This window comes from Cynocephalus volans, chromosome 8 (assembly GCF_027409185.1).
Source record: "Cynocephalus volans isolate mCynVol1 chromosome 8, mCynVol1.pri, whole genome shotgun sequence".
NCBI lineage: Eukaryota > Metazoa > Chordata > Mammalia > Dermoptera > Cynocephalidae > Cynocephalus > Cynocephalus volans.
Window position 1 is genome coordinate 18,867,460 of NC_084467.1, and position 141,487 is coordinate 19,008,946.

Consider the following 141,487-nt stretch of genomic DNA (forward strand, 5'->3'; position numbering starts at 1 on the left):
GCAAGATAAGGATTGTGGCACAGCAGGTTGCTGGCTCAAAGACAGACTAGTTACTGATTTTTGTGTAAAGATACTGAGAAAGTGCTGTTCAGAAGGAATGTTTGCTAAGATCAAGCTTTTGTTAATTGCCTTACTGGAATGTCATGTGGCTTGTTTCACTGAAAGTTACCAGCCTATACTGTTAAACTATAACCCCACCTATGTCTCTTCCTGTAACTTCCTGGTCTGGAAAATAAATGCAGGAAGAGAACCCCAATTTGGCGTTAATTTCCCAAGGAAGGGATGGTTCTAGCTTGAGCATCCCAAAGGGAGATTAACCACTTCGGGGCCTCTCATTGCTCAGAAGAGATAGGCTTTGAGTAATCCTTTCATCTCTGTCACCCAGGGGAAGTGGGGTGACAAATCTGTGGGGGGCGAAGTAACACAAAACAACACACATCCCTGGTGTTTCTTCCTCTTTTTATAAGGACACCAGTCATATTGGATTAGGGCCCACCCATATGACCTCATTAAACCTTAATTATATCTTTAAAGGCCCTATCTCCAAACACAGTCTTATAAGGAAAGCAAAACTTTACCTTTACCTCTTAGTATTCCCTACTGGGCCTGAGAATTAAATCGACACATAACAGTTAATAGGAAAAAAGCATACAGATTTTTATATGGACATGGGAGCCCCCATAGGAAAATGAAGACGCTGGGTTGAACAAAGAGAGGCAACCATGGAAAACTAACTAAAATATATGGGCGGACTGAAGGAAGGTGAGTTGTTATTATTTTTTTATTTTAATTTTTATCTTTATTGAATCAAAATTGATTATACATATTTTTTGGGTTCAACATTGAGATATGTTGATCAAATCAATATTACTATACTAACATATATATTGTTACAAATTGTAATTATTCTTTATGTCCCTTGTCCAATCTTACCCCATCCCCATCTCCCTCCCCCCCAATTACCTTAGATTTCTTCTCTCCTTCTGAAAGAATAACGGTTACTCTGTTTATTTGTTGCCTAGATGATCTGTCCAGTGCTGAGAGGTGTGATCATGTACCCCAATATTATTGTAGAGCAGATGCTTGTTCTGTCACTCTGAAATGGGCTTTGTGGAGAGAGACAACCTTTTCTTTTCTTTATCTCTGCTGGTGATGTTCTTTGTGTCATTGCACTCCAGTGGCTGGCAGACCATCTGCATGGTGGTTGTGGCATCTAGCTGCTTTCACAGCAGCCATGGTTATTGCAGTGGCTGTGGTGGGCTATCCATATGGAGGTGATTTTTGTTTGTTTGTTTGTTTGTTTTTGTCTTTTTGTGACCGGCCGCACTGCGCTCAGCTAGTGAGCGCACCGGCCATCCTTATATAGGATCCGAACCCGCAGCAGGAGCACTGCCACGCTCCCAGCGCCGTACTCTCCCAAGTGTGCCACGGGGTCGGCCCTTGGAGGTGATGTTTTTGGCATGTTCCTTGGTGCTGGCGGTGTGCCTGGTTGTGGGGAGTGCCTGGTCACTGCTCCATGCTTTGGGACCCCGGGCAGACCCAGAGGTGCTGGCACAGTATGCCTGGTTGTGGGATGGGGGACCGGTCCCTGAATCCATGCCCCGGGTCCTTGGGCAGGCCCTGCGGCACTGGTGTGCTGTGCCTGGTTGTGGGAGGGGGGGTCCAGTACTCTTCTCCATGCCTTGGGTCCCCAGGCAAACCCTGAGGCACTGGTGCAGTGTGCCTGGTTGTGGGAGGTGGGTCCGGTCCCTGGCTCCATACCTCAGGTCCCAGGGCAGGCCCCAAGGTGCTGGCATGGTGTGCCTGGTTGTGGGAGAGGGGTCTGGTCCCGAGGCGCTGGCGCAGTGTACCTGGTTTCGTGAGGGGGTTCCTATTCCCAGCTCCATACTTCAGGTCCCTGAGTGGACAGTGTGCCTGATTGTGGCAGGGGGGTCCGGTCCCTTCTCCATGCCTCACGTCCCCTGGTGGGCCCCAAGGCACTGGTTGTGTGCCTGGGCCAGAACTAATTTTTTGTTCTTCGCTTACTTCTAACATGGGGGAACTTCCTGTGGGAACCAGTACTTGAGCTGTGTTGTTGAGCTAAACTGCTGCTTTGCTGCTATTTCCCTAGGGAAGGCTTTTTTTTTGCAGCTCAGGGTTTAATGGTTGACCTTACAGGTACTTGTGGCTCTCCAGAGACTGGGTCCACCTGGGTTGTGTAGAAACTCCGATCTGGGCCTGAGTTTTTTCATCAAACTGCACCTCATGCAATTCTGCATTCCTGGCCAGTCTCCTCTGAGTGGTCCTGCACTGATTGGGGGGTAAATCAGCTGTCCTTGCTGTGTCCTGGTGTTCTCCTGGTGGGCCCATCTCCCCCACTGCCCATGCTCCAAACACTTCCCATGGGATGGCCCTGCGCTGGTCCCTTGCAATGACTCACCGGCCTCTGAGTGGCTCCCCTTTTTTCAGTTGCTCTAGCTCCTCGCTCCTGCATGGGTCCATGGGAACCCTATTAGTGGTCTTGCTCTCCTGGGGGCCACCAAGGTCCTCTTCTCCCCTGCCACCTCCAAGTAACTCCATCTGAAGGGCACAGCTACAGCTTCTGCTGGCTCCTGCTCCATGCACTCAACAGTTCAAGCCTTAAAGTAGCCACAGCCCAAAACACTACAAGCAGTTTTTCCTTTCTCTCATCGTTGTTTCTCCTGTCTTCATGAACTCCACAGGTCTCTCCTCCTCTTCCCCTGAGCTCCAGCAGCCCCAGCTTGGCTGATGTTACATTTTTATGGTTGTAAATTGGTTAATTTGTGGGAGAGAGTGACACTGGGGACCATCTATCCCACCATCTTGACCAGAACTCTACAGAAGGTGAGTTATTTTAACAAGGTCTGTTCGTACAGATTTCTCTCTGCCTCGACTCCTATCTCTAGTGACAAGAATTTTTCTTTCCTCCTGGTCTAAGGAGGGCATCTTCCACATGGGAGTTTCATTTCCTGCTTTCAGGAAGAAAAGGGAAGGTCAGAGTGCCCTTCTTGTACCTGTTGTTTTTCAAGTGCCTTTAGCTCAAAATAATCCTTATACCGAAGTGGCATATTTTGGGGTGGTATTTTCTGCCACCCTTCAGTCACATTCTAAGGTACTGAGAGTTAGGATTTCAGTATGTGAATTTAGCCCATAACAGTGACAACTGGAAGGACAGAAAGAGCAGGGTTTCCTGATGGCCTTGGGGTACACATGTACCAGTGGCAGACTGCCTACCTCTGGATTTTTTGTTACGTGGGAAAAATAACCTTGCATCTGTTTAAGGTAGCCTTAGCTTTTTGGTTTTTGCAGCTGAACACATTCCTAAAATGACCAGAATGCTGATAGAAATATGGACAATGAAGGCCATTCTAAGGATGTCTCAGATATAAATGAGGAAGAGCTTATCGGAAACTGGAGCAAGAGTCACCCTTGTTATAGTGTTTCAAGGAACTTGGCTTTATTCTGTTTATGCTCCAAAGTTTTATGGTATGTGGAACTTAAAGGTGATGACCCAGGGTTTTAGTGGAAGAAATTTCTAAGCAACAAAACATTCAGGTAGCTGTGTGGCTACTTGCAACAGCCTATGCTGAATTATGGCAGAAAAGGCATGAAGTAAAGGAAGTAAAGGCAGAATTTATCATTAAAAGGGAAGTAGAGGGTAAAATAAATTGGGAAACTTTTAGCCTGGCCACATAAAGAGTGAGAAGATCTCTTTGGGAGAGGAAAGCAAGGGGGTAGCCCAGTGACCATGTGCTAAGGAGATTGGTACAGAGGAAGGGGATTATCAAGAGAATGGAAGAAAGACCTTGAAGGAATTTCAGAGGTCTTTGAGGCTGCACCTTCCATCACAGGCCCGGTGGCCTAAAGAGACAGAATGGTTTCAGAGAACAGGCCCAAGGCACCCTCCATGGCTTGCTGCCCAGGGCCACCTTGGAATGCTGGCCTCTACACCCTGGCTGCTTTGGCTGCTTCAGCTATGGCTAAATTGGCCTCAGGTGTGGCTGGACCTGCTGCTTTGAAAGATACAAGCTGGAAACCTTGGTGGTGTCCATGTGGTGTTAAGTCTACAGGCTTGCAGAATGCCAGAGCTGTGCCAGAGAGTCCACCCTGATTCCAAATAATGTATGGAAAAGCTTGGGGGCCCAGGAAGAGATTTGTCACAGAAGCAGAGTCACTGCATAAAGCCTTCACTAGAGCAATGCCAAGCAGAAATGTGGGGTCAGAGTTGCACCACAGAAACCCTACCAGGCCATTCCTAGTGGAGCTATGAAAGCAGGACCTTCATGGAGACCCCAGAATTGTAGAGCTACCAGCATGCACTACCAGCCTGGGAGAGCTAAAGCATGGGTTGAGCCCAGGAAAGCCATAGGAGTGGAGAAATGAATGTATTTATATGTGAAAAGGACATGAGTTTTGGGGGGCCAGGCAAAATGATATAGTTTGGATACGTTTGTCCCCCTGTCAAAGCTCATGTTGAAACTTAGTCCCCACTGTGACAGTGTTAAGAGGGTGGGAAATCCTATTATGATAATTGAAAGGTGGGACCTGTGGGAGGTGATTAGATTGTGAGTGATAGAACATACATTTTTAGCACAAGAGCAGCCCTGTTAGAACTTAATGCTTATGGGCCGGCCCGTGGCTCACTCGGGAGAGTGTGGTGCTGATAACACCAAGGCCCCGGGTTCGGATCCCATATAGGGATGGCCGGTTAGCTCACTGGCTGAGCGTGGTGCTGACAACACCAAGCCAAGGGTTAAGATCCCCTTACCACCTTTAAAAAAAAAAAGAACTTAATGCTTAGGAAAGAATCCTGCTTGAACAATGGACAATCACTGCAGCAGCAGGAGTAATAAAACAAGGTCATATATCAGTAACTTACAGAACAGTTTCTCTTTGAGGTTACAGATTGATATGGATTGAATGTGTCTCCCAAATTTTATGTATTAGAAGCTTGATCCCCACTGTGACTGTTAAGAGGGTGGGAAACCCTATTATGAGCATCAAAAGGTGGGGCTTTGAAGAGATGATTGGATTGCGAAGACTGTACCCTCATGAATGGATTGATCTGTTCTTGCAATAATGGGAGTGGTTCTGGTGGCTTTAAAAGGAGAGTGACTGGGCCGGCCCCGTGGCACACTCGGGAGAGTGCAGCGCTTGGGAATGCAGCGATGCTCCCGCCGCGGGTTCAGATCCTATATAGGAATGGCCGGTGTGCTCCCTGGCTGAGCGCAGCGCGGACGACACCACGCCAAGGGTTGCGATCCCCTTACCGGTCACAAAAAGACAAAAAAAGAAAAAGGAGAGTGACTGAAGAGGTTAGTCTCTCTCTGCTCTGCTCCACCATTCTGCCATGTGAGAACCCTGGGTCACCGTCACCACCAACAAGGCCTTTACCATATGTGTTCCCTGGACTTTGGACTTCTCAGCTTCCTAAACTATAAGCAGTAGTTTGTTTTCTTTGTTAATTACTCAGTTCCAGGTATTTTGTTATGAGCAACAGAAATAGATTAATACACAAATGTCCTGGGAAGAAGAAGTCAAAGCCAAGAAGTCTGACTCCAGGCCTCACAGGACTGAACACAAAGAAAGAGGTTAAAACATGCTGACCTGCACACTGTCACCAACCCCCATCCCTGCATCACTTTTAATACAGTTCTCTCTTTGTCCCTTGTCTTATATAAATCCCTCTGAAAACCTGAGGATGTGAGACAGTTTTAGCCTGGCTGTCTCCTCAGGCCTGAATAAAGCTTCCTACCTTGGACCAACATGTGGGACTTACGAGTCTTTTGTTTCTGAGCAGCGAGCAGGTGAACTTGCGCACTGGTAACACGTGGACATCAGAACTTGAGACTCCTCAGCTTTTGGGTTCCAGGACTTACACCAATGGCACCACTGGCTTCGCTGGTTCTGAGGCCTTTGGACTTGAACTGAGTCATGCTACTGGCATCCAGTTTGCAGACATCCTATCATGGGACTCCTCAGCCTTCACAATCACATGAGCCAATTCCCTTAATAAATCCTCTCTCATATATTTATATACATATCCTATTGCTTCTGTCTCACTGGAGAACCCTGACTAATACAATACCTAAGGCTTCAAGAGATCTGGTATAGCCAGTTGTGCACTGGTGAATATTTACCAGCTGGCTCTCTAGGGGGCAAAAAGCCTTGATTTGTAGAATTTGTCAGTTTCTGTGGTATAAATAATTCCACTTTGGCTAATTGCAAGCTACCTAGGTGAACCCACTGGACATAAGAGTTTTCTAAGCTGACTCCAATACGCTGGAGTATGGCCACGAGGTATGGCCTCTGAATTTAGACTTTGCAGGTTCATGTTCTGAGGGAAGTTCCATGCTATCTTTCTTAAAAGTTTGTAGTGCTGAAGGCTCCTGCCCCTCAGAGAGTGGCTGTTGCCAGAACATGCTAACCTCTGGCAATGAGATGAGGCAAAAGGCTATTAATAGAAATGAAGGCTCCCAAAGCAATGACCTGCTGAAAATATGACCAGATGGAAAACTCATATGAATAGAAAGTGCTGCTCATTGTCATGTGTTAGAACCAAAAGTCAGTGACAACCTCTGCAAAAAGGAGTTAATGAAACAGAAATGCAAGCCTCCAAAGCATTTAGCAGGCCCAGCTGAGGTGTCAGCTCCTCTCTGCAGCTTTTCTGATTTATCTCAAGTAGAAATAATTCCTCCTTCGTCAGATTCCATATACTTATACTCAGTTACCTTTTTATTTTTAGAATTGCAGTGCATTTAGAATGTATTTTACAGAAGACATTCAAACGCCCTAACTTGGCAGAGAGGCCTCTTACCAAATGAGTTTTCAAATAAGGTGGGGTAGAACATCGGGAAGAGCACAGGTTTTGGGGCTTGATCGATTCTGGGTTCAACTCCTGCCCTGCCACTTGAGAGATGGTGAGACCTCAGGTTGGTTTCCTAACCTCCCAGCCTCTTCATTCTTAAATACCTTTCTTATAAAGTTGACATAGAATGAAATGACATGAGACATGTCAAGTGCCCAGCACGCTACCTGGCACACGTTAAGGATGAAAGAAATACCTTTTCTCTCCTTTTACAGATTAAACATTTCCTGCTTGTTCTTTACATCTTCTTTACATTTTTGAAGAACTTGCTTTCCTCTTAATAAATTAGTTCATTTACTCAATCTTCTTCTTTTTTTTTTTTGTCTTTTTCGTGACCGGCACTCAGCCAGTGAGTGCACCGGCCATTCCTATATAGGATCCGAACCCGCGGCGGGAGCATCGCCGTGCTCCCAGCGCCGCACCGGCCCTACTCAATCTTCTAACAAATGTTTAGAGACAGGAATATTCTCTGTGGACCTTTAACATCTTTAACATCTCGTGGCTTTGCAGAACTTTAATATCTTTAGTATTGCATGGCTTTGCATAACTAGGACACAGGTAAGCTCTTGGGCTCAGGGGTTAGGTAGAGGATAAGATCCCATGAAAGTCATTCTTAAACATGGACCAAGGTACAAGGGTGGTAATGAGGGGCCTGTTCATGATTAAGCCTCACTCAATGAGCGCTATAACTGGACACTCGTGCCCCTCCTAAGGGCTGGGCACTTAACCCACAGAATCTCCTTTAACCCTCTTGCTGTGGATTGAATGTCACCCAAACTCATTGACGCTTAAATTGTGCCTTCCAAAGTTCCAGGTATTGGAAACTTGGCCCCCACTGTAACTGTTGGCAGTGGGAAATCCTATTATGGAAATTGAAAGGTAGGGCCTTGAAGAGGTGATTAGATTGTAGAATCATGCTGAAGTAAATGGATATAATGGTGGTCAGGGGCGTGGTTCTGACGGCTGTAAAAGGAGAGCACGGGAGAGTCTTTCTCTGCTCCACCATTTTCTGCCATGTGAGACCCCTGCATTGCTGTAAAGCCACCACCAAAGAAGACCCGCACCAGATGTATTCCCTGGACTTTGGACTTCCCAGCCTGTGAAACTGTAAGCGATAAATTTCATTTTCTTACAAAGTGCCCAGTTCCAGATATTTTGTTATAAGCAGCAGAAATGGACTAATATACCTCTCATTAATGCTATGATTCCCATTTTGCTGATGAGAGAACTGGTGTTCAGTGAAGTCCATGCATTCACTCAGCAAAGTTTCTTGTGTACCTAACAGATGTGCCAGCCACTGTTCTACGTGCTGGAGATAGCACAAGGACAAAACAGACAAAACCCCCTGCCCTTATGGAGCTGACATTAACAAAGCAATAAACAAGACAAAGAAGTAAAATATAGAGTGTGTCAGGCAGTGCTAAGTGCATGGAAGAAAATAAAGCAGAACAGCAGCTTGATGGGTGAGGAGGCTGCAATTAGATTTAAGGTGATGAGGGAAGGTTTCACAGAGGTGACCTTGGAGCAAAGATGTGGAGGAGGCAGGGTGTGGGCCATGTGGATAACTGGCTCAGAAACTTGCCTGGGGCTACTAGGAACTGGCAGGGCAGACACTGGAATCGCTGTTTGGCTGTAAAGCCAGTGCTCTCCTTTCAACAGGCCTCTTTTTCAGGAAGCAGTGATGCTGTCCTCCAAGCAGGGGGTGTGCGTGTGTCCCTGCGTGTGTGCGTGTGCATGTGTGTTGTCTATGAATGTGTTATATTTCCCTGGGCTGATCCTATGAGGACCCTCCAGTGTCTGAGGCCTCATATTGTTGGTTTTCATGGAAACTTGGCCCCTTTCTAGTCACCCTGCCCTGTGCCCTGTACCACATTCCAGTGGCTTTATTTGTGTGCCTTGGAGCCTTGCCAGCACTGGGCCTGGGACATGTTGCCATGGTGATCTCCCCACTCTTTCCAGATAAGAACTTCTCAAGGATGTTGCTGTTGGGCCTGAAATAGTTCTAGCCTGCTCCCAGCCTGCAGGAGGATGAACTTTGGCATGGTAAACTGAGTTAGGAAACGTACTCTTTTTTTTTTTTTTTGGCCGGCAGGGAACTGAACCCTTGGACTTTGTTACAAAGCCGTGCTCTCACCAACTGAGCTAACTAACTGGCCAGCCCCTCCTCAGCCTTTGAATTTGCACACACACAATCCTGGGTGAGAAAGACTCCTGGGTCGCCCAGCTTTAGGATTGGGGGTGGCCATGCTTAGATACTGGAAGAGCTGCTTTCAGCTGTCACATTCCAGTTGTTATATTCAGAGCTTGCCTTTGAGAGTCTGCTAAACCAGAACGCTTTTCAAAAGCTCAACTTCATTACAGTGTGTACAGAATAAAATGCATCCATTTTAAGTGTACAGTTTGAGATTGGTAGTGCGTAATGACCCCCTACCATCAAGATATGTAACTTTCCCGTATCTCCCAAATTCTTCCTGTTACTTTGCAGTTATTCTCCTGGCCCCAATCAACCCCTGATCTGCTATCTGTCCCCGTTGATTAGTTTTTCCTTTTCTAGAAGTTCGTATGAATGAAATTATACAATATTTTTGCTTTTATGGTGGGCTTCTTTTGCTCAGCATAGTGTTTTTGAGGTTCATCTGTGTGGTTGCTGGTGTCCGCAGATCATTCCTTTTTATTTTTTTGGTGGCTGGCTGGTATGGGGGATCTGAACCCTTGACCTTGATGTTATAACTGTTAGGTCCCTGTAACTGAGAACCTGACTTTTAGGAAGTCCCCACCCTTCAGCTTTGTTTCTCTAAATTTCCTTCCTCTAAGTTTCTGTCTCCCTAAATCTCTGTTCCCACCAGCAGGCTGAGCAGGCTGTACCCAGAGTGTAACATTGTAACTGTTTCTCTCCATTAGGCCAGGGTTTCGGTCTGGTTAAGTCTCTGTTCCCATGAGCAAGCTGTACCCAGAATGGAACATTGTAACCGTCTTCCTAGGCTAGGCCAGATGCTAATCTTAACCGTATAAAAGAAGACACCCCACTGCCTCTTGGCACTGATGCGGTTTTTCAGCTCAGCCGGGCAGGTCTGCTTGCCGCTTGCTAATAATAAAATCTTTTTTTCCACCCTTTGCCCGGCTAGTGCCTCCTTCCTCAGCAACCTTACAATAACACCGTGCTCCAACCAACGGAGCTAACCGGCCACCCTATAGTTCATTCCTTTTTATTGCTGGTTCCATTGTATGGAGTGACCACAGTTTTTCTATTCTCTTGTTGATGGATGTTTGGCTTGTTTCCAGTTTGGGGTTAATGAAATAAAGTTGCTATGCACATTTGTGCATAAGTTTTTGTGTGAACATATGCTTTCATTTCTCTTGGGTAATACCAGGACTAGAATGGCTGGGTCATATGGTTAGTGTGTGTTTGACTTTATAAGAAACTGCCAGAGAGCATGTTTTCAGACAGCACAGGGTGCAACCAGTTTTTGCTCACAGGGACAGGAGCTACCAAAACCACATGGAGACGGTGCAGAGGGGATGTCAAGGCCACGAAAAGGGAGAGTAGGGTCTTTTATCAGTGAGTCACTTGCCTGCCTCTTGTGGGAACTTTGGAAAGATGTGTCTGTGTGTGCGTGGGGGGGGGGCACTCAGGGTCACAGACCCAAAAATTTCGATACAAAGTCTGGTTTTAAGTGATCAGCAGGTCTCTTCAGGGCGGAGTGCTTTTCTGTCCCATTCTTCACTTCTGCATATCCATTATAGTCCACACATGTGGGGGAACTGATGGAAGATAAGGGTTATTTAGTAAGGTCTGTTATGTAAATTCTTCCTCTGGTGACATCTATGGACTGATAAAGGTCTACAGTTGTCTCCAGTGATTAACTTTTGTCCTTCCTGGTAGAGAGGGAAGGAGGGACATCTTTGTGAATTTACGTTCTGCTTTTAGACAACTAGGGAGAGGGCAGAGGGCTTTTCTTGTATCTGCATCTTCTCAATGGCCTTCAGCTCAAAATAACCCTGTCAAAATGGCATATTTTGGAGTGGTGTATTTTGCTACCCTCAGTTTGACATACTGATCTCATTGAATGCTCACAAAGACTTGGGGAGGTTAGGCCTTCACTTTTTGAAACCAAAAATATTTTAACAATGAAAGAAAGTGAGCCGAGATGCCGGGTACCGTTCAAGCTTTATTAAAGAAATCTGCTGGGCTGTGCTCAGAGTGGCCCATGGCTGCCTTGAAAATGGGGGACAGCACCAGGTGTGGGGGTGGCAGAGCTTACATAGTACGCCAAGGCCTGGCTGATACCATCAAGGAGGGTCATTATGCTAATGTGGATGGGGTGGAGAACTGTGTCCTTGCAGAAGCAAAAGGGGTTTCTGTTTAAGTCAGGAGGCTTCTCGTAAAGGGAAGGGGGGAGGGGAGGGGAGGAGGTGGGTGGTGCCATTTTGTACTTGGGCTTGTCTAAAATGGCGCGGTTATGTTGCAGATCTATTAAATGATTACTTACAGATAGTCATCTCAGGAGGGTGCCAGGTGGAGTCACTGTTGTTCATAAGAAAAGGATAGCTGGACCTGGAGAGTAAGGTGGTATCAGCAACAGAGAGAGAGAGAAAGAGAGAGAATAATTCATTTGCCCAAGATCATGCAGCCGGCTCCAGATTTGAACTCAGTTTCCTGACTCCAGTGTCCTCTCCTGTTCACTGCTGGGGTTCTGGGAGCTTGCCTTGAGTGCCAGGATAAGATACTGTCCCTCTGTTTCCCAGTTTTTTCAGTGATTCCATCTGAGGCTGTCTGGTCCAGGTAACCTGACATCTGAAATCCACATGTGCAGCATGTAAATTGCAGAAGCACAAAACAATATTTGTCTGGAGAAGTCTGCTTTAGAAACACACATCCCTGAGTCCTGATTGACAGCTCTGTCCAAATGTTGAGCTCCCCCTGGATATGGTGTTAGTTCTGTAATTTTCACTGGGTAACAAATATGCCGCCGGAACAGGGAGAGAGAAGTGAATAAAGGCCTAGGGCTTCAGAATTGGAAGTGGCCCTGAGATGATTCAGCCAATTCCTTCATTTTAGAGATGAAGAAACTGAAGCCCAAGGAGGGGGATGTGCCACTGCCTCTGCCCCTACTCTCAGGTCTTGCCCCATTTTGTTCAGCTGGTGTTTACTTACTTTCAAGTTGCCTCAGTATGTCCTCATCCTGCCCTGGAACTGTGTTTGCTTCTTGGTGCCTTCCCACTCCCTGCTCAGATTGCTGCCATAGCATGCACGTAGCTTGGGTGGCCTGTTTGCATGCCTGTCACTCTGTTAGATGGCGAGCTTTCTGAGGGCGGGGACAATGTCTAGCTCAGTTTTTGATCCTACTGCCCAACACAGTGCCTGGGACATACATAGTCAAGTGCTCAGTGACTTTTATATGTATGTATTTTTTTAACTTTTTTTTTTTTTTTTAATTTGGTGGCTGGTCAGTATCGGAATCCAGACCCTTAACCTTGGTGTTACAAGGCTGCCCTCTAACCAATCAGTGAATTGTGTTATAACGTAATGCTCATTTGTGAACATTCACACATGTGAAAACTATTCACCTTCCGTCTCCACAGTTCCCTCTCCAACTGCTAGTCAGTCTCTTGTGTGACCTTCCAGACATTTTTCTCTGCATATGCAAAGCTTGCATAACTATATCCATCTTTAAACACGTGAGACACATGCTATAGAAATGATTCTGTTACTTGCTTCTGTAAGGGAGACAAGACTCTACCTCTACCCTCTTAGGGTCTCCAACTGGGCCTAAAAATTAAATTGATGGAAGACATGAACAGGAGAAAAGCAGATAGATTTTCACATGGATGTGGGTGCCCCCATAGCAGAATGAAGACCCAAAGAAGCAGTGAGAGCTGAATATACTAAGTTGGACAAAGTGTAGTAAACTGTGAAAATGTGACAAGAGAAAAGCGCGTGGCTAGGGCAGTTCATCGTGGAGAAGTGACCAGGAAGATAGGGGTTAGTTTAACAAGGTTTGAACAGAGTTCTCCTGCCCCGCACTCCCTGTCTCTGCTGATGGGAATGTCTCTTTCCTCTTAGTACAGAGAGGACGGCTTTCCCCTGGGAGTTTCATTTGCTTTCAGGAAGAAAAAGGGTCAGAGCGCCCTTCGTGCCTTTGCTGTTTTTCATGTGCCTTTAACTCAAAATAATTTTTATGCCAAAATGGCATATTTTGGGGCGGAATATTCTGCCATACTTCACTTCTTTTGTTCCCAGTAAATATGTGTGTGTGTGTGTGTGTGTGTGTGTGTGTGTGTGTGTGTGTGTGTGTGTATGCTTATATATAAATAAATAAATATTTTGGTGGCTGGCCAGTATGGGGATTCCAGTAAATATTATTTTGATTGAATAAAGTGACTTGTCCAGATTCTCTGTGTCAGTTATTTCTTTCTTTCTGGGTAATGAAGCATTCTCAAACTTAGTGGCTTATGACAACAGCCATTGTATTTGCTCTGGATTCTGTGGATCCAACTGTTCGAGGTTGTGGTTGGTTCTTCTGCTGGGCTTGCTTGGGATCACTCACACAACTGCAGCCAGCTGGGGGTGGCTGGGAGCTGGTTGGTTTGGGGCCTCAGCTAGGGTGAGTTTTTGCTCCTTGTGGTCTTACATCCAACAGGCTAGCTTGGGCTTCTTTGCCTGGCAGGCTAGTGTCCTGGGTTTCTTTCTGAGGGAGTGTGGCTCAGGGCTTCTTCAGGGACAGACCCTGAAGCTTATGCAGTTCTGGGGACCTTCTCTAAAGAAAATAAAAAACTACTAGTATAAAATTAGGTACAGGGCCTGGGAAGAGGCCTGTGCAAGTGAGCAGCCCGAAGTTTGAGCTTCAGGAGCCTCCTGATACAGCTGCCTCTGGTCTTCTCTGCTTTTGGAACCTCGGTGAGCCTTTAAGGAGTTCTCTTGTCATTCTTATTCTTGGGAGTGGACCAGGGAACTAGCATAGCAGGAGCAAGTCTTCTTCTCAGTGACACTCCAACTAAGTTCCTCTGCTTGCCTCTCCTCTCAGTCCTGGGGCAGCAAACGCTGCTCTTACTTTATCACACATTCTGCTGAATTTATTGAGACATAATACCCTGAATTATTCAGTCTTTAGATTTTAAAATTCAACCCCCACCCCCCTTTTTTTCAAAATGGCCTGTGCCGTACGTTTCAAGGTCTACTTGAAACTCAGATGCTCAGAATGGACTCTGTTCTGCTGTATCCTCCACACTTCCTGAGGGAGTGAGTATCGAATGCCCTACTGCTTCTCCAATGGGGGAAGGGTACAGGATCAAAACCCACACTAAATAACACTGTGAAACAGTATCTTGCTGCATGGTCAGAGCTGTTTATTTATACAGGTCTAGGAGCACCAGGGAAAGAATGCGAACTTTGCCCTCATTCGGGTTTCATTTACGTGAGCAGGTTTGGTGGGGGATGGATGCGCATAAGCTTAGCTGTCAGTGCAATTGTATTCCAGGGAGAGGGGCAACAGGGGGGAAGAAGGAATTTACCATGCTATGTTTAAATAAGGGGCCTTGGGTGGGGTGTGAGTGGTGTCTCTTCGCACAGGGTATGGCTGTAACTGGGACACTGTGGTGGTGGAAGGAGAATGTGTTGGGTGTAACAGCTGAGGGAGTTGTAGCTCTAAGAGCCCAAGCATGGAGATAGTTGAGTCCTTCCCCTGCCAGCAGCAGACAGACAGGCCAGCAGCAGGGTCAGATATACAAGTGGCAATTGCTGGTGATGCTGTTGGTGGCCGCTCGTGGGCAAGCATAGAGGTTGGCAGCAGACAGGCAAGTAACAAGGGCAAGGGTCAGTAGCCCAAGGGTGGGGATCTGGGGTGATGATAGTGAGAACTGCAAGAACTCTTGGCACCTGCTTGAAGAGACTTGACCAACACTAGCATGGATTATAGCAGCCTAAGGGGGCGACCCTGGGATGATCCAGCCCCCTTTTGTGTTCCTGTCTGGAAAAGCTCAGGGCTGTCAAAAGAATTTACTGTTTGTTCCAGCCAGCACCTAATGGTAGGCCCCTGACCTCCCTTTCTTAGAACATTTAAGAAAAAAGGGCTTACAGTGGAGAATACTTCCTCTGTGCCTTTGATGTGAATGTGTATCTCCTATAACTTACCTTTCTCAAGGGCCTAAAAGAAATTCCTTTGAAATGTGATCATCAGAAAGGACAGGGCCTCTGTCTCCCAGTCTTTGTGGGAGGATAAAATCCTAACTTTGATAACTGCCAGCTAGCAGACACGGCTGGCCTACTTGCATTCAAACTTCCTAATTTTTCACTTTAGTCTCTGCAACCCCACCCCCACCTCCCATTCTCCCTTTAAAGGACTGTCAGCTCTGTGCAAACCAGAATGGAGTCAGCTCTTTGCCCTGCTGTCAGTAGTTATCTGTTTTCACTGCTTTAACTAGTATCTGGCTTTGTTTATCTTTGACAGTTGCTCAGGACTTGGCAATGGCCCTGGGGAACTCAAAGCTGCATCCTGGATGAGGGAATCAGAGGGGAACTGGGTGTCCAATCGGGTGATGATGACGGTAGTGAGGGGTAACCAGTGGGACTGGTGCCTCCAGGCAGAAGCAGTCTGGGCAGTGTTTGAGGGTACATCAGGGACTGCAACTGGGGCACATGGGTGCTTTTGTCCAAGAGGGGCAGTGAGGCATGCAGCCTGGAGTGGATTGATGTGGGCAGAGAACATGGGAGACACCCCCTGGCTGCCCCTGGAGAGATGCAGCAGGGGACCAGGAACCCCAGAAGGGAGGCAGCTGGCCTCCTGCCCTTTCACATGTCAGCTGTTGAGTCTACAATCTTTCTGTTGATTGGACCTTATTTGTACATATACATCACAGGAGCAACCCCTGTGTAGTATGTGGCAATTCTTGGGAATTCCTGTTCACCTGGGAGTCTCTTTATTTGGGTTCATTTATCTTGGTCATGTTCACTGAACTCTTGAATGAAAGGATTATTTTTTTCCTTTTTCTAGCAGGAAGGAAAAGTTCCTTTTGAAGAGAAAAAAACTGGTGAAAAGAAAATTCTAGTAAATGGAAAATGATTTGTAAGACTCCCCCTGCACTTCATAAATTAGGGAGCTCTCTGGATGACCTCGGACTTTTGGGAAATTGGGAAAGCACAGCCCACAGCAGCAGTCCCATTCAGGGGAAGACAGCTGGAAACAGGGCACAAAGCTGAGAATCCAGGACAGGAAGCCTCCCTACCTGCCCCTTTGGTGACCAAGAGTGATAGTGATGATTTCAAACCTGGATTTTGAGTGATAGTTGATTTTTTTTTTTCTTAAAAGATGACCACTAAGGGGATCTTAACCCTTGACTTGGTGCTGTCAGCACCATGCTCACCAAGTGAGCTAACTGGCCATCCCTATATGGGATCTGAACCCATGGCCTTGGTGTTATCATCACCACACTCTCCCAAGTGAGCCATGGGCTGGCCCTCCGATAGTTGATTTTTAATATGTGGATGTATTAATCTGTTTCTGTGGCTTATAAAAGAAATACCTGCAACTGGGTAATTTGTAAAGAAACAATATTTATTGTTTATAGTTCAGAGGCTGGGAAGTCCAAAGTCCAGGGAACACATCTGATGAAGGCCTTTTCTTGGTGGTAACTCTACTGCAATGCAAGGAGTCACATGATGAAATGGCAGAAGCAGAGAGAGATTAACTTCCTCAAGCACTTTCCTTTTAAAGCCCTCAGAACCACACCCATGACCACCATTAAACCATCAATGGATTAATCCATTGGGCATGGTCCTCACAACCTAATCATCTCTTCAAGGCCCCTCCTTTCAATGATCATAACAAGATTTCCCACCCTCAACAGTTACAGTGGGGATTAAGCTTTGATGAGTTTGGGAAGACATTCAATACACTGCAGTGGACTTAATGTTTGCAAAATTACTTTCAGTCAATTATGTTTCCTTCTATAACTTTGTGTTAAGGTGAAGCATTGTTATTTCAGATTTTTTTCCCAGATAAGTGAAGTGGGGTATCCCAAAAGCAAATGATACTTAAGCCAACATAAGAGCTTCAGCTAAGTATGTTTAGCCATCTCCCAACCTTTCTTTAAAAGTAAACTTTTTTTTTTTAGATTTTTAAAATTCATTTAGGATTGAGTAAAAGAAGTCCAGGAACAGGTAGAAAATAATACATGGTGGTAAAAATTAGCACAGTGGTCACCTCTGAAGGGGACTGATTGGCAAGTGGCATGAAGAAAACTAGCCTGATTAAAATGTCCTAAATCTTGTTCGGGGTGTTGGCTCTACGGTTGTATACATTTGTCAAAACTCATCAAACTGTACACTTAAGACCTGTGTGCATTTTTCTGCATACAAATTGTATTTCAACGATAATTTTAAAAGAAGCAGCGAGCCTCCAAATTTTAGATGATAAACTAGCTTGGATTGCTAGCTCTTTTCCTTAAAATCAACCCTAGAGAAACTATAGAAGCCAGAGGGAAACATAGATTCCAGAACCAACTGAAATAAGAACAAGGCCACCCTTCTCTTTGCCCCGACCCCAGCCTGGATGGAAGCTGTTTTGAACCTGTGTCTGGGAGGTAGGTAGATGCAGCCTGGGGCCCAGAGCTGTGGTGGGAATGGTGGGGTGGGTCTGGACACAAACAATTTTCCCTTTTTCAAACAATTTTCCCTTTTTTAAAAATTTGATTTATGTATATATTTGGATATCTGCCTGTCTGATCAGGACCTGTTTGGTTTGGTTTGGTTCTGCTTTGCCTTTCACCTGAGTAGTTTTAGGGCAAATCTTCGCCTTCCTCGGGGGCAGGTGTCTGTGGGGTGCTGCTGGCAATGTGAAAGCCCTTTAGGGCTGAGCAAGCAGAAGCATTAACTGCTCTTCCTCCTCCTCCAACCCTGGCCGTGGAACCCATTCAGGGAGACCTCCTCCTCCTGGTGGCTCTTGTCTAAGGGGTGAGGTGCAAACTGGAGCTGTGGAGCTGCCTGGAGGGTGGCAGACAAAGGAGGGCATCTGCAGTTCCCTGGGGTGTCCCGAGGTGGGGGCCTCTCGGTCTTGGGGCTCATCTGCTTCCCTCTCTAAGTTCATGAGGGCCGACCTAAAATCGGGACTATACTTTGACGCTTCCCCACTACTTACTGCCAGACAAATTAGCTGATAGCTGCCTGATTTGATTCTGATTATTAAGCCATGGACTGAAAAATTTTTTCATTTTATCAGTCTCTTCTCTCCTCCCCCTCCCCTTCTCCCTTTTTGTTGCGTATTTGTCATTGGATAGGCACAGTTCTTTTCCTGCACTGCATGCTTTATTTTTGTCCTTTAAAACTGTTCTGAGGGCTGGCCGGTTAGCTCAGCTGGTTAGAGCACGGTGTTGTAACACCAAGGTCAAGGGTTAGGATCAGTGGACCAGCCAGTCGACTAAAAATAATTAATTAACTGTCCTGACTGTGACAATCCATCCATTCTACGTGCACATGCAGCATGACGTTTATTTTCTCACCACTTTTGAAATAAATATTATTTCTATGTTTGTTTCTTTTATAATTGTTTACCTCTTATTAGTACGCTGAGGATTCTCCCTGGCGTTATGCTTCTTGCCTATTACGAGGTCGACAATGTGTGAAAAATTATGTAGGCACAAGGACCACAACACACAACAGAGTAATGAATTCTCTGTAGTTCCCGATGACCATGCACTACAGCTAATGCCATCTGCGGGTGGAAGAAGAGTTGACATTCTTTTTTTCTAGAGTTTTTATTTCTGTGAATTTATAGACATTGAGCTTTAAGGGGGAAGCCTTCTCTGTATGTATTATTCTGTGGCTTTAAATATAATTTATTATATATAGTAGACACCTTTCCTTGTCAATACACATAGATGTACTTCATTCTTTTTCTTTTTCTATATTTAAAATATTTTCATTTATTTATTTATTTATTTTTGACGGCTGGCCAGTACAGAGACACACACTCTTAACCTTGGTGTTATCAGCACCACATCGTTCTTTTCATATCTTTGTAGTATTCCATATGTGGTCACACTGTCATTTATCTAACCATCCCCCAATTGATGGACATTCAGGTTGATCCCCGATTTTTTTTTTAAACAGATAATCTCATAAGTTACATATCTTTAGGTTTAACTGTACATTTCTTTGATTTTTAGTGAAACTGAACATCTTTTTATACGTGTATTGTCCATGTCAATGAATAGATTTCTGCTTCATGATTTTTTTAGTGCTACACCATATTACCAAATATGGCATATCCCAGGTTACCTGACCCAAGTAACCCCTAATGTTGGATATTTGTATTGTTTCTGTAGTGGGAAAATCAAATGCTTTTTATATCTCCTGAACCACCTATAGGTGTGAGTTTTATTGCAGCAAGTTTGCCAAAGAGAGTCGATCATCAGAATTAACTTGAGATAATGACCACTGTCTTCAGTCTGGCAGTGTACAGTTTTATATAATCACCAACCACTTCCAGTTTTATAACACCACTGATCACAATTGTTTCAAGATTCTTGACACTTCCAGTTTTATAACACCACTGATCACAGTTGTTTCAAGATTCCTGACATAAGGCCTATTTCTCTGGCTAAATTAAGGTGGGGAAACTTGTCTAGCTGACTAGCTGTTTGAAAAATGTCTTGCAGTTAATGAGCTGGCTTTTGTCATTAACTTGGTTGGATGGTTTCAGATTTTTTTATTTTATTGTGGTGATAGAGAAACATTATTTTTGAAACGTTTGCCCCAATGCTGAGTGCCAGCCGAATTCCACACTCCCCTCAATTATTCTAAAGAATAATGATCAAATTATAGTTGGATAAGCATATATCAGATCTATTTTGTTTCCTTTTTTGATGTATGTATATATTTGGGTCACTGCCTGTTCTATTTGTCCATAAGAAGAGTTAGGGCATTTGTCAGAAAGAGGAAATACAGGCACAAAACCAATAGGACAAACTTTTTAGTGCTTTGAGGATTTTTCTTCTTTGTATCCATCAGGGGCTTATGATCAGAATGAGATGTGCTGTCTTTGGAGCGGAGTATAAATAATCTATAAACTTTAAAGATTTTGCAGTAGCTTGAGTTTTGTTTATAATTGGTTCTGATGTGTTTATCTTGATTTACGAATATGCATCATATCTGATAGATTTCAACACATATTTCTCTTTGAGCAGTCAACAGAGAATTATAACTACTTGATTTCTCACGACATCCTAAGGAAGGATGCTTGCCTCCCTCCTCTCTTCTTTCCTCTCTCCCTTCCTTCTCTCTTTTTCCTGTTGAGGGATCGCATGCATATTACAGAGTTCATAGCCTGTATTAATCCTAAGTGCTCGATGGATTAATCCATGCATGCATTTTTATCTATGCATGCATCCACATGATCACCACCCAAATGATGAAAGAACATTTTCCGCAAGCCAGCAAGCTTCCTTGTGTCCCTTCTCAGTCTACACCATCCCCCTGCTGGAGGAAACTACAATTCTGACTTCTGTTATCATCAGTTTTGCCTGTTCTTGTACATACAGGATGTGCTCTTGTGTGTGGCTCGTTTCGCTGAACATTCTGTTTTCGAGGTTCATCCACGTTGTGGAGTGTACAAACAGCTGTTTTGCTGCTGTTGTGCAGTATTCCATTGCATGACTATACCGCCATCGATTTATCCATTCACCTGCTCATGAATTTGAATTGTTTCCCGGCATTGGCTATTACAAAGAAAACTGCTAGAAACATTTTTGTACATGTCTTTTCTGTTCAGTCATTTCTCGTGGGTATATATCTAGGGTTGAAATTGCTGGGTGAGAAGGTAGGCATATATATGTAGCTTCAGAAAAATCTGCTAAACAGATTTCCAAAGAGGTTGTACCATTTTAGACTCCTACCAGCAAGATATGAATGTCCACTTCCTCCAGGGCCTTGTGAACACTTGGTATTGTCAGACTTTTTAATTTAGCCATTCTGATATATGTATTGTAGTATTTCCTTATTTTAAGTAGTATTTCAAGGCTATTTGATTTTGTGGGTCACTCTACCCAGGCTTTTCATTTTTTTCTGAAAAGCCCTTATATTTTGTGTAGTGGAATATGCCAATTGTTTAACAATTGTTTCTGAGATGACTGGATAGCTTTTACCAATTTACTTATTCCTAGATTTAGCATCTCATGGCCTCATTTTAGTATCCTCATGGCCTTACGAATGCCTGTTTTTTGTTTGTGTTTATACCTGGCAAGTCTTTGTTTTAGAGAAGATTTTTCTAGAATGTTCTTGGCATATGGAGTCATGACAGGTAATTCCGTTTACAATAAATTTCTCGGAACAGGTATCTTTTCAGTTTCAGGAAAGAACTTTGTAAGCCCCTGCTTCAGAGAGAAAGTTAGTACAGAACCTGTTTACATAGTGTTGGGAAGGGAAATAAAAATGTGAGCAGTTCTGTTTCTTAAATATAAATCTGGGTGGCACACTCAGGAGAGTGCGGCGCTGGGAGTGCAGCAACGCTCCCGCGCCACGGGTTCGGATCCGGTGCACTCACTGGCTGAGTGCCGGTCACGAAAAAGATAAATCTGGGTAAGAAAAGCTGGAAGGAGTGAATTTTGCTGGATTGGACAGTTAATGTCAGTGCAGTAGCTGCCTCAGGGGCAGCTTGGATGGTCATTGTTAGATTAGTGTAAATTTCATTACTCTAAAAAGTCAAGTTCAGGAGCTGGAATGTAGAAGAGCAGTTTGAATTGTTGTTTTTTCTAACAGAAAAAGCCTGTCACTTGCCCTGGAGTAGGTTAAGTACAATAATCCTTAAACCTGTCCTTAGGGACGCACAAAATAGGAGCTCTGTCCTCAAGATGAATTTGCCCCCAGTCAGTGGACACATTGTATTGAGGGGGGGAGCTTATTTTAGAACAGTATTTTAGGTTATCCAGGTGAATCTGGGCTCCAGGAGACAGTGGCTTGTAGGCTGATAAGAGGCGTGGCTGATAAGAGGCGTAGCTTGATCCATGTCCACTGGGCCACAGACTCGACCAAGGAGTCAGGAGAGAGTCCCGCCCCAGGAGATTGCTCCTCCCACTTGCGAGTTATTGGCAGGAGTGAGGAAGGGGTGGGATCCTGGCTAGCTCCACCCATCCCACTACCCAGCCCTCACAGACTCACCACCTATATCCAGCTGGCGACCATCAGATCAAACCGGTCATGTCCTTTATCCCTGATGACTTTGGTCTCTTCGAGAGGCCAAGGCTCAAGAGGTCCCAGCCGCCAGTGTCTGATAGCTCTCTGCAGTGACACACCCACAGCTGTTCACTGTTCATTGCCTGTCTCTCTGTGTTAGAATTTAAGCTTTACAAGGGCAGGGGTTTTACTCCTGGCTCACTCTATCCCTTCCATAGAACTTACCACTTTATGACAAACTGTATATTTTACGTAGTTGCTCATTAACTGTTTCTTTCCACTAAATTTTAAGCTCCCTGAGTGTAGGGATTTTGATCTCTTTGTCAACTACTATTTTCTCAGCACCTAGACCAAGGGTTGGCACATAGTAGGTGCTCAATAAATACTTGTAGAATAACGTGGACTGATTTCCAAAGAGGCAAAAGGCCACATCAAGGTAAAACAGATTATCTTTGTCCCCATTGAGCTGTGAGGGGCATTACGGAGAGTACGCATATTTCTGGACAGCTATATGGCTAACTTTCTCACCTCCTTTAAGTTATAGCTCAAACTTCACCTTCTCGACGTGGCCCACCTTGATCACCTGGTTTAGAATTGTGACAAGCTGCCACACCCTGATCCCCTTTACCCTGCTCTATTTTTTCCCCTATAGTCTTTATCATCTTCTAACATAATTTATGTATTTATTATTGTGCCAGTTACAAGTTATTGTCTTTCAGCTCCAACCCACCCTCCTATGTGCTTCTCTGGTGGGGCCGAGACTCTGTAAACCATATTTCTGCTTTGCCAGCTGGCTCCCTGTTCAACTCTGCCAGTGGGCAATGCTAGAGGAAAGTTCAAGGACGGAGGAGTATATTAGTCAGTGTTGTCCAGAGAAACAGAACAATAGAATGTGTACACATTTAGAGTGATGTATTTTGAGGAATTGGTTCACGCGATGGTGGGGGCTGGCAAGTTCAAATCTGCAGAGCAGGCTGGCAGGCTGGAGACCCAGGGAAGAGTTGATGTCCCAAGGTAGCTCATGTCCCAAGGTAGTCTGCAGGCAGAGTTCCCTCTTCCTCGCAGGAGGTCAGTCTTTTTCTCTTAAGTCCTTCTGCTGATTGGAGGAGGCCCACCCACGTTATGGAGAGTAATCTGCTTTACTAAAAGCCTACTGATTTAAATGTTAATCTTATTTGAAAAACTACCTTCACAGCAACATCTAGGCTGGTGTTTGACCAAATATCAGGATACCTTAGCCTAGCCAAGGGTCCACATAAGATTGACGATCACAGGAGGAAGAAAGGACTTGCTCTTTCCCATTTCCATGAGCATAACTTCAGCAACAGCTCTTTAGCCCAGGGGTGGCAGTGCCTTCCTGGAGCAGTAGTTGAATCCACTTTGCAGTTAACACTTGTGCAAGCCCCTGCAGTGCACCCCCCTCAGAGAAACCAGCACCAGCCAAGCAGCAACTCCTCCTTAGGCGCTGAGTTTTGGCTCTGCAGGGCCCCCCCTTTAAGCTACTAAATTTTAATAATTCCAACCTCTCTTCTGTTCCCCTGGCCCTAGTGGGGGTAGCTGTTTCCTGCAGTCGCTACCTCCATGATATGTAAGCTTTCTCTTTTTACCCTTTTAGTTACCTAATGAACAACTTTTTTTCTTTTCTTTTTTTTTTTTTGACACCTACAACACTCAGTATTCCCAGGTGGGCTCCCATCTAAGCACTAACCAGGCCCGACCCTGCTTAGCTTCCCAGTAATGAATAACTTTATACCTGGTTAACAGCTCTTTATATTAAACTGTCTCTGTTCCAATCTCTGGTATGGTTTCTGCCTCCTGATGCCATTCTGTATATTTATTGTCTCTTTTCCCCTGTGTCCCCCACCCCCTCCCCCAATAATGTCAGTTCCAGAAGGGCAAGGATTTTGTCTGTTTTGTTCACTGAGCTATTCCAAACCACTAGTCCAGTGCCTGACACTTTGTAAGTGCTCAATAAATATTTGTGGGATGAGTGAACGGTTTGATGGATGAGTGGATGGTTGCTGATTTATGATTTTGTTTGGATTATTTGAGTTTTCTGTTTCTGTTTTTGTTAGTTCTAGGCCAACATTAACTGTAAAATGAGATTTAAAATAAATTAGAATAGTATGCTCTTTGTAAAGATAGAGATGGAAAACAGAACTTGGGTGATTTGACTTAAGATTCATCAGGTGAAGTTTTGGGGAGTTTCCTAACATGGTAGAAAGAAAATCAGGATAAGGTTGCTAATAACAGGGACAGCACGATAATATTCTGGCCAGGGGGGCAGCTCAGGCAACCAATGTATTTAACATACTCAGTGTGGGCCAACCAGTAACCTCATCCCCTTTTTTGAAAACTGGTGCTTTACAGGCAGGGCAAAATCACTGGGTTGGAGCCTCTGAATTATGGAGACAAGAACAGAGAATAATCTCTCCAGTAAAAAGCAACAAGACCTCATGTGATCATAGGGACTGGTCCAAACAACAGAATTAAGGCTGTAGTTTTCCATTTGATCACAGAATGAGTGAATTAGAGTCCAAAGATATCTTAGAGAGATACCCAGAAAGTTTATTAAAATCATTTACTCACTTGTCTTTTAGTTCATTCCACATCATTTAGGAGAGACTGAAAACAGAACTAAACATCTGTGGACCTTTGTCATATGACAATATCAACAATTTTCAATCCTTATACCTTTTATTTCCCTGTTTTGCCTTATTGGCTTATTGCATGAGCTAGGAGCTTCAGTACGCTGTTGAGAAGGAACGGTGATACTGGCATCTTCGTCTCATTGCTAGTCTCAAACATTTCAGTTTTGCATATGATGTATGCTGTAGGTTTTAATTATTAAAAAATAAATATTCATGATCAGATTAAATAAATTTCCTTCTATCATACTCTACTAAAACTTTTCCTGCCTTTATTTATTTATTTATTAATTAATTAAGATGACCGGTAAGGGGATCTTAACCCCTTGGTGTTGTCAGCACCACGCTCACCCAAGTGAGCAAACCAGCCATCCCTATATGGGATCCGAACTCATGGCCTTGGTGTTATCAGCACCGCACTCTACCGAGTGAGCCACGGGCTGGCCCCTTTTTTTCCCTTTAAACTCATTATGGGCTGAACTGCTAAGAATTTTTATCATGGAATAGTGTTGACTTTTATCAAATGCATTTTCTGCATATATTGAGACAATCATATGATCCTCCCCGCCGTAATTCTCACTTTTTGTATTTTTAGTGACTGGGTATAGAGCCTGGCACAGAGCGGATGTTCAGATAAATGACTTTTGAATGAAGTAATGAAATAATGGGTGACTTGCTCATGGTCGTGTGACAAGTAAGTGATGGAGCCAGAAATAAGATCTAGGACTCCTGACTTTTCGTCCCAATATGGTCACCACTACTTCTGGCTGATTTGTCCTGAAGACCCTCATATCAGCCTCCTAGCAGGCCAAAAATTTCCAGTGAACCATAAAGAACAGGTGACTTTTCTAACTTGGTCCTAATACTCTGCTCCTAAACCAGTCAAGCCTCAGGAACTCTGATGTTCATCTTACCATGAACTCGTAGACCATTGTCCCAGTATTCTTGTTCATACTTGCCGTGTTCCACTCAAAGCTGTTCTGGAGCTAGAAGGTTGAGAGCAGCTGATAAAGTTGTGAAGAAATGTGTGTTCATGGATAAGCCGAGGTTATATATAGAGAGCATGGGGTCTCATGGGGCACATGGAATATTATTAACTGAGGGACAATAGGTAAATGAATTTTAGAAAATGGCTAGTTACTAGTAGTTCATTGTGTTCTGTGAAAAGATAATAATCCTAGTTACCTTTCTGTTTGTGTCTTAACCACTACAGTTTATGACTGAGTTAGAAGGCACAGACTTCGGACGTAAAGTTGCTGATTTGGTTAAATTACAACGCATTCTCAGCGTATTTTCTTTTGCACTAGACATATTACTCAACACCGTGTTGCGCTCATGGTGCTAAGTTTCTCAGGCTGATCAGTTGTCCTATAACTCTATAGTAGACGCTGTCAGTGCCCGGCTCATACTCCCTAGGCCCACCCTGGAGGTCACCTGCGGATAGTCCCTGTTCATTGCAGGACAAATGACTTCCTGTCTCTCCCTGTCTGGCCACAGGCACTTGCTTGCCTCGTGCACAGGAACTTTAGAAATGTTAAAGAGTTAATACTCCAGAAGTGATCCCAACCAGTGAAGGATGGAGTTGGGGGATAAACACCCCAGCCTCCTCACCCTCTGGGTGGGACAGCTCTGTGTTCTGTTCAGTCTCTCAGGGAGTCCCCAGTGAGATAGGGCCCCAGCTGTGTGTAAACACATCCTATCTTGGTGATGGAGTTTGGATGTGTTGTCCCCTCCAAAACTCATGTGGAAATTTGATCCCCAATGTGGCAGTGTTGGAAACTCATTGAGTCATGGGGGCAGATCCCTCATGAATGGATTAAAGCTCTCCATAGGTGGGGGGAGTAATGAGTGAGATCTCACTTTATTAGTTCCCAGGAGAGCTGATTGTTTAATAGACCCTGGCACCTCCTCTTTCTCTCTCTTGCTTCTCTCTCTTGCTTCCTCTCGCCATGGATCTGCTTGTACCACCATGCGTAGAAGTAGCCTGAGGCCCATGCCAGATGCAACCGTCCCAGAATTGTAAGCCAAATAAACCTCTTTTCTTTATAAATTATCCAGTCTCAGGTATTCTGTTATAGCAACACAAAATGGACTAAAACACTTGGCTTCCTTCCCTTCCCTGTCCCCCTGGCCCACTCCCCTCCTGCTGTTTCCTGGGATCACTTCCCAAATAAAACACCCAAATCCTTGCCTTGGGGTCTGCCTTTGGGTGAACTCAAACTAAACTAAAACAAACATTGTTTTGGTCTTGTCACTCTGCTGCTGAAGATGCCACATTGGCTCCTCACCATCCACTGAGTCCAAACTCTGCTCCCTGGTATTGCAAGCCATTTGTAACTGGCCACCTGACTTTCCCCCTAACAGTCCCCCTTCCATTCTCAAGTTCAACTGTCACTGTTTCCTCCCTGACCCCTGAGCGTGCTTTGGCATGGTGCATCTCTGTGCCTTGGACCTTTCTCTTATCCCCTTGGGATGCCTTTAATCACCGCCATTTTCCCACTTCTCTGTCCAGCACTCACAGCTCCCCCGAGACTAGCACTAGGAGGTGCTGAAAAATATTTCTAGAACAAATTAATTAATGATTGAGATGTCATTTTTACCTCATTAAACTGTTATAAGATTTGATAATATTAAGGGTTGGCATCTGAGTCCATTAGTGCTGCTGTAACAAAATACCATAAACTGAGTAGTTTATAAACAGTAGAAATTTATATCTCAGAATGATGAAGGCTGGAAAGTTTAAGATCAAAGCAGATCTGGTGTCTGGTGAGGCCTTGCTTTCTGGCTCATAGGTGGTGCCTTCTTGCTGTTTTCCTATATGGTGGAAGGGATGAGAAGTCTCTCTTTGGCTTCTTTTGTAAGGATACTAATCCCATTAATGAGGGCTTTGCTCCATGATTTAATCACCTTCTAAAGACCCCACCTCCTAATACCATCGCCTTGGAAGTTAGGATTTCAGTATATGAATTTTAGGGGGACATGAACATTCAGACCATAGCAGTTGGTTATCAGTGTAAGGATATAGGTCCTTTATGCACTGCAGTAGGGGATAAATTAGTACAGTCTTTCTTCAGGGGCATTTGGTGATATCTACTAAAATTTTAAATGTGCCTACCGTTCAGCACAGTAGTTCCACTTCTAGTTATTTATCCCACAGAAATACTTTATCCTGCTCTATTCCTTGTAAATATTCCACATGAGCCCAAAGGTATATAAACAGGGGTCATATACAATGTCTGTCATTGTTTGTAATAAAGAAAAATGGGAAACTGCCTAGATGTCTATGGATAGAGGAATGGTTAAACACTATTTAGCACATGGTATAAAATACTATACATCAGTTAAAAAGAATGAGAAATGGTCATTAAAAATCTTTAACACTTATTATGTTCAAAAAGCATGTAGAAGAATAATACACATAGAGTGATTCTATTTATATAAAAACATACATGTGGATTTATTTTTATATATTCATAAACACGTATATAAATATACAAAGGGCTGGCCTGTGGCTCACTTGGGAGAGTGCGGTGCTGATAACACCAAGGCCACGGGTTCGGATCCTATATAGGGATGGCCGGTTCGCTCACTGGCTGAGTATGGTGCTGACAATACCAAGCCAAGGGTTAAGATCCCCTTACCGGTCATCTTACAAAAAAAATATAATAAAAATAAATAAATATACAAAAAAGGACTGGAAGGATGCACTCCAAACTGTTGACAGTGGTTACCTCCGGAAAGGGTGTCAGTGAGTGTGTGTGACACTGGGGAGGGGGAAGGAAGGGAAGACCTTTGCTTTGTTAGATATTTATCTACTGTCTGAATTTTTACATTGAGAACCACAGTCACCGGGAAGGAAAGTTTTAGCAGTAGCCTTGAAAGCTATTCCTTCTCTTTTCCAAGGATCTTGGGTGAAAAAAAGGTATCCCCACTCAGATCCCCTTGCAAACATTCTAGTGACCAGAGTTTCTGATAAGCAAACTAGTGATATTCACTAGTAGAAAGATAATGGCAAAGCTTAATCTGTGAAATACATTTATTTAGTGGTATATACTTGGTCTGCCTAGATTATTATTATTATTATTTTTGTTTGTTTTTCTTTCTTTCTTTTTTTTTTGGCAGCTAGCCAGCCCATAGATTATTGTAAATAAACTTGAAATTTATGGATCCATAGGGCATAGTTTGCTGTTCCATAAGCTGTGTAATGAATGGAATATAAAGTGAACATGAGGGCTGGCCAGTTAGCTCAGTTGGTCAGAGCACAGTGTTACAACACCCAAGGTCAAAAGTTCAGATCCCTGCACTGGCCAGCTTCCCCGCCGACCCCCAAAATGAAGATGTTTCACAACCAATATGGCTCCCTCATGTAAGTGTTGGCATGTATAATTGCTTAAACCTCGCTTATTAAATCCAAATGAGAATGTGTCCTATGCAGTAGAGGAGTGGTTGGTGGGGAGCTGTGTTGATGGCCTTGAACTTCTAGGGAGGAATGTTTTGTCTGTGTCTTGCAATTGCCTGTATTCTTTAAATTAGTAGAGCATGGTCCTGGGTAAGATCTATGATTCTTGTGAATCTGATTTTACAAACTGGGGGACATAAGTTGGATAGCATCACATAAATGTACCTTAAGGCCATGGAACTTGAGAGACATCATCTGGGAAGAGGGCATAGATAGAAAGAGAAATGCTTGGACTATTGTGTTAGCCTCCTAACTTGTCTCCTGGCTTCAGTTCTTGACCTCTCCATAACCCAGTCTCCATACAGCATGATGTCACTGTTTGGAACTTTCCAGTGGCTTGTCATCACACTTAGAGTAAAATATGAAGTCCTTATGATGGCTTACAAGGCCCTACACGCATGGGCTCCTGACAACCTTTTGAGCTCAACTCCTAGTACTGTCCCCCTTGTTTACCAATGCCCCTGCCACACCAGGCTCCTTGAACTGCCTGACGACCTCTCCCGGGCTATTTTCTCTGCCTGCAGTGTCCTTCCACTGGGACATTGTCTGCATGGCTGACCCCCTCTCACATTTCAAGTCTCAGTTCAAATGTCACCTTTTCAAAGACACTTGCCTTGATAAATCAACCTGAAGTAGCTCCATCCTCACTCTTAGTCTCTATCACCTCACCCCGTTCATGTTGCATTAATTACTCTACAGCACATGCTACTGTCTAAAATTGTAGTGTTTTTATTGATTTTTTTTTTTACTGTGGTAAAATATACATAAGATAAAATTTACCATTTTAACTATTTTTAAGTGTACAGGTCAGTGGTATTAAGTATGTTCATGATGTATGTAATCATCATCCCTAACAGAAACTCTGTACCTTTTAAACAATAACTCCCCATTTCTTCCTCCCCCCAGCCTCTTGTACCCTCAATGCTCCTTTTTGTCTGTGAATTTGCCCATTCTAGGTATCTCCTATAAGTGGAATCATACAATATTTGTCCTTTTGTGTCTGGCTTTCAAGGTTTATCCGTGTTGTAACATTAATCAGAATTTCATTCCTTTTAAAGGCTGATTATTATTCCATTGTATGAATATACCACATTTTGTTTATCCATTCATCTGTTGATGGACACTTGGGTTACTTCCACCTTTTGGCTATTGCGAATAATGCTGCTATGAATATTAGTATACCAGTATTTGTCTGAAGTCTCTGTTTTCAAGTCTTTTTTGTGTATACCTAGGAGTGAAATTGCTGATATCATTGTGTTTGTTTATTATCTCCCTCCCATAAGAATACAGGCTCCAATGTCTAGAACAGTGCCTGACTCACAGTAGAAGCCCAGTACATATTTTTAGAATGAATGAATTTCTCAGATACACTGAGAAATTAGGGCCTTATGATATTAACCTACTTCATAGAGCTGCTAAAAGGATTAAATGCAAAGCAGTTTAAGAATTCAGTTTACGTGATCTCTCAATGAACACTTCATCTAGCCCACGTTCCTGAGGTTGATAACTGCTTTTGTGGCTTCTATTTAACTTTGCTGTCAGGAATTTTTTTTTGACATTCTGCAATTTGCCCAATGCCAAGAGGGCACCAGATATCAAAATGATCAGGACCCTATACCTGCCCTTAGGCAATTCATAATCCAATTAAATTCAGAACATGGTCTTAGAGATAGAAGTTAGAGGAACTGCTCATGGAGTGAATTCACTTGTGTCTTACTTTTAATCAAACTGATTTCATATTTGGCAATGCAATGTGGGATGCCTGTCCAAAATGGGTGAAAACAGACCCAGAACAAAAAGTTGCTGACTTGTTTATATTCTTCTGCCACTTCTGATGATCATATAGGGTCAGAGGTCCTGGCTGGAAGATGACACCCACCCTCCAGCTTTTCACTTCACCTGTTGATCATTGGGTGGCAGGAAGTTGTTTAACTTTTGCCAAACTACACTCTTCATTTCACACTCCTTAAAAACTGTAATATGCGAGTCTCTGGGGAAGTGCTGGCAGGGAAATGGAGAGATGAAGGGAAAGGAAGCAGGATCTGTTTTTTTTCCTCTTGTTTTTTTTTTTTTTCCTACAATTTTATTTTGTCGATATACAATGTGGTTGATTATTGTGGCCCATTACTGAAACCCCCCTCCCTCCTCCCTCCCTCCCTCCCACCCAACAATGTCCTTTCTGTTTGCTTGTTGTATCAACTTCAAGGAATTGTAGTTGTTATGTCTTCTTCCCCCCACCCCATTGGAAGCAGGATCTGTTAATAACAGACTGTAAACAAGTATCAAAACACCAGTAAGTTATTATTAGGTGCTGACTATGTGCTTGGAACAGTGCAGTGAGAGTGGGTTGGGGGTCAGAAGGCCAGTAGTTTACTGTTGTTCTATCCTCAAGGAGTTTATGATCAGGAAAGGGCAGAGGAAAGGGCAGATAGGACTCACAGCTGAGAACCCCCCACAAGACCAAGATGTTAAGTGCTGAGAGCTCAGGAAATTGCTAGCATGAACTTATCATGGAAATGATCTGATCGAGCCCCTCGTTTTAGAGGAGGGAAACTGAGGCTCAGAGAGGCAGCTGACAGCCTATGTGGGTTAGTACTGCTCCGAGACCCGAGCTCTCTGACCAGCAAGCTGCATACTCTTGTGATCTGCTGTGTTAACATGTTTACTTCAATTTTCTGATTCAGAAATAACAGGGAAAGCCTTTGCTGGAAGCCAAACCGCCTCAAAGCCCAGCTCCAGCCAGCCTTTGACTAGTGGTGGAGAGTGTCTATGGGCTCATTCTCACAGCCACTACGTGCTTGGTAGCACCCCTGAGCACCTGATAATACTGAGTTCTGGAGAGGTTATGTGACTAGGCCCAGATAAATGAGTTGAGATTTGAACCCATACAGCCTAATGGAAAGGCCCCGGGTACCATCACTGGCTGCTGGCTTCCACTTTTGCCATGTAGTCTGTTGAATAGCCTAGATGAGGTTTTGACCTAGTAATTCCCCTTCTAGAATCTGTCCTAAAGAATTTTTCAGAGATGCAGGCAAAGATTTATATATAAGGGTATTCATCATAGTTTTACTTATAATAGCAAAAATTGGAAACTATTTCTAGCAATATTTTTAGCAATATGGAAATTATACATAATTACATGATAGACAACCACTAATATAGATTTTTGGAATGCTTTTTGGTGATGTGAGAACATCATGATGGTGTAATGGCATATGAAAAACCCAGCATGTAAAATTCTATGTAGATTTCTTAACTCTGTTAAGACAAGCAGAAAGTACACCCAAAATGTTAACAAGTGGTGTGTGAATTGGGAATGCTTTCCGCTCCAAGGAACAGAAAACCCAACTCACGGCGTGGCTTAAACACAGAGGGGCTTATTTTCTTCTCATATGTGATCTGGAGGTGGGTGGCTGAGGGCCTGGCAGCAGCAGCGAGGTGATGTCAGAGGTGGCATCTCTGTGATTCTCTTTTCTTTATGGTCCTGCGATGGCTGCCTCAGCCCCGGGAAGCAGGTCCACGTTGGAGGCAGGAAGGAGGAACGGGAGTCTCACGGTGCCTGCATGTCTGTCCCTTTGGTCAGGAACACCAGAGGCCTGTCAAGATGCCCCATGAGGGGCCGAGGGCAGCCCCCCATGTCCGCATCCAGCCCGGCGACCACCTGCAGGCGGCTGGAAGCCCCACGGGCCCAAGAGCCGGGGTGGGGAGGGCTCCCGACAGCGCCTCAGCCACGCCCCCGACATTGACTTCCGGCTGGGAGACAACCCATCCGCCGTCGGAAATCCCCCCAGGCTCCCCAGCCGGAGTGGGGGGAGCCCGCGGGCCTCAGCCACGCCCCCTCCCTCCGCAACTTGGCCAGCCCCGCCCCCACCCCAGCCTGTCCCACTTCTCTGCACCCACATCTCTGAATGTACAAAGACGTGCCCCACCAGATGTCTGCTCATTTCTCTTTGACCAGAATTGTGTCCCGTGGCTACCCCTAGCTACAAGGGAGCCTGGGACAGTATTTAACTTCCTAGTGTCTAGAGTGGGGGCAGCAAGAGGAAACAGCTTAAGAATCTGTCTTAGGTTTATTAATAAACAATAACTTCCACGGTGCTGCTTTCTGGGTGGTGGGCTTATGGGTTTTCTTTTTTATTCTTTTCTGTCTTGATCAATTTTTCTACAAGCATATGTAATTTCTATAGAAAAAATACAACAGATACTACTTTAAAAATCCCTCAGGAAATTGTGAGCTTCCATTTCTGGAAGTGTTCATACTGTCATCAGTCAAGAATGTGCAGAAGGAGGGAACTGCTGAATTCTGTGGGAGTTGGATTGACACCTTTATGTTCCCAGTAGACTGGGACACCCCTCCCCCGCCCCCCCCGCCCCCAGGGAGTGGGTGGATGGGGAAATCTATCATTTATTTAGCTCCTATACTTGGCAGGCATCATCTCATCCAATTCCCATAGCAGCCTTCCTTTTACACATGAGAGGCAGACAGGTTAAATAACTTCATCAAGTCAGACATCGGGTAAAGCAAAGCTGGATCTCAAATTACAGCACCAGGCTTTAATTTTGTATGTTTCTGTCACTTAGTAAGCTCAATAAAGGTTGTACTGAGTTAATGCGGAGTCAATGAATCATTCGGATGCATAAGTTTTTTTTAAACCACAGCCATTACTTGATAATTATTTCTTGTAGAGCATCCATTAATTTTAATTAATGCAATTGAAAAATAACAGGCTATATAAATTGCCTGCAAGAGAGAAACTCTGTGCTCACTTGCCTGTATCTAACGTCCTTGACTAATTGCTGGATATAAATAACTAATATGACTCCAGATGAAAAGACAGCTGAGGATTTTCTTCCCAGGGGGTCTTTAAAATTTTTTCTCATGGAAAAATTTCAAAAGTAGAGAGAATGATAGTATGAGCCCTCCAGGGACTCATCACCCAGCATCAAGAATCATCACTATTCTGCTAACTTTTCCATTTACCTTCCCTGCTCCTACTTCTTTTTTTAGACTGGAGTATTTTAAAGCTAACCCAAAGATTCATTTCACCATGAACACTTCTATAACTGGAATGAAAAGGCTTTTGTGTGGCCCTGTGTTTCTGTTTCTTTAGATCTGCTGGTACAGGAAGCGATGATACAAAAATTAGCGAGGGTGCGTGACGGTCTGGGAGGCCCAGGCGAGAAGGGCGCATTCCTCACAGGCTGTGAGATTTGTTTTGCCCTTAACACAGGCCACTCCTTCATGGAAATTCCTCAGGCCTCGGCAGTTACACTTTTCTCAAATGCTGAAAGTCATATATTCTGGCTTCCCTTAGCTAGAGACATCTGGGGGGTGTTTCTTCTGAAACTATTTTTGGCATGAAAATGTCACTCAAGTTGCTTGCAGCTAGTTGGAGTGTGTGTGTGTGTGTGTGTGTACACAACAGCTAGTTGGGATTTTTAAAGCATTGCAAGCATCTGGCTAGAGCGTGGCTGAGGCTGAGCAGGTAGAGTTAATGATTATACAGGACAGTCATCCCCCAGCAGGGTTCTTGCTCCCTATGTCCTTCCTGTTTAATGCATTTAATGCCTTAGGCCAGAGATCACACCCTGGTTGGGATGCGAAAGGTGGCATACCAGGTGTGGGGGAGGAGTCGCCATGGCATGGTAAAGGGGGAGCCCTACTGGCTGGCTAGCCCTCCTTCAATCTGCACATCCTGCCTGGGCTCCCTGGAAGTCCAGCACACTGGCAGATCCATGGAGGATCCTGGAGAGAATGCTGGGATTGTGCATTTGTGGATGGGTTCCTCTAGATAAGAGAGACAAAGTTCCTGACTCTGTGTCCTACACAGGGTACCAGGGATCAGGCTGGACCAACTGAGATGTTTCCCAGGAGGAGCCAGAAAAAAAACAATGGAAGGAACAAATGAGAATTGTAGCTAACGAGGTAACAGAGGGGCCCCAGGAAGCAGGATGATGGAAAGAGTACCAGGCAGGGGCCAGGAGTGGTGGCCACTGGGAAGCAGCTGGGAAGGGAGGAGTAAGGTGAGGACAGAGTAAGGACCAGCTCCTGCTCCCAAACTGTCTTGTCACTGGATCACAAAGCTCACAGAGTCTCCAGCCGCAGGATGCAAATTGCTGGCAGCTTCTTCTTAGAGTGTAAATGCAACCCTCACCAACAGGGGGCGATCATACCACGTTCCATCAGGGCCAACAGGCTTTCCCCATTTCATTGAAAGTTGTGACATTTTCATCGACACACGAAAGAAGTCAAGACTCTCTTCTGAGATGGCAGTATAGGAGTGGGAACATGGGCTAGGACAGAGTCTTTTTCTTTACCACATATTTATGGGAAGAGAAAAGCAAAGGAGAATCGAGTTCTGGTAAGCAATAAAAAATCTTAGCGTGAGCTGGAAGGGCCCTAAAAATGATCGTTTGGCCTTCTCATTTTACAGATGGGAAACTGAGGCTCAGAGAAAGGAAAAATATTGTGCAAGATCCTACAGCGAGTGGGAGGCAGAGGGATGCTTCAGGCCCAGGGGTGTTTGCCTCCAAGTCCTGCACGGTTCCCCAGACTCCAGACAGGTCCCCCTGATCCCCACCTCTCCCCAGCAGAGGTCTCATTGAACACCCGGCCTGACTGCTGCGTGTAGATGGTGGATGGCTGAGTGATTCATTTCATCCTCAGTTCAGAAGTCATTTCAGAAATCAGAGGCAGGTGTTACCTCCTGGTGTTGGGAGTATAGGTGATATTTATTCCTTTATAATTTCCAGGGCTTTCCAAAAGTTTACAACAAACATCTACAATTATATGACTTCCCCAGGAGGGGGGACCCCAAATCTTAGTTTAAAAAAGAAGGCAATTGGAGGGCAGTGACATGCTCAGCTCTGTCTTGAGATCCATCAAGCAAAGACAACCAATATCTGTCACACCGGGCAGAGTCCCCATGCTGGGAGAAGCACTGAAGGTATCCAGCTCCAAGCCTGGCATCCAAGGCCACATAGGCAGCCTCACCCCGTGTCCTCACCGTTGCTCCTACCATGCCCTGCTCCTAAAATGTCCTTCTCCCATTACCACCACCAAATCAGACTCATTTGTCAGAGCCCAACACCAATTCTGCCAAATGTGTGAAGGCATTTTAAAGCCCTACCTCCCCCAGTTGGGACGACCATCTGTCTTCTTCCTCTGACCACTGGTGGCACTTTGCTTGGACCTGTTGTATAAACTTTATCATCTCCTGTCTTGTCCTGGAGTCATTTGCACCTGGGTCGTCTCCTTGGGGCTGACACCTCCTTGTGGGCGGGGCCTGCATATCACCTATCTTTGTATTCCTAGTGGCATCCTCAGCCTGACACATGCTAGACTTCAAATGAATGAATGTTGAATGTATGTGAATTGAAACTATAGTATTCTAAAAAGGGGGTATTATGACATATCGGTTTATGACAGGGCTCATCAACCTGGCCCTATTGGTAATATCTGGGGTTGGCTAATTCTATGCGGTAGGGAGGTGTGGTGTTTAGCAGCATCCCTGGTCTCTGCCTACTAGACGTCAGTAGACAGCCTCAGCAGTGACAACCAAAAATATAGACATTGCCAAATATCCCCTGGAAAGCAACATTGCCTCCTGTTGAGAACCACTGGGCCAGGGTTCATAAGGAGTTTGCACGAACAATCCCTAGGAGTGGGAATGCACATTGATAGATGAGCAAGGCAAGGCCCATGGAGAGTTTAGAGCTGAAACTGAGTCTTGCATTTAGGCCTCCTTTTCCAAGTCCAGCGTTCATCCCGCCATCCTGGAGGTCTCAGGACCCCAGCAAGATCTTTGCTTCACCACTTTGGTATGTCCACTCCATGCTTACCCTCATGTCTTGGGTTCCACCCTGTCCCCTTCCCCTCTGTCCCACCCTCATGGCCTGTGCCAGGCTGTGACCCACTGTTTAACCCTACTGGTTCATGTAGACTGGACCTCAGGCTGCACTTGAGCATGCTTGTCACATTGTCTTCAGCTCCTTGGGCTCGTCCCCATGCTTGAACACACTGATGGTGACCTGGCCCGTCTCGGAGCCATACTTGTTCTTGACAAAGACACCGTAGCGCCCGGTGTCCTCACTGTTGACCTTCTCGATGGTGATGGTGACCTCTGTCCCCCTCACCTCCATGTGGTAGCGGTCAATGAAGGTGACAGGTTGGTCGTTCTTCAGCCAAAAGATTTCAGGGGTGGGGTCTCCTGAGATGACGCAGGTCAGGCACAAGGTCTGTTTCAACAGACAGGGAGAGAACAGTCTTAACTCCTTGAAACTTGACTTGGCATTCACCCTTACATCCCCAGAGAGCTCCCAGTACGGGTTGCTCCTTGTGATAAATTCATTACCTGTGTTTTATTGTAACACTTAAAGGGGAATGACATTTTATTTTAATCCTGCGTCCTCTGTCTCAACCTTTCTACAGGAATACTGACTAGTTAGAATTTTTGACCATTATTACTCTAGCAATTATCTGCCCCAGAATGGCCTGCACTTTGTTTCATTGCTTTTGGTATATATGTCTTTATGATTTTACCAGGCAAGTAAGATTATATTGCTTTAGTACAAAGATTTATGAATTGAGTTTGAAAATTCCTGAACAAGCTCTAACACCGAGTGTAACAGCCAAAACACATAGGCTCTGGAGTTGGGCTGCCTGGATGCAAATCTCAGCTCTGTCCCTTCCAGCTGTGTGACCTTACCTAAGTCCCTTAACCTCTCTGGGTCTCAATTTCTTCAGTTTTAATGTGCAACTAGTAATAATACCTTATTTCATATGGTTGCCTTGATGGTTAAATAAGCTAAAATGGGTAACACATATGGAATAGGGCCTGGCACACAGTAAGCACCATAAAAATATTAGCTATCATTTTCTAGAACAATAGACTTGCATAATTTCAGCCCTAGAAGAACCTAGGGATCTGATTTTAGGAATCATCCAGTTGAACTCCTGTGGAAACTGAACTTCACAGGTGGAAGTCTGTGACATGCAGGGCTGTCTACAGAAACGAGAGTAGGGTTGGGTCGAGTACCACAGATCTGACACCAGGCTCAGTGGCTTTCATTTGTACCACATGCAATCAGCAAGGTGTGGTCACTTGGTCAGACTCATGCAGATCCAGTCCCTATGGCCAAACAGCCACTCTTTGGCTCCTGAACCCACAGTGCTACGTTGCTTGATGATCCGTGACGGATACGTGAGGGACCACAAGTGTGGGACTGCTGACATGGGTCGGGAATGGTCTGTACCTTATCCTCCATGATTGTGGCCACGTCTGGCAGACCTCTCACCACTTTGGCACGATCTGGAAGGGAAGTAAGAGACCTCGGTGAGTAATGCTTTCTTTACAGCTGCTTCTCAGAGGTGAGGTTTATTTTTAAGCAATGCTTCTTTTTCGTATTTTCATCATTTTGGATGGAAATCTTTAAAATTGTAATACGTGCTTCCTCATCTTCACATGGAGAAGATATGGGACATAGCATGTCTGCCACTGGTTTGAGGTCATCATTATGATTGGTGGTACATGGAGGGGACAATGAGTTGTCCCTGCCTTCAAGAACTGGGAAAGAAGGTAAATGAGATTGCTCTGTGATTTTCACTGGCAAAATCTACACAATAGGCATGACCAACCAGCTGAGGGAGTCAGGAAAGTGGGACCTAAGCTTTTGGGATACCCTGACTCTGGTCAAGCGAGGGACCTGGTGGCCATTGTGGGTGGGCAGGAAGAGATGTGGTTGTAAATCACTAAGCAGAAAGTCGTTTTATTCCTTATGCTGCAGTGGGGGCTGTGAGACTAGAAGGGTGGTCAGCACGGCTGAGACCAGGGATCTGGGACGTGCAAGGAACCTGACGTGGATGGCATCTGCCCAGTGAATGAAAGGGGAGCAGGACCCTGAATCGGGTGGAGAAGGCCTGAGATGGATGCTGTTGTGGGTAGGACTTTTCACCAGGTCCTCCATGGCTGGGTGAAATGATGCACTTTCCTTGATTCTGATTCCACAAGCCCCAGCACCACATATCAGTGAATTCAGCGTCCCTCTGTTAGGGTCCTGCCTGGCGCACGCTGTCCAGGGGCATGGCATTCCAGGGTGGGAGGGGATATCCTTGCTGGGTAAGTGATTAGGTTGGCAGTATGAGAACCTCCTCCTGGCCCCAGCAGGCTGGGGCTGCTCTTGGGACTGGGCTCTCTCCTCCATGGCGTCTGTCCTGCACCGGCTTCCCACTGAGCCCTCCTGATTGGCCCATTCCAGTTATGAAGTCCAAGGCCTGCACTTCCTCTCAAGTGAGGATGCTCTGGGACGGTGATGCCATGCAGGGAGGTGCACACAGATGGCCCCGGGCTGGTGGCATTTTAGTGCTCTTGTCTGTTTCATGTAGCCGTCCAGTCTCCTTCCTTGTGGTCAGGCTGGCAGGGGCCGCTGTCTGGGTCTTTCCCTCATTGAAATCCCTATTTCTCATCTGCTGGGCCAGGGAGACCAGAAAGCTGGACTCCTAGCACTGGACCATTGAGAACAGGCAGGGGGGATCCGATGAACAAGACAAGCTCGAGCTTGTGGCGTCAGTGGTGGCCCCCCTGGCAGCTCAGAGCTGTGACACATCCCTCTGGGCTTGGGGCTGCATCCTGGACTAGATGAGACCTCAATGCCCTGACAGGCTCAGTTTCAGCTTTAAAACCGGTTCTTCCCACAGTTCACTCGGGAAGGCCTGCCCAGCCTCCTTCCTCTCTGTCCCCTGCCTTTCAGTCCACGAGCATTGCCCATGCGCCCACTTGGCTCCAGGCCGGCGTGGGGTGCTCCCACACCCGCGATCTCACATGTCCTCAGACTCCTCATCTGTCTGACTGTCTGCTGCCACTGCCCAGGTCCCCCCAGCAGCTCTGTGAGAGCCCAGAGCCCACAGACCCCACCAGGGAATTGGGATTTTAGCAGCCTGCTGGGAGGCCTGAGCTCTGGGGAAACCACCCAAACTCAGAGACAAAGACAACAGAAATATTGGCAGACTTACTCTTCTCGATGATAGCCAAGGCTCTGGAAGACAGAAATGAGAACAAGGTGTGGGGTTTCATTTGTTAGAGGGCAGTCCTGCCTGTGTGGGGGGGGAGGGGGTGGGAGGGAAAGGAGGAGCTGGCCGAGGCTCCCAGGAAGGGGTCCTGAGGACAGTTCATGCCACACCCCAGAGGGGCCCATGCTTCACACCAAAAAATGTCAAAGAAACTTACTTCAGTCTCTGGTGTTCAGCCAGGGCGTCGTCAAAAGCTGCAAGAAGGGCAAAGAGGGAGGGGAGCGTCAGGGCCTCTGCCACATGACCCCCAGGGACAGGGCTGAGGGCTGACTGTCATCCACTCTCCTCCTCAGTCCAGTACTCTTTTGGGACAGTGCCAGGATTGGGTGGGGAGACGGGAGTCTCCCAGAAAGACCATGGGATTTTTAAACAGGTTTCCCTGCAGACAGACAGGTGGACAGCTCACCCTGCCCGGACAGATCCGTTGAGAGCTGCCGGACTTCCTTCCCAGCAGCTATTTCCAGGGTGTATTTGCCCTTGTCTGAGTCTTTGGGGTCCAGGATGTGGAGCCAGATCTCATCCAGGGTGGTGCCCGCCCTCACCCGATCACCACTCTCCAGGCGTTTGTCTCTGAGTGTGAGGGCAGAGAAATGGTTAAGACTGCTGTCTGCAGGTCTACACCCCACCCCAAACTCCTCTCCCGGGGTTTTGTTTCCTGATCGGTGGGCTGAGAGTGGTGGCCATCCATGAGACACTTGATAAATATCCACTCACTCATCCATTCCTTATCCATCCATCCATTTACTTATTTATTCATTCACCAAATCTCATGGTACATCAACCATGTGTCAGAGCTGAGTCTGCATTTGTGACTGGTCCTGCAGGCTGGGACCCCAAGGTGCTCTAGGGTCAGTGACTGTCACTTCCCCCAGCCTCAGGAGCCACTTCTTTAACTCTTAAACTCTCCCAGGGTTTCTTCCCCTACTTATTCTCTCCTAACCTTTCGAATCATTTAAAGTTAAGCTCCTTTCCTTCTTTACTTAAATTTCATTCCTGGAGACAACTGGGCCACGTCCCCAGGGTTGTGTTGTACAGGTGACACCTCTTGGCTTAGTCACAGGGCTCAGAAACTCTGACTAGGAAAGGAGCCCCATTGTCCTGAAATTCCATCTGGCCTTGACTGTCACTCATTTGAAAAACTTGACCAAATCAGTCCAGCCATCTCCATAGAATGGGTGCAGTAATGTCTGCTCCACAAGGCTGAGACATGCGGGTGATAAAATGCACTGGAAAAATTATGCTCTCAAACTCTCTAGGGTCACTGAGCTACTGGTTGAGTCTTTGTGGACACCTTGTCTCTCCTGCCTTTGAACCCTGGCCCTCAGGTGGTTGTCAGCCCCTCAGGCTTTCTGCCTGCGCCTTTCCCCTAAGCCTGGCTGCCTGAGTTTGCTAAGGCTGCAGAAGCCCACACGGGCCCCACGACCCACCTGACTGTCTGGTTCTTCTTGTTCCTGCATCCCTCCCTCTCCTAGTTCCCAGCTGCTTCTCTGAGACCAAGATCCTGCCATGGCCATGGATATTCCAGAAAAATGGTCCTACCACCATAGTCCCACCTTCCTTGGGGAGTCTCAGGAAAGCCCTTTTACTCATCATCCCTATCCCCAGTTCTTTCTGTGGACAGTGGGACCAGTGGGGAGACCTTCGTCTCTGTCAAACTCTGGGATGGGGCTCTGCTGGGAGGACTGAGCAGGGAGGAAAGCCCCTGTGGGGCAGGCGCTGGGCCCCGTCCAGCCTAGCTAGGGCTCCGAGGGCAAGGCAGACCTACTTGTGGAACCAGGTGGTTTTCATATATTCCACATTGTAGTACTTGACTTTGCTGAAGATCCGGATCCCCTCCTCGGTCCCCTGGATTTTCAGTGGGGTTGCAGAGAGGGCTGGAGAGACAGAAGAGAAAGGTGAGTCTTCCCTGGGGACCTTTGGGCAGCATGTTTTTGGAGGCCAGTCCCTGCTCGGGGTTGGGGAGGGGCATGTGGTGGTGGGAACACAGTGCCGTGAGGAAGCAGGAGCTTCTCTCCCAGTCTTTGAGGTTGGAAACTAAGCCCTTCCACCCACCCATGGTAGCCAAAGCTGGTGGGAGGCTGGCCCCTTGAAGGCCATTAGGCATCAAGGCAGGGCTGGGCAAAGAGGCAGGCTTGCTTACCACCAATCCTGCCCAGCTCAGCGAAGACCGCGTCCAGGGCTGGAGGGAGACAGAGAATGGTCAGCTTGTGTGGGCTTCCCCAGGGAAGTGCCAGGAGTGGGCATGCCCTTGGAAAAGGCTGGTGGAGCTCATGAGCTTCTCTCAGGGCACAGGGAACTCTGCAGGATGACTCCCACGGCTTGAGGGTGGGAGAGGGTCCAAGGCACTCAGAGATGGGAGGGGCAGAGGGGACACCATGGATGGAAAACAAATAGGCCAACACTTTTCTTGCTGGCTGAGCCAACCAGCCTGATGGGGAACCTGGGCCCTTGGTGGGGCAGAGTGAACTCAGGCTTTGGGTCTCCAAGCCTGGGCTCACTGTGATAGACTGCAGTGAACACGGGTGGCAGAGTCACACAGACCACGCCCCTGCCACTGACTAGCTGTGCAACCTTGGGCAAGTCATTCCACCTCTCTATGCCTCAATTTTCTCAGGTGACACGGGGATCCCATACACTTTGCCCCACAAGTCGTATCACAGTGTCTTGTTCCAGGGTGATCCCTCTGTAGCACTCCTGCCCAGTCTCAACCACTGCCAGTTCCTACCTTCCCCTGTGAGGTCCAGTATGGTGTCATCCTCCCCGCGATCGTCAGAAACCGTCGCTCTGTAAATTCCCTTGTCCTCTTTGGAAAACTGGAAAGAAGGTTAAGAGATGGCAGTGTCAGTGTGGGTTCCTGAAGGAGTGATGGACAGCTTATCAGGAGGCCTGGGCTCCTGGCCTGCCCCTAATTCTTTGTGTGACCTCAGGCAAGACCCCTTCCTCCCTGGGCCTCAGTTTACCCATCTGGTCTAGGTGATCTCTAAGGCTCCTTCCACTTGCAGAGCCCTTTGATTCCAAGCTCAGGGCTTGTCTGGGCCTGGGGATGGGGTGGGATGAGGGAGTTGAGGGCAGAAACAGATACCCCCAATTTGGATTCCCAGGCAGCTGCATTGAGCACAGCAGAGTGGACCCTCCTTGCAGAGCTGCTGAGCCTGGCACAACCTACACTGAGCTGCCGCCTGGATGGAGGCAGCCCCCTTGCACTTCCCCAGAAGGGTTTTATTTTGCCCAGGAAAAGGGGTCCTTCCGGCACATGTTTATCAGCCCCAGATTGAATCTGAACCAGTACTCAGCAGAGTGAGAACTGGGGTCGTGCTTTTAAAGCAAGGTCTGGAGGTCAGAAATGACCTCTCATTACAATGCATCTCCTTCAGGGCCCTGTCCCCTCAAAAGTCCCTCCCACTTGGACCATCTCCACACAGTAGGTTTTGGGACAGGATCTGAGGCAGCTCTTAACCTGTGGATTGAGGGGCTGAACCCCAACAGTTCTCTCCTACATCCCCCTTCTTCCCTTTTACACACTGATGACTCCAAAGTCCCAGCCAAAGCCTGGGCAGGTGATCAGAATAACTTCTGACTCCACTCTCTAGCCTTGTGTCTCTGTATTTAAACCCTCTGTGCTCAGTTTACTCATCTGTAAGATAGTGGCAGAACCCTTGCTCTGCTTACGTGCTACAGGTGCTGTGAGGATCAAGGGAGGTAACTCTTCTGAATGCAGAAAGTTTTGTACCAATGGGCAGATGATTATAACAAAACTTCATAGTCGCTAAGCACCTACTCGATGCCACGCCCCATTCAAGGTGCTTGCACAGTGGTGACAAAGGCCAACTCGGCATTGTCTTGGCCAGGATTTGGAAGAAGACCCTGAAATCATTACTTCCTTCCTAGTCAGCAAACCTATTTTTGTTCCAATCCTCCCTGGCACCCAGTGAGGCCACAGAAACCAGCAGCAGGGTAGAAAAATATGGACTGTTTAAGAACAAGCCTGTGTTTCTCTCCTAACCAGGCCACACTCCTCTGATGGCAATGGGGGTGGGGTGGGGGGACTTGGTGGGAGAATTGAGCCCCAGGCCTGCTTTCTTCTGTCCAGACCTCCCTCACACGGAGACATCCTTCCTGTCCTCAATCCTAGACTGTCGGGGCAGGAAGGAATTATCAACAGAGCATCCCTCATGACCTGCTCACATTACAGATGGAAGCTAAGGTCAGAGAGGGACAGTAACTAGTCCACGGCTGCATAGTCATTGGCAGGGCCAGGACTGAAGCCCAAGCAAAAGGAAAAAACAGTAATACCGATCCTGTGTTTATTAAAATTTGCGGGGGGGGGGGGGGTTGGCATTAATTCTTATTTTTAAAAATATTGCGTAAAACGTTATTTATCTTGCTTACTGAGTTTTTTGGTGCCCCTTAAATTTTGTGCCTGAGGCAAGTGCCTCACTTGCCCCAACCTAGTCTTGGCCCCGCTCCTGACTCCTAGCCCGGTGCTCGAGGCACTGCCCGGCCTGCCGAGTTGCTGGAAGGGGTGAGCTCTGAAGCCAGAGGCACACTCACCTCTTCAATGAGGAGGAGTCCTGCTCCAGTCTGCGGGTCATACTGACCAGCTGGCGTCTCTTTTTTCTGGAAGAACCACTGGAAGCGAGTCTCTTTCTTGGTGTTAGTCACCTGAGGAAGGTGGGGAATGAGACTTCAGGCTTTCTCTCTTTTTAAGTAAAAACTCAGCTCCTCAGAACTTTTTATTTGCAAACATGACTTCTTCTCCCATCCTCACCCCCATATACACATACTCTCAGGCCAAATCTCAGCCGACACCTCCCTCATACCCTATGTCTCCTCTGCTGGCTTCTGGACTCTGAACTTTTGCTAATGGTGTTCCCTCTGCCTTTTGATCCCTTCCCTACTCTATTTTTAAAAATAAATGCCTTTGCTTCTTAAAGACTCAGATATCACCTCCTCCAGGAAGACTTCCTTGAAGCACCTCAGAGTGTCCTTCCCATCATGATTAATAGATTTCCTGCACATATCGGGATCAAGCATGAGACATGCTGTTTTCTAATGATCCTGCCTTGGACCGTGGGCTCCTGGAGGCCTAAGGAGACCACTTCTTCATCCTTGCATGCCCAGTACCTTGCAGAGTGTCTGGCACATAGTAGGTGCTTTAAGTTCACTGAATGCATGTTTCTGGGGGAGTACCCACCCCACCCAGCTCTTCTCCAGTCACCTAATGAGGCTGCAGGGTGCTGAGAAGGACCTTGGGCTTTGGAGTCAGACAGACTTGGTTAAAACCTGGGCTCTACCTCTTACCCTGTGGTCTTGAGCTATTTCGCTACCTGTTTTTTCATTCACAAAGTGGGGATAATAATGCCTATCTCACAGATGATTGTAAGGCAGATGAAGTAAAATAATACTGCGAGGCACTGAGCAGTGTCTGGCAAGGCTAATTACAAACACAGAGAAACCTCTTCCAGTACAGACCCTTTGCTGGCTCCCAGGCAGCCCGGTCCCATGGAACCCCTTCCTGGAACCACTGGGAGATCCAGCTCAAGACTGACGCACCTCACACTCATGCTTCCGCCTGGGCTCTGTGAAGGTGGCTTTGTTTTTCGGGTTAAATTTGATCCCCCTGGGGCCACTTCCCGGGTGAGAGTTCAGCCAAACACAGAGGACGGAATGTGGGGTGTGGGGGTTGGGGGGTAGGGTGAGGGGACAAGCTGCAGGTCCGGCTCCACGGGCCTGGGAAGGCAGGGCTGGAAGCAGGGTGGGGACTTGCCTTGCAGGTCAGCAGCACTTGGCAGTCCTCCGTGATCTTCCACTGCAAAGGCTCCTCGAAATAGGGACCTGCGAGTGCAAACCAAACATGCCCACACGTCAGCGCGCCAGGCTCGGCCAGGGCGCCACCTGGTGGCGAACGGGGAGAAGCCGGCTGACCATCCCTGGCTGCTCACGTGCTGCCCCCACCAGGGCGGGACTGGGGTGAGGCAAGGGGTTGCTTAGGGCTCAACATTTAAGGAAACGCTCAGTCTCAGGGTCAGGCAAGTGCTGTTTTGTTCTGGCACCGGGAGAGAACTGGACCGAATTGCAGTGGACCTCCAGGGCTGGAGGGTGGGGCGGGGTGGCCATTAACCCACCTGTCCAGCAGTTCTCCAGCACTGACCAGTGGCCAAGGCTTTTGAATTTCACCCCAGCAGCTCTTACCCTGTTTTCTCTTCCAGTCTCGTCTCTTAGCATCTGCCTTCCTCAGAAGTTTGTCAAAATCTGTGAACATGTAGGAAGGGGCTGACATGAGCTGAGGGAGGGACAGAAGATGGACAGAAGACTGGGGGTGCTCAGCAGGCCCCGGAGCAGAGAGCTGAGAGCCCACGGGGAGGCCAGGGTGCAGGGCGGGGCGGGATGTGCAGGGCATGGCTGACCGTCATCCACCAGGGCCAGGGTGATCTGGTTTTTGGCTTTTCCGTCTTGGAGCTGAGCAGTATACGTCCCTTTGTCATCCTCCGACAAGTTCTGGATGATTACTTCCACCAGGCCCTTCTCTCGGTCAAAATTGATTTTGCGGTTCTGGGGAGAACAAACCCCCAGGGTCTTTTTTGCACTTTCTCTATTCTGGGAACTTGTCTGTGGAGCACACATTAGGGTGTGGTTGAACTTGGGGGGAGGGTGATATGTGTAGAGTTATCAGCCTTCAGAAACTGGGAAAGGGGCCCTGAGGAACCCCTTTCTGCATGTATAGACTGAGACTCCCCCCCCACACCTGGACCCTGAAAACTCCCTGGTTGCTTAAATTAATTACAATTTAATAATAAGCCCCCAATCCCTACTGTGCCACATTTTTGGTTATTTTCTACTTCATTCACAATTTAATAGAAAAATAAGCCCATTAAAGTATAAAGGATAATATAAAAATCGCCTGTGCAACACCAAGGTCAAGGGCCTGGGTCTCTGTACTGCCCAGCCACCAAAACAAAAGCAAAGACAAAACAAAACATTCCTGTGTACTTGCTACCTGGAATTAATACTCACGTATAATATAACACTTTGTTATATTCTAACAATTTTTAAAGTTTTATTTTCCACGTTTAGGTTTAAAGTTTTATTTTCTGCCTGTTTTGCCTTTAGGTGCCTTATTCCCTCTGGTTTTATTTTTATGTATGATTAGAGGGAGTGATTTAATTTTATTTTATTATAGGGATGACTGATCGTCCCAAAGCTGTGTACTTAAGAGTTCAGACTTTATAACATTTCCTATACCATGTGGCAAAGTCATTGTGTAATCTTTTTTTTTTTGGAAGCTGGTGGGTACAGGGATCCAAACACTTGACCTTGGTGTTAACAAAGTCATATTATAACATGGTCATCATAACACCATGCTCTAACCAACTGAGCTAACTGGCCAGCCCCAAATATTTGTGTAATCTTTATTCAGAGCTTTCAAGTTTATTTTCTCGTTTGTTCCTCCTGATCCTGGGACAACCAGCCCTGCTGTACAGATGCAGAAACGGAGGCATGGAGAGGTGAAGAGACCTGCCCAACGTCAGACAGCCCACTGGGGCAAAGACGAGTCTTCTGACATCTACCCAGAGCTCCCTCTCCTGTCAGAACCAGCGCCCCTCTCTGTAACACATATTTTCTGATGGCCACTTTGCCATCTGGAGATGAAATTCACAAACAATATGAGACCGAATCACAAGTTTGAATCTCTCATGAGATTGAAATTGCCATGTTTGCAGGTAAAAACAGTTGAATACTGACAACTCATAATGGTTTAATCTAATACAACATATCTACACGTATGATTTAAAATAAAAACAATGTAATACTCTAACTGTAATATGAATACAATATGTATTTGAAGGCAAGGGGTCTTCAAAAAGTTCGTGGGAAGATTCGTATCATTTTTTAATTCTATTTTGCCATGATCTTTTTTTTTTTTTTTTTAAGATGCCTGGTAAGGGGATCTTAATCCTTGACTTGGTGTTGTCAGCACCCCGCTCAGCCAGTGAGCCAACCGGCCATCCCTATATAGGATCTGAACCCGTGGCCTTGGTGTTATCATCACCACACTCTCCAAAGTGAGCCACGGGCTGGCCCTGCCATGATCTTTTCGAAGTACCCTCATACGTAGATGCTTAGGCACAACCTTGCCCATGCTGCACTGATTTATAATGAATTGGTTTGCATTTAAGAGAAGAAAAGCAAAAAGATCAGAAGCTTTTCTGTACAAGAACAGGAAAATGAACGAAAGAGCGTAGGTAAAGTGGCTGATAGAATAAAACCTCTCTATTTGGTGTATAGTAAAATCGTACAAAATACTTTGTGTTTTTACCTAAAACAGAGTGAGGGTCTAGGCTTAGATCATTGTAAGCATGAACATAGGTTTTTCATCATAAGAATGTTTAGCAGGACATTTGAAAGTTGTACGGGGTGTGGGAAATTCTTTGTAGGAATGCCCCTCATATTGGCTGGCATCTACCCTCCACTCCCATACACTAAAAGCTGGGAGTCCCTGTCCCCACCCTCAGCCCTGGGACAGATAAAGCACACAGCTATTTCTGAAATGCCCACTAGGGGGAAGTACCCCCGCCTTTGGAGAACCACTGCCCGGTGAGGCCACCTCCTGGGTAGGGGAGTTTCACTTAGGGGTTGTGAGCACCCAATTACCGGTGAGCTGAAGATCTCCTTCTCGTTGAAGATTAGATGCAGCTCAGCGGCTGGAGATAACTTTTCTACTTCCAGCCAAAGCCGCACCTGCCCTTGCTCGAGGATGTCAATGTTCCAGCCGGAGATGAGTTTGATCACTGGGAGACACAGGAGGATCTAGGTGGCTGGGGCACCCTCCTTCCTCCCCACTCCCAGCCAGCGCCACCATGAGCGCATGCGTTTGACATGCAAAACCCTTGGAGAGCCTGAAGGAGACATGTCTGTTGAGGGGGTCTGTGGAAGGTTTTCTGCATGCTCACTCTAGATTTAATTAAACTCAGTGAAGCATTTCCTCTGACAAGGGCTCTGGGGCCATGGTGCTCAACCTGGCCTCAGACCCTGGAGGACTTTCAAAAGCACTAGTGTCTTGGCTCTGCCCTCAGAGACTCATGTTTGTCTGGGGCATGGCCTGGGCTTTTTTGGAAAGCTCCCAGGGTGAGTCTAACATGCAGCCAAGTTTGTGACCCCTGCTCCAGGGACTGCACACACCTTCCCAGCCAATGGAGGGAAGCGGAGGTTTAGATGGCCCGAAATCCAAATGACTAAAGAGCCAGTGTTAATAATTATAGGAAGAAGAAACCACCCACATTTCCTTCCTTGTACCCTCTGAACCCCCTGCTGGCTCTCCTCTTCTCTCTCATGGACTTCCATGTCTCTGACCCTCCAGCCCTGTGACTCCGCATCCTCTGCCCCCCGCCCCCAGGTTATTTTCTGGCTCTTGGCTTGACTCACTTCTGCCCAGGACATTTGAATGGACCCAACGGGAGCTGTACAAGGCTGGCAGCAGCTTGTACTGCTTACCTGGGTTTCTGATCTCGTGGCTCAATTTCTTCAGCTTGTCCAGCTCTGGGACAGGGAGGAGCAGGGAAGAAGCCAGAGAATATGAAATATCCAGGCCAGTGGGGTCCCTGGGTGCCATCCTAGGGTCCCATGCTGGGTGAAAATCTTGAGGGACACCCTGCTGCCCCCCAACTTGGGGTCCCTTGGCTCCACAGGGATTGAGAGTGAGCACTGTGAGCCTTGGGCCTGGGGCACCGAGGGAGATGATGGAGCTGCGGCTGGCCACCCTGAGATTATGTATTATCCCTGTTCTGTAAAGCCTAGATCCAGTCCCATCTCCCCAGAGGAGCACCTACTATGTGCTAAGCTCTGCATGAGCTCACTAGTCCTCACACAATGCTGTGCTGTCCACCTTCAGGCCTTTCCAGGCCCACCAATGCCAGAGCCTGTTGTTAACCCACCGCAACATGCTGCCCTGGTATCTGAGGGTCTGGACCACATACCGAGCACTCCAGTTCAGAAGTCTCTAGGGCTGCTCTACAGAGTGTTGTCTCATGTGCTGACTGCTTCCTTATGTTAGGTTTGTCTATCCTGCAAGGGTGAGCTCTGGACCTACATGAATGCCTGGCACATAGCTGTTGATCAATAAATATGTGTTGCAGGGATGAATTGGCAGAGCTCATGCCTCATTTTCCCTTGTAAGCCCTAGAGTCCTTAGCATGATAAGTCTGGACTCAAGGCAAACCTCCAGTCAAGAAAACCCCCTAAATCCCACACTTTTGTGTATGGCTTTAGTTTGCATAGAGGCATCTAATTGTATCTGCATAAAACATTGTTTCAGTTGTGTCATAATTCAGGGATTATAATTCCTCTTTGTAGATGAGGAAACAGGCCCAGGGAGGTGATATGACTTGGCCATGGTCAAAGAGCCAGCGAATTATGAAACTGAAATTGGAACCCAGGTCTCTCTGGCTTTTACTTCTTAACAAAATCAAAGGAGGTAATAAAACCAAGGTCCAGGGTTCGATCCCTGTACCGGGCAGCCACAAAAAAAAAAAAAAAAAAAAAAAGGAAAGAAAAGAAAAAAATCAGAGGGGGCCCTGCTGTGCAATGAACAGGGAAGACAATGGGCAGGGGCTGTCCCAGTTGCTACAGGGACAGCAGAGTTTGAGTCTCATCAGTCATTGGCCTCGGTTTCGGTCTGGTTCAATTCACTGAAGGTGATGACCCTGTAGACATGGCACCCATTCTGGTTTGCCAGTCTCCACCACTCCCTGTCCTCATCCTCACTTCTCAGACCAAAGGCCATTTACAATTTATCATCACACGTGCACTGCTGCTTTTCTTAGGCTATAGAAGGAAGCAAAGCAATTCTGGTACCTTTGCCTCTATCAAAAGTGGGAAAATGAAAGAGAGACAAAGAGAAAGTGAATTCCACCAGGCAGGGATTTTTGTCTGCTGAGTTCACCGATGAAATCCCCAGGGCCTGGGACAGTACCTGCATATGGCAGGTGCTCAGTAGCTATTTATTGATTGATTGACTGAATAGGTGGGTGGTGAGGACCTGCTTCTCTGTGGACAATGCCACTTTACTCATTTTTCTTGCTGCTTCTGGCCTCTGTGGGTGTTTGTGTTTGGGACTCTTGACTGGGTTTGTCTCTCCAGGGAGGTAGCAGTGGAGCAGGAGCATTACCTTCCTCGGTCAGCGTGTGGCTTGCTGAGATGTCCTCATCAGCATCGGTGACTACCACTGAGTAGGTGCCCAGATCCTCAAGGCCGGGATCTTTCAGGATGACCTTGGACCTGGCAGAGAGGAGAGTGGAGGCTCTGAGAGGAGCTCCTTGGCCTTTTGCAATGGAGGCCTGGGAGCTGGAGAATCTTTTGGCTCTGGAGGCCCTGCAACCCACCCCAGACCCTGGCCAAGCCAGGAAGCAGGGGCAGCAGCCTCCTTGCACCCCCCCCGGTGGGTCCCCTCTGGCCTGACATCTTCAGTGCCCCCATTAGCCAGCTGTCTGGCACAGGGTCTGCTCACTGCCTGTACTGCCCTGTCTTCCTCCAGGGCTGGAGGCGTCAACTCTATCTCCTGCTGGGCAGAGCCGAGGCCACGAGCTGCTGGGGGAGGAGGAGTAAGACATGGGGACATCTGACTGTGGAGACTGTGGACCTTGTGGTCATCTGGTCCAACCCTTCATTTTACAGATGAGGAAGCTGAGCCCAGAGAACTTGCAAGAGCAAGCCCCTGGCACCCAGGCTACAAACTGAGTCCTGAGCATCTCTATGGAGGCACCGAGGCAGAGGCACACACAGTTCCTTCCAGAAAAAGAATCTCCAGAAGACTGTGGCCGTGTCAGCCCCTTCAATGCACTCCCCCTCACCTCTCCCTAAGGTGGTGGTCTTCATGCTCAGGGAGCGACCAGGCAGCCCCTTCCAACCCACCGTGGGGTCTCACCCATGAGCTTTTGCCAACCCGTCTTTGGGGTCCTGTTGAGTGGTCGGGCCTCCTCCTCTCCCCTCACTTACTTGTTAAGTCCATCCTCGATCTGGACCCTCTGGGGGTCTGGCGGACCCTTGTAGTCTTTGGACCACTGAAACTCTGAGGAGTCGGGGGCCTCAGGGGCCTCAAAAGCCAAGTAGATAAAGCCCTCTTCATCCACACCAACCTCGATTTCCCGGGCATCTGAGGGAAAGATCCAAAGGAGGGCACCGGACATTTATAAATAATAAGCCAGGTCAGCCCCTCCCCTGCTTAAACCCTCCAGGGATTGCCCCCTGCACTTGAATAAAATAATAAACCCAGACGCCTCGCGGTGGCCTCCAAGGCCTTGCATGATCTGGCTCTTTCTCACTCAAATGTCACCTCCTCAGAGAGGCCCTCCCTGACTGCCCTGGCTAAGGTAACCACACCCCACTATCAGCTTGTTTTATTTCCCTTATAGCACTTATCAATATCTTAAATCGCCTTCTTCACCTAGATGTTTACTTGTTTACTGTCCATCTGCTCCCCCCACCTCCCATACGCTGGAGCAGGGACCCTACTTTCTCATTAACTCCTGTATCTCCAGCGCAATGTGAGCATCACCAAATATTTGACGAATGAATGAATAGTTAAAAGAACAGAAAGAGAATGTGCTTTATAGTTAGGAGAGCTGAGTGATTCTGTCATACATTAGCTGGGTGACCTCATCATTTAATGTCTCTGAGCTATAATAAAATCATCTAATGTGGGGACAATGACCCCTCCCTCGGGGGCTTGTTGGAGGGCTGGGAAGTGGGAGAACCTAGCAGAGCATCTGGCATGTAGCAGGAGGGACCTCAGGAGCTGTGACTGCAAGACAGGCAGGGCCAGGTGTGGTATCTAAGATGGAGCTGGGGTCATTTTGAATATCTATAGAGTTGTATGCATTTATGAATGTGGGATATGAAAGGAAGATCCCACCAAATCATGTGGAAAAGATATGCATCTATCTTGGGGTCCCACAGAAATGAATGGGGGTGGGGAAGGCAAGAGAAACAGGCAAGAAGGGAAGGGTAGAGCTGGAGGAAGTGAGGAGACGCGAGAAGGGCTGGCAGATCCTGTCCTTCTGCTGTGGGCCCTCCTGCTTCCCCCAATCCCCTCTGAGTTCCGAGCAGTGGTGCCCCAGCTCCCACCGGCTCCCTCTGGCTCCCACTGGCCACCCCTACCTGGCTTGTCCTCCAGGAGCACTGGGTCAGTAGGCATGGACGGCTGTCCCAGACCAGCTGAATTCATGGCCTGTACCTGGAACACATAACTCTTTCCGGGCTGCAAGTTGGACACCTGGGGGTGGGGACAGGAGCGAGCACTGAGGACAGCAGATTCATCCTTCCTGAAATCCTGGCTGCAGGAACCCTGGGGTCTGGGGAACCTCCAGGAGGGCACAGGCTGCCCTGCTGGGTGGGGACAGCCAAGGAGCACATCCCTGTCCTGAGTTCCAGACCACGAGTTCAAACTTTTTAATGGGCCTGTCACCTGGATTACCTCCCAGGTATGTAGCACCTGGATCTCTACCTGCTGGAAGCTTAACTCATCATCCACCTCCCAGCAAGAAGACCCCTCCTTTCCTGTGTCCCTCATCTCTCTACATGATACCACTGTCCACCCACCGCCCCCAAAAAAGGCCAGGGGATGGTCGCCTCTGACACCCTTTTCTTGAGCTCTCCCCCTCCAACCACCAAGTTCTGCCCACTTTTTTTCCCTAATGTTTCTGGAATGTGGCCGCTCCCCTCTGTGTCCCAGCCGTGGCCTTGATAGAAGCCTGATTTCTCCTCCTTGAATAGTCCACGTCTCCTTTTTATTTTTTTTTAAGATGACCGGTAAGGGGATCTTAACCCCTGACTTGGTGTTGTCAGCACCACGCTCAGCCAGTGAGCTAACCGGCCATCCCTATATGGGATCCAAACCCGGGGCCTTGGTGTCATCAGCACCGCACTCTTCCGAGTAAGCCATGAGCCAGCCCTAGTCCACGTCTCCTAAATGGTGTTTCTGCCTCTGGACCCTTCTTCCCCAATCTCTCCCTCCCTCTGCCAGTCTGATTATGCTTAAATCTTTTGGTGGCCTTCAGGGTCAAGCTCTGGTTTTGAGATTTATTCCCTCAAGTCTTCCATTCTGGCCTTAGCTCCTGCCTTCATACTCCACTATGTCCCTGTCACTCCATGGCTCCCTCGGGGTCCCCACAAGCATCACGTCGTTTTGCGCCTCCCTGCCTTTGCCCTGGCCCAGCCCTTGGCCTGTAATGCCCTCCCGTCCTTGGCCTTGCTGACTCCAGCTCACACTTCACCACTCAGCTCTGGCCCATGCCGGGATTCCAGGAAGTGTCTCTGACCTTTGTCCTTTGAGATCTCAGAATTCCTCGGATCCCCTCCCTTGCAGCATTTATCACACAGTATTGTGATTGCCTATTACCCAGCGACTGTGACTTATTTAGCTTTTGATGTCTAGGACCTGGTCCAGACCTGGCACTAAGTAGGTGTCAAGAGGTGTTGAGTAAATGACTGAGTGAATGGCAGGCAGCCAGCCATCCACACGCAGAAACTGGTGCCAGGTCACTGAGGCTGTCCCACTCTGGCCTGGGCCAACCTATATGCAGAGGTGGAGAGGCCATCCATCGCTTGGGGCCCTCTTGGGCTGCCCAGCACTGGCCAACTCTCTACTGCAGGGAGACTGGCCTGCAGAAGTGGAGACTCTGCAGAATCTCAGGATTCCACTGGCCAAGGCTTGTCCTCCCCGATTCTGTCTTAGGTGGCTTTAATTTTATTTTTACAAAATTAAAGTTTTAATTTTTTTTTATTCTAAAAGAAATACATGCTTGTTGGGAAAAATTTAAAACAACAGAGAGGAATATGAAATGAAGGATTGAAGCTCCCCTGGCAGTCCTGCCCCAAGAGAGGACCAGAATGAACAATTTGGTAGAAGCCACTTGTTAGTCTACGTGTTAGTATCTCATTCGTCCCACATTGCTTTGGGCTTCTTGAGCCTGCCTGCTTTTTTCTCTGGGTGTTCCCTAATGGAATGCTACTGAATAGTCTTGAAATCCACACACCCTCCTGCCCACTAGGAGAAGACAGCAAAATGGGTTGGAGGAAATTTTCCCTCTTTCCCTAGAGCTGCAGAAATTGAATCCTAGTCCACATGGCAGAACTGTCCTTACAAACGTTCCTTAAACAAAGGAGGCCGTGAGACCCCTGGCTTCAGGGATGGACGCCATGGCCTGTGAAGGAGGCCTTCAGTGGCCTGGAAGTCCGTAATTCTGATCGACTAAGTTAGTAACTTGTGTCTGCTGAGAATGCCTCAAGTGACACCTGTGTCTTCTGACACGTGTGAATATTTGTGAGCTCTCTTTGTTAAGCCAAGGAGAGGACCATCGGAGCTGCTCCTTCCTCTGTGTGTGTGGACGTTAAAACCACCACAGGGGAATCTGACCAAGGATTCTGCGAGATGTCTTATCCGTCCAAGGACTTCAGAGTTTTCTCCTCATTTAAGTTAAGAAACACATATTGCATGTATGATGGTTTATATATATTGTATGCTATCTAACATAAATATCCTGTTCCATGCCGCTTCGTTTTTCTTAGCCACATATGATGGATCTATTTTCATGTCAATACATATATGTAGGCCTGCCTCTCTCTTTATATTATTGCTGCTCTTTACACTATCTCACTCCTTAAACTGCCTTATTATTTATACTACCCGGCACAGGATTCCACTTTAAGGATACACCATGATTAATTTAGATAACCCCCTACCGATGGACATTTAAGTTGTTTTCATCTTTTGCGATTACAGAAAATGCTACGATGAGGGTCATTGTGCTTAGGTCTTTGCACAGTTGTCTAATTATTTCTCTACCATTCAACCCTAGAAGCAGGATTCCTGGGTCAAGGAATATGCATATCCAAATGCTGATATACTTGTCTGACTATCACGTGAGTTTTAGGGAGGAGTCTGCCTCACATGGAGCAGGGTAAGGCCACCAACCAGCCAGACCTACTTCCAACTTGCTGTGTGACGCTAGGTAAGTCTTTCTCTCCCTCTGGTCCTCTGCTGCCATTAGTGAAGGTAGAGATCTCTGAGGGTTGTTCCAGCTTTGATGTTCTGTGCTTCTGCCATGTCCAGTGACAGAGAAGGCTAAGGGCTGGTTAGAAGATGAAGGGGCAGGGTACTCACCCTCAGGTGGGTGCCAGAGATGGGGTCTGCAGTGACTGGCTTCCACTGGTCAGAGCCTTCCTCCTGGAAACTGATGCGGTAGCCCGTGACCGGCCCGGCCCCGGTGTACAGCGGGGGCTCCCACTGCAGCATCAGGGAGGTGGCCCGCACCTCAGACACCCGCACGTCGTACGGGGGGCCTGTGGGAGATGAGAGATCGGGCAGAGATGTTGGAGTCAGGCAGCCAGGCAACAAGCCAGACAGCCAGCTGGCCAGCTGTACAGACAGGCAGCAAGCTGAGTGGGCAGTCAGCAAGCTTGTGAGTCTGTCAATCACAGGCACTCCTGGAGTGCCCACCCTGGGTAGAGTGGAGAGCTGGCTGGCCTTGGCTTCATGACAAAGCTTGGCTCTGGGCCTGAAATAGGGTCAACTCTTCAAAAAGTGCTCAGCATCCCCTCCTTCTGGAAGCTTCTCTGACCTTCTAACCCCATCCCAGACAACATTAATCCTTCTGAAGTCTTTGCCGTCTCAGTGTTTAGTGAAAGGGGTAAGGGTTTGGCCTCCAGAATTGGACCACTGGGATTCATGTCCTGGCTCCACCCTTGGTAGCCATCGGGCCTCTGGGCAAGTTACTTAACCTCTATGTTCCTGTCTCCTCATCTGTAAAATGGGGATAGTAATAGTTCTAGTGCTGTTGTGAGCAATAGTGAGATAACTTATGGAAAACTGTCTGGGACAATGTAAATACCCAATAAATAGTAGCTGTTTATAATTGTTGTTGTCCAAAGTGGCACGCACTGTCATTATCTGCCACTTGCGTAAAGATTTGTGTAGAAAACAGAACTGAGCTGAACAGAGTAATGGGAGGTTGTGATTGCTCCTTCCCCGGGGAAGGTGAGGGGTTCGTTTGTGAGAAAGCTTATGTGGTCGGGGGAGCAGTGCTTAGGGTGACCAACTGTCCCTGTTTGCCCAGGACCGAGGGGGTTCCTGGGATGTGGGACTTTCAGTGGTAAACTGGGAAAGTCTGGGGCAAACTGGGATGAGTTGGTCACCTAGTGGTGTGCCTTTGGGGTTTGAGATTAGTCTGTGGCCAGGATCAGAGCTGAGATGGTGTGTCCAGCTGGGGGATGGCTTGTATGGGGCTAGTTGATGGCCCGGGCCAGGAGTCCTCTAAGGCAGGGTTAACACTCAGTCTGTGTTAGGGATTACAGGGCCAGCTGTGGAAGAGTCAGGGGTCTTGGGTCTGGGACCAACAGAGCAAGCCTGCATGCATAGACAGAATGGTGGTGTTCATCTCACCGGTTAAATTTGGGGAGGGAAGGTGGGCAGGTGCTGGACGTCAGGCCTCTGGGTCTCTCACCTGGCTGGGGCATCGTCCACTCTTTGCACTCAAACAGGCTGCTGGGCTCCGACAGCTCGCCAACACCTGCCCAGTTGGCTGCCCGGGCACGGAACTCATAGAAGTGGCCTTCATGAAGGTCGCTGACCTTGAAGAGCAAGAACACAGACTGTGAAGGCCGAGGCTGGGGAAGGGTGGGGGAGGAGGTGCAGCCGCAGGGGAGAGAAGGGGTACCTTGTAGACCCGGGCTGGGATGGGCTGCTGGTTGACCGGGTGCCAGTCCAGCTCCTCTGAGTCATGCTGATCCAGGAAGTAGCCCAGGATCTTGCCACCTCCACGACGCTTGGGGGGTTTCCATCCAATGACCATTTCATTTTTCCCGCAGTTGAGGAGGACAAAACCATACGGGGCAGATGGGGTAGCTACAGGGAGGCAAGGAGATGAGGGCAGCTAGGTTGGGCAGGGGGCCCTGGGTGAGCCAACCAGCCTCCCCTATGGGTGCCCACCGTGCTCCAGGGGGTACTCCTGAGCCCACAGCATCTGCCCCCCAGAAGGCACCTGGGCTTCAGGTTTTGGAGCCTACCCCCTAGAGCTGACTGGGCCCCATCCCATGGCTGCAGGCCATCGTGACTTCCTCCCCAAAGGAAAGGGTGGTCAGAGTCAGCTCCAGTTCTCTGCCGGGGCTTATGCCCCACTGGCTGCTGGGATCGGACCCCTCAAGATGTGGTCTGTAAGTCTTCAGCCCTCTGCCCAGCCCAGGGCTGCCTCCACCCAGGGGCTCACAGGCTGCACCTGCCCTTGGACTTACCCAGAGCCTGCTTGACCCTGATGGGTTCTGTGGCGGCTGAGCTCTCACCTACCCCGGCCTCGCTGACTGACCTGAAGCAAAACTCGTAATCCTTCCCTGTCCTCAGCCCGGGAACCGTAAACCTGGGCGAGAAATATGCAGCCTGCAGGATTGGCCCAATAGCTGGAGACACTCCTGAACTTTCTAGAACAACCTTGTGGGACAAGTGGCCCCCAGCATGATAGGATTTGGAGGTCCTAGGCCAGTTCTTACCTAAAAATATTGGCCCTGACCCCATAGTGGTGCCTGAGATGGTATCATGGAGGATGCAGTTCTTAAGGTTTGAAAGGATGTTTGCGTTGCTGGAGCCACCACTAAAGGGCAAATATGCTGGAAAAGGTGCCAATTTAAGGCAAAGGCAGCTAACCCTGAGCCAGCGCTACATGGCACATCTTCAGGACTTTGTCCTTGAAAATGAACAAGTGGCTGTTTTATCTGCATGAAAGCTGTGATTCAAAACCTCGGAGTCCTTTTAAAGACCCTGAAGAGAATTGTCATCCAGAGATGTATGAGGACACTCTGGCTGAGAGGAAAGTGTCCTTCTCGTCCTTTCCTTTTTTGACAACATCCAAATTGTGGACCTCTTTCTCCCTTTTCATTTATCAACATTTTCCTGTGGCAAATCTTGATCTGCAGGAGGAGTCCCGAGGACTTAAATGACACCAGGTGTTGGTGGATGACCGTGTCGAGCTCCCTGCTCAGGGACATGCAAATCTAAAGGGGAACATGCCTTTATGGGGGTGGGGGAGCTTTCAGGGGGATGATGGTCAGGCAGCACCTGAACAGGTGAGGTTGGGGGAGACTCCCCAGACCAGCCTCTGTTGGCAACAGACGACAGTGGTGAGAGTGACGGTAGCCACATGCGCTTGTCGCTTGTCTAGTGCTCACTTTACCTACATTAGCCAGGTGCTTGTCACAATACCTGTGAGGAAGGCACTGTTACTTATCCCTATTTTGGAGATGAGAATAAAGTGTTGAATGTTGGAATGCTGGCGGGGCCCTTGTGGACCAGACTGTCCAGGTTCCTCATGATACAGGTAGGGAAGTGTCCCCACAGGAGGAGGGAGATGTGCCAAGAACACACAGCCAGTTAGGGACTGAGCCCAACCAGAGATAGGTCTCCTGAGTGTCAGTGCAGGGTCCGCCCACTCACCATCCATCCATCCATTCATTCATTCACTCCTGTGAGCCAGGCTCTGTGGGGTCTGGTGGTTCGGCAGTGAACTGGACCAACTGAGTTCCCTTTATGCCGTCACCCCACACGCCAGCTTCTGGGCTGCAGGGTTTAGCCTCCTTCCAGGCATGACCCATGTAATAGACGGCATGCACATGTGTAACAAGTTCCCTGGACATGCCAGAGGAACACGCCCTGTGCCTTGTGTGACACATTCCCTGGCCATGCTGCTTCCTTCATGCCGACCCTCCCTCAGAGAAGCACATCCAAATGCGAGTGGGGGGAGAGGTCTTTTTCTAGGGATAACCTTGACTGAGCTAATTGGTCAAAAACGTGGTTATTCTGTGACTTGGGAACTTTATCTCTTATCAGTAACAGGTTATGAGTTACTCCTGGCAGCTGACTGTGAGGCACCAAAGACCAACAGGGCACAGAGGCTTCCTTTTTCTGGGTGAGATGACCTTGGGGCTCATGGCTGAGGGTGAGGGGAGTCTAGCCAGGTGTGCTTGGGGCCTGGGCAGTCTTTCGATGGAAAGGAGGGAGAGTATCATCCCCTAAACCCCCTACCCTGCAGAGCCTCAATATCGAGATGTCATGAGCCCAGAAGCCACAAGACTCACTGCCTGCAAGGACGAGGGTCTTTGAGGGCCACAGGGTAGGAGGGAGCCTCAGAACAGAGTCGAAGTTGGAAAACGAAGAGGACAGGAGTGTGGTCCCACTCTCCCAGTTTACAGGAGGGAACTGAGGCTCAGAGAGGGCGAGTCTCCTGTGCAGGGCACTGGGAGAGTGGGGGTGGGGATGGAGCCTGAACCAGGTCTTCCTGGCTCGCCTCCAACTGCTCTGTACCCCTCTTCCTCTCTCTCTAAGCTCCTGGAGGGACAAGTCCTCATCACAGTCACCTCTATCCATGGAGCCCAGCAAATAGCACGTCCCCAGCAAATGTTTGTCAAAAAAAGGACCATATGGGTTCAAATCCCAGTTACTAGCTTTGAGGGTTTGGGCAAGTTATTTAACCACTCTGTGCCTCACTTTCTTCATCTGTAAAATGATAATAAAGACAATAGTCCTAAGCCCATAGGATTGCAGTTAGAACTAGATGACCTGGTATATGAAAGAGCTTAGAACAGTGCCTGGCCCAGGATAAATTCTGTGAAATGGTAAATGTCATTATTATTATGGCCCCTCTTTTGAGAGTGCCCTGGTGCAGGGAGGGGTGATACAGACTTACCTGTTGTCCTGGATGGGCTTGTTGTTAACTGTTTGCCACTCAGATGATCCCACCTCCCGGGAGTAGATGTAATAACCCAGGAGCTCTGGGCCACCTTCCACAGGATCCCAGGTCAGGCAGACAGAGGTCTGTGTGTCTCGGAAAGCTTGAACTTGTGTTGGAGGAGGGAGAGTAGCTAAAAAATAGAAACGTGGTTGAGTGAGGATGCTGGGTTACACAGCTCATAGACTGGGGAGGGGGAGGAGAGGGGAGAGGCAGGGAGGAGCCCCCAGAGCAATCAAGAGCATGCACGAATTCCAGACATACCTGGGGGCTTGGGGCAACTCTGTCCCAGGCTCAGAAGTGTGCCCCAGATTATTGTATACTAAAAATCATCTCTCCTCTTAGCTACAAGTATCTTTGCTTCCTCACTCAAGCACTAAAGCCCTCACTCATTTACCCTTTCAATCTATCTCTCACTCAGAAGTCACTAAATCTGACAGCTTTCCTCAGTCCTTATCTTTGACTTCAAGAAAACTTGATTTCTTTCCTTGAAACCTTTCTACTGACTTTTATGGCTCCCTGAGACTAAGCTCCTTCAGTTAGGGGCTTCCATAATTTGTTAAATGGATAGATGAATGAGATGGATGGATGAATGGATGGATGGATGAATGGATGGATGGATGAATGGATGGATAAATGGTTGGATGGATGGATGGTTGGATGAACTGTTGGATGTATTTATGTTTGTATGAATGGATGGATGGATAAATGGTTGGATGGATGGATAATTGGATGGATGAGCGATTGGATGGTTGGGTGGATAAATGATTGGATGAATGAATGGGTGATTGGATGGATGGATGCATGGTTGGATGGATGGATGGATGGATAGTTGGATGGATGAATGGTTGGATGGTTGGATGGATGGATGGATGGATAGATAGATGATTAGGTGGATAAATGGTTGGATGGATGGATGGCAGGGACATGATATTCCTAATTCTCTCTTCTCAAACTGTCTGCTAAATCCTTTAGTGGCTCCCCTTCTTCCTTTTGCCCCCAAATATGAGACTTCTCCACCCTTTTGTTCACTGGCCTGCACCATGTTTCTCCTCTCCTCTTATTCCTGAAGGTCCTGCTTATCTCATGCCTTCAACCCTTACCTCCCTGCAGGCCTCCCCACGCTCTCTCCTGAATTCCAGAGCCTCATCTTCCATTTTCCTTCTGGACACCTCTCCTCATGTTCCAAGTGCCCCCAAATCAATAGAAAAACCTATTCAACATAAACCCAGCATTTATGGAGTGCCAGCTCTGAGCCAGGCACTACACTCTGCCTGGAACAGGTACTGAGAAATAGATTTGAAGTCCCAAGCTCAGGAAGTTCTTGTCAGCAACTTCAACCTCTGGAATTGAAGAGAATGTGGCAGTGAGTGCGAGCTGGGTGGAGGGGAGAGGCTGGAGGGAGACTACTCAGGGTCCCCTCCTGCAGAAGAGACCCTAAGGGCAGGAACTTGAGCTGAGGGTATCCAGTGTAGGGACACTAAGATCACCATTTCAAGGAGAATTGCATGACCTGAGGAAATGTTTGTAATATAATGTTAATTTTTAAAAGTAGGATGCAAAGTGCTCCAAATGGTCTGACTGTACTTTCAAAATGATGCATTGATATGTGTGTAATCAATAGGCCTGAAATCCAGGCACCCAGAGGCTCATAGCTTTCTAGGCTCCCTCCCTCCCTCCCTCCTTTCCTTCCTTCTTTCCTTCTTTTCCTTCCTTCCTGTTTCTCTCTTTTGCTTTTTTGATATTTTTTTCATTTTCGTAGAATAGATTTACTTTTATAATATGAGTAAATGCCTTTTCTATTTTTCTCCCCTTCCCTCCCCTCCTCTCTTCTCCTTCTCTGAATTGTACAGATCTTGTGGTCCAGAGACTGCCCTCAGCCAATCACAAAATGCTCATTGGCCAGGCCTCAAATCAAACCCAAATATTAACAAGACCAGAATTAAAGAAAAATACCACTTGCCCACCAACCCATTCATACTTGCTGTGAGTGTATATGCACACATACATACATACATACATACATACACACATGCATATATATATGTGTGTATATATATATATATATATACATATATATATGTATGTATTTTTTTCTAAATCATTGAATCAGAGCAAATCTAGGACTTTGAAATCATCCCCAAATGGGACCTGTAGCAAACCAGGCTTTTTTTGTACAGGTGGCACTACAGCTAGGTTCCTTAAAGGACTAGTTGGTGATGCAGCTGCAGAGAACCTTCTGATCAGATCTGATCAAAAAACCTCAGAATCCAGAGGCCTGAGAGGAGAGAGGGAGCCCTGGAAAAGTGGGGCCAGGATGGAGCTGCAGCTGGGAGACTCAGGAAGGAGTGCAGGTGGGAGAAGTAACCTGGGCCTTCGGAACAATGGTTTCAGCAGGTGAGGACAGCAAGGTTTGCAGCTTGGAAATGACCTGTCCAGCCCCATGTTGTGCTGCAGATGAGAGGCATTCTGCCTGGGCAGCCAGGGCTCAGGGTAGACAGTTCAGCCCCTACTAGGGAGGGAGCAGGGGCTGCTCAGGAGGCTCACTTCTGGCCACACAAGTAGGATCTAGGGATCTAGGGGGCAGGTCAAAGACTTTTAGAAATGAGGGACCAGAAGCGTATATGGCTTCTGTGCTGGATCCAGTTGGACTCTGTAACCTGTGAATGGTTGATCTGGAAAAAATGTCCATACCTCCCTGAGCCTCTTGCCCAGGGATATGTGACTTCCAATGTCTGCAGACGCCAGGCCTGAGATCATGTCATTTTGCAGCTTCATGATAGGCAGAAGAGGTCAGGGAGAGGGAAGTAAGCACACTCCCTCCCCACAGCGTCGGGTCCCACGTCTGCTTCTCGCCCCATCCCCTGTGTTGCGCTGCACGAGTACCTGGCTTGCCCCTCAAGGTGATGGGCTCGCTGGGCTCTGAGGGATCGCTCGTGCCATACTGGTTCATCGCTCGCACTCTGAAGACATATGACTTCCCCTTCTCCAGGTCCAGAAGGGCAAATCTCGGGGATTTCACAGGGGTTTCTGAGCTGATGGCCTCCCAGGTGCCACTACCTATGACTGACTGAAGACAAAGACAAGCTCGCATTGGTTAAGAGGTGCCGGGGCTGGTTCTGTGCCGGGCACTTCCCACACATGCTCCCGTTCACTCAGGCTGCCGCCGAGCACCTGGCTCTGACCCACCTGCTTTGTGGACATCTCCGTCTGCTGAGCATCTCACATGCGACACGCCTGGAGCTTCCCCCCAGGCTGTGCCACCCGCGTTGCCTTAGTGGCACCACCTTCCAGTCACTTGGGCCAAGACCCTTGGGACCATTCTTGTCTCTTTCCTTCACCCCCCAAATATGCTCCATCAACAAACCCAGTTGGCTCTCCCTTCAAAATTTATGCAGAATCCAACCATGACTCACCACCCCCATGCTCCCGCCACAACCTTGATCCAGGTGGCCATCCTCTGTCACCTGAATTATGAGAGGAGCCTCTGAACTGATCTCCCTGTTTCTACCTTTAACCCCTTTCAGTCTTTTCTCAAATGGCTGTCAGAGGGACCCTTTACAGCACAAGCCAGATCAGGTCCCCATCTGCTCAGTGCCCTCCCAAGACCCCCATCTCCCTCAGAGAAAAAGCTTCCCTGTGACCTGACCCTTGCTCCCTGTCTAGCCACCTGCCATGCCCCCGTCGGCCCCCCCACCCCTCCCTGGTGGCCCAAGTCCCACCTCTGGGCCTTTGTACTTGCTGGTCCTCTGTCCAGAATGTTCTTCCGAGGAATCTCTTGGATGGCTCCTCATTTCCTTTAAGCCTTTACTCAAAACTCACCTTCTGGGGGAGGCCTTTCCCAGCCACGCCATCTGAATGTCAGCAGCCCCTCCCCCACACTCAAATTCCCTCCCTGCTTTATGTCTTTCTTGTTAGCACTTATCACTAGCTACCGTGCTTAATATTTTACTGGTTTGCTGGCCAGTTAGCTCAGTTGGTTAGAGCACAGCCTTATAAAACCAAGATCACAGATTTGGATCCTGGTACCAAACCCATACCGGCCAGCCATCCCCCTAAAAAAATCAAATATTTTACTGATTTATTTTGTTTATCATAGGTAACAACGCCCCGTCCCTCAGTGCCATGTCTCTAGAACCAAGAACAATACTGGCACGTTGGAGATGCTCAATCTACATTTCTGGGATGAATAAATGAATAAATGCATTAATTCTTACAATAACTCTGCAAGGAAAGTGTTAATTTTTTCACCAGTGAGGAAACTCAGGTTCAGAGAGTTTGGGTGACTCTGCTGAAAGTCACGCATCTAATAACTGGTGGATGTGGTACTGAAGCTCATTGTGGATGGTCCCAAACCTGCTTACTTTCCACAGCATAAGGGACCCAAAAGGCAGCCATAAATCCTGAGTCTCTGGATAGATAGAGGGTAAAGAGCAGAGGGCGATGTGGGCAAGTGAGGCACCCAGAGACCGTTTGTGCTGACTGTGGGCATGAGAAGTAAGGCCTAGGACAGCAGGGGGACCCACTGACCCCACCCTCCCAGGTCCTTCCCCGCCCAAGGCCCCCTGGCCGTCAGTGGCCTAGAGAACCCTGTTAGGCCGAGAAGTCACTGTAAAACACCGTGAATACTGCTGAGCAGCTACTGTGCACCAGGCTCTGTTTTGTCTTTATGTGTTTTAATTAATTTGATCCTCACATTAACCCCATAAGGTGTGTATGATTAGTATCACCATTTTACAGAAGAAGAAACTGAGGCACAGAGAGACTCAGTAACTTGCCCCAGGTTACAGGATTAGCAGAGACAGGATTTGAACCCAGGCAATAGGACTCCAAGATCCTCACCATTATACCTACAGCCTCACAAAACAAATCCTCAGGGCCGGCCCGTGGCTCACTGGCGAGAGTGTGGTGCTGATAACACCAAGGCCGTGGGTTCGGATCCTATATAAGGATGGCCGGTTCACTCACTGGCTGAGCGTGGTGCTGACAACACTAAGTCAAGGGTTAAGATCCCCTTACCAAAAAACAAAAAAAACCAAAACAAATCCTCAATGATCTATAAATTATCTATGGGGGAGAAATAGGATTACCTGTGAGTATGAAAAGAGAGGCCCATTTGGATACCCAGAGCCAGATTCCTCCCTGGAAATTTTTAATCCATTTATTCACTAAACCTCTACTGTCCATCTAGTATGTGCCAGGCACTGGGCTGGCATAGTGAGCAATGAGAAGCTCAACTTGGTCTCTGCCCTCAGGGAGATCGGTCAAGAACATGTCCTTGGGAAGCATCTGCAGATCCCAGGCTGCTGGCCTTGGCCGTGTGCTGTGTCTTATTTCATCCTCCCAGGGTAAGTTCTCCATTCTATGCTGAAGGAAACTGAGGCTCAGAGAAGTTAGGAAACTGGCCGAGGATCACACAGCAGAAAGCAGGATTTGAATCAGTCTGAACACCCATGCTGTCTTCTCCTCTACCATGCTGCCTCCGCTCCACTGAGTCCACTCCACAGGAGCTGTCCCCCATCCCCAGTGTGGTCTCCCCTGTCCCCACTCTGTCCCCAGTGAGAACCACCTCCTAGTCCTAAACACTACCCATTCCCTGCAAGTACCACCAATCCATGCCCCTGGCTGGTGGGTACCAGCCTAGCTCCCTTCCCAACATGGCCCTGCCAAGAAGAGGTTCTTGACACCAATACGTGACCTGATGCCAGCTGACTTGGGGGTGGGGAGGTTCCCAGGAAACCATGGATCCCTGCTGTTGGGCTTGTTGTCTGCACCTCTTAATTTTGTGTATTTCCATGAATAGCCTCAGGAACTGCCATCAGTAACTGGCCTGTCAGGGTAGGAGGTAACCTCAGAGGCCATTTAATTCATCCCCCTGCCTCCATGCTCAGGACCTTCCAGGCAAGAAATTCTCTTCTGTTCTCTGAAGGCTTCCCCAGAGGACACTGCTGAAGTCTCTCAGCACCTCCCTGCACTTCCCACACCCTAAGTCCCACAGCATGTCTATTTCTCAGGCTAGTCTCGGGTTGGGCCTTCGGGGTCTGTACCTTCTCCAGAGCGTATGTCAGTGGAGCTTTGCCCCTGGGCCTTGGCTCCTCCCAGCTCAGAACCACGTAGGCCTCTCGGATCTCACTGGCATGGACATTGGTCGGGGGCGAGGGGATGGTCACAGCATCTAGAATCAGAGTCATCAGGGCAGAGACGGGTGGGCCCTCAGAGACCCCTAATTTCAGCTCCTCATTCCGTAGAGGATGCAATTGGTGGCCAGAGAGGGGCAGGACCTTATTCCAGGTCACCCAGTAAGGCCAGGCAGAGTGGAGCCAGAACTCAGGTCTCCTGATGCCCTGCCCAGGACTTTTCCCAACATGCTACCTCCTCTACGAGGGCTGTGGCCAGATGGGTCACAGTGACCCTGAGCACCCTGGCCTTCTCCGACTAGACCCCACCCCCCCTGCCTCTCCACATGCTGCACGTGGCAGCTTCTGCTCTCTGCCTGTTTGTGTCCCAGAGTTTCCAGAACTGTAAAGGAGGCTAGTGTCTTGAGGCAAAGTGTTTGGGAGAGTCACACATACCTTCAAAGTCATCTGTGCTGACTGTGATCTTGCTTCCCAGATCAAAGGGGATCTCTAGGATGAGAATGGAGCACATCAAGGGCTGGGCCAGGAGGAGCCAGGCCAGGGCCTGCCCTACTTCGAGTTCTGAATCCTGCCCCTGTCCTAGTCCTGGCCTTGTGGCCCTCACTGTATGACCCCAGGCAGGTGCTGTCTGGGTCCCCGGTTTCTCAGGAGTCCAAAGTGGAGCACTGCTGCTGTCAGGCCTTGGAGATGCTCTGTGTTGTGGGACAAGTGGGAGCAGAGAGGAGGAGTGATGTGCCTGGGGTCAGGTATGCCGTGCACTGTGGAGCTGTGAGCAAACCCAAGTCAGGGGGACTCCCGAGGGCTGAGAGGGCTGTGTGCTCCTGAGGGCAGGGCAGTTTTCCTCCTCCGGATTACGGGCATCTGTAGGAGGTGCTGTAGTTCTCCCTCAGATTAGTTTCTTCTGTGGACTGCTAGTTTCTTTGATCAGTTATAGACTAGCCAGAACTTCCCCGTCAGGCTAGAGGTTCCTAAGGATAGGACTGTGTCTCCTGCATCAGACCAAGGGTTCTTGGGGGCTGGGCTGTCTCCTCTTTGGAACGGGGCTTAGGATGGGGGCTGTGTCACTCATCTCCTGTGTGAGGCAGTGCTGAGCATGCCCTGACTGGGGTTCTAGAATGGCCTTTAGGGCCTCTGCACCCACCTGTCTGCCTCCGGGCTGCATCACGATCACCCATGACAACAGCTTCTGAGGCCTTGGAGGGGATGCTGCTGCCTGCCCTGCTGACAGCTCTCACCCGGAACCGATAGCTTTGGCCTTCGATGAGGCCTTGGATTGGGCACCGACAGGTCCCCCCAGGGGCTTCATGGCAGGGCACCCATTCCCCAGAGTCACCCTGGCACCTGTGGGAGATAGATCCCAGCTCTCAGCCTCTGACTCACACCTTCCCAGTCTGGGCCTCTAGAAGGACCATTCCCCCCACCTGCTTGCCTGCCCAGCTCACCTCTGCCAATTAAAGTCCTTCTCTACAACTTAAAAGCCTGGCTCCAACCTGGGGTCCCCAGGAAGCCTTTTCACACCCTGGCCCTGATGTCACCATCACAGCCATCCCCTGTCCTGCAGCTTCACGTGTGCCTGGGCTGCGCTCTGCCCCCAACCTACCCCCATCTCACCCTCCCGGCACTCCTAGGAGTTAGGTGTGACTACCTTCACCCTACGCGGGGTCTGTGGCTCAGAGAGGGAGGGGACTTGCCCAAGGTCACACAGCTTGTGAGTGGTAGAGTGAGGACTTGACTGAGGGACGTCTACTCCCTGAGTCAGTGCGCACATTGCAGATGGACCCTCCAAGTCTGGGCTCTCTGTGCCCCTCGGTACTGCTGGCCTCAGGCAGTAGGACAGCGCATGGTACATCACTGTTAGATGGGACAGTGGTCACATGTGGGTCCAAGTCCTGCGTCCACCACTAATGAGCAATGGGACTTTGGGCAAAGTCATCTCCCCATGTACCTCAGTTTCCCCATCTGTAGCATTGGGCTTTAGAGAGTCCCCCTCCCCTTTGTACAGGGGTCACCCTAAGGATGAGCTGAGATAAGGCCACCCTCAGCGCAGCCCCAGGCAACCAGGCAGCGGGCCAGGCAGTGGTGGGATTAGGTGTCCTCTCACGCTGGGGCTTCAGAGTGGGCAGTCTGGGAAGGAGGCGGCAGGTTCTGTGCCCTCCGCCTGTTCTTCTCCCCTCCTCATGTGCCTCTGCCCCCAGGGTCAGTGCTGTCCCCTCTCTGTCATTCAGGGAGGAAAAGAGCCAACAAATTCACAAGTGCTCGGGTTTCTGTCCCTCCCGGGGTCAGTGTGTACTGTAAGGGGCGCAAAGGTCAAAGCTGACTCAGGCATTAGTGTGACAGAGATCTGAGGCTCAAACGCCCTTCTATTGCCCCTATATTATACAACACGGTCTACCCCCTGCTCCGTTCCAAGGAGCAGACATGGGGTTTCCTCCGAGGTCCTCCTTCCTGTGGCCTCCATACCCGTCAGAATTCTACTCCCAAGGGCTCTGCCACTCCAGAGGCCACTCACAGTTCGATGGAATATGCGGTGATGGGGTTGCCCCGGGTGTCACTGGGTGGGACCCAGGTCAGGATGAGGCAATCTCTGTTCACATCTAGGCATCGGACGTTCAGTGGGGAGCCTGGGGCCCCGGGCTTCTCCGCTGCAGCGTCTGAAACCCGAGGGTAACAGGGGAGGCTCTTCTAGTCAGTGGCCATTTGGCAACAAGCTCCTCCCACTCCTGCCCAACATTCTCTTGTTGTTAATCCTCTGGGGGCTCAGTTTTGATCGCGAGGACCAGGACCTGAATAACAGCCTCCCCTCAAACAGCAGCATCTGGAGAAGGGGCGACAGTACCATTATTAGGGGCCCAACCACCTGAATAATTGGCATAATTAATCTCTGAGCCCCAGAGCAACCCTCCACTTTGTAGAAGAGGAAACTGAGTCTCACAGAAGTGTAGTGACTTGCCAGGATTTGAACCCAGATCAGGTTCAAAGACAAGGAAGCAAAACTCAACCAGTGACCAGAATCATCCTGGCCCTGACTTCCACCAAGTCCGACTCAGGCTGTGTCCTTTTGGAGGATCATAGGATGCCACAGGGATTCTTAGAGTCTGACCCAACTTCCCAGTTTTGTTGCAGAGAAACTGAGACTCCAAGAGAACAGGGGACTTGGCCAAGGTCCCATAGCAGATCAAGGGCAGAGCCCTGGTCTCTGGGCCCAGCTGCTTGTCCTGTCCCCTACCCACCCCTCTCACCTCTCACAAACACATAGGTGCTCTGCTGCTGGGGCCCAAGGGGCGAGGACACCCGGATCATGTAGAACCCCTCATCCTCTTTGTAGGCAAAGGACACCTTCAGGGTTGCCTGACGGTCTGCGTAGAGGGTCTGGCGGCGTGCCGAGGACCTCAGTTGCCTCCCTGCAGAAGGGGAAGGGGTCCATTAAGAATCTATGGGGGACCCTGGCCTTACCTGGGAATCCATAGAAACTCTTGGGGTCTGGAGGCCCTGGCTAGGCAGAGGGAGGGCTGGTGTGGCTGCAGCCTGAGGCTTGGGGTGGGGTGGTGACCTCCAGGGCTTTGACAAGGTGGCAGCTGAACTCTCCTCTGCAGAAGGCTTGGGGAGGAGGGCAGGGCCCAGTGTGTGTGGGGGGGTGGGGGGTGGGGGGCTCAATGAGAGAGAGAGAGTTTAGGAAAACGGGCGGTGTCTGGGTGAGGAGTGGGAGGTTCTGTGAGAAGGTGGGAGCGAGAGAGATGCGTCCCTGTTGGGGGCTCAAAGAAGGCGGGTTCGTTGAGGGGGTTCGGTGTCAATGAAGACAGTGGAGGCTCAGTAGATGAGACCTCAGTGAGGAGGATGGGGACTTGGAAAGAGACTCTGAGCTCAGGGAATGGGCCTGCCCCGGGGCCATGCTGTTGGGCCATCTCTTCTCTTTGTCCCGCACAACAGCTCCTCCCTCCTGTCAGCACCTCTCTTCTGGAAGATCTGCAGGTTTGGGAAGCATCTCAGCCTTGTTGCTGCAGCTGTTGCTCAGGGCACCTTATGGCTTCCCCCTCCCCTACCCCCTGTCCCAGCAGGTGCAGCCTCCCTTGGCTCAAAGCTGGGAGTTCTGGAAGGGGGCTGTACTCCTTGTCTTTGGCTGCAGGCCTGGTCATGGCTGGGGCAGGAGGTCAGCATCCCTCTCTTCCTCGCTGGGCTATCTCTTCCTGCCTTAGCTGACCAGCCTGTTCCAGCCCTTGCCCATGACATCCCCAGAGGCCTCCCAGCCCATGAGTCAGCAACTATTTATGCAGCACTCACTCCCTGACTCTGCAAAGCCCTGTGCAACTGTCACAACTTGCCCTGAGCACCCATTTCTGCCCCTGGCTTTGGCCTCTGTTCCCGTTGCTTTGACCACCACTGCTCACTCTCAGGGTGATCATGATGCACGCAAAGGGCCAAGCCAGTGCCTGACCATGCAGGTTCTCAATGGGCAGCGGTGACAATTGTGCTGGTGGTTTCCTCCCTCCTCCCAGATGGACAGCTCCCTGAGCTCATGCACATCTGTACCCACCCTCTGCTCTGGCCCCAGCACAGGGCCTGGCACCCCATAGATGCTTGGTGACCCTCTGTAGGGTGGCTTGGTCTGACCCGCCTGGCTGTCTGCTTGTTTCCTGCTGCCTCTGCAGCGCAGCTCAGCAGGTACTGGCACACTGGGGGTCCCAGTGCTGGGGAGGGAGCCAGGGGTCTAGTTCCTCTCTGGCTTCTGTCCTCTCTGGTTCTGCATTGAGCTGCAGAGGGAGGTGCCTCTGAAGGCTGGGGTCTAGGGCTGGGGGTCCTCACCATCTCGGAACCACTGGATGTTCTGGTCGGAGTCTAAAACATCTTCCGAAAAGAAGCAGGACAGAGAGAAGGGCTCCTTCTCCCGGGCAAAGACTGGCTTCAGCACTGATGTGAATTCCACTCTGGGGCCAAACATCGATCCTAGGGGGGAACAGAAATCTGGGGCAGAAATCTTCTGAGGCAGCCAGACTGGCCTGGACTTAGATGGGCATGAGGACCCACCCGGAGTGTCCCCCTCCCCTCTGGGTCAGGATTCACAGCTCTCGAGGTGGTCTTGACAAGAAGGGAGCCTGGTCTTGGGAGGTAGAGGGGAAGAGACTTATCTAGGTGGGGACCAGATCAGCCAGAATAGCAAATATCCAGAGGACAAATCCAATTGCCTTTCCGACCTGGTTTTGGTCAGAGGACAGCTCATCAGCAGGGGCAGCTCTTGGGACCCTTAGAAGCCAGTCTGCAAGTATTAACAGCTTCTAGACAAGCCCCAAGTGCACATCCCTTTGTGGGCAGTGGATGGCAGTATTCTGAAAAGGGACTACGGGGAGGTCACAGCCTGAACAAGGTGACCCAGACACCCTCCCCCACCTCCAAAGGCCCATCCCTCGCCCAGCACACTGACTTTATTTTATTTTACTTTTTGAATATTTTTAAATTTATATTTTATTAGCATGTTCATTGTTACAAATCATACTTATTCTTTATGTGCACTTACTTTTAAAGATCTCGGAATCAAAGCCAGCCTCTTTCCCCAGGTAAGCTGAAAACCCAAAGCAAACATAGTTGGAGAAGGTTCTGACCCCACATTCCTACTAGATTCGGGGTCGTGGGCTTTGGGTGTGGGTTGGGTGTCAGTGGCTCCTCTGTGGCGTGGGGGAAGTTCCTCTCTGCCTCAGTTCCTTCATCAATAAAATGGGGATAGTAATTCCTATATGGTGGTGGTGGGGTTATGAATGAATGAATTCACATGAATAAATCCCTCAGCCAGAGCCCAACACATAGTAGGTGCTCAATAAATGCAGGTTCCTGTCTTCTGCCCAAACTTGCTGCCAGATCACACACTGTCACTGCAGAGGACGAGCCTGGTCAGAGCGGTTGGGATTTCCGCTGGGTCAGGGAGAGTGGTGGGGGAGGGGCTGCCCTGACAGAGCCACCTGGAGGCTTCAGGGTGAAATCTGAGGTGACATTGACACAGATCACCAGGGGATCATAAGAAGAGCTATGGCTCACATAGTGCCTACTGTGTGCCACACATCAATTCGTTTAATCCTCACAAAACAGCCCTGTTTGTACCATTATTATCCTCTCAAACAGATGACGCGCCAGCACTCTGAAGCCATGACATGACACCTGGAAAGGCCCCTCCTGAGCGAGGTCCAGAGAGGGGCATGAGGCTGCCCAAGGTTGCACGGAGAGTCAGCGGAAGACTCAGGACTAGAACCCAGGGCTCCTGCCTCCCAGCCTCGGGCTTTCTCCTGAGACCACCGAAGCTGCTGTGGGGACAAGAGCAGGGGAGGGTGACATGGCAGTGAGGGATGCTCTCAGCAGGAGGTTAGCCAGAGTCTGAAGCCAAGAAGAGCTCAGTGGGTCCCAGAGCTGCTGGCCTTGATGAAAGAAGGGGCGGGGATCCAGATGAGGTGGAAGGGAGGATGGGTGGACCGAGGGAGGCAGAGGCCCATGCCTGACCTTGGGCTTGACTCTGGGCACAGTCTACAAGGAAAGCTCAAATTTCTGCAGAGAGCCTGGCCTGCCAGCGGGGACAGCTGCCTCCCAAGAGCTATTTGGGGAACAGGGCAGAGGGGTGGAGAGGGCTGTGCGGGACAGTTTAACAAGGTCTGATGAGAGGCAGGGAGTGTGTGCTGGACTCCAGCCTGTCTGCCGCCAGGACAGCTGCCCTGGGATTGTGTGCCAGTGTGTGGGGCTCCTCTTCCCCAGGGGCCCTGAGGGCAGGCTCAGCATCTCCTGGGCCCAGAGGTGTGGCCCCCTGGGCAGTGCTCTGCCCTGGCCATAGAGAGGGAGAGGGGAGCTACTGTTTCTTGAGAGCCTACTTCACTCCAGGCTTATCTGCATCATCTCATTTAACCAACATGAGCATCTGAGGGAGGTCGCAGGATCCCCCCTTTCACAGATGAGGAGATGGAGGCTCAGAGAAGTGAGACGGCCTGCCCAGGCTCGCACAGCCAGTCTGCAGCACAGCCAACCCCTGGGCATCTTCCCTGCTTCATGCTGAGATTTCAGATGCCCACGCAGTAGCCTGCAGGAGAGGCCTGAGCCCCTCTGGGAAATATACACCAGAACCCAAGTGAGGCAGTGGGGGTCAGGTGGGGAGTTGGGGGAGCTTGACCTTTGGCCCTGAGGACCCTCAGCAGGGTTGGCAGGGCCAGACTACCCTCCCAAAGGTCCTGAGCTAGATCCGGACCTAAGTCCAACCTGGTGGGATGAGCATGTTCTTTGGCGACGGGCAGGTAGGGTGGCGCTGAGCAGTTGTGTAGGTTGTGCCGGGCACAAATGCGTGCACTGAGAGAGTGAGTGAGGGCTGATATCTGTTCTCCACTTGCCATGCCCTGTGCCCTGGCATGGGGACTGCATCTGCCTGGAGGAAAGGGGCCCCTTTTTAAAATTCACTCACCCAGTTCACCCAGAGGTGCCATCCATGCCAGTGATGACTCTGCAGACAGAGCCAAGTTCAAGTCCCAGCCCTGCCACTGATGAGCTCAGGATGGAATGAGACACTATCAAGTGTGCTTGGTGCACAGTGAGAGCTCAGAAAAGGCCCTTCCTCTCTCCTTCTAATTGCTCTTGACACCAATCCACAGGGGCATATGGTCCTGCCTTGCCCGTGCCATATGCCAGCAGCCCACAAAGTGCCATATGCTACTGCAGCCCACGCCAGTCTGAGGGAGGAGACTCCCTTGCTCCAAAGGCTCCCAGAGAAGCAAGAGTCTCCGTGGCTGCCCTGGTCACCCAATCCAGGCTAAACACCCCCATGCCAGGGTCCCTGCCTTGAGTATAACAGCAGACCCATGTCCTCCACTCATCTTGGGTTTGCTGTGGCCCAGCCTGGACTGTTGGGGACGGGAAGACTTACTGCGGACAATGACTTTGGCATAGGAGGAGGCCTGGCCATAGGCATTCTTCACCTTCACGGTGTAGGTGGCTGAATCCTCGACGGTGCATCTGAAAAGGAGAGGAAGACATTCCCTCCAAGACTGCTGGGTTCCATGGGAAATGCAAGTCCCCATATGAGGGTGGGAAAGGCTAGGATTAAAGGAAACCCTCGTAGTGCAAGGGGGAGACTTTGGGCGCCATCTCTGAAAAGCCGTGTGTCTTTGGGTTGGCACTGCACCTCTCCATGCTTCTGAAAAATTGCAGATGTAATATCACCTAAACCAGCTCAGGGGGGAAGTGCTTTGAAAATATCATGGCCACATCACATTGCTGACCCTGGAGGATCAGAGAGGCTAAGAGTCTCGGCCAGAGTCACACAGCAACTGGAATTCAACCCAGCTTCAAACCAGAATCCTGGAGCAGGAGCCTCCTGCTCTCCCATGCAGCAGCTAACAGACTTGCCCAAGGCATACTGCCAGTCTCTGCCAGCACTGGGCCAGATGCCCAGGTGTTCTCAGTCTCAGGCATGGGTCTCACCACCAGCCAGGCCAACCCTGTCATGTTCCCAGTGGAAGCCTGGGCTGGCTCCATCCCAGGGCATGCTGGTGGTAGGCTGTGGTGCATCTGGTCCCATCAGCAAGCACAGAGGCCCCTTGGTGCCTCCTCTTTCCCCCTGGTCGCTCAGGGCAGGAATCCTTCTCGCCTCAAGAGCCATCCCTCTGGCCCTGCACACCTTCCCTGACTGTGCAGCCCATGGGGCACCTCCCTGCTGTAGCCTTTTATGGTCAAGTATTTATGTCCATGTGTCCCCATTTGCTTCTGGAGGGTAGGATCAATGTCCTGTTCCTCTTTGTTTTTGAAGCTTGAGTTGGTTGAGGGGGAGAGTTTGATGTATTGGAAAGAACCAACAACAAGAGAACTGGCTCCAACCCAAGTCTGCCCTATCTAACTGTGCAAGACCCTTAGCCTTTCGGAGCTTGTTTCCTCACCTGTAACATGGGGATAACAGAACTTCCCTGAAAGTGTGGTGGTGGGGATCATATTCAAAAAGTGCTTAGCACAGGGTTTGGCATCTGGGAGGAGCTCAACACGTGGAGGCTTGTATGAACAATACGTACTTTTGGGAGGTCTGTATTTTTGCATTCCCAGATGGCCTTTCTTTGTGCACCCTGATCTTCCTTCAAAATCATGCTCAAGGCTCACCATCTCCTGGAAGGCACGTCTGACTCTCTCCCCTCTGGCTGCTTCCCCTTGCATGTGTGTGTGCACATGTGTGCATGTACGTAGGTGTGTTTTCTCTCACCCAGCAAGGAGCTTTCCCAGCATGCCTAGCTCAGCATTCAGTCTCTGAGTCCAAATTTCTCATAGTGTGCTCCAAGGTGTCGAAAATCATGTGGGGTGTATGTGTGTTAAATACCGATTCCTGGGCCCCACTCCAGAGCTACGTAATCTGGATCTCTAGGGTCCATCTCTAGAATGAGTATTTGAACAAGTACCCCAGATACTTTGGAAGTATACTCAGGAAACAGCTAGGAGGAAGAGTTCTGGATCCTGCTCTGGCCTCAGTGGTGGTGGCGCCTGGGGGCCCTGGGTCTCTCTGGGTTCAGTGTCTCACCTCCTAATCTCCAGGGTCAGCAGGCCATAGTTGTTGGTGATTCGGTACTTTCCAGCAGGACTGAAGCGGGGATCAATTCGCACATCATTTTTGTACCTGTGGAGACACAGTGGTCTGTGGCAGGCAGAGTGGTCCTGAGCAGGAAGTGCCGGGAGCCCCTCAGACCTGGATTGCAACCTCGGCTCTGTGCTGCTTCCTTGCCTGTGAGACCCAGGGCAGCACGTTCACTGCTCCGACCCTCATTTGTCCTCACCTGTGAAATGGGAGTATAATAACACCAGCCTCGCAGGGCTGCCGTGATGATTACATGGGATAAGGCAGATAAAGCCTTTTTGGCTTTCTCTTTTTTGGCTTTTGTTAGTCACTCAAGGAGCTTTCAAAAATCTCCATGCCAGGGTTTTAAACACGAACCTTTGGGAATTTACATCAGAAACTCCTAGGTCCCCCAATACATAACATATTTCCTTGCCTCTCTTTCCACTAGGTGTGGGCATATGGCTAAGTATTGACAACAGCAAGTGAGGACAAGTGTCATGTGGCTGCTTCTGATGACACCCTTTGCCTCTTCTAGGTCATCTTTCCCTCTGTCCTGCGGCAGGAACAAAGCTGTGATGGCTGCTATCTTGCACCTCAAAGATCAGGGCTGCACCTGTTGGCAGTGATCTAGAGGAAGCCTGGGTCCCTGCGGAATCTGTGGAGCAGAGGTGCCTGGCAGCTCCATGTTGTCTGCATCCAGACATTTATATGAAAGAAAAATTCACTTCTATCTGATTTAACCCATTAAAAACAAACAAACAAACAAAAACCCCAAAACAAACCAAAAATTCCATGCCCAGGCTTTATCCTAGATCAATGAAATCAGAATTTCTGGGGGTGGGGCCAGGGTATTAGTATCTTTAAATTGCCGGCGATTCCCAAGAGTGGTGAAGTGGATCAGCCTGCCCTGGATACCGCCTTTGTTTTCTGTGACTTCAGGTTTTTTTCTCCCTGTTGTGCGGACTGGACAGGGGGGAGGCTGGGGGTCTGGAGGCCTAAGGAGTCAGGCCGGCAAATGAGTGTCAGTGAAAGTTAGGGGGCCTGGGTTCTTGACCCAGCTTGCTATGTGACCTTGGGCAAGTCAGTCCCCCACTCTGGGCCTCTGTGTCCCGTAGGCTGTTGAGTGAAAAGTCTCACGGGGTGAACATGTCTCTCTCTGCCCAGGGGTGGTGTTGTGGTTGAAGAGGATGCCTCACAGAGAGTGGGCACCCCGGCCTCAGTGGGCCACCTTCCTGGGACCTGGCTCCTGAAATGCCCTGTTTGTCTCCATGGCAACCTAACAGTGCGGCACCCATGCCCATTACAGAGCCCCCAGGCTGCACCCTCTTCCAAAAGGAGCACACTAGGTTTCCTGCAGGGAGGGGGTGGTTATCTGGGCACCCTATCTGTCCAGCTCTCCCAGGCCTGGGGGCTTGGATCAGACCCCCCAACCCCCACTTGTCAGGAACATTCTAAACACCTCAGCCTGGCCAGCCTCTCTGCTTTTCCTGGAAAAAGCAGCTCTGGGCACAGCCTGGCTTGCCGGAGACCTCAACTCTTATCCTGCTCAGTCTGCGGGCCTCAGTCTCCAGCCTGTATGGTCAGTCCCTTGAAGGCACAGGCTGTGTGGACTATCCTTAGTGGCAGCCAATATAATAAAATGGAACATTAAATGGGACAGCTTAGCAACAAGCCCAGCCCTGAGCCTGGCTCAGAAAGGCCCTCATAGAAGAGTGAGATGTTTATTATTTACCTAAATCTTTTTTTTTCTCACATATTTTGGTGTTAGATTTTACTTTTTAAGGATGCTTGGCCTCAGAGATTGTAACTGGCATCAGTTAGATTCATGGCCAAGGTCTGTTTCTGCAGCATGAACATGGCCAGAGTGGGCCTCACCTAATGTGCTCTGTTGTTGGCCAGAGACACAGGAGACTGGGATTTCTAATACCTCATTCCTCAGCAGTTTCTCGAGTCTCCCCAGGTGTGCCATGGAAGCTTTGCCTTGTCACTGACCCTGGAGGTAAGTGCTGCAGGTGCTGGTCCCTGGCTCTCCACTGTCTCCAGGATCCCTTGGCTGGGCTTTCAAGGACCACCAGTCTGGCCCCAGCCCACCTCCCAGCACATCCCCTCCTCTGCTCTTGTCTCTAACTCCTTGTCCCCCTGGCCCAGGCCCTTGGCACCCCTCAGGGGGCAGGGCTTCCCTCCCGTGGTGCCCCATGCAGGGATGCTCCTCCCTATCTGTGAATATCTTTTGTGATAAATCCCTCCTTGGCCCCACATGGCAAGTTGCATCCTTTCTCAGGGACACTGATTCTAGTTCAGTTTTCTGAACCCTCTGGTGCTACTGAGTGCTTTACGAGTTTGCCTTGGTAGGTTAAGGCTGTGTGTTTGAGTCCTCTCAGTGCCTCTGCGTTCAGAAAGTGCTCAATAATCACTGAATGGATATGATCCAGGATCTTCTGACTTGGGGCTGGGGCTCTACCAGGGTCTGGATGGAACCCCTGGAGGCCAGTCCCGGGGCCATGTGTGGCCTTGCCCGGGTGATCGATGGTGGGGAATCCGATCTGCGTAGCCAGGCGTACAGGGCCACCCAAGTCGCTGGGGCTGGAGGTGGGCCTGGCATTGGCTTCCACCACTTGTAAGGAGTGCTCAGCTCCCTGTTGTGGCAACCTTGTTGGCAGGGGCAGAAACAAGCCCCCCTCCCGAGAGGCTTCCATGGAATGCCTTAGATGTGGCCTCGGTGCCAGGGGAGGCAGGGCTTGGCTGCAGGCAGGACAGCTGGGGTGCTGACCTCCACTTAGCCCAGGCTGGGTGTTGAAAGCAGTCTTCTTTCTGGGACCAGCAACTCACACACAGGAACTGCCTCAGTTCCTGAGGAACCCAGTGCCCGGCATGGTGCCAGGTACACTTTTTTGAATAAATGCCAGCTGACAACGACCAGCCCCAATGCCCACTCCCTCAAGATGCCTTTCTTGATTGCTCCTGGCCTAAGTGCTTTCGGTTTCTCTGACTTGTGAAGCATGATGTGTGCTTTAAACAACTGTAACGATCACTTTCTTACTCTCCTGGCCAGTGGAAGGAGAGCTATGGGCTTGGAGGCAGGAGATTTAAGTTTGAATTCTGGCTCATGCTGGCTGTGTGACCTTAGACAAGTCACACTACTTCTCTGAGCTTTGATATCCTCACTCGTGAAATGGGGAGATAGTCCCTACCTCGGGAGTGGCCCTGAGACTCAAATGAGAGAAAAGTGCTGGGTCAATGTCAAGTGGGTTCAAGTATAAGCCATTGCTTTTTTCCTTTGCGTTCTTGGTTATTAATGTGCTTGTCTTCTCTCTCCTGTCAGAGCACAGTCTGTCAACCCTCAAGATCCGGTTCATATGCCACCTCCTCTGAGAAGTCTTCCTGGATCCTCCAGGCCAAGGCAGCCACTTCTGCCTCTTTGCCCCCACTCTTTGATCTCTAATATCACCCTTGAATGTATTTCTTTGTGTGTGACGTTTGTTTCTCTCCTGGGCTGAGAGTTCCTTGAGGGAGAGGCTTGTCTGGTTCATTTCCAGGCCCCAGTACCAGGCCCTGGCCTGAGACAGATGACTCTCCTGGTAAATATTTGTTGAAACCCCTTCCTCGTCCCTCAAGGTGCCTGGCAATGGACCTTCGACCCAGGGGAACTCAGTAAACAGTGGCTCAACTTTGTGAATGACATGCTTCCTTCTGTGGTAAAACCGAGTCCCAGGACGCGGCCACACCCCCATCTCCGCCACCCCTGTTCAGGAGACCCCCGCCCCCTCCCCTCACTCTCCCCAGCAAGGCCTAGCCTCTGGGGTCCTGCTATGGTTACCCTCCCAGGAAGGCATCTCCTGCTTTCACAGTCCTTTTCAAGTTCTGAGGGCTTCTAAATTGTTGTAGCATTAAATCCTCACCACATGCAAGCTAGACAGGAAGTCTTCTACAGGACAGGAAACCGAGGCAGGACCAGAAAGCTTAAGAGACATGGCTGAGCCATACACTGAATTAGCAGCGAGAGAGAGACAGCTAGGCCTGGAACACAGGCTCCCGCTCAGGTCTGAGCTCCTTCTCACTGGAGGGCCCCTGCCCTCCCCACCCCCCTTCTGCTCTTGGCCCCCCATCCTTGTCCTGCCTCCGGCCGTCAACCTCCAACCCTGGAGTCACCCAGCTTGGAGCAGCTGCCTTCTCATGCCATCAGAATCATATTTTTACAAGGGCTGGCTCCCCAGTGGCCCTGTCCTCCAGTCCTGGGCTGCCTGGAAGCAGCTAAGAATAACCCAGGCCTGAGTCTCCCGGCAGCTGCTGCTCTACTGCGGGGTGGGCTGAGACCGGGGGGCTGTAGGTCTGCAGCTTTGCTAAGGCAGCAGAATTCCCGGGGAAGGAACTCACAGGCCCGGAGCAAGGAGGCAGGGCGAGGACCCCTCCCTCCTGCCCAGTGGCTTACCAGGTCACCTGGGGTGGAGGCGAGGCCTGGATGGTGCAGGTCAGCAGGACCCTGGTGTGCTCCCAGACGGCGTGGGAGCGAAGAGGGATCCAGAACCAGGGTCCCCGGCTGGAGCACAGCTCTCTCAGCTCCTTGCCCTCACGGACCTTCTCCTCTGCCTGGAGGTGGGAGGGGTGTGTGACTCCTGGGAGCCAGAAACCACCTCTCCTCCACCTGTGTCATTACCTACTCTTAACCCCCCAACACCCAGGCTCTGGGGTCAGACCCCTGGGTCACCCTTCACTACTAGCTGAGAGGCAGTGTGGTACAGTGGGCAGAAACCAGCAGCCTGGAGTCAAGGCCTGACTCTGCCACTTACTAGCTGTGGGACCATAGGCAGCTCCTCAGTTTCCTTGTCTGTAAAATGGGGATGATAATAATATATCCCCACCCCCTGTGAGGAGGGTTGGAGTGAGGATTAAAGGAGTTAATACTGAAAAACATGGGCACTGAAAAAGCCCATGTAAGTGTTAGTTACTACCTGGGAGCCGGTGGAGAGTGACTTCGGACCCCTGACATTGTTCAGAAATAGCCTTTCCCAAGGTTTTTCTGCATTCTAGGCACTAGGCAAACCACTTTACAAATGCAACCTCATTTAGTTCCCACCTTGGCCCCGAGAGTTGTTACAACCGCGTCTACTTCACAGATGAGAAAACGGAGGCTCAGGACAGTGAGGCGCTTGCCTGAGGTCGCACAGCTAGAGGGCGGGGGCACCAGATTCAAACCCAGGCCCAGACTCTTTCCTGATGTCCACCTGCCTCTTGAGAAGGGGCTCAGGGTAGGATGGCCTAAGGGGTGGGTCCCAGGGCCCAGGTGGGTCACCAGCCCACCCCCTCACCCGTCGCCGCAGCGCCTTCCAGTCGCGTCTCTGGCGCAGCAGCCGGTGGGTCCGCAGGAAGGCGATCTCCGTCCTCTCCCAGTGGTTGTCGAAGCCCACCCGCTTCTGCCCACGCTCCTCCAGCTCCACAGTGGAGGCCTGGCGCCTCAGCTGGGCTTCCCTGCGGTGACAGAGGCCATCAGGGCCCAGGCAGGGCCCGAGAGGCCTGGAGGACATTGTGGCTGGCTCCCCCCAGCACCCAGCAGTGCCGGCTGTGCTTGCAGCTTTTGGAGGACGGAGCAGCTCTGCATCCTCTCTGGCCTCCAAAATGCCCCGGCAGGCCCTGCTTATGGTCGGTGCTTAATAAACCCCTGAGTATTGGTATTTTTGCAGGTATTTCACAAACCTTTGCTTGTCTTCTTTTCGCTATAATCAAGTGGACAGGTGTTAGTCTCCCCATTTTACAGGACAGGGAATGGAGGCTCAGTGGCTTGCCTCAGACCTGCCAGGACCATGGCCCAGGCTTCCCAGCCCGAAGCCAGACACCTCCCCTCACTGCTGTCACACACAGAGGCCTCCCCAGTCTCTGGACCCGTGTGTGAAGCTTGGGGCTGGTTTACTGGCTCCTTCTCTCCCCAGTCCCAGCCTCTCCCCCACCACGTGGAGCCTGTTGAAGTGGGGACCCCACCCTCTCCCTGGGGGATGGTCTGTCTGTGCTGCCTGTGGACCCTTCCAGAGGGTGGTGTGGTGGGCTTCGTGGTAAGACAGCCCTGGGCGTGAACTCCTGTCCAGCCCCTTATTCTAGACATGTAACTTTGGGCGGGTTCTTTAGGCTGAGGGTGTGAGCCCAGCAGGGAGGCAGGGGACGACCGCGCCTCAGATGGGGCTCTGGGGAGGTCATCTGACTCACCAGGACATCTCTGCGGAGGCCGTCAGGGCCAGGGCTGCTGCGAGGGCGTAGTCTGCGGCACTGAACTCATACTCCTCCTCACTGCTCCCAGGAGAAGGGAAGTTAATGGCTCTGGTAGGATTGGCTGGGGGTCTGTCTGGGGCTCCCTGAGATTAGGGTTGCATCTACCCACCTCAGCCTCAAGGTGCTGGCAGGCAGGGCTGTGCCTCCCCCTCAGACTGGGGACTCCAGAGGGCAGGGCTGTGCCTCTCCCCTCAGACTGGGGACTCCAGAGGGCAGGGCTGTGCCTCTCCCCTCAGACTGGGGTCTTGGGTGTAGGGCAGTGGCCAGTGTGGGGACCTGGTGCTCCCACCTGCTGCGGAAGGTCCGCCTCCGCACCGAGGACCCCATGCGCAGGCTGTGCTGCCGCGCCTCCTTCTGCTCCTCCTCCTGCCGGTGCTCCAGCCTATGGACCTCCATGGCCTGGGGGGTCCGAGACTCCCCAACATTTCCAGGGCTGTGGGGCAGAGTCATGGCTATGAGAGCAACAACCTGTCAAGGCCAAGGCACACGGTCATTCCACCAGGCCTCTGCCCATCCCTTCCCATGTGGTCCTCCCCACATCTCTGGGAGGTTGACAGGGTTGGGGGTTCTCTAGTGGCAGAGAAGGGAACGGGAGCCCGAGAGGTAGAGGGACAGAGACAGGCCTCGGGATCTGAGCCTGGATTTCCCACCACCCCACACGCTCCTCCAGCTGGGTGAGCAGAGCCCCACAGTGGGACGTAGGCCCCTGGCTCCAGCTGCTTCTAGCTGTTTCTGGCTGCAGCCCTGCCCCTGCCTGCTGCGTGATCTGGGGCAGGGCTCTCCCTCCTCTGAGCCTTCGCTTCCCAATGAGAGACTGAACGCTGCGATGTCCGAGGCCGTCTCTATGACTCAGAGTGGGCAGGTGTCTTTGCGCTGCCTGCATATTCCACACTCAGTCCTGCCTCTGAGCCTTGGCTCACACTGGCTTCCCCTCCTGGCCTGCTTAACTCTCTCCATGCTTCAAAGCCCAACCTGAAAATGCTTCAGTTAGCACAAGGGTTAAGCGTGGAGACTCCAGGTCCAGTCCGCGGTGGGATCCCAGCTCCTCATTCCAGCTTATAACTGTGTGACCATGGGAGAGACTCTGTGACTTGGTTTCCGCATCTGTAAAATGGGTCTACCAACCTCCCACCATGGCTGTAAAGGTTCGATGAGTGCCTAGCACTTAGTGGATATGACACATGTTTTAGGCATTAGCATCATTTTTCTAATAAGCCTGCTGAGAAACTGCAGGTCGCCTGGAGCTTTCCTTCCTGTAATACCGAGTGCACTTTCTATTTGCACTCCACAATTTAGCTCTGACTCAGAAAATGCCTCCTCTTACTGCCTGATTATTTCGTGTCTGTCTTTTCAGCTTATCTCTTCAGCAGGATCGGAAGTGAACGAAAAATAACAATAGTGAGCGCTCACTGTGCGCCCGGCCCACGTTAGGTGTGTTCAGATGCGTTACCCCGTCCCCACAATAACCCAGCTGATGGCAGCATGTGATGACCCCATTTTACTGATGAGGAGGGTTGCTGCCTGCCCAAGGCCGCCGGCTGGTTGGTCATGGGGCCATGACTGGCATCCAGGTCTGCCTAGCTCCCAGCCCTCTTGACTTCTGTGTCACATCTACTCAAGACCAGACCTGGGTGAGGCTGGGGACACAGCGGGCCACGCAGCCTTTCCTCTTGTAAGGGGATCACAGCGTGCGGATCCTCTTTGTATTCCGGATGCTTAGGGCTAGGCCCCAAATGGCGCCCAGCAGGGTTTGGTCAAATTGGTCTGGAGGGGGCTCAGGGCTCAGAGGACAAATCTGTGGATATGGAGAGGTGAGCAAAGGGCGTGGGAGGCCGCTGCCAGCTGGCTTGAGGTTTTTGCACCAAATGCTTTCCCAGATCTGGGCCTCAGTGTCCCTGCTGGGTCTCTGAGGGCTCCGCTGAGCTAAAGCTCTAGGATACTTGGAATGCGTGGAGTTTTCACACCTTCTCCAGGTGGGAATCCTGGTCCGCAGGTCTCTGACCTGGGAGGGTTCTTGCTTGGGCTTGGGAAACGAAATAGAAGAGAAGACTACCACCTGAGCCCTGTCCTGTCTGCCTCTGGGGATGGCGGGGTTTGTGTGTGTGTGTGTGTGTGTGTGTGTGTGTGTTTTCCAACCTGGGTGTGAACACAGCAACTGTGTGCCCATGTCTGTAAGTCCACAACATGGAGCCACTGACTTCACTGGAGATCCCAGACCTGGAAGGGGCTGTTGTGGGTGCAGAGGCTCAGGCTGCTGAGAGCTAATCTTTGTGGGTATTTACTCCTTCCAGTTCCTCAGAGTTGGCTCCCTTTGGGTGTCCACAGTTGTGGACATGAGGAAAGAGAGAGTGGATCACTGCAGTGTTGGCCTGGACCAGGGCTGCCCCTAAAGCACCCTTGGCTCCTGCCAAGAACCCCAGCTGAACACGAAGGGACAGCCACCTGTTTGGCCCCTCCTGGTGGAAGAGGGTCTCCTGCACCAGGAGAAATGGCCAGCCCTGCTCATCCCACACGTTCCTCCTCACAGCCCCAGAGAAGAGCTGCTGGGTACCATGCAAGGCAGAGCGAGGCCCCCCCAGCTTTCCTGGGACACTCTGGCCTTGGCCTTAGCAGCTGAGGGGTAGCATTCTTTGGCTTCACCCTGGCTCCCTTCCCTGGATGCCCTGTTCCTGATAGCACTGCGGTGCCAAGGCCTGGCACTCAGCCCTGACCTCCAGGGCCTCCCGCAACCAGACCCCTAGCTTTAGTGGATGAGCCACTGATGCTTTTTAAAGCACTGACTGATGCATGGGATTAAGCAGGGACAAGGCTGTAGCCTTCCCTGCCCTGTTCCCACAGGACCAGGGTGCCCTCTTCCCTGAAGGCTTTGTGTGCCTGCCAGAGAGGGGGCCAGGAGGTGTGTTCCAGGATGGGAAAACACCCCCCCTTGCCCCTTCTTAGGGGTGAACTTCCCAACCCCTCTCCCCACCATGTGACCTTCCTGACCCCTCTCAATCTGCTTTCCAGGCCCTCTGACAGGCACTCCCTAGGAGGCCTCTCCTCTTCCCCAGGAGGGAAAGAGACGTGCGCAGAGGCCGAGTGGCTCCTCGGAGAACTGATGGCAGAGGAGCTGTGTTGGGGGTGGGAGGGGAGGGCGGAGGCAGATACATGCTGCCGAGTGGGACACGTTCCTAGCCTGTGGCTCCACCAGCTTCCGAGAGGCCAGAATTCTGACCTGGCCACTGATGAGCTGAGGCGACTCCTTCCCAGTCTGGGCCTGGGTTTCCTGCCAGTCAACCCTGGTGCTGGATGAGATCCCCGCCAGCTCTAAGGCTTGGGACCGAGGGCTTGCTCTGTGCCAAGCAGGGCTCAGCCAGCGCTGCTCTGGTGTGCCGGGTCTCCCGGTCCCTGCCCACTGCTGCGCCACTGCAGGAACGACTCCAGTTCCCAGGGTGGTCCCATAGGTCTTGTTTTGCAGCTTTTGCATAATAGAAGACTCAGCTTGGAAGACCCAGGGCCGCACAGAATGGTGGGATGGGACAGGGGTTTCTAGGATCCCCTCCTACTTTCACTTGGGGCACTGCCTAAGCACACATCTCCCAGGCATCCTTTCCCACATGCACACACGCACACGCACATGCACCCAAAGAAATCAGTCCCCAATGGACAGCTGAGGGTCTCACTTTCTAGAGGTGTTTTTCCCACTCCTGTTCCCGGAGGTGTCTCCCAGAAGCAGCCCTATCCACTTACGAGTCTCTGGGGAGAAGATTCCAGATGGTGAGAGGGTCCTTGGTCTCTTCTTGCTCTCGGCTGCACAGGGACTGAGAGAAGAATGTGATCCTGGAGCTTGCACGGTCTTAAATATAGCAGCGCTGAGACAGTGCAATGACAATGGATGAGAACTATGGCGGGGGGTGGAGGCAGTGGGGAGGGTGGCTCTGTCCTTCCAGCGCTGCTGGTGGCAGCTGTGACAGGTGGAGCCGTCCCCACCCCCTACACTGCTCCTCCTCTGGCTTGGTCCTTTCTGCCCACTCCAGCCCCTGTTAAAGTGGAAAGAAGGCAGTGGCTAGGCCTGGTTGTATGGAAGGCAGATATGGGGCAATTTTCCTGGCTGCTGGGGGTTCTGTCCTGAATCCCCCTCCTCCCACATCCCCGAGGCTGGCTGCGTGCCCTGGGCAAGATGCTCAGCTTCTCTGATCTGATTCCTCTCCTGAAAAATGGCTGTGAGACCGTCACCCAGACTTCATGAAGACGGTGGAAGGAATGTGATTTAAAAATGAGTCTTTAGTGTGCATGGCTTATCACTGGCTAAAATGGAAATGTGCAGCCTCTCGTCCCTCCCCACCCCCAGCCCTTACTGACATAGGCCCCAGTCTGCCCACGGTCATGTGTGTATGGAGGGGTGCACAAGGAGGAGAGGAGTGGGGCCCATCAGGAAGGTACCCCTGGCCAAGTCTCAGAAGATGTGTGAGATTGGGGTTGTCTGTGTCAGCTCCAGTCCAGAGAGCACAGCTTCTGTCCCTGGCCTCCTGGGACCTCAGGTGGCCGCTGACGCTGTGCCTGTCACTCTTCCAAGTGCTTCAGGGACTACTCACGAAAGAGAGGGAGAGACAGGGAGAGAGCACAGGTGAGCTCTTCAGCTCACATCTCAATCTCCTGCTCCATTTGAAACCCCCTTTTAAGCTCTCCTGCCTCCTTTCTAGGCCTCAGTTTCTTTATCTGCTTAATTGGGGATAAGTTCCAAGACTGCAGGAACTTGCCTGCTTGTCCTGCTTGCCGTGTCCCTAGCCCTAAGAACAGTGCCTGGAATACAGCTGGGCCCTCAATTTATGATTGTTTAAAAGTGAATGAATGAATGAATGAGTACTGTCTGTTTGTGCTGCTATAAAAAAATACCTTAGACTGGGTAATTTATAAACAATAGAAATTTATTTCTCACAGTTCTGGAGCCCGGGAAATCCAAGATCAAGGTGCCAGCAGATTTGCTGCCTGGTGAGGGCCTGTTCTCTGTTTCATACATGGCGCCTCTTGCTGTGTCCTCATGTGATAGACGGGATCGAAGGGGCTAGGGCGCTGCTTTAACCCCTTTGATAAGAGCATTAATCCCATTCTTGAGGACGGATCCCTCATGAGTCAATCACCCCCCAAATGTCCCAACTTTTAATACTCTTGTGTTGGGGATGAAGTTTCACTATATGAATTTTGGGGAACACCAACATGCAGACCATAGCAAATACCTCTCGTGCAGAATGGTTGTGAGACATAAATGTGGTTAAAGTGTGTAAAATATCTGGTATATTACCTGGTTCATATTTCTTTCTTTCTCCCCTTTCTTTCTCTTCTCTTTCATTCCCTTCCCTGGACTTATGACCAAACTGACGGTCGTTTGAACCCTGCTTTGCCTACAACTACTTAACCTCCACACCATTTTTTTCAGATAGCAACCAAACTGTCCTTGGCTGATGGCTCCGAACTGCCTGGTGCAGTGCTTTCTCCCCATACCTCCTTCCTCCGTGCCCCTGGAGATACTGGGCACCTTCAGTCTCCTTTCCCTTCCTCTGTCATCCTCCCACTTCGGTTCATTCCAACTACTTTTCTTCTCATAGGTTCACGTCAAAGTCGATCTTCCTTATACCCTTCCTCCTTAGAGTGGGAAGGGGAATGGGTTCAAGCAGCTGAGGGATGCACAGGAGGCTGGAGTCTCAGGGCTATGTCCCACCAGCACCAGCACCAGTAGCAACACCAGCACCAGCCGGGGAGCCAGGGGCTGTCTCTCTCTCTCTTTGGCCATGCCTGCCTCAGCTTATTTTTTCTGTCCCTGGACAGTGGGGTGGGGAAAGCAGCAGGGACCCTGGTGGTGACATCTGGCTACAGCCTACTTGTCCGTGCTGATACAGCCTTGGGAGGGACGCAGAGGATCTGGCCCTCTGGAAACCCCAGAGGAACTCCAGTCCCCTTGGCCCTATTCTCTGGGTGGAAACTTAGGCAATCCCTGGGTGCTCCTGGAGTCAAGGACTTGGGACTCTGGGGTCTACAGACATCACAGCCTGGCAGCTCCTCCATTCCATCCAGGGGTGAAATGGGGGTGACTCTAGGGAATTGATTTGAGCCTGTGGATAGAGAAACTGTTGGTATAGGGGATCGTTCCCTAAACTTGCCTGAGAGGAGTCACCAAAGGATTATTAAAAATACAGACTCTGCAGGAGCTATGGATTTAGCAGCTCTGGGGTGGGGTTGGGGAAGCTGTATTTTTAGTAAAATCCCCAGGGGATTTTCATGATGAGGCAAGTTTATGAAACCAGCTGGGGCAAGTAACCTCTCAGCCACATTTCCCTCCTCTGCAAAATATCAATATGACCTATCACGGAAGGAAGGTTCAAGGGAGGATGAGTGGTCAGGCACGTAAGCTACCGAGCCTCACGGTAGAATCTTCCTCCTCTTTCTGATTGCCACTACAGCTGCTACATTACTGTTCCGTGTGGCTCTGCCATGCCTTATGGACAGGTGACACTTAGGAGACTCACCTTTCTCTGGGCTGGGTGGGGTGGGGCTGTGGAAACTCCTGGTAATGGGGTTGAAGCCTAGGACTCTGGGGAATGCTGAGGGCCCCAGCCAGCTCTGGGGGAACTTGGACACTCTGCCCTCTAGCTGGTTCCAACTCTTTCTGCAGCCTGGGCTGCCTGGGAGGGGTCATGAAGCCTGGTGCCTGCCCCTCAGCAGGGACAGGGATAGCCTGATAAGGCTACACACGTGGAGCTATTCACTTAGACTCTGCTTCCACCCCCCCTCCCTGAGGAGCTTAAAGAGCTTCATGATCCTGAATCGGAAGAGATGTTTATGGCTCTTAATAAAAAACCTCTGTAGCATCTCGGTCCCACTAGCCTGGTGAGAATAGCCCAGCTGTTAGCTTGTTTTTCACTAATAAAACAGTGAAGACAGTTAACCTTTGGCCAAGTGTGCCCCGAGTGACAGGCAGTAGGCTTGTTTGCAGTGTCAGGGGGAGGAAAGTCACCATTAGCCAGTGAGAGGCGAATGGCCAGGGGCATGGGGAGGGCGACCCACCCCTCTGTTATGGAGATATTGGGTCTAAAACAGTGACCCTGAAGAGAGGTTAAATATTAATTACAGCCAGATAAGAACACCACCACCTGCCACTGGGTCCAGGGAAGGGGAGGGGCGGGGAAGAGAGGGTGCCTAGCTGGGCACAGAGAAAGGACACTGTATGTTCCAGGACAGGTCACTGAGGCAAATGGAGTTTGGGCCTGTTTCTCAGAAATGTCTAGAAGAAGCTTTGGGGCAACAGGCGACTAGGGGGTGCTTGTTGCTCAGGGACACCATTAGGGACTCTCCCCTCCCTTTGCCCCATTAGTCTCATTCTCCAAGAATCCCAACAGGTGTGGAGAGTCTCTTCTCTTGATGAGGACAAGACACCCTAGGCTTGGGCTCCAACTCTGTCAGGGGGACCTTGGGTGTGTCTCTTCCTCTGTCTGGACCTCGGTTTCTTCCTTGTAGGGTATATTAGTCTGTTTTTGTTGCTTATAACAAAGTACACTGAACTGGATGATTTATAAAGAAAATGAAATTTATTGCTTACAGTTTCTGAGGCTGGGAAGTCCAAAGTCCATCCGGTGATGGTGACAGCAACCCAGGGGTCTCACATTACAAGACGATGGAAGTAGAGAGAGCACAGGGGGAGAGAGAGACAGACTCTTCTCTTCTTTTAAAGCCCTCAGAACCACGCCCCTGACCACCAGTTTTAATCCACTCACTACTGCACAGTCCTACAATCCAATCACCTCTTCAAGGCTCCACCTTTCGATTACCATAATAGGATTTCCCACCCTCTGAACAGTCACAGTGGGGGCTAAGTTTCTAATACATAAAACTTGGGGGACACAATTCAAGCTCCAGTGAGTTTTGGGGGGACATAATTCAATCCACTACATAGGGGTCATCTGAAACATGAGTGAAACAAAGGCTGTGACACAGGCACAGAGCAAGGGGTGCTTTCCCCCCTGGGGGCAGATGCGGGGGGCAGGCCTGACAGAGGCCCTCTGAGATGGCTACTGCCACCCCGAACAGCTCCCACCTGCAACCTCAGGAAGAAGGCTCCACACCATTTTTCTCCTCACCCTGATTCCAGAAGGCCCCACAATCCCTCCCCTTCCCCACCCTAGACAGCCCAGGCCCTCCAGCTTGGCAATCCTGAGGAAATCTGGATCATTCGAGCCCATGAGAAAATGCCGGGTGAGTCTGAAGCCAACCTGAATAGGGAAAGGGTGTCACTCTGGTGCCACCTGATTTAAAAAAAATCACAACGGGAAACAGCTAGCATTTATTGAGCCCTGTTCATGTGCCAGGCACTTTTAAAACACTTTACAGACATTGTTTAATTTCGTCCTCACCACAACCCTGTGAGGTTGTCACCTCTTGCAGAGTGACAGAGATGCAAAAGATTACTCAGAGCCCATGTATTCAGAGCAATGAGAAGCCCAAAGGGACTGCACCCAGGGGAAACTCCTTCAAGAGAGCCCGGGCATAGCCCTGAGTCAGGTTTTGCTTCAGTTTTTATTGTAAAGACAAGAAAGTTACAGAAGAAACACAGGTGGTTAATCAGTCACAGTGAAAACATAAACAAACTGGCTACATGACAATCTTCATTAAAGCAGGTGTAACTTAAAATAGTTCAAGCAATTTACCATCAAAGGGAGTCATAAAACTAAGCTACAGGATGTACAAAAAGAAACAATGAGATAATCACCATAGTGCTTAGCTCCCTAAGAAACTCAAAGAAACAGCTGAGGATAAGATGTGGAACATCCCCCAACCACTAACTAGCAGAATATCCTTGAAGATCTTAGCTCACATACTTTCCCATCATTTAGGTTTAGCTGCACCGCGGGCAACTGCCCCAGAGCAATCACTTTTTGCTGTGCTTCAGTTCTCTTATCTACATCAAAGGCTTCAGTCTTGTGAAACTTTTCTGGGCTTTCCTAATCTTAGCATTTCTACGTGTTTTCCTGAAGAGTTGGGCTTTGGCTTAAACTAAGGACTTTGGTCCTTCTAAACTACAGGACTTTGGTCCTTCTATGCTATATAGAAATATATGTGTTTTATTTCTATCTCATTAATGTCAATATCCTCCACATGAGGTAGGTGTTATTATTCTCATTTTCTGAATGAGGAAACTGAGGTTCTGAGCAGAGATTCATCTGCTTGAAGTCACATAGCTAGTAAGTGGACAGGCTGGAATTTGAACCCAGATGGGCTGAACCCTAGGCTGGGTCTCCAAAGTTGTGAAGTATGTTCAGTTTGTTGTTGTGTCCCCCTCAGGGGCCACATGGCCCCGTGTTCCTTTCAATCCCCATTCTCAGGATAGGGTATGAAAGTCCTGCCTGCAGAAGAGGTTGATGTATCTCCTGCCCGGTGGACCTGCATTTCACTGTGGGTAAAGCCTCTAGCAGAGGAGCGAAGTTGAGCTGGTGCAACGTCAGGTAGTAGCCCTGTTTGGGAATGAGCCCTAGGCCGCACCCCTCCTTAGAGTCTTGCTCCCGTGCTGCCTCTGACCTCACCAGAAGGGCAGGTTGTTCTGGATCTGCCTGGCCTGACAAGAGGTGTGCTCTTCCAGCCTCCCTTCTCACCTCTGGGCAACCACAGAGGAGGCAGAGGCCTCACTCTCTGTCAAACTAGACTATGAAACTGGCCAGGAATGGGGTGAAGTGAGGCTGGCTGAGTCCAGCGTATCAGGGGTGGGGCCCTGGCTCTCCAGGGGTTCCCTGCATGACCTCCCTGCACTCTGCCTGTCCTGTCCTGCCTCGCAGGGCTCTGTGAGCTTGCGCTCTTTGCACATGCTGCTCACCGGTCGTGCCTCCGGTTGTGGTCCTCAGAACACTGTTTTGCTCTGATGGGGAGTTCACCCATGGTGGGGGCCCTGCATCCTCCTTTCTTTGGTTCTCTCAATGGCACCCACCCAGGACTGGGCCCCAGAGTGTGCGGCACGGTGGGGCATGAGATTGACAGCCAAGGATGTGATGCTGGGTGGGGACAGGGAAGAAGCCTCAGGCCTGCCGTGCCCTTCCCTCAGGGCTCCCACTGCACAGTCAGGGCCAAACCTCTGAAAAGAGAATCCAGCTCTGGGGGCTGCTCCAGGTCTGAGGCCCCAGGGTCTGGGCTCTTGGCCCCAATGTCAGACACTAGACCCTCGTCCTTGGGACACACAAGGGACTCCAGCAGGCCCCATGGACTCGGACCCTGGTCCAGGGGGGAACATGGGCGGGAAAGAGTGTCCAAAGGGAGGGACACAGGGTGGCCCTCAATCTGGACAGAGGAGAGGAGGGGGAGCTGGCCCTTTAGGTACCGTGGTGTCCCTGGCTCCCCACTGTGTAGCACATTGAGGTCAGGGGCTGTGTCCATGCAAACCCCCAGAGGCTGGTGGAATAGTTCTGCTTCTTGGAGTTCTTCCATAGCCAAGGAGGTCAGCCCCTGCAGAGAAAGGCCACCTGGGGTGCTGCTTCCAGCTGAGGCCTCTTTCTGGAGCTGACCTTTAGGCTTGAGGTGTTTGGGACTACAGAGTGTCATAGTGGGGGAGTCTTTGCTAGAGCCTTCCATGCACACCCCATAGGAAGTAGGCCAGCCGTCTGGAGTGGCCTGAGAGGTATAGGAGGGAGGCTGGACCTTAGAGATGGCCCGTGGAGTGCAGAATGGGGGCTTAGTTTCAGAGATTACCTGAGGTGCATAGGATGAGGGCCTGATCTCAGGAGCAGGCTTTGGGGCATAGGACAGTGGAGGGAGTGTCTGGTGAGGTGACATGTTGGAGGCGTGGAGGACAGTGATGTCTGGCTGCCCTAAGTAGGCAATCTCAGGCAAGCTATGCCGCTGTGGAGCTCTGGGGGGCTCACTGGGCCCAGAGGCCTTGACCTGGGAGTACTGGACGGGCTGGGCCAGACTGCTGGGGCCACCGAAGTCAAAGACAGGGATCAGGATGTGCTCAGGGATGAACCGCAGCGGCTGGAAGGTCAATACTTGCTGGACATTCTGTGCAGGAACGACAACATTCACGCCATTAGGGCATATTCTATGCTCCCTGATGGGGATGTGGGTGGCTGAGGTCCTCCCAGGGGCTTTTTCGAGATGCATATGGCACCCCCCCATCCCCTCTGGTTGCCAGAGATGCCTCTAAATGCAAGCACCTCTGTGAAGCCCTCGCTTTGATAGAAGGCTGCTTCAAAAGGCAGGGTTATCTCAGGGAGAGAGGCCTAGGCTCTGATTTCTCTAGAAAGAAGATAATCCAGGCAGTAGATGACCTAGATTTGGGGTTGCCTTGGGCGCGTGCTCTTGACACTGCTGCTTGGCTCATGGGTCCCTGAGGGCCTGGTATAGGGGCAAGGTGGGACAGGAAGGGAAATAAGAAGAGGCCCAGAGTTTCACAGAGAGTGGCTTGTTTGGACTTTGACACTGAGCAAAATGTCCTCAAAGCTCCTCTGTCCCTCTGATGGGTGAGAGCTGGCTCCAGGAGCCCCTGATGGTTCAGCCCAGGGCTCTGAGGTGGGCCCGCTTCAGTGGCAGAGGCAGCTCTGGCAGCCAGAGGGGGGCTGTGGTGTGATCTGTGTGGCTTGCATAGGCCTTGACACTGGTAAAATTAGTTGCCAATATTTGAAATTGGGAGATTTCACACTACATTCTGAAATTTTGACCTCTCTTGAAAAATGTGAAGCTTGGGCAATACTGGGCTGGTGTTTCTGTGTGGCAGTACCTGGCTGCCCAGTGAGACAGGGCGTGAGTGCCATGGCTCCACAGTGCCCACCAGTCCTCGTCCCTTGCTGCTCACTAGAGTCCTACGTGACCCACCTGGCCCTAGAGGCTCATGAACCACGTGGCTGTTCTATTCTGTGTCCACTATTCCTGATCACCCACCCCTCCTCGATACTCCGAGACCTGCCTGGCCATATCCCTGTCAGTCTTAGGTTGGACCGTCAGCTCCTCAAGGGGAGGCATGTGCTGACCCCTGCCCTCCAGGGATGACCAGGGGTCCCTGGGTCTGTGCCCACTGCTGCTCTGGGTCCCTCCCCCAGACCTCACCCTCCTGCTCTGGGTGGGACAGCTCACCAGGGAGTTGGGAGGTGCAGGTGGCTTGGTGACGTATCTGTAGCTCAGGTAGCAGAGCACCGCGACGAGGAAGCCCATGGAGAAGAGGAAGGCACCTGAGAAGGAGTAGGTCCACGTCCGATCTGGGGGAACAAAGGGGCTGGAGTAGGCGGCGTGAGACTGGGGTCTGCACCCGGCCCAAGTGCGGGTGCTGCAAACCCTCCCAGGCCGGGCTGGGAAGTCCTCCCTACCCTCAGTTATCACAGGGCTGGGGCAAGACCACACATGGAAGTCCACATACCCAGGTCTAAATATTCAGAATCTGTCAATTATGTTCTCACACTGTTATATAAAACATGTTCTATGCTCCCACCTTGACAAATATACTTTTCCTGCCACCTGGATTGCCAGGTTGGAATTCAGAACTCTTGGGTTCCTCAGGGTGTGCTGAAATGTGGAGATGCAGGGAAAGCCCCCAGACCACCTGGCCCCATCCCTGCTGCCAGGGGCCTTGTGAACATGTGTGCGGATGCCCCAGGCACGCAGCTGAGCCCATGCATGCCCCCACACAGAGTCATACTGGGCCACCCTTTGGGCCACGGGTCTGCATGTCAGCAGAGTGTCTGCCCTCACGAGGAAGGACCCAAGGAAGAGGTCTGCCTAGATGGGATGCAGGCTTGGGGCCACATATACAGGGAATTCCAGGTACTCAGAATGTCCAGAAGGGAGGCCACAGGATCCCTATGGACCCTTCCCTTTGCTGTATGGACTGTTCACTTTGCAGATATGGGTATGGCCAAAGGAGGGCCAGAGCAGGGCCTTCTAACATGCAGGGTGCAGGGCAGAGCCCCTCTTGCCTGGGTCTGAGGGCAGTCCTGCCTCCCTGGTGGGGGAGGGGAGAAGTGACAGTGGGGGGAGGGGCATGTCCTGGCTACCTCCCTACAAGGTGAGGGACTGGGTATCAGGGAAGTATCAGGGAAGTAATCAGGAAGGAAACCAGGGAAGGCACTGTCCTTTCTAAAAGGGAAGGACAGGGACGACTAGGGGCTCTACTGCTTGGGCCTTCTCCCTACGATCTGGCATCTTTGGGGTAGGAGCAGTTGGTTCTTGGCATGACACAATTCCCGTCACTTGTCTAAATGGGACTTGTGAAGGGCTTGGGGAGGAAGAAGTTGGAGTTTTTGGTAAAACTGACAGTTTGTATAGTCCAGGGGTCTTGACTCTCCAAGCTACCCTCCCTCTGTCCCTGGCCCCCGTGTGGCCTCAGCTTGGGGACTTAATCACTGGCTGCCACTAATCTCAGCCTGCGAGGGTTTGCAGCATCAGCTGTGAGCCTGGGGATCGCCGGAACCTCTTCCTCCAGCCCACTCCTTGCTCCTCCCCAGCCTGTGCGGCTTGAGCCTCTCTAGGTCGGCTTCCCACTTCAGTGATACCCTGTCCCCTGTCACATGATACTCCCATTGCTGCTCCAGGGAGACGAGACTACCTGAATGTCTCTACACAACATGCCTAACGTTCCTGGAAAACTGCTGCTCCTTGTACCAGGACAGGATAGGGAGCTGGAACATTCTCTAGCTTGATGCATTTCCCATATGCCATTTCACCATGGGGAGGCAGGATGGAAAAATAAAAACACGGGTCTGGGAGTAAAGAATACAGGGTAGTAGAGGCCTGGCTCAGCCACTGATTGCTGAGCATCCTTCTCTCTGTTGCATGACTCTCTCTGGTCTACCATTTATTAATAAAAATAAAGATTATCAAATTTTTACAACATGCCTTGCACTGTGCTCTGGTAGCTATGTTATCCCACCTGATCACCAAAACAGCACAGAGGGATAGGGATACTCCCTTCTTACAGATAATGAAGGTGAGTCTCAGAGAGGTTAAGTGACTTGACCAAGGTCACACAGCTACTCAGTGCAGAAGCCAGGATTGATGCGTAACTCCAACGCTCATCTTCACAGCCACTACAAAATGATGCCTCAGTTTCCTCATTTGTAAATTGGGATATGGAATGAGATGACCCTTAGAGTCCTTCCCAGCATCAAGATGCCAGGACGATGCTCTGTGACCCCCGCAGACATCCTGAGAGGTAGATAAAGTGTGGATTCCAGGCTCTGAGGATAAGGTAGAATCCAAGATACAGGGTCAAGGATAGGATGTATCACTCTGAGGTGGAATCAAGAGTAATAAGAGTGCAGTAGAGGGGAGTAGGTGTAAACAAAGCTGCAAGTGGTGGTTAGAGCCCAGGTTTCAGAATCAAATCTAATCGTGTTCACTGACCAGCTGTGTGGTCCAAGGCAGGTTGCTTAACCTCTCTGAGCCAGAGTTCCTCTTCTGTAAAATGAGGATGGTGCTACTCAACTTGCAGAATTGTTATAAAGATGAATAGTATATGTAATATATGTAACACTAAAGATTAAATAATATATGTAAGGGCAGGCCCGTGGCTCAATTGGGAGAGTGTGGTGCTGATAACACCAAGCTGCGGATTCAGATCCCTTTATAGGGATGGCCGGTTCGCTCACTAACTGAGCATGGTGCTGACAACACCAAGTCAAGGGTTAATATCCCCTTACTGGTCATCTTTTAAAAACAAACAAACAAATAAATAAATAAACAAACAAATAAATAATATATGTAATATGTATATGTAATAATAAAGATAAATAATAAATGTAAAACATTTAACACAATACTTGGCAATATAGTAGTACTTAATAAATGGTAGGAATTGCTTTTAAAATACTTTCTTTCTAAGGATAAGATGCTTTCTCTGTGTCAGCAACAAGTAGCCACTAAGAAGTATGATTTATATAAAATCAGCTATAGTCTTAGAGAAACATGGTATCACATATGAGTGAGATCATGTAAGGACAAGACAGCAGGAGGATAAGATGGAGTGGTCTGCATGATGTTAAAGAGCAGACCTGGACCCTGAAGCATGATGTCAGAGAGCAGATGCTGGACCCTAAGGCATGCATGAATGGGGTAGACTCCAAGGTGGGGCCGGGTGAGCCAGGAACAGGCAAGGTTTGTCTAGTATGGTCCAGGGGAGAGGGTCACAAACCCTATTATATACTCTCTCCGCTTAGTGCCCATAAAGCCAGTTTCCTTTTCCTTGTTCTCCTCTCTCCAAGTTCTATTCTGGTGTCCTCAGTGGCCGTTGCCTAGGAATGGCATGCCCCGTTCTGGTGGCCAGTGCTGGCTGTTTCACCAGGCATATCTTCCCCTGCAAATTAGTGCACTGGGATTCGGTGGAGAAATCAGTCTGCTGTGGGCTCTTAAGGAAACAGATGAGTCAAATTTCCAAACAAAGCCAAGGACCAGAACCAGTTACCTGCCTAGGACCCAGCCTCTAGCAGCTGCCTTGCCTGTTTGTCACCGCAGCCTGGCATCAGTATTCCCACTCGTCAGATGAGAGATCAGGTCCCCAGGAGCTGAATGACTCCCCAGGCCCAGGGCGAGCTGACGTCTGAGTAAGGGTGTCTCCTACTCTGAGGTTCTCTTTCTACTGTGCCGTGCTCTGTGTCCAGCTCTCAGATTAAACTCTGTTCTGAGTGTTGGCACAGTTGGAACAGAAATCACCTCCTGACATCATTAATCTGAACCTGATGACCAAGGTGGAGACTGTTTTTCCAAATCCACCCAGTGCACTGGTATCACTTTCATCCTCTAAACTTGCAGCTCTGAGCATCACACCACGTCTGTCTATGAAAAGAAACACTAATAAAAATATCATGATGCTACCATGAGAGCTGAGTTTCAGTGCCGGAGGAAGGGAGTGTGGGGCACCATCTCACCCACCACGAGGACATGGTCTCCAGAATTAAGCCTCATTCCATCCCTCACCGCCTGTGTGGCCTTGGGAAGGCTCCTTAACCACTCTGAACTGTAAAATGAGGATGATGATAGTACCTGCCTTGTAGACTGCTCGTGAGGACAGTGCTTAGCAGTGCCTGATCCCTGGTTAGCACGGCAGAAATGCTAGATAGCACCACCACCATTACTATTTGACTTTGAAAGATATCGAGGGGCCTTTTTATCTTCTTTGCTCTCCTCCTTGCAGATTTTCCCCCCTGTATATCTCACGTGGGTTAATATTAAGGGAAGTTTGCTCTGCCAGGATACACACGAAGCTTGCCAGAGAGAGGAAATCCAGACATAGGCTGGGGGTGGGGATTAAACATTTGCTATGGTAACCCATCAGATAACTCAGTTATAGATAAACAAAAACTGACATTAATAATACACTAATAACCCTTCTGGGATTTTTTTAGAGCACTGCCAAGCCTCACCTTGGTTACAGGGAGGAAAAGGTGGTGTTAAGACTGGACCTCAGGAGTCCCACTTCTTGCAGCCTTCCGCTGAACTTACCTGGCAGCGTCTTCACTCGGCACACGTAGGGGGCGCTCTCCTTGGACCAGGTAGGAACGAAAATCGTGGTGGTCCCAAGGAACTCCGTGTCAGGGGTCAGGCCAAAGAACTCATATTCTCTCTGCTTCCCTCCAAGATGCTGAATTGGACAGAGAACCCAAAGTGATTCTTCTGACACTCCAATCCCCACATGGAGTCCGAGGAAGTACACTCACTCCTCCTGGGTTACGATGCTCAGTAAAATGGTACCACCAGCTGCCCAGACCAGAAACCTGTGGTTCAGTCTGCAGCTCTCCATTCCCCATTTTCCTGCCTTCTGCTTTGTCCCCAAATCCAATCAGTCGCCAACTCCATGCACCTTTCACTTAGAACAGCACTTGACACACAGTAAGCCGTCTATAAATACTAGCTGCTGCTGTTAAGACCCCCACCATCACTACCACAACCCCCAATCCCTCTATCTTCCAGTTCTTCCTCTCCTCTGCCTCCTCCTCCTCATTCTTTATCAGACATCAAAACCCCTTTGAATATCTGTCCCTCCCAGGCCTTCCTTATTGCTTCTGTCTCAGCTGGGCCTCAACCCTTCAGCCTGGGTTCTTGCAGTAGCCTTCTTACTGGCCACCCCACCTGTTTTTGGTTTTGCCCATTTAGTTCCATATTCATCTTGGTGCCCCAGTGATATTTCTAAAAGACTGATATAATTACAATCCTTTTAGTGGATTGAATTATGTCCCCCCAAAACTCACTGAAGCTTGAATTGTGTCCCCCAAGTTTTATGTATTAGAAACACAGTCCCCACTGTGTCTGTTAAGAGGGTGGGAGATCCTATTGTGGAAATTGCAAGGTGGGGCCTTGAAGAGGGGATTGGATTGTAGGACCATGCAGTAGTGAATGGATTAATAATGGTGGTCAGGGGCGTGGTTCTGAGGGCATTGAAAGGAGAGTGCGTGAGGAGTTAGCGCTCTCTCTGCTCTGCCATCTTCTGCCATGTGAGACTCCTGTGGTACTGTCACCGCCAAGGCCTTCACCAGCTGTGTTCCCTGGACTCAGGACTTTCCAGCCTCAGAAACTGTAAGCAAATAAATTTCATTTTCTTGTAGATCATCCAGTTCTGTGTATTTTGTTATAAGCAACAGAAATGGACTAATACCCTCCTCTATTCAAAATCCTTTGATGGCTTGGCTCATATTTACAAGATAAAATCCTGGTCCCTGCTTCCCTGGCTGTACTCATCTCTCTCTGCAGCCTACTTGGCTCTGCAGCCTCTGGAAGTACTGAATACCTGTTGCTCTGCTAAATACCTGGCTTGCTTAAGCAAGCCCTTGTTCCTCTGCATCTGCTAGTCCTTCAGTTCTTGACCTTCTATTGAAAGAGAGCTCCCTACACCCTCATCAAGTACTCTATCTGCTTCTGTAAAATTGCTTGCTTAACCTAAGTAACTCCATTTTGTCTCTTGTCTGACCTGCAGACTACTCTTCGTTCTGCATGAGAAACTGTTGACTTTCTCATAGAAACAGAAAACAATTACACAAAAACAGGAGCCATACACAATGAATTATTACATGGGAACAGGAACCATACACAATGAAAACTTGAATGCTTGACTGCTCGAACGGCTGGTTCTCGGCCTCTGTGACCTAGCCCCCTAGCTTGCTCTGTGCACCTGGACCAACCCGTGTGCCAAAGAGATGTAGTTTTTGTCTTTAAAAACCCCACAAGACCAAAGCCCGATGCCGTTCTTCCTTGGTTGTTCCTTGAGAGACGGACACTGGCCAGCTGGAGTGAATAAACTGCCCTTTTCTGCACGAGTGGCGTGTAAGTACATTTCTTGTGGGAGGGGGCCTCACAACACTATGTGTCTCTAACACCTTTTACCTTGAGCTCCTCTCCCTTGGCTGCCACAGGCCATCATTCTGGTTCTTCTCCTGCCTCTCTCATTGCTCTTTACACTGGTTTTAGCCCTCAGTACTATTGTTCTGCAAGATTCACTCTTCACCCACTGTTTTCCTTCTCTCATGTCCTCTCTAGTCACCTAGTGATCTTATCTGGACCTTTGGCTCCTGTGAGCGGTAACTCCCAAGCTTATCTCAGGAAGAGCTATAGAGTTTTTTTTTTTTTTTTTTTTAAAGATGACCAGTAAGGGGATCTTAACCCTTGACTTGGTGTTGTCGGCACCACGCTCACCAGTGAGCTAACCGGCCATCCCTATATGGGATCCAAACCCATGGCCTTGGTGTTACCAGCACCGCACTCTCCTGAGTGAGCCACGGGCCAGCCTGAGCTATAGAGTTTCTGATGGGCACTGCCAGCCCTGCTGGATAGCACCATGTGGGCATCTGTTACTCAACGTGTCCAAACATGCTGACCTCTTCTCTCTGGGACCTGTGCCATCCCAAACCCCAGGTCCATGCTCGTTTCCGACTCTCTAATTCTGTTAATAGTATCATTCTTTTTCTAATGTCGCAGGCCATTTTTGACAAATATCCTCTCATGTCTTTTGTATCTGATTGTCCTTAAATAATCCATTCATCTTCCTTTAGAGGGCTAAGGTCTGTGTTCGTGGGAGTTCAAAATCCAAGAATTTTCTTCTTTGGCTCTTTGCATTTCAGCTCTGCCTTTCCTTTTCCAGGCACATGGAGGCCAAGGGTTAGAGTAATTTTTCTTTTCTTTCTTTCTTTCTTTTTTCTTTTTTTTTGGTGGTGGGAGTTTGTGAAAATGGGTGAAGAAGAACATAAGTGGATTTTATGATTTATTGCTTTGTGGAACCTATATGGTTAAAATTGCACATATTCAATATCATGTGATACGACTCCATGAGAGTTGCCAAGGCCCCACGATTCTTCCTTCCCTAAGTTTGTCACTGCCTTTATCCTGGTTCAGGCCTTATTATTTCCAGCCTATACCATTGCAGTAATCCCCTGACTTCCCACCCTGATCTCTCTTCTATTTCCACATTTTATCTTTCCTCATTCTCATTCTAGTATTTTATAGCTTCTTTTGGACCAATCCTTCCCAAAATTACAATACAAATTCTGACCAAAATAAAAAACAACTATTTGCAGGCATTGGAGGGTAAACAAAAGCAGGCAGATATTGGAGAGAGGAGGAAAGAAATGTCATTGGGTGAATTTCCCTTTATTTTTTTATGTCATTTAGCCTGAAGACAGACCCCAGTCTACACCTTGTGGGGTGGCTAAAACTTAGATAGAAACTCTGTAATTTTACTGGCTTGAATAACCAAAGCTCAGAGTTTGGAGCAATTATAGCAACTGGAAAATAAGGGAAGAAGCCACAAATAGAAGAGATCCATAGAGAGGGAGACCCAAATTCTGTGTACAAACTCTTCCCAAATCCCTGCTGGACCCTAAAGCATGCATAATTTTTTTTTCTGTCTTTGTATACCTAACAATTTTGAAATGTATCCTGGATATTGTGAATGATATTTGGAAGATATTTGGATGCTGCTATATTCCTCAATTTTTTTGTTTTGTTTTGTTTTAGCAGGCAGTTAATTTGGCTGAACTCCAAACTTTGAAATCTCAGTTCATTTTTTTAAACTTTACTTGGGCTGCTCAGAGTCTACCCTATCCATGCATAGTTTATTATTAGCACTTATTATCACTATTAACCACCTTTACCTAATTGATATTTATAGAGCATTCCACTCCACAACTGCAAGATACATATTCTTTTCACGTGCACATGGAACATTCATCAAGAAAGGCCATATGCTGGACCATAAAACAAACTCAATAAATTAAAAAGGACTGTAATCATACAGAGTGTGTTCTCTGACCATAAACTGAATTGAATCAGAAATCAATAACATTAAAATATTTGATAAAACCACAGATATTTACCAAAAATAGCTGTGATAAGGACTTTTCCTGCTCAGTAATCTCTAATTGCTCCCCCTGACTACTGAAATAAAAAATTCCTCCATCCACCACTCTAGAGCTCTACAACACGGTCCCAGCCAGTCTCTCAGGTTTATCTCTCATGGTTTCTCCACATCAGAGGTTCTCAAACTACAAGGTGGGAAAGAAGCACCTGCATTTCTCACTAAAATTCAGACCCCAGGGATGAACCTGTAAAAATTGGATGACATAGATTGACAGGGTGCCCAAGAATGTGCCTTTTAAACAAGTGCTGCAGGAGATTGTGACACCATTGGTTTGGGACCATGTTTTGAGAAACCATTTTTCATGGCTTTATGCTCCAGACAAATTGGGCAGTTTTGTGCTTTCCAAAAATGTCCTAAATTTTCCTGTTCGTCTCTCTGATCATGGTGGGGCAGTGTAGGCCAATAGGGGGAGAAATGTGGGCTTTGAACACAACTGGGTTTGAATCCTCTCTACACTATTATTTGCTGAACAATCTTGAGCAAGTGACTTAACCTCTCTGAGCCTCCATTTTTCCATCTGGAAAATGAAGTTAATAGCACATGCCTCGTAGGGCTATGGTAAAGATTAAATGAAATTGGTATTGGCGCCAGGAAGTTTTCTGGAATCTTCCAGATCTTGCTGAGCTGACATCCTGCCCCACCTCCAAATACCCTTATTTTCCTCTACCTATAGTGGTTTGAGTTCTTGTTTTAACTCCTTTCTGACCCATTATAAGCTCCTTGAGTGCAGGAAAGATAGAGTAGGAAATATTCATTCAATCAAATTATGAATGAGTGGGACATGCTAGGGGGGACATACCACATATATTCTGAATACAAAAAGAAATAATTTGCATATCATTTGACAATTTATGCCCTTGCCTTCCACCTTTAATTGTTACTGATCTCCAGACACTGCCTGTATATAGTTCCTGCAAATAGCAGAGAACCAGCAGGAAGAACTGCTGCAGTAGAAGTGGATTCCAGCATTTTCTAAAGTGAACACCTGACAATGTCAACAGAAGTTGTTCCTCAAGATGTCAGAAGGTATTAGATAAAAAGTAAAGTCTATATCATGTAAAAAAGGAGTTTCTCTCATCAAATGAATTTGAGAGAAGTTATATTAAACAAAGTGAAACTGGAGTCTTGGCTTTCTAGGGCTTGTCAGGGCCTTTAGCATGCTATTGTGTATGTGAATCTAGAAGAAGGAGGTTGTGGTTTGCCGTGTTTGCCAGGCTTCAAGGAGCCTCCCAAGGGACATGTTCTGGGAATGCTAACTTGTACAACAATTAGCAGCGCAGATCTAATTAAGAGGCAAGGGGTTTTCCCAGGCAGGGAAGGACCAGGGTGCAGCCTACACTTACCATTTGGTAGGTGTGGTTGATGTGGAGCTTTAAGCGGTAGAACAGGTCGTGGAAGATGTCCTCTAGGGTTAGCTGGTGGCCATTGGCTGTGTGGACGGGCGTGGGGGTAGGATGGACAATCATCTGAACGGATCTCACTTTGGGGATACAGGTCACATCAGGTGGTTTGATGGTAGCTGGAAAAAGGGAGTGAGAAAAGAGGAAAAAGAAAGTCAAAATTGGTCGTAGTGTCTGAGGCTGCCCTGGACACTGGGAAATGACTTCTTCCCCTCTTCTCCCACCCCAATCCCTGCTGTGCTTCTGAAAGCATGAGCTAAACAGGTAAAAAGAGGAAAGTTCTGTATGCAGCTGGTGTTTGGGCTTAAGGCTGGCAAAGGGATGACCAAGGGTGGATGTGAAGAACCCAAAGCAAGGGGCACCAACCTCTATGTTTGTTATGTCCTTGCCTGCCCCCACACGTCCCATCCCCTGGGACTCCGTTGAGTCTGCCCAGAACACCTTTCCTCCCTAGTCTGTTGGCAATGACAGCTTTGGGGTCTCAATGACTGATGATTCAACTAGACGTCCTGAATAACTTCGGGGGACCAAATACTATCTATTCAGCCGCAAAGGACAGGCCTAAGACCTCAGTCTCTCTCAAGATGGAAATTTCCAAATAACCTGAAGACCTTTACTGGTTTACAGACCCCTTTGAGAATTTGATGAAGACTATGGATCTTCTCTCCCCCCATATGTACGTATTCAAAAATCTTGCATCCCACTTCAGGGATTCATGGACCTCACTCGCCCTGAATCTAATTTATAAAAATCACTCAAGGATCCATTAACCTCCAAGATTTAAAACATCTGAGCCAGAAGAATGTTCTCTTCAATGCTGCTTATAAGCTTGAAAAACAGAATGAAATGTCCTCAAAAAGGGAATCAGGTAAGTAAATTAGAGCACCTCCACAGAATGGATAATTTTGCAGCTGTGAAATATGTTGTAGAAAAATATTTAATGACATAGGCAAATGTTCATGATACCATTATATGGGGGAAAAAAAACCCAAACAACAACAAAAAAACACTACCAGATTACAAAATGGTAATTTTTGTAGAAACAACGTTTATGTTTGAATGTTAAGGTTATTTCAGATGACTTTTATTTTTCTTTGTATATTTCTATATTTTTCAAATTTTTTACAGTGAACATGGATTAATTGAAGAAGCCAGGAAAGAAACAATAATATACTTAATTTTATTTTTAATTTTCTTAAAAAATTATGTGTGGTTGTACAGTCGGTTGGCGAACATCACCACGTGCTTAGCTTATGAGGGGTCTGGCAACTGATATCCACTCATCCATCCATCATTCATGCATTCCCTTATTCACTCATCAATTAGGTATTGAGCATCTTCTATGTGCCAGGCACTATGCTAAGGGCTGGGAATACCGGGGTTCCGCCTGCAAACGTTTTAGTTGCGGAGGCAGATGATACACATGGAAGCAAACACAGTACAGTCGTCCCTCGGTATCTGTGGGGGATTGGTTCCAGGACCCACCTGCCATCCCTTGCAGATACTAAAATCCGCAGATGCTCGAGTCCCTGATATAAAACGGTGCAGTATTTGCCTATGACCTACACACATTCTCCTGTATACTTTAAATCATCTCTAGATTACTTGTAATACCTAATACAACATAAATGCTATGTAAATAGTTGTTATACTGTATTGTTTCTTGTTTTTATTATTTTTATGGTTGTATTGTTATTTTTAAATTATTTTTTTCCAATTTTTTGACCTATGGATGTGGACTCTGCAGCTGGCTGACTGTAATGGCAGGTTGTGAGCTGAGCTACGAAAACAAGACCAGTGTATTGCAATAGAGGGTAACAGGTGGTGACCTGCTAGGATCAGGTAGTCAGGGCTGGAGGTGGGGACGCTCACTTAGGAGGTGGTGTTGGGGCTGAGCCCTGAGGAGGGGAAAAGGGCCAAGTTATATAAGAGCTGGGAAGAGCCTCCAGGTAGTGGGAGCAGCAAGGGCCCGGTGGTTGGAACTGTCAGAGGACAGAGATGAGGACTGAGATAGGCAGGCGTTGTAGGTCACAACAAAGAGTTGGATCTTATTTGAAGAATCATGAGAAATTGCTGGAGGGTTTTGAGCGGGGGAAGAGAAGGCCTGATTTATGTGTGGAGAAGATGCTTCTCAATGCTCTGTTGGGAATAGGCTGGACAAGGGGGTTCAGCGGGGGAGGGGGGAGATGAGTTAGGAGTCCCTAGCTGCAGTGGAGGCGACATGAGGGTGGTCTGAACTAGTGGGTTGGAGTGGAGGTGGAGAAAACGAACAGAGCCACTGGGGACACACTCTGGGCTGTGGGCGCCTTCCCCAAAATCTACATCCCCAACGCAGAGCCCCATCTGGGTCCTCCACCCCCTCCAGAGGGGAGAGGCCATTCCCCCAACCCCCAAACACACGTGCTTTCCTCTCCTCTCCGCTGGACTAAGCAGGGTCCCTACTCACTGTGTTGCAGCGAACTGAACCTGTCAGTCATCTTGGTGGCTGACCGGCCTCCTGCGCTGATGGCGGTGACCCTGGCATAGTAGAGCTCCGTGAGGTTGCCTGTCTCCACGGTGAGGTTGCAGGATTTCCGGGTGATCCGCTGGCAGCCCTCCTTTGCCAGCCACTCTCTCTCTCCGTACCTGCAGGTGAGGGAAGGGCAGGGGCACAGCATTAATGAACAGGCTGGCACTAGGCCGGCAGTTTATTAACAATGATCATGATATCTAATATTTGCTTGGCACAGTCTGTGTCCCAGGCCCTTTTTGATGGATGATCTCAATTAATTCTCACAATGACCCCATGAGGTGAGTACATTACTCTCCCTCTTTTTCAAATAAGGAAGGTGAGTCTCAATGAAGTAAGATTTGCCCAAGTGTTTGAAGCACACGTATGAGGAGCCAGGACTTGAACCTGGCCAGGCTGAATCCACAGTCTGGGCTCATTCTCACCAGAACCCTTTGAGGCAGGCCCTGTTACCCACATTTTGCAGATGAAAGAATTGAAGCTCAGAGAGGAGAAGGGACTTGCCACAGGATGAAGTGGCAGGACCAGGAGTGGAACCCAGGCCTGTGGACTCCTGAGCCCATGCCGACTTCCTCCCCTGCATGGGAAGGGAGAAGATCGAGAACAGAAGTGTGGGCTGGAGGGGTGGGCACAACATCTTGTTGACCTAATCTTGCCAGTAATCACCAAACAGTTATTGGTAGCTTATTTTTTCCAGGCCCAAGCGCTAATGACTCTTTTACTCCACCTGACAGTGCTGTGATGATGGTACTGACATTTTTCCCACTTTACGGATGGCGAAACTGAGGCTTGGGGAGGTTACCTGCCTGCCCACGGTTGTGCAGATGAAAACTAGCATTCAAGCCTGGGCAGTCTGACTCCAGGGTCTGTACTTTTAACCACTATTTTATCCTCCCTCCACCAAGAAACATAAAGGAGCAAAGCTTGATCAGGGAGGGGTTGTGTAACACCAGTCCAGGTGGTGGGGTATGGGGGACATTTGGAATGGGGGGGATTTTCTTGGAGGGGTTGGCTTTAGAGCAGAGTCAAGGAGGTAGGGTTGGGAGAGATGCCTACGTCTTATACTCAACGCTGTAGACAGTGTCTGGGGCGCTTTCAGGCCCGCTGTCCCATGTCAAGATGTTTTCGAAGTTGCTGGACTGGAATTTCACATGCTGAAGAAGATCTGAGGTGTCCTCTGCAAGATGCGCTGCAGGAGGGTGGGAGCAGAGTGAGCAGATGGGTTCAAGACCCCATCCCCCAGCCATCTAACACGGCCCGGGGAGAGGGGTGCGAGAGCTGGCCACCCAGCACCTGCCTGTGCTAACCGGCTGCTCGCTGCTCCCGTTCATGTCTTTTCTTTGTATGAACTGTATAATTGACATTCCACAACACGTACCGTGTTAAAGTGTTCAGTTCAATGGTTTCTTAGTATATTCACGATGTTGTGCAGCCATCATTACTATCTAATTCCAGAACATTTTCATCATCCCCTCTCCCCACAAAAAACGAGTACCTATTAGCAGTCACTCCCCACTTCTCTCCTTCCCCCAGCCCCTGGCAACCCCAAACCGACTTTCTGTCTCTATGGATTTGCCTGTTCTAAACTTTTCGTGTAAAAGGCATCTTGGCTTCTTTCTGTGCCTGGCTTCTTTCACTTAGCATAATGTCTTCAAGGTTCATCCACAGGGTAACATGAATCAGTACTTATTTCTTATGGCTGAATAATATTCCATTGCATGGATGCACCACATTTTGTTTATTTGCTCATCAGTTTCCACTTTTTGGCTATGATGAATAATGCTGCTGTGAATATTTGTGGACAAGTTTTAAAGTGGACATGTGTTTTCAGTTCCCTTGGGTATATAGCTCGGAGTGAAATTGCTGGGTCATAAGTGACTCTATGTTCAACTTTTTGAAGAAACTTCAAACTGTTTTCCAAAGTGGCTGCACCATCTTAAATTTCCACTGGAGGTATCTGAGGGGTGTGGCTTTTGCACACCCTTGTCACTACTTGCTATTCTCTCATTCACTTTTTAACACAATCTGAAGTTGGTGCCTTTACCCCTGTGCTAGAGATATTTGACTAAAATGTCTCAGAAGTGACTTGCCCAAAGTCAATCATTTCAAACAGTGGTGGAGAAGCTGTTTGAACCCCTGGTAAAGGAACAAGTTTAGGGCGGATGAGAGGAGACAGGAGGGAGAAGCTGGCCCTTAAAGAGCACATGGCCATCTCTTCCAGCTTAGGTCTCTGCCTGGCCTACTGCTGCTCACAGAAAGGAAATAGCAGCAAGGCCTGAGCCCCAAGAAGGAGCTGAGGAAGGGCTGCTGCCTCTGAAGCAATCTTTGCTGTATGCAAAGCACCCTTGACTTGCAAAACCCTTGCCTCAGCCCTCCAAGCTTGGTCTGCGGAAGGGTCCAGGACAAGGTGGCTGCAGCTGGCTGCTGGCTCTGAGCATGCTCAGAGGGCTGGCTGGCTGAGTGGAAATAGACAGGCACAGACCCAGCTCAGTCAAGGCCTGAGGTCTGTGTGCATGTGCATCTTTGATGTGTATGTGTCTCCGTCCCCCGGACGTGACCATAACCAGCAGCAGGCCCCAGGTGGGAGAGAGTTGGTACTTCTTCATTCCCCGACTCCAAGTCTAACATCCAGTATTTCTGCAAGCCCGGTCCATGGTCTGGGGGAGGCCCCTGCAGGGATCGTGAAGACTGTTAGGACAGTCCAACTCTGCTGCACATCCTTGGCTGACCCGTAGGCCACCCTCCTCTCTGAATCTGGGTTGGTCTGGCCCAGCAGCTGCAAAAATCTTTTTCTTCCAGGCTTTCTGGAGTCCCCAGTGTAGGGCCCTGGGGATGGTGTTGGGGATGTCTTACTGCTATTATCCAATGTGGTGGCTCTGCTGCTGAGCCCCAAGATGTGGCTGACATTGTGTTTGGATCTGAGTCTGAGTGGGATTGGGGTCAATTTGGAGGGAGGGGTCTTGGATTCAGGGGTGAGTCGAAAGTTGAGGAAGGGAGGCCAGTTGAGGTCAGACCTGAATAGTGGTGGTGGGGTCAAGGCAAGAGAGAGGGGGTGAGATTTGAGAGAAGGCCAGGGCTGTCTGGTCTTGGCCTCCCCCTGTAGGGTGTTGGAGTCTGCAGTGGGAATGGTTGCTGGGTGGGGTCAATGTCCTGGGCGGGGAGTGGAGAGGACATCTGGGTTTGGGGGAGGCTGGTGGCTGAGGCTGGGGCACATTGTCGAGGTAAAGGGCATGGGGTTGGGTGGAGGTTGACAGCACTTTTCAGGAGGAATGTGAGGTTGTCCTCCTGAAGTGTGTGGGTGGACCTTGGTGGCCCCACTCTCTTAGGGAGTATCAAGACTAACAAGGTCTCCCCTCTTCTCCCACCCTCTTGTTCCTTTCCTCTTCACATCCATCACCCATTCCTCAGCCTGTGTCACTTCTTCACTTCCCAGGTGAAAGTCTACATTGTGAAATTTTGGGAGACATGTTGTTTAAAGCATGGCAGGCTGGAGATTCTTTACAAAAGTTTCACATTAGCATGGAAAAACAATGTTATGGCAACTGATTGGGAAGCTAAGAAAAAACACACAAACGAAAAACAGCTCCACATGCTCTGGAATCACCTGATTGTTGGGGGTGAGGGACTCAGGTCCACAGAATATCAGTGACTTATTAACCCTTAAAAATCTCCTAAGGGCTGTTTTCTGTGGGTCCCCATTTTAAAGGGCCAAGAGCCTCTAGGACTTCCAACCAGTATGTGCAGGGGTATAAAGGAACATTTCTGGGGGCCTCTAGGGGTGCACCGAATCTCCCTGGTTGATACGGATTATGTCCCCCAAGTTTTATGTATTAGTAGCTTGATTCCCACTGTGACTGTTAAGAGGGTGGGAAATCCTATTATGGTAATTGAAAGGTAGGGCCTTGAAGAGGTGATTAGATTGTAGGACCCTCCGAAAGTGAGTTGATTAATAATGGTGGTCAGGAGCGCGGTTCTGAGGGCTTTAAAAGGAGAGTGCACAAAGAGTCTGCTCCACCCTTTTCTGCCATGTGAGACCCCTGGATTGCTGTAAAGCCACCACCAAAGAAAACCCTCAGCATATGTGTTCCCTGGACTTTGGGTTTCCCAGCTTCTGAAACTGTAGGCAATAAATTTCACTGTCTTATAAATTACCCAGTTCCAAGTATTGTGTTATAAGCAACAGAAATAGACTGGTGCACTGGCCTATTATGGGCCCAGAGAGTTGGACATGCCCAGTGTGAATTCCAGCCCAGCAGAGCTGGACGCTCTGGAGGTCCAGTCAGCACTCGCACAGGACAGCAGTGGAGGGGCAGACGGCTCTGTCCCCTCATGGGTCTCATCCGGCACGTGAGCAAGAAGGGCCTTGCAGAGGCCGTGCCTCCTCCTCCTCTTTGATCAGGACTATGCTTTGACTTCCTGAGAAAGTTCCCTGAATTTCGTTCAACATCTCGGGAGAGCAGAGACACAACGACGGTCTCATGTAAAGTTCTCCATAATGACAAATCCAAAACCCCACTTTACTGGATTTGAAAATGACGCCCTTTTGTCCTGTTTTCAGGAGGACCCTGGTGTCATAAGACCTATTAGTGCAGCAAACCTGGCCACTCTAGGAGAAGATGCTCTTTTAGATCTAGCAAGAGGGGCTGGAATAGGTGACCACAGGGGCGTGGAGAGAGGTAATGGCAGGACCCAAGCTCTGTCATTCCGTCCCTCCTCTGCCTCCCCTTGTTGGGACAGTGCCAGGCAGAAGCAGAGGATGGGATGGTACAACTTCTACCAGAACAATGTGAGGGGTCTCAGGATGTCCACATCCCCCAGGCCAATTGTCCATCCACTGGGGTGCAGGGATCCAGCAGCCTGGGTCAGGCAGTTGGCTACAACCCCCAGACTTGAGGGTGGATAAATCCCTGGAAGAGCCCAGGGTCTGAGCCACCCTCTCATCCTCCCAGCACCCTTAGTTGGGCATTTGCTTCTCCAGGAAAATCAGCACCTGGTTCAGCCCTAGCAGAAGAAACTGAAACCAGCTGTGCTGGGGCTGGGTAGGGTGTGGGGGAGACGACCCCAACTATTGGCTCCTGGGGAGGGGATGTCTGAACCCGGGGTGGGTGGGCACTCACCGGCCAGGGCTCCCACAGCCAGCGTGGTCAGTAGTGTCCTCATCGGCCTGGCACACGTCCTCTCTTGGCGTCTACTCTGGAGGGAGGGCTGGGACGTCTGCCGCCTTGGCAGCTGCCTCCACTTGGGCACAGGGCGGGGAAAGCAGGGGAGAGGAGGACCTGAGCTGGGGTGGGGCAGGGGACAAAGGTACCTGGCTCAATGCTCTGAAATTCCAGGTCCTGGGCAGGATCCAAGGGAGTTCCTAGTTGCAGAGAACAGCAGCAGTGACAGGCTGGCTTGTTTATCTGGTCTGGTGGCTGATTCATCCCAAGACTCTTTACTGGTTTAACAGGAAGCTGAAAGGCAAAAAAGGCACAAATAATTTGTGATATACAGCCTTATCAAAGAGTAATTTGGCACTGTGGATCAAAAGCCTGTACCATGTGCATATCTATTGCCCAGATAATTCTATTCCCAGGGGATTTACCCCTAGGAAAACAACTGGACAAAGGAGCCAAAATAAAGTTCCAGAATTTTCCTTACAGCAAAAGAAAAGCTGTGACTGACTCCTTGGCTTTGTTCTGGCAGGAGGAGATGTAGGGTGTCCGATGCCTCTTCTTGGGCTCCATGTGAAGCAGGTTCCCCAGGCTGGACAACAGGTGGGAACAGTTGTCCTCCCAGAGAGGCTGTGAGATGTGGGGATGCCCAGGCACTCTTACCTTGAGCCTTTGGGTCTGGGATCTGCAAAAGGTTAGGAAAAAAACTGATCTTAAAAGTCAGTGATTCTTTCTGTTGTGCTAGAGATGGGGGCAAAATCCATAACTGGGCCTTTGGTTTGGGACAACGAAGGTTCAAACTGCTCCCTTCAGCTGTCATTCTGCCATAGAGATGAACACGAATGTCATGTTAATGAAGGGATGGGGATTTAGGAAATGGTTTTCTCCTTCATGCTGGGTCCCAGAGAGTGTTGAAGAGGCCTGGACTTTGGCTGGGGTGGACATGGTCAAAGCCCTGCCCCAGGGGAGACTTTGGCTGTCCGCCAACACACAGGCCTCATGTGGCCTATAGCAGGAAGGCTCGGGGTCCTGTGGAGGGAGTGGCTTTTGGATGTGGGCTGTGCTATCTGATCTATGTTTAAGTTTTTCTTTTCTGTGTTGTAATTGTTTGCTATCAGCCTTGAGGCTTTGCTAAAGTTTTTTTTTTTTTTTTTTTTGACAAAACAGCCAAACCTAAGCTGTGTTTTGGGGAATCAAAGTAAGGCCAGTCATTTTCTAAAATTGCAGGAATCTACATTCTCCAGACTCCTTTGTCACCTGCTTCCTGGTAGGTTGGAGAGCTGAGGGAGAGAAGTCAGGGTGATCCCCCCTGTCTTTCTCCACTTTAGGTGGCATCCCCAGCAATGACTGGGTCTCCTCTGGGCTCCAGCTCTGGCCGGGCAGCCCCACCCATCTTTCTAGCTCCTGTTGGGTGCCAGTGCCTGGGCTCTGGTAACACTGTCTCCCCCCAACCTTTCCCTTTAGCTGGAAGGATGGAGCAGCTTCCTGCTATTGGGAATCCTGAACAGTCTCCCAGTCCTGGCTGGATCCCAGCTCTACAGTTATCTGGATGGCCAACTCCTTTGATTAAAGTCCTTTGGTTTGGAAGACTTGAGAGGTTTATGTGCTCCTGAATGGACCACAATGCATAAGGGTCTTTGCTAACTTTAGGGACAAGGTGGTGTGGGGAGACTACAGCCAGAGAAACAGTTGCAAGATGCCAAAAAGGGACCCAAGGGGGAGGAGCAAGCTCTGGACCAAGGTCACTGGCCAGAAGGACAAGTTGTAACCCCATCAGATCTGTGGAACATGACAGCCTTCCCTGGGGACTCTCAGAGGCACTGGAGGAAGGAACTTAATGGGAGAACCAGGTGTCCTATAGTTATGAGGGTCTCTGGTTATGTAGGTATTAATGGGAAGGAAGACATCTGCATTGTTAAAAAACTTGGGAACGTCCAGATTTTCTTTCTACTAGCTAAAAAAAAAAAAAAAGAGAGAGAGAGAGAACAAACTCTCCATGTTCAACACCAGGGGTTTGGTTAAATGGATAATGGTCTGCCCACCAAGCACAAATGCAGCTTTCAACATAACGCTGGAGAAAAATCTTTGGTGGCCTGGTAAAGATTCACTGCATACTGTCGAGTGAAGAAAAGTGAGGCAGAAACCTCGTATAGTACATGGCTGGTTAAAGCACATACCGGCACATGCAAAGAAAAAAGGCTTGAAGGATATATCGGACAATGCCAGTGGTGTTATGTCTGGGTGGTACTGGAATTTTAGGTCATTTTTGTTTTCTCCTCTTTGCTCATTTGCATTTTCTAAAGTTTTTATAGAGAATATATTGATTTAGGGCTGGCCGGTGAGCTCAGTTGGTTTGGAGTGCATTTATAACACCGAAGTCAAGGGTTCCTATCCCCACACTGGCCAGCTGCCAAAAAAAAAAGAAAAAAATTGATTTATATTAAGGTTACTGAACAAAAGAAACAGGCATTAAAGAAATGGCTTTTTCTGGGCTGTACCCGCCTGCTAGAGCCAAACTGCCTCTTCAAAGCCTGCTGGGATGGTTTCTCCTGCAAACTGCCTGCTCTCGACAGCTCCAGCCCATGACAGTCTTACTTTGAAAATCCTTCCAGCGCTTGTGGTCTGCCCCACGTTTGGGCCCTGTCCAACATAATCCTTCCATTCTGTGTTCCACATTCAAGACTGGACGGGAGAGATAGAGATAAGATAAAAGCACTGTCTTCAAAGATTTGAGGGGCTGTTGCATGGACACCTACCTCTAGACAGGAATACCAGGGCGATAGTGGGGACACATATCAAGGAGGCAAATTTCTTTTGGTTTAAGGAAATAGCTCTCACTACGATGGTGTGGCTGGCTTTAGGATGGGCCGCCTTGTGGGTAGGAAGCTCTTGGTTGCTGGAGGTATTCGAGGAGAGGCTTTGACTAATGGTAGAAGTTCCCTAGATAACCTCATTCTCCGGTCTCTAAAATGAGATGGTTCTTGTCACCCCAGTGAGGGAGAAAGTGTTCTGAATGCAAAGAGCACCCTCGTGCCCTCCATGTGGCTGAATATAGAGAATCCATGGACTTTCGGGACTGACCTTTATAGCAGCAGACCTGCCCTGCCGATTCCCTCTGGCTTACACTGCCAGGAGCAGCACTTGTTTTCTGCCTGACCAATTTCTCCAACACACCTTGCATGGTCTTGCCTCTGAGCTTTTGTGTGAGCTATGCCACTGCCTGGAACACCCTTCTCACCCCCTTTTCCTGTCTACCTCCTGTTCATTGTTTAGACCTGTTCTCAAATTCACCTCCTCTAAGAAGACTCCCCTGTGTGAGCAGCTCACCTGGTTGGGTTAGAAGCCCCAACTTGGTTGTTCCCATATTCTAGCATGGATCACACTATATTTTCCATTTTCTGATGTTGCTGACCATGGGGACAAGGCCTGTAGCCTGCTCTTCTTGGTATCTTAATGCCTGGTAGAAGCTGGCTCAGAGCAGGTTCCTGGTAATATTTGCTGAATGAATGAGTGTGCTGTGGGGAGCTGGCCAGGGCTTCGATACTATATGGGGCATCCTTAAGCTGTAGAAAAAGCATATCCTAAAATGACAAATATTCAGCAATGTAACCTGCTCTTATCCCTTCTCTGAATTTTTTCTGCAGAAGCAAGAACATCCAAAGGCAGTGGGGTGTTTACTGGAAGCCTTCAGGGGAGGGGGAGCTCTGTCTCCGTTGTTGGTGACTCTGCAGTGAGAGAGACTGGAGGGGTCCCTCCCTGATCATTCCTGGACAGGAGAAGCAAGGAGTGAAGCTTTGACAATTCCCCTGCTGTCCTCCACCCCCCGAAGTCTCTTCTTAGAGGAAAGCATGGGAATCAGACTCACTTTGGAGTCTGTCTGACTCCGAGGCCTGGGCTGTGTCAATCAAGGACCTTGGTGTGGATGTCCCAGGTCAGAAGTCTGGGTCTGGTCCTGTTGGAGTGAGCAGGACTGAAGCCATGTTGGGTTCTAAAACCACCTGGGATGCAAGTGGGGAGAGAGGGTGGATTTTAACAAAGACAGTTTTTTTCTCTTCACTCTTTCTTCCCATCTCCTGACTTTCTTACCTTGTTTGCTAAATAGGAGAAGGAAGCTGAGAAGCTAATCAGTACTTTGCAAAGCTAACAGTTCTTTCTTTGAGACTTGGAAAGTTTTGAGAAGTAATCAAGGCCAAATGACTAGAAGCTGACCTTGGTCACCAGCCAAGTCAACCAGAGCTCTGGGAAGTGAAACTATGCAAAAGACTTTGCAGAAGAATTGATTCTACTCTGGAGCAAATCAAAACCCAGCAGGGTCTTGATTTAACAGTGAAGACGAGAACAGAAACCAGACGAGCCTTGGTGAGACCTTGTACTTGATTCATAGATACAGACCCCTTGTAGCTCACGTTTCCTTCTCTCCTGCTTTTCACCTCCCACGTTCCATTCCTTCAAACTCCTTTAAAATCCCCTCAGAAAATCTAAGTCTTGGAGGTGGGATAGCCTACCATCTCCTTCAGCTGAATACATCTGCTTTTCTAACACCAACCATTTGACTTCTGAGTCTTTCTTTCTTTCTCAAAGTGCAGAGGAGCCAGACCTGGGTTTGGTAACAGTCCCAACCCTGCACCTGACTCCAGGTGACTGTGGGTAGGTCCTGTCCCCTCTCTAGGCCTCAGTTTCTCTGTCTGTAAAGGAGGCTTGGTCTAGAAGGCCTCTGAGGGCCCTTGGAGCTTGAATGGCCTTTGCTTCTATGTCACTGTGGGGCTGGAAACCTTCCCTGATATCCCAGGAGTCTCTTCAGGATATTATCACAGCCACAAGCACAAATCTAAGCATTTATTGACTCTGCTTATCCTTTCAGCTGTCTCTGGGGAGTTTGGAGTTCCAGAAGCTTATTACATGATGATAAGACCATGCCTCCTTATAAAAACATGAAGAAGATTCTGCATCTCTTGCCAAGATTGGAGGAACAGTTTCACGTGCACCCCGGGAGCCAGAATGAAATACGAGGCTTTGGGCAGACAGACCCAGTTTGAACCCTAGCTCTGCCGCTTCCCCGCTGTGTGCAGGTTGCTTAACCTGTCCCCCAAGCTTCCTCATCTACAAAATGGAAGTAACAGTCCCTGCTCCTCAGTGTGGCTGTGTTGCTGTCTCTGGATAGATTCTAAGAAGGAGGTCTCCTGCAGTGCGCACCCTCTGTTACAAAACGAGGAACCACGGGCCAAGTGAGGTTCCTTAAAACCTTTGCAAAACCTAGCCTGCATGTGCAGGTGGGGTTGGAGGGGGGGGGCGGTGAGGACAATGATAAATGTTCGCTTAGAAGTCTGAGTTGGCAGTCGTTTCTGGGGCTGAATTCCAGGGATGTGGCACTGCATCCTACAAGGTTAGGCCTGGAGGCTGGGTTGGAGTTATTTAGAGGAAGGGGATTTCATGAAAGAGCTGGAGCTCAGAGATGGGGGTATGGCGGTTCCAAGCCCTGTCGGAATCTGGCTTCCCAGATGGCCCATTTAGTACCCAGATAAGCTGAGGCTTAGGGTGGGGTGGGTTATGCCTCACCCTGGAGGCACCCGACACCCAGAAGGGGGCCTCACAACACCTGTGGATGGTTTTGCCCAGCAGGATGGGGAGAGACATTCCTGCCTTGGGATCCCCACCTTCTCCTCCTAATCCACTTAAAGAGGCGATAAAGAGAAAAAGACTCTTGATAGTTTATAAAAAGCTGCCACACCTCCGTGTTCTGTATCATGGCATGCGGAAGGGTGGGGCTCCCTGGGCTGGAATGGGTCCTGGCACCAACCAGGATCTCTTGAGTAATTGACTCATGGAATTAATTCACTCATTTAGGTATAGGTGCAACTTCTGGTCTATTTTTTCTAAAAAAAAAAAAAAAAAAAAAACAACACTCCCCATTCCCATCACTTTGGCCCACTTTGTGCACACAGGAATGAGCTCAAGGAAGGTGCAGGCAAGCAGCCATTGATCAAGTCCTAAGACATATGGGAAACAACACGTCACAGAATAAGAAGTCACAGTTGGGGGTTGGGGTCCTGTTTTCCCCCCCACTTTGCCATTTCGCTCATTGAGCAGCACTGATTCCTCCTTTGGAGAAGATGCTGGGTGAGGGAGGACAGTCACTGTGTGTGACAGGAATTTGGGATCTAGGGTGGCATCATGTAATGCCCATCTCCAGCCTCCTTATACGTAAGACAGCCATAGCCAGCCGCTTACTGACTCCCATCTATACATCAGTTCTCTCGTTTATCCTTCATTCATTTATTCAATACCAAGCTACCACCCCGTGCCAGGTATAAAGACTGTCCCTTTCCTAAAGTTCTTGGGATGTAACATCCAGCACCCCAACCCTACCCTCTCCCGGCTCTCCTGAGCGCTGTTCTAAAGAGAGCTCTCTGGGCAGCCCTGCCATCCCACCAGTGCCCAGAAGGTGGCAGCAAACAGGCTGGGAGAAGCTCAAAAGGTGACCTGGCAGAGGAGGGTGGGGTGGAGGTGGGTGGGGATCACCTGCCGAGGAAGTGCTGCCCTGTTTCTGGAAAGGACCTCCTGCACGTCTACTCAAGAGGGCAGATACCCGATCCTGACCACAAGCTGGGATATTCACTGCCTCTTTGTCTTCATGAATTGGCAAGGACAATTGGTTACAAGTAAGGCCCTGGCTTAAATGCTGGCTTAAAACTAGGATGCGGGGGATGGACCAGAACCAGGGAGTATATCTCATCTTGGCAGCTCACGTAGCAGGCTCATTCTTGTCTCCTCTGCAGACTGGGCTCTCCCATTCCTCAGAGTGGGAAACAGGGCTATAGCAGATTGGAACGTACCTGTTCCAGGCTCAGCCAGCCAGGAAGATTTCTGAATTCCAGGGAAAGGGATTTGTTGGATCAGCTTGGCTTGGGTCTAGTGCCTACCTTGGGATCAGTAAGTGGTGACAACTACAGGCACAGTGCTAGACAGTCACCAAGTGGCCTGGGACAGTTGCTGGAAGCTAGGAGATCCTCCCAAGTACAGAACTACTGGAATGAGCTTAGTTTGCAAGGCCAGCCACACAGAGGACGTTCTCTGTCCTTCCATGGGTGATGGTTGTGATGGGATGAGCTACCAGGGTGGTGTGCACAGCTCCTGCCTCACTGTAGCAGGTGAATTTGGTTGGTGACCCTCCCCAGTCCCAGGGCACTCACCTTTCTATACACACGGCTTGGTGGAGTTCAGTTGCAAGGACCTATGACTCTGTCTGAGGGAGCAGCCCTTATGCAGGACTGATGGGAATTAGTGGGTAAATACCCCAGCTCCTGCCCCTGGCAGGGGGAACAGATCTGAAGTGTATCCTACACTGATTCGCCAAGCTCCCCAGGGGGTTGAATCACAGTTGCACACAGTATGGGCCTGTTTGATGATGCACTTTGATTGACAGCTGCCTTCCCCTCCCAGTCTCAGGCTCCACTCCCTTACCAGTGTTTTCCAGAATCACAGCACTGCTTTTGTTCCATCCCAGGTGACCTTGCAGCTGGAGTCACCCCAAAAGGGGTGTCAGGGGAATTCTCACAAAGGAGTGCCCCCAAATGTCCCAAGATGGAACCGGTTGGGATTCCAAAGAAAGATGCACTGAATGCCAGGGTAATCAGTCCAAAGCATTTGTTAGAGGAACTTAGAGTGCTGCAGTGCATCTTCGTGTTGGATAGCGAGAAAAGGGTGCTCCACCTAGGGATATCTGCAGCGAGGGGGTAGGGTATGGGGTTTATACAACGGTTTGAGGAATTTGGTTCAGGGCCAGTGCCAGTTTCTTTCAGTGTTTTAGGCAACAATCTAGATACCCCCCTTATCAGTACCTGGGAATGTTCAAGGCTCCAGCTTGGGCTCCAGCCTGCAGGAGAAATGCAGCTGGCCTGTCCCAGAGTGATCAAGGTGCTCTGGACACAAAAAGAAAGTGGGGGGAATGGAGAGCCCTACAGCTTTATACCCCCAAAGCCTTGTCTCTGGGTCTGCCTCTGGGGACCAACCCAAGACCCTTGCAGCCTTCACGGTCAGGTTTCCCAGATGAGTGGTGCGGAGCCTTTGAAAGATAAGCGCATACACCTTTCCATTCAATTATAACCTTTTCTCTAAAAATAGAACTCTTTATTTACACAGTTTAGGGTAAAAAATGCCAACGAGCATGAGGATATCATTTAAATATGATATAAACATCAAACAAAATTAGAAATAAATATGAATATGTAAGAACAATGTACAGTATAATCTTCTCAGTACACTAAAGAATTATGCAAGTGGCCTTAGTCCACTTTTCTCTTGATGTCCTTCGAGTGTGGTCCCAGCCCACACTGTGCAGTTCCCAGCTGCTGGGGACGTGAAAGGGCTTTGTAAACAAAGTGCTGAGCACCCACGATGAGTTACTACATTGATTACTCTGCCCTTTCCTGATGCTTCCCACATTTTTTTGTTAATGACTTCATGGCTGTGAAGCAACTGGAATTTAGCATTACTAAAATACTCAGGCTATATCAGAAATTGAACTTGGAAAAAAATTCTTAAAAACCCCCACAAGGTTTAAGAATAGAAGTAAAGTGGTTATTTAATACAAGCCTAAGACAATAGTGCTCATAGCTCTTAGTTTTTTGAAATTACCTCCATGAAGCAGCTCAGCTGGGTCCCAGAAAGGACATCAGCCTTGTTGTGAGCTTTTCCCTGGGAGCTGGCCCTGGGCCAGAGCCTTCAGTCTGTCCTTGGTTTCAGTTTGTTCTTCCTACTTGGGGCTCACTGATGTGGACAAGCTTTGTTGCAGGGAAAAGCCCCAAGGAGACACACACGTGTGTGTGTGTGTGTGTGTATGTGTGCACATGTGCCCCAGCAGTGGTGAAGGTCTCCTGCCAGCTTAGTGACCCTTAGAAATCCTGGCTGAGACCTACATACTTTGTTAACATGGCCAAGGGGTCAGGTGTTGGCCCGGCTGGGCAGAGACCAAAGAGCGCACCCTTGGGAACATACACTGTAAGTCATTAGGCAGCACTGCTGGGTGACCTTGGGCAAGGGTCTTGGCCACTCTGGACCTCAGCTTTTTCATTTGAAACAAGATAGGTGTTCAAATAAAAAACTGGCAGCCTACTCTCTGTAAATCAGGGCACAGTGAGGATGCTCTGGTTGAAGTGGGGGGATCCTATAGCCCCATGGCCCCCCTTTCCAACCCCCTGCCCCACAACTGAAAGCGCAAGGCCTTTTGGGAACATGGTTTGAAAACCCCTGGGCCCTCAGAAAGCATTTCCAGATCTGTCATTTAATGCTATACCCTCACGTTGGCCTCAAAACACCACAGCTCTGTGGGTAAAATGGCAGCGAAGATGCTTTCTTCACAAATGAGGAAACAGAAGTTCTGGCAGGTTAAATGGCAGGGCCCAGGTCACAAGATGGTTCAGCTCCCCGGCCACAAAAGACAAAAATCTAGGTCCTATGGGTGAAAACTCAGCTATGCTCGTCCTTATACAGGTGGGTATAGGTTAACTGAGGACATGTCACTACCCCCAGGTAAGGACAGTCACCTGTTTCCAGAAGACATTAGTTTCTCATAACTGGAAGGGAAAATGGGACTTCTTTAAGGTCAAAATAGTCAACCGAAGGGTCTAAAGTGCTGTCCAAAACAGGGATTACAGTCCGAGAAGTCCAGTCGCTGCCATGTTCCTCTCCCTCCTCAACATACTGGACTCCTACAAGGTGGACCAGTTGGTTCTTTCCTTGGGAAGCAGAGTTCCCATCACTGAGAAAAGGGAGAGGGACCAGGGTCCCCCTTGGTTGGGGCTCTGGCTTCTGAGAGCTCAGGCTCCTGACCAGGAGGTGCGGGACAGTGAGGGTGGAAGGGAAGGGGGTAGACTAGAGGGGAGACAGGCTGAAAGGTGAGTGCTCCCAGTCGCTCTGGGTTTAGGGGTCACAGGTGGGAGATGCCTCGGGGTCTCCTCGGAGCCTGGGCAGATGGGCAGTCGTGCCGGCCAGCACACGGAGAGTATCAATGACACCTCTGAGACCTTCCTGATCCCTCACTACACCCCAGGTGTAGCTGCGAGTGAGGAAACTGAGGTACAGAGAAGGAAAGTAGCTTACCCATAGGCACACACCTGGTAACAGGCAGAGCCGGGAGGTGAACTCGGGTCTGTCCGATATTAAAACCTGTGCAGAGCCACGACTCCACGGATTTGGATGGTGACTGCCATTTCCCTTCCCCTCCAACACCCCTCAGCCAGCTGGATTTTTCTTTATGGAGCTCACCCAGGGGGCCCATCTTGCAGCTCAGCCTGAAGCGGGTGGGCTGTGGGAAGGTTGGCGTCTTGCTGCCCAACCCACCGACAAACAGCCTCCAGGTGGCGCTCCCCGAAGTGCCACAAGGACCGGCCACCGCTGCAGTGAGGGTCATAGGCTCTAAGTCTCGGTGGTGTCTTGGGTCCTCGGGAAGCCCAGTAGCTGTGGCAGCAGCACCAGATTCGGTGGAAAGCCGGGGACAGCTCACCTGGCCATGTAATGCCCCAGCATCCTGCCCCCGACCTCGGTCCTGTAGGTGCCCTCAGCCTCCCAGCTGCCAGTGCCACTGTCCTCAGTTTCTGATTCTCTCCCACGCTCTTCGTCCTCCTCCTCCTCTGGGCTGATGTCCCAGCCAAAGGTCAGTGTCTGAAGAGAAACTGGGGGCTCCCCAGGGAAGAGATTCAGCTCTGGGGATGAAGAGCCCCAGGTGGTCCCAAAGGAGAAGTCATCTTCCAGGTGCTTTTCAAGGGAACCTGAGTCCTCGGAGAGTTCAGGTAGGAGGAGAGGCTCCTGATGCCTGTCCCCACCTGGCCCTTGGCCTGGTGCCCTCTTGGCCCAATAACCAGAGGACCCAGCCTCGTCCCAGGGGGAGCAGTCCACAGTGCTGGCCCAGCTTCTGTCTGAGGAATCCCAAGCAGAGGAGCCTTCAAGCTGGACCAGGGGAGTCCAGGGCCCCACTGAGTCCACCCCCTCGGCCTCACAGTGCCCTGGAACCCGGCGCTCTTGTCCCAGGAAGGTGTGTGGTTCAATGTAGGGCTGGAAGCTGATGCTGTCTGTCTCCTCATCCTCCTCGTCCTCAGCTCTGTCCCTTTCCACTCCTGCCTGTGGGGTGGCTGGGGCCCTGACTCCAGGGGTCAGCCGGACCCTTCTGGTCAGTTCCTTTTGGGGACACAGGAACAAGTCATCTGGGGACTCCGGTCCACTGGGCTGAAAGGTTGCCACGGTGGGTCTGTGTCCAGAAAAGTTCTGATTTGGGGAGGGGAGAGAAGAGAAGACAAGTCAGGCTTTCCTGAGTCACGATTGTGTGAATTTGGGTTTCCCTGGAAACAGACCGGAGACAGGATTCAAGAATAAGTAGTTTCTTTGGGAGGTGATCCCGGAAACACCAGGAAGGGAGTGGGCAAGTTGGGGGGGGGGAGCCTCCAGGTAGGGGGGTGTTATCCAGCAAATTCCCACCAGGGCAGTGGGAGCTGGATCCTGCTGGGACTCGGGGAGCCGCTGTGGCACACGCACCTCAGAGCTGTCCCACTGAGGGGTGCAGCACCCGGGATATTTCCCCACCAGCTCCCGTCAGCCATCGCTGAGGGCTGGAAGGACTGGCAGGGGTGCTAACTCCATGACACTCGCAGCCTGCTCTCTCAAAGCCTGAGAAAGCCCCAGAGTGCAGGTGCCAGGTGCCAGGTGCCAGAAGGCTACGGCACGGGGCAAGATGCAGATGTGTCTACCAGAGGTCATCATCCAGACAATTAATGGGATATCTCTGCCCCCCACTACCCCCACCGTCCTGGAGCCAGGAACTTTGAAAATCCTCCCCTCGCCACCCTGCCATGCTATGGAGACACCCAGAATCTATTCTTAAAGCCCCTACTCCCATCGGAGGGTCTGCTGAGTCTCATCTACAGCCAAGCTCCAACTGCCAAGCCTTCATCTGAACAAATCTGACCTGTCTGGCCTCTCCAGGCTCCCCCAGCCCCAGCTGTCCCCAGATTCTAAGGTTGTGAATCAGCAGACAAGTGAAGAAATTCCACGGTCGGGCTGTACAAGGCTCATTCTTGGTTAAATGGTGAAGTATGTGTTGGGACCCTTCTAAAACTTCCTCTTTTGGTGCCACCCTCTCCCTCTCCCCTTCTGGGCATCTCTCCTGAGTTCCAGGGCTGGGGACTCTGCTCTCAGCACCTGATGGATCCTTAGCAGAGGTGTAGTTATTTCACTAAAGGACTTAAGGCCTTTGTCCCTCCCAGGCATATTTGCTACTTTATTTGGTGCTAAACAAATGTATTACTTGTGGTAGAAATTTACACCTGAGGATGGGAAGTGTTCTGCAGTCTGGACCCACTTGATATTCTATCTGATCTACCCATAACTCGAACCCCACTTCCCTACTCTCAGCACCCTCCCCACACCCCCAGATTTGCCATACCAGGGCTTGTGGTGTCTTTGCCTGCTGAAACCAGGGGTTCCCGATGAGGCTCTTCCAGATCACACCCCCTGTGACAATTACTAACAGCAGCAGCAGAAGTGACGGCAGCACCAGGAATGCCCAGTTGGCTCCTAAGGAAGGAAAAACAACTATAACTACGGAAATAACAGTGGCTCCCATCTATCAACTGCATATGTGCTGAGTGCTTCACATATATTATCCTATTTAATCCTTGTAAGAATAAACCCATCCTACAGACTGTGGAAACCAGGGTTCGGAGGGCTTATGTAAGCTGCCCAAAGACACACAGGAGCGTAGCGGAGCTGGGATTTTAATCTAAGTGAGTCTGTCTCTAGACACGTGCTCTTAACCGTGTCATGAAGCTCCGGAGGCCCAGGGTCCCTGCTTCTGTACCACTTCACGCTCACCTGGGGCCTCCAGAAAGAAGCAGGTGGGCTTGGAGAACTCGCTGTATCTGGGAACAGTGAAGATGTAGATGGTTCTGGCGCTGAGGCAGTGGCGTCCACTGGTGCCTGGCTGGAGGGGGATCTGGACTGGCTCGCCATGGGGAGTGGCTGGAAATAGGGTCTGTTTGGAGAAAGAAGCAGAGATGAGCAGAGATGCTGTGGGGACTGGTTCCATACAGCCAGGACAGGACAGGCTCGGCAGGCAGGGTAGGGTTGTGATCCCCGAACCTTCTTTTCTTTTCCTACATCGAAGTTCAAGTGTTGAGGGAGCATTTCCCAACATTACTTGGTTTCTTTTCAACTGAGTCTCGAAGTAGGGATGGCTGGAGTCCAAAAGCAGCCAACCACTCAGTATCACTCCCGCGTGCACCCACCATGGCCTGCGAGTCCCCATTTTGAAGGGCAGTTATCTCAGGCCTCCCAATCTATTGGGGGGTGGGGGTCCTTCAGCCATCACAGGCACAGAAAACTCTACAGCCGCATTGTCGAATACAGCAGGCACTGGCTACATGTGGCTGCTGAACACTTGAGATGTGGCCGGTCCAATCCGAGATGTGCTCTGAGTATAAAACACACATCAGATTTCAGAGATCCAGTGAAAAAAGAATGTGAACAATCTCAATAATTCTTATATTAGATCCATGTTGAAATGATAACATTCTATTAGATATAATAAACTCTGTTATTAAAATTAAATTCACCTGTTTCTTTCTACTTAATTTAATGTGGAACACTTAACATTATGTATGTGGCTTGCATTCCATTTCTGTTGGACAGTGCTCATCTAGAATATTTATGAGGTTCCTGAAGACATAAACCACACTGGATTCAGATCTATATACTGAGGGTCAGAAGCACGCAGGAGATCAGGAGTGTGGATGCTGGTTTATTGGGAGGAAGAGTGAACGAGAGCAGAAGTTGGTAAACTACAGCCTGTGGGCCACATTTAGCTGCCACCTGTTTTGTAAACAGTTTTACTGGAAGACAGCAATGTCCACTCATGTACATATTGTCTATGCCTCCTTTTGTACTACAATCGCATTGATATGGCCCAGAACACATGGCCCACAAAGCCAAAAATATCTACTATCTGGCCCTTTGCAGAAAAAGTTTGCCAACCCTTGCCGTAAGTAAATAAATGCAGGCACACTCACATGTGCCCACAGAAAACAACTCTGAAATTAGATATACACCAGTTATTCATGGTCGTCTCAGGGTATTTTTGGTTTGCTTCTTAGTGCTTATCTGTATTTTCTGATTTTCCTGTAATGAATCTGATGACTTGGCAAGTTGGCCTCCTGTAGCCCATCATATTTCAACCAGATTTTATTGAAAAACAGAAAGGAGGGGTTTGTAATTTTAAAGAGATATTAGGTAGAAAATGGCTGTGCTGTTGCCACCTCTGCTGGGTGGGGCAGGATGCCCTGTACTTGGTCTTTTTGGTGGAAAAGGGCAAGGGTGGGCCACAGGCCAACCACACAGTGCACAAGTCAGGTGCTGACTGCCAGGAGTCTGGGGTATATGGGGAAGGCTTCCTGGGGGAGGCATGCAGGGAGCAGGCTGGGAAGGTGAAGCAAACCTGGGTTTGGTGGGGCAGGAGGGGGCATGTGTTGAGGGGAGGAGAGGGGATTTAGTCTGGGGACAGGAAAGGGGCTTCCCACCTTGTTTCTGGTCCCCTCCTTCCAGAATTCCACCTCATACTTCAGATCCAGTGGCGGTGTGCAGGGTGGCAGCTGGTATGTGGCACTGGCACTCAGGATCTCCTCCGTCAGGGTGAACACCAGGACGGGTGGGGCTGGCTCCACTGGCAGAAACAGATCAGGACCTGTCAGTACCCCCTGGGGGGTCACACTGCTTCCACCCAGACCAGAGGGCTCTCTTGCAAAGGGAAAAGCAACACTTGCATTTATCAAACACCTACTGTGCAGGAAGTGCCTTACAGCCATTTTGCTTAAGCCCTGGACTGACTCTGGGAAGGAACTATCTCCATTTCCACTTTATAGAAGGGGAAACTGAGGCTTAGAGAAGTGAAACGACCTGGCTAAGTGCACAGCTGACCTGTCTTTACTCATGCTGTCCCTTCCACCTCAGTGTCCTTCACTTGTCCCTGGCCTGTCAGAATCCTGTCCATCTGGATTAGTTTCCTATTGCTGCCATAATAAATGACCCAACAACACAAACTTATTAGCTCACAGTTCTATAGGTCGGAAGTCCAGGTGGGCTCAACTGGTTCTTCTGCTCTGGGTCTCACATCTGGAACCTCTGGGGGAGAAGACACTTCCAAGCTCACTCAGGTTGTCGGCAGAATTCAGTTCTTTGTGGATGTAGGGACGAGATCCCTATTACCTTGCTGCTTGTTAGCCGGGAGCCTCTCTCAGGTTCTGAAGGCGCGTGCATTTCTCATCACATTGCCTTTCCATCTTCAAACCAGAAACGGCACAATCGAGTCTTCTTCACACTTCCCATCTCTCTGACTTCCCCTTCGGCTACATCTCTTCTGCCTCCAGCTGGAGAAAATTCTCTGCTTTTAAGGGTTGATGGGATTAGACTGGGCCCATTTGTATAATCCAGGATAACCTCACTGTTTTAAGGTCTCTAACCTGAATGAGAATTCCTTTTGCCATTCAATGCTACGTTCACATGCATGCAATAGTCACAGGTGCTGGGGATTAGGGTAGAACATCTTGGAGGGTCATTCTGCCTATCATGATCCTCTTTCTGGCACCCCCCCCAAATTCATGCTCTTTTCAAATGCAAAATACCCCATCCCAAGGTCCCCAAAGGTCTCATCTCATTACAGCATCAACTCAAATTCCAAAATCTCATCATCAGCAGTATCTAAATCAGATCCCGATGAGACTCTGGGCACAATTCCATCAGTATGACTCCTGGGGCACAATTTCTACCTGTGGGCCACTAAAACTAAAGAACAAGTCATCTGCTTCCACTATAAAATGCTGGGACAGGCACAGGTAGCACTTACAGACATTCTGGCTCAAACAGGAGGAAATTGAAGGTACAATGGAGTCATTGGTCCAACGCAGTTTCAAAATCCAGGCAAGCAAACACTGTTACGTTTCAATAATTCTCCTTGGCTCTTAGCACTGCCCTTTGAGCTCCTGATTCCACCCTCTGAGTCATCCTTCCTTTTTTACTGAAAGTAGCAGGTATTTGCAGCTAAGTAGTTTTATCAGTTTGTGTCTTGCCAGTAGAAATCGGGGAGTCCAACAGCCTTCTTTTATTTCATACTCTTTGTCCCTTTTAGTCCAAGCCGGCAGTGTTTCTGTGGATATAAATTTCTCAAGAACTGTCTGGGTCGCCTGTGGATGTCATGGGGATCCACTCCATGAGGCAGAAGCCAGGTCCACAAATCTTTTCTGAGATAAGCCCCTCCCTACTTCTGGCTTCAGCTGAGATGCTGAGGGACAATGCACTTCAGCCTCATAGAGGTCCCTGGTTTGACTGAGGGGAGCTCTGAGTCATACCCTTAATCTCTTCAAAGAGCCTTTTGTGCGAGAACCCTCTGATCTTTTGATCTTTCTGAGGTTTTAGTAAAAGATGGTACAATCACACACTTGGCTGTTTCTCTACGTTACATGTTTGGAAGCTAGCTCTTAACTTTAGAGTCTTCTGCCATCTGGATAGGTTGAGAATTTCCCCAATCTTCAAGTCCTGGTTCCTTTTTGTTTAAGTTCACCCCTTAATTTCTCTCCCTCTCCCCTCCCATTTTACTGTAAGCAGCAAGAAGAAACCAAGTCGTACCTTCAGCACTTTATTTGGAAACCTCCTTAGATAAATATCCAAGTTCATTGTAAGTTCTGCTTTCCAATGCCTGCAGGACACAGTTCTGCTAAGCTTTCTGTCAGTATATACCAAGGATCCCCTTTCTCAAGTTTTCAGCAACATGTTCCTCACCTTGTGAAGCAGCACTTTTAACACCCATGATTTCTACTAATAGTTTCTTTACAGCAATTGAGGTATTTTTGAAAGAGAATTAGGCTTTCTCTATGATGCACCTCACTTCCTTCCAGCTCTCCTTAGCAAAGTATTTAATGTCCACATTTCTACTGACACTCTGTTCAAGGCCATCTAGGTTAGCACAGTGGTTTGAAGATGAAGGGATCAATGTGACAAGGAATATGGCAGCAAGAGAAAACTAATACGTCATCTCTTAAGTTCTAGCTGAAATGCCACTTCTTCCATGAAGACTTCCCTGACTCCCAGCCAGAAGGGATCTCTGACCACACCTCTAGTCATCTCGGCTGTGGGTTCTTCCTCAGGGTAAACATGTGGCTTCTCCATGACGCCACTACTTATATGTTCAAGAAACATCTGCTGGGCATTGACTATGTATCAAGTCCTGGGAAGGGTGCTGAGGGGAATGCGGAGATGAGGTCTCCTTGGATCCTGACCCATGGGAGCTGAAAGCTTAGGGGGAAATGAAATATGTGAACTACCAAAACTCAAGAAAGAAAGTGACCAGGGCCACAGATGAGAGCAGGAAAAGCGTGGAGGGAGTGTAGAGGCAGGAAGGGTCATTCTGGCTTGGGGTGTGCCATCAGAGAATTGGGGGAAATTCAGGGAGAAGGCAAAAAAATTATTATTTTAATTATTATTATTATTATTTTATTTTTTGTAGTTGGCCAGTACAGGGATTGAACACTGGGCCTTGGTGTTATCATCACCACACCCTGACCAACTGAACTAATTCTTCCCACTCCTCTCTTCAAGTCCTATTTTGCCCTCAAACACCTTTAGCCAAAAGAATTAAAAAATTAATCTCCTTCTTGTGTCTTTCCCTTTATTCTTCTAATCTCTTATTCCGATCTGTCCAACCATTGCAGTGGTTCGTCCATCATTCTGCTGCCCAGACACAGCCTTCCTGCCTGACGTCTCATCCTTTCCTTCCCATCCATCCATCCTTTCCAAACATCCTTTTCTTCTTCCCAGTCATCCTTCTTTCCAACCAACATTCCTTCCTTCCTATTCATTTTCTCTCATTCACCTATGCTTCCTTCTGTCTAGCCAGTCAGCCATCTTTTCTACTCATCCATTCATTCTTCTTTTCTTTCCTGTTTATTCATCCTTCCTTCTTGTTTTCCTTTCCTTCCCTTCCTGGATGTCCAGGCTTTCTTCTGTACTATCTACCCACTGATCCACCCATCTGCTTTTCCTTCCACGATAATTAATTTTATGTGTCCACTCGACTGGGCTAAGCGTTGCCCAGATAGCTAGCAACACATTATTTCTGGGCATGTCTGTGAAGGAAGGCATTTCTAGAAGAGATTAGCATTTGAATCTGTAGACTGAATAAAGAAGGTCCACGCTCACCAATGTGGGTGGGCATTGCCCAATCAGTGGAGGGCCCAAACAGAACAAAATGATGGAAGAGTGGAAAATTCGCTCTCTCTTCTTGAGCTGGGACATTGTCGTCTCTTGTCCTCGGACATTGGAGCTCCTGGGTCTTGAGCCTTCAGACTCTGGGACTTATACCAGTGTCCCCAACCTTCCATCTCTGGTTCCCAGGCCTTTGGCCTCAGACTGGGAGCCTTCAGGCTCGAACTGAATTGCACTCACAGCTTTCCTGGTTCTCAAGCCCGCAGCAGCAGATGGTGGGACTTCTTGACCTCCATAATTGCATAAGCCAATTCCCATAATAAATCTCCTCTTATTATATTTATATATATCCTATTGCTTCTGTTTCTCTGGAGAACCTTGACTAATACACCTTCCTATCCTTCATCTACACTTGTTTCCTTCCTAATAAGCATCTGTCCTTCCACCCAGCCTCCTTTGCATTCTGCCATCTCTTCCTCCAGCATTCTCTCCGTACTTCCCTTCTTCTTACTCATCTGTCCTTTTCCTCCTTTTGTCCATCCACCCAGCCAGCTTCTTCCCATCCAAAGCATCTCTTCTTCCTTCTCTACCATTCTTTCCTGCCATCCTTTCTTCTCTTCAAGTCCTATTTTGCCCTCAGACACTTTAAGAAGCCTGGGCAGGAAGTTCCAGATCTAAGTTCCATGAGGATGTTGTGTGGGTCTTTGTCCTCCCCTGGTTACCGCCTTCCCTTACTATCGAGTCTGTCCTGGTGTCTTGCCCAAGACCAGAAAGAGACAAATTCACATCCAGTATCCACCAATGACTGGTGGTGTATCCTGGCAAGTTACTTAACTTTTGTTAGTCTTGCTTTGTTTATTTTTTTAAAAAACGGGTTGATAAAAATAAACCTCACAGGTTTGCTGTAAGGATTAGAAATAAAATATATTGAAAAAAAAATGTTCTCCTTAACCAGCATTAACTCATGATTTCTAGAGGTAAGCATGGGGGATTCTTTTTCTATTTTTATGGAGGAATTCTTTTCTATTTTTATCTTCTATCCTCCCATCCCCCAAATTTCTACAGTGTAAAGAAAATACTTTTGCAACTAGAAATTTTTTAGATTGTTTCTTATAAAGAGAAGTTGAACAATAATAATAAAAAGAAAAGGAATACGTATATTAAGTGCCTTGTGTAACTCATGACCAAGGTGGTGCTCGACAGAAGATAATGAACATTGTTAGTAGGAGGGACAAGCTGAATCGCTGCGCTGGCTGGAACTCCCCTAACTCCCTGACATGATGTCAGGCTGCCACACACCGCCCAGGCTGTTGCTGGTCCCCTGCTGCTTCTCACCAGGGCAGGCCCCAGGGCTGGAACCCATGGTGAGCTGCCCCAGAGAGCTGCCCTCTGCTTTGGGGAAGTGGGAGGCAGATGGTTAGGACAGCTGCATCACTGAGCAGAGTTCCTAGATGGAGAGCCTCCCACTCCATCCTTACCCACAGACCTACCTTCAAAAAGGTAATCCAGGTACTTGGATTCCACCCAGCGGGACCTGGAGCTGGGAGAAGCCGCCCGTACACGTGCCTTGAGCTTGTTGTACAGGTCCTGCTTCTCCAGGCACATCAGGGAACACACCAGCTCCTTGGTTCCTGCACACCTTTCCACTTTCCGCCACCGTTTGGGGGTGGAAGAGCTGAGGGGAGGAGACAGGAGAGCTTGGGCCGTGGAGTCAGCCTCTCAGGGTGAGAGAACTTAGAGAACATGTGATTACTCATCCCTCCACTCAGCCTCATTGCCCCTCGGTCCACCTGTCCAGCCAGGCAGCCACTGGTTGGGGCAGAATAAGAACAGTCTGGTTAGGAGCTCAGGTTCTGGAGCAAGATGGACATACATAGGAATCCTGGCTCTGCCCATCACTAGCTCTGGGACCTCAGGCAGGTCACTGCCCCTAAGCCTCAGTCTCCTCATCTGGAATGCCTCCCTCCCAGGGCTGTTGTGGTAGCTTCTACTGCTAGTACTAGTGACTATCTTCTACAGGTTTCTTCATTCGGGCATTTATAGGCCACCTGCTGTATGCCAGGCACCACGCTGGGTGCTCCAAGTCCACGACTCCAACCTCCTGAGAACACTGAGGTCAAAGAAGAGACCTGAGCACTAGGCATTATTCCGAGCACTGGTGAACTGGCAATGTGTGACAGATGAGGTCCTGCCCTCAGGAACTTATATCTGGGGGGAGGGGGACAAGAGACAATAATCATATCAATGAGATGAATCCAGGAGGTGCTGAGTGCAGTGAGAGTGACTGCTTTCAAAAGGTGGCTCCAAAAAGGCCAGGAAGGTAGTATGGAAGCTGAGGCCTTGATGATAAGAAAAGGAAGGCAGGTGAAGTTGTGGAGGAAGAAACACAAAAGCAAAAGCCCTGTGATGGGAAGGAGCCTCACCTATCCAGAAAGAAGCAAGACGGCCACGTGGCTGAAACCAGTGGGCAAGGGATGGGGAGGGGTGGGCAGAGCGGAGATGAGGCTAGGAAGGAAGGTGGAAGGATCCTGCAAGGAGTTTGGATTTATTCCAAGTGTGATGAGGATCCACTGGAAGGTTTTGAATAGCTGGACTGCTATAGTTTGAATGTACAAGCGTGTGACCCTCCAAAATTCACATGCTGAAACTTAAACTCCAAGGTAATGGTGTTAAGAGGTGGAGCCTTTTGGGAAGTGATCGAGTCTTGAGGGCTTCGCTCTTGTGAATGGGATTAATGCCCTTGTAAAAGAGGTTTCAGAGCGCTGCCTGGCCCTTCCCTCTCTTCCTCCATGTGAGGACTCAAGGAGAAGGCACCACCTTGGAAGCGGACAACAGCCCTCAGCAGATGCCGAATCTGCTGGCACCTTGACCTTGGACTGCCAAGTCTCCAGAGCTCTGAGAAATAAATTGGTATTCTTTATAACTTACTCAGTCTAAGGTATTTTGTTAAAGCAGAACAAATGGACTAAGACAAGGACCGAGGTGGTCTAGCTTAGATTTTTATAAGATCACTCTGGTCAACCAGGAGGCTGCAGCCATGGGCAAGAGAGAGCGGGTGGCAGAAATGATGAGAAATGGTTGGATTCGGGATATACTTTGTAGATAAAACTGATAGAACTTGATCATAGATTGGATGCAGACTGCGAGGAAAAGGAGAACCAAGGATGGCCCCTAGGTTTGGGGACTGAGCAGCGGGTGAATGAAGAAAGCTGAGACAGATTGGCAACGACAGATCTGGGAGAAGAATCAATTTGTCTGTTTCGTTTCTTGCTGGAAAGAGTTATCTATGTAATCATTAACAAGAAAGGAACTGGTGTAGTTACATTAATAGGAGACGAAAGATAGACCTCAAAGTCCAAAGCAATGCTGGAGATGTAAAAAATCACTACGTGATGAAAAATGATTCTATTCACCAGGAAGATGGAAAAATTCTACCTTATATGTGCTTACTAAACAACTTAACACCTCTATAAGGCAGACACAGACAGAACTACATGAAGAAATTGAAAATCCACAATTACAATAAGGAATTTTTAATATGCCTCACTCAGTAACTGATGATTGGGCAGAGAAAAAAGTTAGTAAATATAATTTAAAAAGAACAATATAATTATTAACTTGGTTAATGACATTTATAGAACGGAACAAATGGGTTGAGCCACACATACACTGTTAACAAAATATTAACAAAAATGAAATACTTCTCAAGAAATGTCAAAGAGGAAGTATCTTACAAACTGTTTTCTCTGACTGCAAATAACCCAGTTGAATATCGACAACAAAAAGAGAATTAAAGAAAGTTTGAAAATTGAAAAATAACTCATGGATCAGAGAAAGATTTATGGGAATTAGTAAATAGCTAAAACTGAATGATCACAAAAATAATACAATAAAAGCTTATGAGATACAGCTAAGTAATACTTAGAGGAAAACATATAGCTTCAAATACATACAACAGAAAACAAGAAAGGATAGAAATTAGCAAGCTAAGCAATTAAGAAGTCAGAAAAAGTGCCACAGAGACTTACCCACGAACAAATCAAAACTGTCACCCACTACTTTAAAATGGGCTAAAAGACATTAAAAAATTATTTAAGACATGGAAAAACAACACAGAACAGAATCAGAGAAACTCAGAGAGGAAGTAACAAAACACAGGAAAGATATTTTAAAGATTTTTTTTAAAAAAGCAAAACTCATTTCAGAAATGAAGAATAAATCAGAAGGAATAAGAGCAAATTAACAGAATAGATAATGCCTTAAAAGAAACAGAAGATGAAAAGAAGGAAAGTTTTAAAAATTAAAAAGAAACTGAAACATCAAAGCTAAAATTGTAAAACTTCTAGAAGAAAGCAAAGAAGAAAATCTTCATGACCTTGGGTGAGGCAAATGTTGCTTGGGACACCAAAAGCCTTAACCATGGAAGAAAAAAAAAATCTGATGTACTAGTCTGCTAGGGCTGCCATGACAAAATACCACAGACAGGTGGCTTCCACAACAGAAATCTGGAGCCTAGAAGTCTAAGATCAAGGCATGGGCAGGTTTCATTTCCTCTGAGGCCTCTCTCCTTGGCTTGCAGATGGCCGTCTTCTTGCTGTGTCGTCAGATGGCCTTTTCTCTCTGTGTGTGTACTCCTGGTGTCTCTTCCTTTTTTTTTTTCCCTGTCCTCTTCTTATAAGGACATCAGTCCTATTGAATTAGGGTCCCACCCTTATGACATCATTTAACCTTAACTACCTCTTTATTTTCTTTTTTAATTTATTTTTTTTACATTTTATTTTGTCGATATACATTGTGGCTGATTATTGCTCCCCATCACCAAAACCTCCCTCCCTTCTCCCTCCCCCCCTCCCCCCCAACAATGTCCTTTCTGTTTGCTTGTCCTATCAACTTCAAGTAATTGTGGTTGTTATATCTTCTTCCCCCTCCCCCCGGTTTTGTGTGTGTGTGTGTGTGTGTGTGTGTGTGTGTGTGTGTGTGTGTGTGTGTGTGTGAATTTATATATTAATTTTTAGCTCCCTCCAATAAGTGAGAACATGTGGTATTTCTCTTTCTGTGCCTGACTTGTTTCACTTAATATAATTCTCTCCAGGTCCATCCATGTTGTTGCAAATGGCAGTATTTCATTTGTTTTTATAGCTGAGTAGTATTCCATTGTGTAGATGTACCACATTTTCCGTACCCACTCATCTGATGATGGACATTTGGGCTGGTTCCAGCTCTTGGCTATTGTAAAGAGTGCTGCGATGAACATTGGGGAACAGGTATACCTTCGACTTGATGATTTCCATTCCTCTGGGTATATTCCCAACAGTGGGATAGCTGGGTCGTATGGTAGATCTATCTGCTTAACTACCTCTTTAAAGGCACTGTCTCCAACTATAGTCACATTGGAGGTTAAGGCTTCAGCACATGAGTTTTTGGGCCAACGCTATCTCCCCCTCAGTTTCAGCAGGCCAGGCTGCTGCTGCCCAGTGCCTCAGGGGTGGGGCTGCAACCCAGGGCAAAGAGGGTGAAGCTGCCACCCTAGTGGGCCCGGAGGGCAAAACGTTGTGCCAAAAACAATTATTCCTGAGCCTTAACATCTAATGAAATTTGCCTTGCCAGGTTTTGGGCTTGCTGGAACATGTTACTCTTTCCTTCTTTCCTATTTTTCTCTTCTGGAATAGGAAAGCCTATCCTATGCCTGTCCCACCATTTCATTTTGGAAGCACATAATTTGTCTAGTTTCACAGGTCCATAGGCGAAGAGAAATTTTGCCTCAGGATGAATCATACCTCAAGTCAGACCCATACCTAATTTAGACTTTGGACTTAGAGTAAATGCTGTTGAATGTAATTTGCATTTGAAAAGGACATGAATTTTGGGAGTCTCAAGGGTAGAGCATATGGCAGTCCTAGCAAACTAATACACTCCCCAAACTGGAAATCACTCAAATATCCATTGATGGGGAAAATGGGTGAAGTAATGGTAGTACAAGTCATAAAATGCAATACTATTCAGCAATAAAAGGGAATGAACTAGTAATACATGAAACAATGTGGGCAAATTTCAGAAACATTATGCTAAATAAAAGCAGCCAGACACAAAAGGGTGCATATTATACAAATCCATTTATATGAAATTCTGGAACATACAAAATTAATGGGAATTGAATGCAGTGGCATGAGGGAACTTTTTGGGGTGATGGACGTACTTTACGTCTTGATCGTGGTGGTGGTTACATGGGTATATCCATTTGTCAAAACTCATCAAACTATATACTTTAAAATGGAAGCATTTTAGTCTATATAAATTTAAACTCAATAGTGTTGATTTTAAGAGAAAAATGGAATTCATTCAACAAGGCTATGATAAAAAATGTGCATTCTCAGTTATAAACATGTCAGCTAAAAGGGGACTAGAGTCTAAGGAAAAACAAATCTAACCAAGATAAAGAATATGAATGAGATATTGAATAATTTCAAACATGGAAGCATACAGAGTTTTTGAAAAATCAAGAGTGAAATCTATTCCATTTAGAGAACAGAATAAATAAATAAATAAATAAATATGTAGGGTTTGAGAGAAAAACACAAAAATTGAAGACAGAAAAAGAAGACTCAACATACAGATGATATGCGTCCCCGAAGAAGAAAATCAAAGCAAGGGAACAGGAAAAATACCAAAAACAATTCCTTAAGAAAACTTTCCTGAAACAAAAAAGTCTTATAACTATGTATTTATAAAGGATTTTGAGTGCCTAAAAGTATCAATGCAGGAGGAATGACCAACACCAACACACAGTAGAGTAACATTACTAGATTTTAAAGAGAAAGAAACAACTCTTTGGGCAAAAAAAGCAAGTAACTTATAGGAGGCTACTATATATATTTTGGGATAAACAAAATGAATAATGAATAATTATGGTCATTCCAATTCTATTTTTCCCATGTCCTTGAGAACCAGGATTCTCAGCATGAAAGAGAAAATACAGATATAATATAGAAGACGTTAAGTAGAAATCCTAAGGCGCTGCATTTAGATTGAAAGCATCAGTATGGACTCATTAGGCATTCTGTCTTACAGAGCAGGTATACATGTGCGTCTATGTGATACATCTGTCTCTGTTCACTGAGAAGGCCTAAAAGCAATGGCTAAGTAGTGATCAGCACAGCTAACACACAGAATGTGGTTTTTAAAACCATTTCCTACTAATGGAGAAATGGCTGATTGCAGGTTTTAGGTCAGGCATTGTACAAGATAAGTGTGGAACATCTGATCCTAACAGACAGCAAGAAATATATCAAAGACTACCAGGATCGAGTTAAAAGGACTCAGGAGCCAACTTGAAAGGACTTGCTGGCCAAAGATCGGGCAATTCAAGGTTCAATGAATAGATTAAGTTACAATGGATTGAAACCATCCGATATGTTAAAATACTTGATTTCGTAATAATTTAAAAAACTAATTGGTCACCTTTGGTAGATCATAGGGAACCAATTCATTATCTTGAAAACAGGTAAATGAAAAAAAATCAAGCATTTACTTTGTCTTGCCTATTTGAGTAGTATCACTTGGATTATCAAATACTAGAGAGGACACACCTTTTTACAAAATAATTCCAACTAACAAATGAAAAAAATAATACAATTAGAATATCGCCGTTTTGCAACCTCACAGGTGTTTAAAGGATACAATGGGCTGAGTACTGAGCCCTTCCTCACAGGGCTGCTGTCAGATTAAATACATTTAATGTTCTGACACAGTGCCCGACCCACAGCACACACACAGTAAGTGTTAGGTGCTTTTTGCCTCCTGATGTAGTTCTGGGTTTGGAAAGCTGCATTGCGGTCTGTCTGTGCCCAAGCCAGGCCCCATCACTTCCACAGGACGAGCAGAAGCTTTGGGGTCAGACAGACCTCTTCTGGCTCCATCACTGGCTTCCTTGGACAAGTCCCGGCACTCTCTGAGCTCAATCTCCTCACCTCTAAAATGGGGAAAATACAGGGCCTGCCTGGTGATGTCGGGAGGAGGAAGTGAAATAGTCACTTGGTCTGACACAGGGTGGGTCCTGAGGACATGGTAGCTTCTTCCTCTCCTGCCTCCCCCTCCTCACCAACTCCAGACTAATCCTCCTGAGTATCTGCTTCTATCATCTTAATGTCCTATTAAAGAACTTCAAAGGACTCCCATCTACGTTCAAAGATAGAGAATCTGCTTCTATTTTCAGATTCTCTGGATTAGTAGTGGCTCCCTGGGCTTATAAGTTAAGAGGGATCCCAAGGCTCTGTCCAGGCTCCACGGGGAAAAATGGGATCATCTAGTGATGCCTAATTTTCCAGGCTCCACAGGAGCCCATAACAGCCCCTTTGCCCTATATTTGCCCTCATAATCATCTGGAACAACTCTTAGAACCTCATCCAGGCGCTCAAGAATCCCCTCCTCTGGCCCTTGCAGCTCCACCCAAGCCCCTGCTCCACCTTTTCCCAAAGATCTACCCCCATCCCTGGCAGGGCGATCACCTGTGTGCTGTTCTCCTTTCAACATAATTCCCACCTCCAGACCTTTATCAAAAGCTCCTCTCCAAGCATCTGCCACGTGCCATCTCCCAGGGGACCCAAGGGACCAGCGAATGCCAACCATGCCGAAAGCAGCTATCCTAATGAAGCCCCTCCAGCCCCACCCTCCGGCTCGGTCTCCCACCTACAGCCCGGAGGCCACCCTCTACCTTTGATAGGCCACAAAATAGGTCACGTTCTGGGGGTTGCCAGGCCCTGGGAGCCATGTCAGGTACAAGCTGAAGTTCTGGGAGAGCAGCGTCACGTTCTGGGGAAGGGCCAGACGGGGCCTCCCTGTGGGTGAGAAGGAGGTCATGGAGCCCAGAGCTCCTGGCTGGCTGGTCTTGATATGGTCACTCAGAGCTGAGGAGTGGCAGGATGGACAGTAAAGTGCTCGCCCAGTTGAGGAACCAGGAGCTACCAACAGGCTGTATTGCAGCCCCATCCCCTCCCCAGGCCCCAGTGCCCCATCTGTGCCATGAGAGGAAGCTCCCGTCCATGGGCACCTGAGGGTTCCAGCTGAACACCACGGAGCAGGAGCCGTCTAATGTGCTCGCTCCCCCTGGACTCCAGGAGGCAGCAGCCCTGGGGAGCTCTGTCTGGTTCTCAGCCAGTCCCCAGAGCCTGCCTGTCATGGCCCCTGGCACACAGAGGCTGCATAACAAATACGTGTTCAGTGAGTGAATGAATATTATGATAACTTGGATTACTCCAAAGTCTTCCTAACTGGTTTCCCTCCTTCAATCTTGTGTAAGGAGAACACTGCAAAGGTTGCCGCCCAGGCATTAGAAGTAGATCATCAACCCAAATAGCCCAGGCCGGTGGGCAGAGTACAACTTAGAGGCATCTTTCCCACCTAGCAGACTGAGCTACCTGCTTTTCCTGCCATTTCCATTAAACAGACCATCCAGGCATTTGCCTGAGAACTTCAAGTGACCCACACCCAGCTCCCTTACGTATGCCGCTGGTTGCCACTCTCTCTCTCTCTGTCTGAGTCTTCATTCCTGCCTCGAGTGACCTGGGGCAGAGGACTGCCCTCCTGAGTCATCGCACTCTCCCTGCCCAGGATCTGTAAGTGATAAATCTTTGACCTTGTTTCCTATTGTGGTGATGGATTCAATTTGCACCTTCCACCTGAAGAACCGGGGGCTGTCCCAGGCAGGGTTTTCTCGGGGACACCAGGAGAACACAAGTCTGGGCTCCCAGTGCCAGTGGTCAGGCAGGCATGAACTGGACATGGGGAAGACAAGGGCCACAAGGGCATCTGCCAGTATAAACAAGTCTCCCGTGTGAGGGACCCTCCCTGGTCACGTGCTTGGCATCCTTCGAAGACTCAACAGAGGGTAGTTACTCTAGCTGCTGTTTCTCTGTCACAGGTTGGACAAGTAGGCATTAGGCAGTCCGCCAGGTAGAAGTTTTGGTGAAGGGTGCACTGCAAATACCCAGGTCCAGCCCCTCTCACTTCCCATTGTGGCAGCGTTGCTGGCCGCTCTGGGCCTGGAACCCCAATTTAGCTGGGGGCTCACAAAACACCTTGCTCTCTCTGTCCATTTTTTACACAGCAGCAAGGGTGAAAATGAAAGTCAGACCATGTCCCTCTTCTGCCTGAACCCTCTGAAGCCTGCCAGCTCGCTCGCGTCTTTACACTCACCTCCAAGACCCTGCCCAATGGACCCACTACTCTCCCTTGCTCCCTCCTCTCCAGCCATGCTGGCCTTTTGCTCTTGCTGGAGCACCCAGGCTCGCCCCTACCTCTGGGCCTCTGCACGTGCTGTTCCCTCTGCCTTGACGTTTCCCCACTGCATATCCACCTGGCTCACCCCTTTGCTTCTTCCAGACCCCTTTGATGTCGTTGTCTCAGTGACACTTTTCCTGACCTCTACTTTAACTGGCCTCTACTTCCCTTCCCTGGCACCCCCTCCTTCCCACCCACGAACCTCATCTTCTGAAATATGCATCTGATTACATCACTCCCCAATTTCAAGCCCTTCTCTGGCCCTCAGAATAAAGTCCACATGCCTTATCGAGATACGTGAGGCCCTGCCTGGCGTGGCCTGGAGTGACCTGGCTGGCCTGTCTTGCTGATCTCTCCCTGACGGCTCCCCCACAGGCTCACCAGGCTGCAGCCAGTCTCCCATCTTGCTTGTTCCCAAACCACTGCATTCTTTTGGATGTCTTAGAAGCCCAGTGTCTTTGCCTGGTGTTCACCATCTAATCTCTGAGAAACTGATTCCAATGTCACTTCCTCTGGGAGCATCTTCCCTGACATCTCTATGAGGTGGTGCTGCTGCTGCTGCTGATGATGATATGATGATAACAAAAATGACAATAGCAGCTAGTGTGTACTGGGTTTTAGGTATGAGCCAGGCTCTGTGCTCAACACTT

General features: G+C 49.0%; 3 protein-coding genes and 1 long non-coding RNA gene across 4 annotated transcripts in view; 1 reads left to right on the forward strand and 3 right to left on the reverse strand.

Annotated features, from left to right (window-relative positions):
* Positions 1 to 7,892: 7,892 nt before the first annotated feature.
* On the forward strand, positions 7,893 to 51,477 carry LOC134384927 (uncharacterized). The gene is made up of 3 exons (XR_010024269.1): positions 7,893 to 7,975; positions 47,675 to 47,927; positions 51,343 to 51,477. It is a non-coding gene; the product is annotated as an uncharacterized LOC134384927 (long non-coding RNA).
* On the reverse strand, positions 35,852 to 86,765 carry MYOM3 (myomesin 3). The gene is made up of 37 exons (XM_063106743.1): positions 86,649 to 86,765; positions 83,209 to 83,387; positions 82,857 to 82,937; positions 81,968 to 82,127; positions 81,091 to 81,248; positions 76,626 to 76,721; positions 74,991 to 75,079; positions 72,618 to 72,662; positions 71,909 to 72,049; positions 70,348 to 70,509; positions 69,618 to 69,759; positions 68,250 to 68,449; positions 67,544 to 67,597; positions 67,019 to 67,146; positions 63,858 to 64,041; positions 60,930 to 61,104; positions 58,489 to 58,610; positions 57,915 to 58,102; positions 57,702 to 57,828; positions 56,363 to 56,541; positions 53,359 to 53,473; positions 52,198 to 52,354; positions 51,371 to 51,480; positions 49,699 to 49,743; positions 48,859 to 48,995; positions 46,614 to 46,758; positions 46,399 to 46,458; positions 45,974 to 46,041; positions 44,758 to 44,868; positions 42,932 to 43,019; positions 42,347 to 42,385; positions 41,972 to 42,080; positions 40,613 to 40,776; positions 40,364 to 40,400; positions 40,150 to 40,172; positions 38,394 to 38,449; positions 35,852 to 37,376 (listed from the first exon to the last, which is right to left on the reverse strand). Exons 2-37 carry the CDS (start codon positions 83,367 to 83,369, stop codon positions 37,113 to 37,115), a joined length of 4,320 nt encoding a protein of 1,439 aa, XP_062962813.1. The 5' UTR covers positions 83,370 to 83,387; positions 86,649 to 86,765; the 3' UTR covers positions 35,852 to 37,112.
* A 6,213-nt stretch (positions 86,766 to 92,978) lies between these two features.
* IL22RA1 (interleukin 22 receptor subunit alpha 1) lies at positions 92,979 to 112,332 on the reverse strand. Its single transcript, XM_063105722.1, has 7 exons — positions 112,290 to 112,332; positions 108,229 to 108,361; positions 107,110 to 107,288; positions 104,607 to 104,782; positions 99,360 to 99,498; positions 95,004 to 95,125; positions 92,979 to 93,932 (listed from the first exon to the last, which is right to left on the reverse strand). Exons 1-7 carry the CDS (start codon positions 112,330 to 112,332, stop codon positions 92,979 to 92,981), a joined length of 1,746 nt encoding a protein of 581 aa, XP_062961792.1.
* Positions 112,333 to 121,609: 9,277 nt separating this feature from the next.
* IFNLR1 (interferon lambda receptor 1) overlaps positions 121,610 to 141,487 on the reverse strand; it is a 21,889-nt gene continuing 2,011 nt past the window's right edge. The window contains exons 2-7 of the mRNA XM_063106404.1: positions 139,273 to 139,396; positions 132,053 to 132,237; positions 126,887 to 127,029; positions 125,187 to 125,346; positions 124,759 to 124,889; positions 121,610 to 123,584 (exon numbers count right to left, since the gene is read on the reverse strand). Coding sequence (XP_062962474.1) covers positions 122,823 to 123,584; positions 124,759 to 124,889; positions 125,187 to 125,346; positions 126,887 to 127,029; positions 132,053 to 132,237; positions 139,273 to 139,396 — 1,505 coding nt within the window. The 3' untranslated portion in view covers positions 121,610 to 122,822. The remainder of the gene's footprint in view (positions 123,585 to 124,758; positions 124,890 to 125,186; positions 125,347 to 126,886; positions 127,030 to 132,052; positions 132,238 to 139,272; positions 139,397 to 141,487) is intronic.

What these genes read in the sequence shown, in the direction of transcription:
- IL22RA1 (XM_063105722.1), bottom strand. Translation starts at nt 112,332, where the DNA reads ATGAGGACACTACTGACCACGCTGGCTGTGGGAGCCCTGGCCG. An exon ending in GGCTGTGGGAGCCCTGGCCG is followed by an intron (nt 108,362 to 112,289) that starts GTGAGTGCCCAC and finishes ACCCTCCTGCAG; the next exon opens with CGCATCTTGCAGAGGACACC. An exon ending in CTGCACCTCCCAACTCCCTG is followed by an intron (nt 93,933 to 95,003) that starts GTGAGCTGTCCC and finishes GTTCCTGCACAG; the next exon opens with AATGTCCAGCAAGTATTGAC.
- MYOM3 (XM_063106743.1), bottom strand. Translation starts at nt 83,369, where the DNA reads ATGACTCTGCCCCACAGCCCTGGAAATGTTGGGGAGTCTCGGACCCCC. An exon ending in TGCCAAAGTCATTGTCCGCA is followed by an intron (nt 72,663 to 74,990) that starts GTAAGTCTTCCC and finishes TTGGGTTTTCAG; the next exon opens with CTTACCTGGGGAAAGAGGCT. An exon ending in ACTGGACCTCACAGGGGAAG is followed by an intron (nt 42,386 to 42,931) that starts GTAGGAACTGGC and finishes GTCTCCCTCCAG; the next exon opens with CCCTGGACGCGGTCTTCGCT.